At 43.9% G+C, this 144,179-nt stretch overlaps 2 protein-coding genes and 1 long non-coding RNA gene across 4 annotated transcripts; 1 reads left to right on the forward strand and 2 right to left on the reverse strand.

Moving 5' to 3' along the window:
• Positions 1 to 2,704: 2,704 nt before the first annotated feature.
• Positions 2,705 to 31,553, reverse strand: LOC129342055 (transmembrane protein 45B-like). 2 transcript variants are annotated; one of them, XM_054997536.1, is made up of 6 exons: positions 31,468 to 31,553; positions 17,719 to 17,923; positions 15,321 to 15,533; positions 7,624 to 7,808; positions 4,026 to 4,171; positions 2,705 to 3,374 (listed from the first exon to the last, which is right to left on the reverse strand). In XM_054997536.1, exons 2-6 carry the CDS (start codon positions 17,900 to 17,902, stop codon positions 3,245 to 3,247), a joined length of 858 nt encoding a protein of 285 aa, XP_054853511.1. In that variant the 5' UTR covers positions 17,903 to 17,923; positions 31,468 to 31,553; the 3' UTR covers positions 2,705 to 3,244. The 2 variants fall into 2 exon arrangements, with proteins under 2 accessions (XP_054853511.1, XP_054853510.1); XM_054997535.1 differs by lacking the exon at positions 31,468 to 31,553 and adding an exon at positions 30,829 to 31,198.
• Positions 31,554 to 41,100: 9,547 nt separating this feature from the next.
• LOC129342056 (transmembrane protein 45B-like) lies at positions 41,101 to 89,154 on the reverse strand. Its single transcript, XM_054997537.1, has 6 exons — positions 89,036 to 89,154; positions 62,744 to 62,946; positions 59,824 to 60,036; positions 49,752 to 49,936; positions 47,761 to 47,906; positions 41,101 to 42,064 (listed from the first exon to the last, which is right to left on the reverse strand). Exons 2-6 carry the CDS (start codon positions 62,925 to 62,927, stop codon positions 41,947 to 41,949), a joined length of 846 nt encoding a protein of 281 aa, XP_054853512.1. The 5' UTR covers positions 62,928 to 62,946; positions 89,036 to 89,154; the 3' UTR covers positions 41,101 to 41,946.
• On the forward strand, positions 49,875 to 63,822 carry LOC129342057 (uncharacterized). The gene is made up of 3 exons (XR_008598198.1): positions 49,875 to 49,946; positions 59,687 to 59,725; positions 63,172 to 63,822. It is a non-coding gene; the product is annotated as an uncharacterized LOC129342057 (long non-coding RNA).
• Positions 89,155 to 144,179: the final 55,025 nt, after the last annotated feature.

Here is a 144,179-nt window from a genome sequence, read left to right on the forward strand (position 1 = left end):
TAACTTGCTTTACTTTCAGTCGTGGCTCCTGAGTGAGAGAGAGAGAGATGTTAATTAGTTCGGACAACTCTATGAGTTGTTTTTTCTTAACTAAAACCTCAGTATTCAGGTTTAATTGCAGTGTTGGCACTTTGAAATAAATAAGTTGGTTTTGTGTTGCATTTTGGGCACTCGGGCTCAAAAAGGTTCGTCATCACTGACCTAGAGTGTCCCACAGTTTCAGCCTGAAGCCAGTGTTGGGGGGGGGGTAGTCCTTCTTTTAATAATTTAATATTAATGTAATAAATGTTAGTGTAACATTAATAGCTGCTGTTACCATAAATCTAATAAATTAAATTTATTTAAATTGAATATTTGTTGGTGTGATTCTGTGATGTGAAGGTTGGTCCTCATAGGGAACAATGGAAAATGGCATTGGCTGGCCAGCCTGCTCTGGGGGTTTCTGCTGTGGGGACCTTTTTGGGGGGCCATAACGTGGCCCCCTGAAGTCCAATCTCCCTGAAACTTGAGAGGCCATGATAGGGGGGTTGGGAGAGGGTTACCTGCAGGTTTGGTGTCTTTTGTTAGCATAATGCCACCCCCAGCCTCCTGGGAATCTTCCCCCTTCATTTGCTTCATATGGTTTTGTGTATTTTTAATCAAATTTTTCTTATTGAGATGCTCTGGTGTGAAGTTAGTCCTCTGAGGGAATAACGCTGCTGTGGGGACCTTTTTGGAGGGCCATGACATGGCCCTCTGAAGTCAAATCTCCCTGAAACTTGGGTGGTCATGAGAGGAGGGTTGGGAGAGGACCTTTACAAATTTGGTATTATTAGGGAAGAAAAGGGCCCCCCAAGCCCCCTGATAGCCAGGAGCAGTGTTTCCCATTGGAAACAACAGCCGAATCTTCCCTAATTATCCCTAATCGACATAAATACCCAAATCCGAAGCAGCAAGCTTCAGGTTCTGAGTTTACCCAAATTTTTTTCTTGCTCTGGGTAAACTAGAAGCGGGAAACCTGAATCTTTTGGGGGTCACACCCCTAGTAAAGATGTCAAATGATGCACTTGAGCATCGCTGGACCACTTAGCTACAGTTTCAGCAGGTGTCACACCTGCTGCCATGGACAGCCAGCTTTAGTTGATGGGCAGCTTGCTTGCTTTTGAGAGGTGTCTGCTGTAAGGGTTTCACTGACTATTTGATGTGATCAAGAAGAATGAGCCAACCTTCAAGGCTATTATGCTGCATACTGACTGGGCTTATCAAGTTGCAGTTGCTTTGATTTCAACCAGGTGCTCTATTAATTTGCCTGTGTTGCTGTGAGTGGTTTCCCAGTTTGCAGAGTGCATAGCAGTTCCCTAATCCACTGGGAAATGCAAAGTGTAGTCCTTGATAATAGGCCAAAGGTGACACATTCGCTTAAGACCCACCAGTGCTAGAATCAATATTGTTTGTGCTAAAGCAACCCATTTAAGTCCTTATGATATTTTGCTGTGTTATTCTCTCTAGTTAGCGGTGGGCTGATGTGCAGCAATTTCAATCAGCCAGATAAGCATCTTTAACCTCCGCACCAGGAGAGGTTGATTAATAGCATAGATGCCCTACAGGCAAGAAAGAATGTAAGAGGTTGGCTGTGCACTGAATGTGATGTTTATCCAGTTGTATTCAGAAAAGTCAGGGCAGGTTGTAACCTACCTCAAAGTAAAGCATTTAAAATTAAAGCTCAAACTCTATTTCTCCATAGTTTCTAGCAAGATATAAAAGCTTAACTCTTCTTATCACCTCCTTGATCATCTTCACAAGTAAGAATCAAATGTTTTCTGATCTTCCAAAAAACAAACAAACAAACCAATCTTGGGGAATTGCAATGAATAATTTGTTAAATGGTAATGTTAGCTGTTCTGATTTTTCCTGAAAAAAAATCACCTAGAGACACATGCAACTTCCAAGGGCATCTTTCTTCCACCTTGGATTCCCACTGAAATCCTTCTAACTATTTTAAAGTGTAAAATGCAATAGGCTCATCCGGTGAAAACATATGCAGATTGTGGCTCTGTTACAATTTTTAATTTAGTGTACCTAGTAAGGTTTCCTGAAAAGTCTATTGGAAATTATAGTTCAGGGAAAGAATTCTCTTTTAGAGGCCACTAGACCTGGCCTTCTTGGTGTGTCTAGGATTGTAGAGGGGTAAGCCAGTTTAAGTGGCTTGTGGTTTAGAAAGCCCATAGTTACCTTTTGTTGTATCCAGAACTTCCATTTCTTATACCTACGTTGGCAAATGTGCCACACAGTTAGCAAAGAAAATAAAGAAGAGCATTGCACGGTTCCAGGCTAGTTGGATGATATGTTTTCCTCTGCCACTTCCCCAGTCTGAGTGATCAGACGTGTGTTGTAAGTTCATGCTGGGAACTCAATTTCTAGGCATGTAACAACAACAACAACATTCAACTTATATACTGCCCTTCAGGACAATTTAATGCCCACTCAGAGGGGTTTGCAAAGTATGACATTATTATTCCCACAACAAAACACCCTGTGAGGTGGGTGGGGCTGAGAGAGCTCTAGAGAACCATGACTAGCCCAAGGTCACCCAGCCAATTCGTAGGGGCCAATTCGATTGGGACTGATATACTGCAATGGTTAGTCACCATCCAAAGGCCTTTTGAGGCAGGGTTGAAGACTGGGCTTTTAATTATTTTATACCAATGACATAATTTGTCTTCATTATAATATTTATTGTTAGATGTACATTGTTTCACAAATAATGACAAACTATATTCCATGTTCCCACACTCAGTTCTTTTTTCTTTTATTACTTGTAATAATTTCTTACTTCTAGTACTTAGATGTCTTTGCTTTCATTCATTTTGGGAACATAAATAAAATGTTTTTTTTTAAAAAAAATCCTCTATAAATCTGCAAAGCATAAATCAATCTATGAAAGTCCGAGAAAATAAAAGTGGCCTAGATTTGGTACCAAAGTAAGAGCCTCAAGAATGTATCTCACGAGGGCTCTCTAGAATCACGATGCTGTTATTGAAAAGGGCACTTCCTGGCACCTCCAATTTGGTCTCACATGGCAGACACCTTTCCAGCGCAGAGGTCAAAAACTAGACAGATTCGTATATCAGAAGTCATTGAAGTAATCGATGTTTTCCTTTCATGTTTGACCTTGATTTTCCATATCATACACTTTCTATAAAATGGCAATCGTGTGGATTTCAAAAATTTGAATGGAGAAAATGTGCTCTGAAATAGCAAGCCTTCATTTTTCCTCGGAGAGAGTCTCTGGCAAGAGGACAGTTTCCAAGGTTTGGTTGGCCTTTCTTAAGCAACAGCCCAAGTCAAGTTCCACATCAATAGTTTCAAAATTCACGGGACATCCGTTAGTGCAACTGCAGAAATTCAAAACATAGGTTAGCTTTACCAAGATACTTAGCAAAAAACAAAAACCCATATCCCAAAATGAGTCCCCTTTCCGCCCCTCTTTCTCCTTCTCATTTACCTGGATGACAAGGTCAAACTGTGAATTTACAAAGATTAAGTAGCTATCAACAAGGATAATATCTAATTATTAGGAATACTGTTTTTCTGCTGAGTAAGTTTGACATTTGCTCTTCTTGAATACTCATTTTAAAATTATTTTTATTGTTAAAAAGGGAAATCTCAAAGAAACACTGATAAAAAGCAGGTGGAATTTTGGTTTAACAAATGATTTTGATTGGACAACACAGAGTAACAAGGCATCACACTGTTGTTGGGCCAGGTGTTGGGCCAGGTTGTTGTTGGGCCTGGTGTGTATTATATATGCCTAAGAGGAACACTGAGTTCCCCCCACAAGGAATTGAAAGGAAAACACACACACACGCACTCCCTGCCCAGTTTACCATTTTTGTTACTGTGACTCCACATCTTTACAATTATGCAATAGGCTATCGCTAGCCATCACTAGCCAATCATGGTTTGGTACTTGCACAGTAAGTTATTCTGATTGGTCTAGCATCTTGCTAGAAGTGCCCCCTTCCCTTTTGCTGAAAATCACTCACCAGCGACTGGTAGAACTATTGATAGCCATCACAAGCAGACCAACCGCATAGTGCCAAAAGAAGCACATGGTCAGGAAGTTCTTGTTTCCAGCGTCTCCTTCACTCCAGCCTGGACCTCCCCATGGCGGGTACAGGACAAACCCAATCTGATAGAAAGAAATCCCAGAAGAGGGCAATAATTCTTTGGACATCTTATTTACTGAGGACTTCATTGGAACTACAGAGGGTCAGCCCTAGCTTCTACCCCTGTAAACTAAAATGAATGAAAAACAAAATTTGAACGAAGGTAGATTGGACAGCCTGGAGAGATCGTCTCCAAATTTATGCACTCCCCCCAAATTGAATGCTACCTAACTCTCAATCTCCTACAAGTTACATTCTCCAATTAATTTATTTAGATATTTTTTCCGTATTCCTCCTACCTTGTGGGACCCACAATGGTTCACAAAATACGTATTTAAATAAACAAACCAAAAAAATGAAGAATACAAAATGCTGTGTCCTGGATCCACTGGGGCAGCTTACTCTAGGCCATGGGCTGTGAGCTATGAGCTAAGGGTCCCTTTAGCTCTTGTCCTTTGACTTGCATCAAATGACTCCATGCCTTTGGCCACACCCAGGCTTAAATATCTGCAACAGGAGGGGAAATATAAGCCTATCTCCTTTCTCCTCTCTCTTGCCATGCACGTTGCACAATTCTGCTAGATTGCCATGTGTTGCAAATTGGTTTTCTGAGTTTTTGCCCAATATGGGATGCTACCAAACTTCTCAACCCCGCAAACCCCGTCTCAACTGTTTTCCTTTTCTGTGGTCTGAATCCTCGAGTCCTTATTTTTGCTGAATTTCGCCCATTACGATCATTCGTTGGGCATAAATGAGCTTAAATGAATGGTAGTGCCAGCATCATTCCAGATTGCCTTTGCCACACCTGTGATCCATGGAAGCTCCTACCCAGCTAAAGTTGTTGTAACCTGCTCTGAGACTACTCGCAGGGAAGACAGGCTATAAATTGAATAAATAATGATGATGATAATAATAATAAAGTCAGTAGTGACTAAGGCAGCAAAACTATGGTCACTTACTTAGGAGTAAACCCTATTTAACTTAGTGGGACTTGCTTCTGAGGAAACATGCATAGGACTGGGTTGCATGTCTCATTGTAAGCAATGCAAGAAGTTAGTTGTGACTAATTCAAGGTCCTTTTGGCTTTAAATGGGATAGACTCATGAGTAACTTTAGCTAGACTGGGAGACAAACGTGTCTGTGCAGAATACAGTCAGGAAATGTCCGACCCAAAGCCTGTTTAACCTGCCTTGTAGTTAAATGATTTAAAACTCAAGCAATTGCAGCTTGGACAGCCTTTGGCATCAGTCCTAATAAAGGTTATTCATAGAGATGGGCATGATCCAAAAAAAATTAACAATCCAGCTAATCGTGGATCAGCGCCGGCAACGATCCCGAATTAACGATCCACACCGATCATCTCCCGTTCCCGATGTGTGAATCGTGGAGGCCAAAGAGGGGCACACTGCTATTCCCAGCTACGTTGGAAGGTGGGTGGTGGCAGCGGCCGCCGAGCTCGGCGGGCACAGGGAGACAGTGACGAGCCACCTCCCCTCAGGGGGTGGGGGGTTTGGCTGCTCGCCGGCTGCACCCCCATGTGCCCGCCCACCAGGCCAAACTGGAGCATGCTGGTATTCCCAGCGATACATGAATGGTGGGTGCTGGCAGCCGCCGCCGAGCCTGATGGGCACGGGGAGGCGGCGATGAGCCGCCTCCCCTCAGGTCCCATTCAGCAACACAGGAGGTCTGTGTCTGGCCATCAGAGCTGCCTTTCAGGGTTTGCAGGGATGAGATTGGAGTGCCCATGGCTACAGAACACCCCCTTCCCTCTCCCTCCCCTGGGTGTCTTCTCCCAACTTGTGACTGTTTTGCTGCTCCGTGGTTGGAAGGAAGCCCTGATCAAGGAAAGCTGGGCTTCCATTTGGGTTTCCAGGGCGACAGAAGGAGGGCAAACAGAGCTCAGGCTTTCCCCTGGCTCCGTTGCCAGGGGAATAGATTGCTGGTGCCTGAGTGTCTGGATCCCCGATTTGAGCCTGAACGCAACGATCCAGGCCTCTCCTGATTGCTGGATCGTTGGCCGTGGACGATCACGATCCGCCAGGTCACGATCACGCAATTGCCATTATCGTGGGTTTTTTTCGATCGTAATGTGGATCGTGTATTCATGCTTTGCTTAATTGTCTTCATTTAAGTAATTAGAAAAACCATCTTGGAAAACAAACACCAAATCAGGTGTCTTCCATTAAATGAGAAATACTCAGCAAAATAGCAGAACAGCTCAAATGTCCCTTCTTTTGTGACATAAAATTGGAAGTACATTTCATACAGCTACAATGCTATCCTAAGGGCCAAAATAGACGAGATGGCATACTCATGGCTGCCACGATGTCATTGCCATTTTAAATTAGTTTTAAAATGCTGTGAGTGGGCCCATTGCAAAGTGGGCTGAGGGGCTTTTGTTTCCCCCTGTCATACCTTATCAAGTGCCAAAAATGGCTGTACCTGGCCTCCCCTTGTGACAGTTTCAGCACTTGAAAATGCCTGGTGGAGGGGACAAAAGCCCTGTTCTGTGGTTCTGAATTGGGCCATCCAGGCATTTTAAAATCACTTTAAAATGGTAATAGTATCATCATGGTGGCCATATCTAATTTGGCCCTCACTTTGGTCTGACTGACTTAGAAGGTCTTAACTAGAGGTGGGCACAAACCACAAAAATAGAACCATGAGGTTCGTGGTTCATGGATTTTCACGAACCAGGAACCATGAACTGGCACGGAACTGGGCCCAGTTATGAACTAGTTTGTGGTTCATGGTTCATGGGGTTTAAATACCCCTTTCCAGCTGCTTAGCAGTGGCAGGGAAAGGGGCGTTTGACAGTTTAAAGGGCCCTTTCCTGCCTTGCAAGTGGCAGGGCTCTTTAAACTATCAGCTGGCAGGTGGCAGGGGGGGATCCCCCCTGCCGCCTGCCAGCTAATACTTTAAAAGGCCCTGCTGCTTGCAAGGCAGGGCCCTTTAAACTGCCCAAATCCCAGCCCTCACCCCCACCCAACCCCCCCCCTCCACCAGTGGTTCATGGAAACCAGCTTCCACGAACCACTGGTTCGCAACCCATGAACCGGGCTGGTTCGTGGTTTTTTTGGGGTTGTATTCAGGTTCGTGCCCATCTCTAGTCATAACTCTGCTTTGAGTAGCAGTGTTAGACTTCAGAGGAGCCCGCTGCCTCTGTTTCTGCATGAGCTAACCTGGTCCCAGGTGCAGTGACTCAGGCAGAGATTTCACAGGTAACCTCCTACCCCTTTAAACGATCTCATCACATCCAAGAAAGAGGAGCAGAAGCTGAACTGGAAGGGGATAGATACGGTCATATCAGGAACTCATGCAGAGGGCAACTTGGTCTGTGGCTGGGTTCACTGGCGGTGTTACTTGTTTATTTACTATGGCATATTAGCACGCCTCATGCAGATGACTGATTGACGGTTTCTTGGCTCTGGGCTCTCATTTTCTTCCTTTTTTCTTAGATGTAAAGGCTACTAACCTGCCAAAACCAGGATCCTTGCAAAATGAAAAGGCTGGCTCTGAAGACTTCTAGGATGGTGTGATCTCGCAGGAATACTTCCAGCAAGCAGCTGAGGGCAGCTCCAAATATAGCAATGCTCAACAGAGAGTAGAGGTGTTCGGTCAACACTGCGCCCTGGTAGTCATGGAAATGAAACAGGAAGCCTGCCAAAACCCAAAGCAGAATTGCCAATTATTCAGGAGTATTATCAAAACTGAACTTTGGAGGATACGTCAATCAATAAGTACATGAGAACCCACCTGCATGTTAAACAGAGTCCCCCCCCCCTTTGTATTCATGCAGCCAAAGGAATGTTCAATTCATATATTTTGAGGGGGGAGAATAATTACACAATTGGGTGACCCATTTTGCATTGTGATACTCAGACTGTGAAGGTGGAAGATAATATTTTGCCCCTTTCCCCCTACCTTCTTATTCTAGAAATCCTATACCCGTCATGCTCTATCTGGGCAAAACTAATCACCGAGAAAGATTTGCACAGTAGCTTTTGGAGCTTTAAAAATCTTTAAAACACATAACATTGGGGAATATTCAGAGGTTGGCTCATTATTACCAACACTGAAATGTTGCAGGATAGACACTGTACAAGTTGAGGTGCGTAGCATCATCTGAAGGTTATGTGCCTGGTTATTGCTAAGTCAATAAAGGAGGGGAATGCAAAATCTTTTAATATATAGATAGAGCTTGGGATAGAAACAACATTGGAAAACCAAGAGTCAGGTCCAGTGGCATCTTAAGGACTAATTTGATTTCCAGGGTATGAGCTTTTGAGAGTCAAAGCTCCCTTTGTCTAGTTGCTCTTTAAGGTGCTACTTGACCCGAATGCTGAATCTTGCTCTTCTACTACAGACCAACATGGCCAGCCACCTTAAACATTGGAAAATAAATTCCTTTTTGCTAAACCATAATTGCCCTCTAGTGGGTCTAAAACATATTCAGTTTCTCTACTGCTGTGCTGCGTGTTAAAATTTGCTGATCGGTGTATATTCATGATCACAGACTTGTCATTTTAGGTGGGTAGCTGTGTTGGTCTGCACTAAAATAGCAGGATTTTAGTCCAGTGGCACCTTTTTCAGGGTGTAAGCTTTCGAGACTCAGAGCTCTGACGCTCAAAAACGTATACCCCAAAAATCTTGTTGGTCCCTCAAGTGCCACTGGACTCAAAGACTTCCCACCTGCCTCTTCCCAGTTCTTTACTCATAATAATTACTAATGAAACCTAGAATTGCCACTCGACAACATATGCACATTATTGGAATGAGAACAAGTTGAAATCAAAGCTTCCCCCCTGCTTACCTTAACTGTTTTTATAAAAAAAAATATTAGTAGTAATTCCACTGTTATGATCACAGTCTATTATTGTGATTAACAGCTCATAACAGTAACTTGATTGAAGACTGGAAGCAGACAGACAGAACCAGGCTCAATGGGAGCCAATTTATACATAAGAAAACCCCACTCCTTTTTAGCAACAACCAATACAAACCAAGTAGTTAGAAATCCTTCGTTTGCATAAACCATATACCTAGTAACTTATTTCCAGAATGGTGATTGGTCTTTATTATACAGATCTGATTGGCTGCTGCCAGCATGAAACAACCAATAGTAACGAAGGCTTCAGGAGCCTTAGTCCATCCTGAAGCTATGCCAATACATAACACAGTCCGTAGGACTCTGCAGTCGATCTTTTATGATGATGTAACAGTGGCTTTTGGCAGGCAGAGGTATCACACAGCCCCTCTGGTCATGGACATAAAGTTTGTGGGGGCAATGGGGCCTGAGCCCCTACTGGACTGCTAGCCATCAGCACAAGATGAACGCCATGACAGAGTCTGCCCTGGGTTTCTCCTGGCTTGGGCAACCTGTGAGCAAACCTGACAATCACAATGGAGGTCTGCCAACCATTTTTCTCTTCTGGTCTACATTTTTTTATTTTCTCCATTGCTTTCTGTAGGGTCATAGGGATGCCAGCCTCCAGGTGGTGGCTGGAGCTCTCCCGGAATTACACCTGATCTCCAGGCAACAGAGACCATTTCCCCTGGAGAAAATGGCTGCTCTGAAGGGTGAACTCTATGGAGGCCTCTCGCCTCCCCAAACCCTGGCCTCTCTTGGTTCCACCCCCAAAATCTCCAGGAATTTCCCAACCTGGACCTGACAACCCTAGGTCCAGGTCTCTGATTCTTTCCTTCATACTGACCTTCACTAAGGTGTGGCACTAGTTCCTTAACAATGCACCGGATGCTTTCCTTTTGTCTGCTCTGCTAAATGTTTTATACATCCCAGCACAGCTAATAGTGAATTGTGGATCTTCACTACTGATTGCCCCTTTTTGTTTGGGCTTTGGAGGAAGCAGAGTGGATGAGATTGTTAGCACAGGTCAGAATTCTTCTGTCCTATATTGATGGGAGTTGGAAATCTACTGGGGATGAGATGAGGTAGATTTAGGCATAATCTCATTTAGGCATGGGCCAAAACCCAGGGGAAACAGCAAGGATAATGTTGAATAAAAAGCCTACTCTTAGATAAGGAATACAGACATTCTTTTACTACTGAGATACCTTTGGCCACATCTGCTAGGTATGGTTGCCAGTCTCTAGGTAGGGCCTGCGAATTTCCTGGAATTACAACTGACTCCAGACTACAGAAATCAGTTGCCCAAGAGAAAATGACTGCTTTGGAAAGTGGACTCTAAAGATCCGATCTACAAGTGACGCCTGACACAGGTTGGACACTTGTCAGCTTCCCTCAAGTTTTGATGGGAAATGTAGGTGTCCTGGTCTTGCAGCTGTAATGGAGAGCCAAGCTGCAAGACCAGGACGCCTACATTTCCCATCAAAACTTGAGGTAAGCTGACAAGTGTCCAACCTGTGTAAGGCATCACTTGTAGCTTGGCTCTAAGTCACTATACCCTGCTGCTGAGGTCCCTCTCCTTTTTAAACCCTGCGTTCTCCTGGCTCCACCCAAAATCTGTATGAATTTCCCAACTCAGATTTGGCAATCTACAGAGATAAACTGGTTAAGGAACCACATTCGCTATGGAGCACTATCACAGATAACTAAGGGCCAAGCTAGAAGTGACGAATTACACTTGAATGGCAAGTGAACAGACTCACGTGTATTCCTCCCTCTTCACTTGCACTCCACTTGCACTCCACGTGATCGAGTAGAGTGCAATTGGAGTGCAAGTGAACAGGGAGGAATACATGTGAGTCTGTACACTTGCCATTCAAGTGTAATTCGTCACTTCTAGCTTGGCCCACAGTCTTCCCATCTCCTTTCCCAGATTAACAAGGATGGGATGGTAAGTTTTCTCAGAAATATATATAGCACATTTATTCTCTTTTAAATAAGTTTTAAATGTTCCTTGCTATCTTGAGGCAACCACATAGCACTTGGATTTTGATTTTCTACATATTCACGACATTACCCTTTAGCAAGTCCAAAAAATCAACCTCATGGTGGACTCTATTTTGAATCAATTGCTTCTCATACCCAAATAAGAAAAGGTTTTGTTTCAGTTCCTCACTTGTGTCTTTTGATGAAGTAATTTTTTAAATCATTTAGAATCTAAATCAGTCCTTGACTCCTTGACTTGCAGAACAAAAGAAGCTAAACTGTAAAACTAGAGTTGCTGTCGAGTTGTAAGCTATAGAGTCATTCTGTTTGAAATTAGATTTACTACTCATTTCTACTTAAAAGTATTGCCAAATCCAGTTTTCAGATGGCCTTTTCCAAGATCTTTTTTCAACTTTGTAGTAACTATATGAATATACCATTATATCAAAATGCCAATCGCTGATTTTTTTAAAAAAAATCCTCTAAAAAGCTCTCTAGTGGCATGTGAGGAGGGGACGAGGTTTGCCATAAGGACTGGAGCCGGAAATTCCAGACTTTCCCACCCAAATAGCAATCAGCCCAACTTTGTTGCAATCATTCCCAAAGCATAGCAGCATAGGGTTGCCGGCTCCAAGTTGGGAAATTCCTGGAGATCTGGGGGGTGAAACCTGGAGAAACCTGGAGAATGTGGGGTTTGGGGAGGGAAAGGACCTTGGCATGGCATAATTCCATAGAGTCCACCCCCCCAAAGTAGCCATTTTCTCCAGGTGAACTGATCTCTCTGGCCTGGAGACCAGTTGTAATTCCGGGAGATCTCCCGCCACTACCTGGAGGATGGCAACCCTATAGCAGCAACATCCAGTTTGGAAAAAATTGCAAAAATGATGAGAGAAAAAAAAAACATGGTGCTGGGAAGTACCACAATGCTATGGGGTATCTAGGGCAAATTCCCCAACAGTATTAAACCCAGAGATAGGAGATCTATAAATCTGGAACTGTTAGGGAATATTAAATATCCTTCTTTGATATTTCATATTGCCTTTGTGATGAGCCCAGTGGAAACCTACTGCCCCTCCTTTGACCCTTTTGTTATGTGCTTCTTTATGTGCTTCTGCTGACCTAGCTGCTTTTCTGTTTAGTGTGTGGTAACTAGTGGTGGTGGTGGAGAGGGCCCTCAAGTCGTAGCTGACTTACGGCAACCCCTGGTGAGGTTTTCATGGCAACAGACTAACAGAGGTGGTTTGCTATTGCTGGCCTCTGCAACCTTGGTCTTCATTGGAGGTCATTGAAGGCCAACTCTCCTTAGCTCCTGAGAGCTGATGAGATCACCTAGACTGTGTAAGTCAGGGTGTGGCAACTAGTTCAAGAGCAGATAGCTTCTTCTTTGAAGGGATGGTCCATCTCTGGATATACCCAGACTTACTGATATCCCTTCAGTCATTCTATATGTTAATACTCTTAAAAGTTCTCCATGGAGGCAACCTGTGCTCTCCACAGACACACATTGCCTTGGGAACTGGTTTCTATTTAAAAAACCTCAGCATGCAAATGGGCTCAGAGAGCTGCCGCTGTGGGATGGAAAGCTTGGGAAGGAGGGAAACAGTGAGGGGGAGGAGAGTTTCCCCCTTTCTGCTGCTGCTGCACATGCACAGAATTGTCTCCCATTCACATTATTTTTGCACGGGGGGGGGAGCTTGGAACAAAGGCAGGAGCTTCCCTCCTCCAGCGGCAGCTTTCTGAGCCTGTTTGCATGCAGGTTTTTTTAGAATAAAAGCCAGTCCCTGAGGTGATGTGTGTCTGTGCTGAGCAGGGGCTGCCTCCATGGGGAACTTGTAAAAGAAGTAACATGTAGAGTGATTGCTTACCTGAACTGCTTACCTATGTTTTGTTCTGATGCTTGACCAACGTTGATATGTATTATAGTAAAGAGTTCAGTAGCACCTTTAAGACTTACTAACTTTATTGTAGCATAAGCTTTCGAGAACCACAGCTCTCTTTGTCATATGAAGCTGACGAAGAGAGCTGTTGTTCTTGAAAGCTTATCCTATAACATAATTCTCTTAGCATGTTTCGGACAACACACATTTATCCTGGTGCGCCTGCGCGGGTGCACCAGAATAAAAAGTGCACCGTAAAACACCGCCTCTGGAGGGCACCACAGGTGGTAGATGGCCAGGCAAGCCTGCCCGGTCCTCTGCCACTGGGCTACGTATCCCAGCTGGAGGAGGAGGGTGGCGCAGGAAGAGTGATGTGCCGGCAAGCCCCGGTGGAGCCTGGGTGACGGGGCGGGGGCAAAGCTCCTGCCGCCCCTGAGCCCCACCAGAGCCAAGGCACACCACTCTTGGTGGAACCGGGGTGGAGGTGAAGTGCCTGCTGCTTCTGCGCCCCACCAGACCCGAGGCGCGCCTCTCTCAGCAGAGCCGGGGAGAGAGCAAAGCACCCGCTGCCCCTGAGCCCCACCACAGCTGAGGTGCGCTTCTCTCAGCAGAGCCATGGCAAGGGCGCAGTGCCCGATGCCCCATGATCCCCGCCTGAGCCGAGGTGCTCCTCTCTCAACGGAGCCGGAGTGCGCCATTTCCGTCACCCCGGCTCCACCGAGATTGGCACCCACTACTCCAATGGGGCTCACAGGGTGGCGGGTGCATCGCTCCCTGTGTTTCAGTCCTCTCCAGACCCCCTTGCCCCTCCACCTGCCAGCTCTTCCCAGACCCCTCCTGCCTCTCAGCCCTCCCCAGACCCCTTACATCCATACCTGCCAGCTCTCTCCAGATCCCTCCTGTCTCTCAGCCCTCCCTAACCTCCTTGTCCTCCCTACCTGCTAGCCCTCCCCAGACCCCTCCTGCCTCTCAGCCCTTCCCAGACCCCTCCTGCCTGTTAGCCCTTCCCAGCCCCCCCCCTGCCTGCCTGCTAGCCCTTCCCAGACCCCTTCCCCGCCAGCCCTCCCCAGCCCCAGGTTTCTAGAGCCCGTTGGTTTTATTTGCACGGCAGGCTTTTTTTCTAGTTCTACAATAAAGTTGGTTAGTCTTAAAGCTGTTACTGGACTTTTTACTATTTTGCAGCTACAGACTAACATGGCTCACTCCTCTGGATATGTATTATGTGATTTACAGCTGTTCTGACCTCATACCTACAACACTGTGACATGTAAACTGATGACGCGCATTATTATATTGCACAGCATAAAAGCTGAAATGGCCTCACTCGTGCATTGTTGCCCAGCTGGTCTGCATCTGGTGGCCATCCTAATTCTCATTTGCCAATTGTTTTGCTTTGAGAGTCTCTTTGCACCACAAGATCCAAACCTTAGAGGGAGGGTTCCCCTGTCGTTTGGCTCTGCAGAGGGAAATTCCCCAACAGGAACATAAAGGCCTATTCACAACTTTTGTGAATGAGAAATGGAAGTGTGGTGTCAGACTCTTTTGATGGGGGTGGGCCGGGTCCCAGACAAATAGATGACATTTCCCGACTGTGTTATAATAAAAGGTTATGGTTCAAGGTTTGCTCCTTAATTCTGGCTTTTAATGCTCAGACATGACCTTTGTCTTTGGAAAGCAAATACTAGCTGTCTGGTCTCAACACTCAGGGTCAAAAATTGAGCACATGTTCCAGTGGTGGGAGCCTTCCTGTTCCTGAAAGCTAAACTACACAAGATGGATGACACGCGGACGCTCAAGTGAAGGGAGATGCAATGTTAGCCAGGAAATGTAGTTTGAATTTCACCTCTCTAAAGAGCTAGCAAAGATCGCTCCTCAGAGGGTTTGTGAATTTCCTCTATGCGTCTCTGAAGGCTCTGTAGAAAAGTGAAATTAACAAACTCTCTGGGGAACAATCTTTGCCAGCTCTGTAGAGAGAGGTGAAATTCAAACTACGCTTCCTGGCTAACATTGCTTCTCCCTTCAATTGAGCATCCTTGTATAATTCATCTCGTGTAGTTTAGCTCTGAGATGATAGAAATTAGGAAAGCGTCCAAACTTGTAGCTGGTCACGTTTGTGCTAACAGAAGGAATAGATTGCTCATGTGCAACAGTCTTTAATTAATTGCAAATCTGAATGATAAAGTTAATTCACTTAGAAATATCTACACTTCTAAAACAACAAACAAATAAAACACTTCTAAGAAGCAAAAATAAAATGAATTAATATATACCCAAGCTAGTTAACAACTGACCAAATGCAGCTGTTGAGGGAGAAGACTGGAAGATCAACATTGAAGGTGATCTTGAATCGGGGAGATTCTCTCCCCCCCCCTCAATCACCATCTGTCCCCGACACCTTTGGCTTGTTTGTCTTAATACTTTTCTCCATGCTGTATCACTAACCTTCTGTACACAATGCCAGAGCCACTAGGAGGCGATCCAGTCCCACTGGCAATTTGAGTGGTGTATAGGAAAGAACATCCACCACACCGGAAAAACCGTAGAACAAGTACATGGTCATATGTTGCCAGCTCATTAGCTGCACCCAGTTTTGGGTCCCTTCATCGTAAAGAGACATGTGGGGTCCATTAGGAACAAACTGCTCTGCCAGTATCCCTGAAAGACACAAAACATTTAAGTTTTCGTGTGTTCCCCCCCACCTTGTTTGTTTCGGAAACAGAAAAATGATGGAAGAAAGAGGAAAGTGGAAGGTATATGCTAAAGGATGCAAGGACTGGTGCATAGCTTTGCAAGTGCAGTTCTTAGGGATCATTGTGGCATTCAAATACTCTGCCTTTCTCTCCCATGCAGATCCAAAGTGGCTTATATCATTCTCTGCCGTTTTATCATCACAACTCTGTGAGGTAGGTTAGGCCCCTGGTCACTCAGTAAGCTTCCATGGCAGAGAGGGGGGCCATTTCCACACACCTTATTGTGGAAAATAGCGAAATCTCGTGCAAAATCACACGAGAAGACGCTGTTATCGCGTCTTCTTGTGTGATAACAGCGTCTTCTCACGAGATTTCACACGAGATTTCGCTATTTTCCACAACAAGGTGAGCTGTGTGGAAACGGCCGGTATTCAAATCCTCCCAGATGCCAGTCCAACACTGTCCACTTTACTACATTGGCTTGATAAGACAGTGTTGCTGAAAATGTGGACAGCTTATGTTTTCAAGTGAGTACTGTCACAGGAAGCTGCCCTTTCTTGAGCCTGGAGTTTCCCGTTTCTCCTCAGTTTCAGGAATTTGGTATTCAAGAACAGACAGATCTGCTCCTCTGCCTGCTGGTCTCCAGTCAGAGTTGCCAACCACCAACTGGGCAGAAAATACAAAGAGCCCTTAAGAGGGTATGAAATCACAAATTTCTCGACACTAGATTGACTGGAAGGAATTGCAATGGTGCAATGAGATTGACTGTTACTTGGTCTATATCTTGCCTATGAAGAAGGCTTTGGGGCGAAACGGGACTGGACTTTTTGCATGCCGGCGAACCCCGTAGGCAGCGTACATTACTCAAGAGAAGACCTGGAAGCTACATTCTTGTGGAAAATTCTGGCTTTATATGGGACTATTAGGGCTTCCAAGCACCTTATGTACTGTTTACATGTACTGCTTGTAGAAATTTTGTGACTTGTATACCACCGTTGATGTCTAAAGGAAATTTGTGATTTCATACCATTGCTGATATTTGTTATATGACAAATTGTATGATGGAACAATTCATATGATGGACTTACTCGCACTGAGCGCTTTTAGCACCTTAAATATATGAATTTGGGATAATTGTTGATTGCATTTTCCTAAGGGCTCTTTGTATTTTCTGCTTGTTTGGTGCCCTTGGGACATCTCTTTTGTTACCTTTGGTTTGTGTTTTGAACCACCAACTGGGGCCTGGAAATCTTCCAACTTATCTCCAGACTACAAAGATCAGTTCCCCTGGAGAAAATGCCTACGTTGAAGGATGGACTCTATAACATTATACCCCGCTCAGCTTCCTCCCCTCCCCCAAACTTGCCTTCTTCAGGTTCTCTCCACCCAATTTCCAGGAATTTTCCAACCTAGAGCTGGCAACCCTACCTCCAGATCATTAACTCTGGCAGAAAGCTAGGCTCTTAAAATTTATGCTAAGGAGGATATATCAGGAAGCTGGTGTAGCACAGTAGTTAAGAGAAGAAGCTGTGATCTAATAGGCTACTGGGACAAATCTTATCAAAGCCACAAACTCATTAGGGCCATGTTCAGATGGCCCAAGAAGCTCTGATTAAGTTGACAAAGTGCAAGGCTGTCCTTTGTGTTGCAGAAAAAAAGAGCAAGAGTCCAGTTGCACCTGTAAGACTAAGAAAATTTGTGGTAGGTTATGAACTTTCGTGAGTCACAGCTCACTTCTTCAGCAGAGAAATGCTTTGCCAGTGGCAAATACAATACAGACTGATACTGAGTCGTGAAAAGTAGAGGGAGTTTAGAAGTAATATTACCACTGAATGGAGAAAATGTTCTGTCCCTTTAATACAGGCATAATGCGTAGAAATGGGCAGTAGAAGCTTTTCATGGCATGGTATCCCATTACACCTCTGGTGTATCCCCAGAATTATAACTGACAGAGATCAGCTCTGCTGATCCCCAGGTGACAGAGATCAGCTCCGCTGCAGACAATGATGGACTGTATGGCATCACATACTTGTTGAGCTCCCTCCCCGTTTCAAACTCTACCTTCCCCTGGTTCTTCTGCCAAACCTTCAGCAATTTCCCAGCCCTGGGTTGGCCACTCTACCAGAAAAAAGGGTGCAGCAAAAACTTACCTCCTAGAGCAATGCAGGCTTTTGCAGTTCCTTCTATGATATCAATACGCTGGATCCAAAGTTTGGCCTGGTTGTCTGCATTCAGTTTTTGAAGCACATACTTCATTGGGTATTTGACAGACCACCATAGCCCGAGCAGCAGGAAGAAGCTGCCCCGAAGGGCATTACCCAGGAAACTTGACATTGTTGCACTGGATACTTGAACCTTAAATATACACATTTAAAATATACATTTTAAAATGTACAAGTGTTTTCACCTGCTTATAAACTTAAGACACGTGAAACTGTATGGCTTTCTAAAGACAAGCCAACAGATCCAGTTAGGGTTGCTAGCTCCAATTTGGAAAATTCCTGGATTATTTGGTGGTGGAGCGTGGAGATAGTGGGGTCTGGGAAGGGAGAGACTTCCGTGGGGTATAATGCCATTGAGTCCGCCTTCCAAAACAGCCATTTTCTCCAGGGAAACGGATTTCTTTGGCCTGGGGATCAGTTTTGATTCCAGGAAGTCTCCAGCCACCACCTGGAGTTGGCAACCCTAGATCCGATCAGTGAGTAAATAAAAACAGAAAAATGAACACTGGAAATGCATTAAGAGAACTACAGTTGTTAAAAATCTGATTTCTCTATAATAAAAGAGTACATGCATTTTAGTACTAAGGAATAGAGGTGGGCATGGACCAGAAAAGGGACCAAAATTTGACACAGACCAGCCCAGTTCAGCGTTCACAAACTGGTGGATCGTGGGACGCCCATTTTCCATGGACTCTATGACTTTTCGGCTGGTCCATCAACCGTAAATCCAGACATGGGGGGGGGGGGGGCGGTGTCGCTTGCTAGCCAGGAGCATTTTAACATTTAAATACCCCTTTGCTCTAGCTGACTGGTGGGCCCACCAGACAGCTGGAGCAAGGGGGGGGGGTTAAAGCGCTCCCGGCGTTACTTGCAAGCAGCGCCAGGAGTGCTTTAAAGTTTAAATCCCCCCTTGCTCCAGCTGACTGGTGGCCCAGACCCACAAACCGGTCCATGAACCGGTGCAGGTCTGTCCCAGCGCATGGTCCATGGTGCATGAAATCTGATAGACCACAGCCTGAGGGCCCATGGGTTTTTCCCGGTCCATGCCCACCTCTACTAAGGAAGCACAACAAAAAGCACTGTTTTTTAAACCAGGGCAGCCCCTTTTCTGTTTTTGTGCTCCCATCTGTGATATTCCCTCCCCACAGTTCACAAGGCCTTCACTTTTAAGTTTCGGGCACCAGCCAAATATTTTTTTGATCTCGCAGATATTTTGCAAGGCATAATTTCTTTCCCTTTGCCCTGCTTTTTATTTTATAATTTTTAAAATTCAGAAATCAGTTTGATAGTTTGATTGAATTTATTCTGAACCATGTCATTATATTTTCTGATTTGGCGTGTCTGCATGAAAGCCCCGAGGAGCCTTGTGATGAGAGGTAGCGTAAAAGTATTTTTGATAAATAAATACAAGGCTGTAAAAAAATAAATGTATCATTCCACCTACATGGACCATAATTGAAATAGAAGCCATATCTCGATTTAGTTTTTATGCTTCTTTTTCTCCAATGAGCACAGTGTGAGGTTGGTTAGGCTAAAAGAGAGTGATGGGCTCAAGGCAATCCAGTGAACTTCATGGCTGAGTGGGGATTTGAACTTTCTCTTCCTGGCCCTAACCATTGTACCACACTGCCACAATGGCTGATCTTGAGGGCTCAGTTTCCATCTTTATTTCGGCCTGCACTTCTACTGTGTGAATTAGGTTCTGTTTCCCTCCCTCATTAATCAAAAGCTACCATTTTCCTCAGAAATTTGGCCTCTGCTGAAGTTACCTTGCATTTTGGAATTAATACTTTATTTTGCTTTTGAAGGGCCAAACTAGACAATACGACATTCCTCAGTCTTCCATGAGCGTGTGGTGCCAGGATTTTTAGCTTTCAAAATGCCACATGGGACTGATCTTGCCTGGGGACCACAATGTAGTGGGATAAGGGGATCCTGTCTCTCCTGGCTCTTGAAAATGGTTTGTATGGGGAGACAGGACTTCCTTCTCCCCCTGCTAGGGTTCTCTGGTGCCTGCCAGTGGGGGCCAATTTCCCAGAAGTTTGACCCATTGCCCACCAATTGCTGGAGATTGGTGGGAGGTTGCAAGCCACCCTGTGATTGCCCACCACCGGCAGGCAACCCAGGCAAGCACATGTCAGGTATGCTCCTGGCTAGGTGTGATGACATCACTTCCTGAAGTGACATCATCGAGCTTCACCAGGAGTGTTCCTGTACTTTGCAGGAATTGGCCCCAAGCAGACCAATTCTAAAAGAATCAGCCCCAGCTGAAGTGCGGGAGGATCCCCCGCGCAAAGTACGATGATGTCATTTCCGGAAGTGATGTCATTGCATATAAAGTGCCCATAGCGGTGAGTAGCAGGTCACCCTCCTCCTGCCGGGAGGGTATGGGGACCTGGCAACCCTACACCCTGTACTACAGTCCTCAGCAGGATTGAGGGCATGCTGCATTTTGAAAGGTAAAAATCTAGGCTTCCGAATGGCATTGTGTCTCTGTGACAGACATGGGGATACAGCTCTCATCTAGTTTGGCCCTTAGAGCTTTATTTTCACCAGTGCATCATTTTGTCCTCTGTCTAATTTCTATAAAGTTGGCCACATGGGAGAAGCCAACTTGTATCAGGGTTTCCCCAGTTTCCAGCAGAGGTGCTTGCTGACCCATTTCTCCCGTTACTGTTGCTGTATGAGAGCCAAAACACACGTTAAGAAAAACCTAGGTTCAGCACGTGTTCTCTTACCTCAAGGTTTGCTGGGATCTGTAGGCGTCCTGGAAGCTTAAAGTTTAGCATTTACAGAGCAGCAAAAAGGGAAAGGGAAATACAGGCGCCTGTATTTTAAGCTTTAAGCTTCCAGGACGCCTTTAAGCTTCCAGGACGCTTACAGATCCTTTAAGCTTCCAGGACTTTAAGCTTCCAGGACCCCTACAGATCTTTAAGCTTCCAGGACGCCTACTTTAAGCTTCCAGGACTCCTACAGATCCCGGCAAACCTTGAGGTAAGAGAACACGTGCTGAACCTAGGTTTTTCTTAACGTGTGTTTTGGCTCTGAGAAAGAGCCAGGCTGCTTCATACCCCACACCACCAGTATCATGCAAGCAGGGAATATCACAAATAAGGTCAATCTATGAGGTGAATTTTATACCCTTTAGTCCAATTGGCAAACTCTGTTTTATCTGCCAGTCATTCGCTCATTCTTGTCAACCCAACTGTTTCCTGTTTCTGGGAATGTGAAATTTCCTTTTGTCTCTCACTCAACTGAAGCTCACAGTTTCTTTGATATGCTGATTTGCAGGAGCGTTAAAATTCTTTGCAGGAATTTCCTCTTTCCTGCCAGTCTTTACCATTGGTGTGAAGTGACTGATCTAAGATTTAATGAATCAAGACTTCACCAGAGCAATGCTTAAATGTCAGTTTCCTATGCGTCAGATGTCAACATTTTCCTTACATCCTCCTCAACTGATTGCCTGCCTGGTGGACTATCTCACTTATTGCAGAAAGAGTCTTTTACCTCATCCAAAGGGGGCAACTTACATTTTTTAAAAGAAGTTTTCCAAGCCCTCTGGTACTTTTCAAGCATCTAGCTATCCTACTGGACTTGTTTCCTTGTTCTAAGAGGTATTTATGCTGCCTTAACTCCATTTTGAACAATGGCTTTGACCAGACAGAGAACCTGCAACACAGGTTGGACACTTGTCAGTTTCCCTCAAGTTTTGATGGGAAATGTAGGCATCCTGGTCTTGCAGCTGTAATGGAGAGCCAAGCTGTAAAACCAGGACGCCTACGTTTCCCATCAAAACTTGAGGGAAGCTGACAAGTGTCTAAACTATGTAAGGCGTCACTTGTAGCTTGGCTCTCAGTAACTTTGTGCCCTGTCTGGTTACTATATGACATCAGTCATTGGGCACAATTTAACTGGCTCTTCCATTGGATGAAGGTTTCTTAGGTCAGAAGAAGGCTTTCGACATTGTTTAGTGCAATGGTAGGAGACTGATCAATGAAGGGATGCTTGTATTTTTCTACTTTTTAAAATATATTTTTAGATGTTTTCTTTCCCTTCATAAAATCTAACTTCTGAGTCTTATAATAGATCACATTAACCATTACAAAATTAGAATTCTGTTTTTCATATTTCCTAATGAAGTTCTGTTATTTTTCTAGTCACATTTTTCTAGTCTAGTCTGCATATCTGCCATGAATGTATTCTGTCTGCATATCTGCCATGAATGCATGCTGTATTATGTACTGGTCCTCTGTGGGCATGAGAAGTTTCTTATTGATGTTAAGGCAGTAGGTTATCTCACAAGTATTTTCTTTCTTTTTCCCTGCTGCCTCCAGAAGTGTCCTTGAAGACTGGCTGCGGCCAGCTCGAAATGTATCTTTCTTGGGAACTGAGATGATTTCATTCTTTGTTCTGACTAGCCTAAATCTAGCTTCTCCCTGACAACCCCCCTGGCTCTTTCACACCCCAAAACTTTAACAAACCCTTATCCTGACAGCGGGAACATTCCCTATAACTAACACCTCCACTTCTGACAATGCACTTGTCTGAGCATTGCTGAACTTGCTGAATCTCTAATAAAGTTGCTTCAACCAATACACCTGCATGTTTGCTGTGGAGAACTTGGGGATTCTACTTGTCAAGGACTGACAATATGGTTGGTTCTTGCTTAATCAGGGAATTTACTTTGTTCTTGGACAGGAAGCTTTTCAATTTAGTTTCCTGAAGAACCAGATAAATATATTCTGTTGCTTTAAGTATGATCCTACTGGTTAGTTAGAGCCAGTTTGGTGTAGTGGTTAAGAGCGGTGGGACTCTAATCTGGACAACTGGGTTTGATTCCCCACTCCTCCACTTGAAGCTAGCTGGGTGACCTTGGGTCAGTCACAGCTCTTCCAGAGCTCTCTCAGACTCATCCACCTCACAGGGTGATTGTTGTAGGGATAATAATACACTTTGTAAACTGCTCTGAGTGGGCATTAAGTTGTCCTGAAGGGTGGTATATAAATCAAATGTTATTATTATTATATATTATTATAGTTCTATGTTGTTTAATGTCAGTCCTAGAATTGCTTGTGCCCTGTTTCAGCGTTTCTTAAACTCTGTATTGGATTTTTTGCTGATGTTATGTCTTTTTCAAATTTGCATTTATTAGGCATTCTGTATTGAAATGCCCTCGATATCGACTGTACTAATCTCACACTATGTAATTCGCTTTGAGTATCGTTGAGAAAAGTGGACTATAAATGACATAAATAAATAATTTCCGAATAGCCGCAGTAGCATATGGTGGCTGTTTTCTATAAGGTTTTATAGGTCAAACATTTGCCTGGATTCTGTCCATTGGTATAGGGCAAGATGCAGCCCAGTCACCTGGCAAAATACATGTGGTCATTTCCCAGGAATGCTTATTTTCTGCTAATTCACAGAACCACACTGTTATGACCTTTACTTTTGAGGGGTAGATTTTTCTTTTAATCTTCCCCTTATACCCTCTGGGTAGTTAGCTGCCACCAGGAATATTATATTCCAATATGTTTTAATTAAGTTTTCCCTTTGGTAATGTTCCTAAGCGTCAGGCTCCTTCGTGGTTCTATGTGGCCCTGAGGATAGGAATGGGATATAACACTGACAGCTACTCTGGGATATAACAAAACAAAATAAATGTTTATTTTTCAAGAAGCGTATTGGTTTCATAAAAGTCGTTCTTAGTTCTTCTAGTTGCTTCATCCAAACTCATCCACACAGATCCCTTGTAAGGCTTCACACACAGTTAGCCTCTTTCTCTAGGCTCTATATTTCTCTCACTGAAAACTCCTCAGGCAGCACACAGCTAGCCTCTCTTTCTCTTATTCACAGAAATATGAAACCTGCTCAGGCAGCACACAGCTGGCCTCTTTTTCCCTGACTGAGTGTCCTTTCACAAACATGCTCAGTTCAGGTTCCACACAGGTTATATTGCTCTCATAAACATTTCAACATATTCAGGCAGCACACAGCTAGCCTGCTTTCTTCTGACTCAAAACTTTTCTCTCCCTACTGTCAGTCTCAAACTGCATTCACTCTGCCCACACTCTCAGTCATCAACCAATCACATCACTCACTCTTCCCTCTCTCACCCCCACTCTTCACCTAGCGCAAACCAAGCGTTTAAAGAAACATGCACCCATTTCTTGAAATCATTACACACGCTATGGGGCACTCCCTGACAGGGTTGTAGCTCTGTGGTAGAGCATCTGACTTGCAGCCAGAAGGTTGCAGGTTCAGTCCTTGGTATAGCCAGCCCCCAAAAGAGCAAGTGATGTGAAAGATCCTGGCTGGAGACCCTGGTCGATCCCCTGCTAGTCGGAACAGACAATACCAGCCTTGACAGACCAATCATATGATTTGGCCTAAGGTAGCTTCATGTATTGAATGCAGTCTGTGCTCTAAATTGGTATATCAAAGGCACAAATCTCTGTGCTTTTAGAGAGAGTGATCACTGTTTTGACCCTGAGTTGTTGTTATAAGGCATAAACCTTGGTCATGTTCTTCAACACATGCTTTTGTGCCATTTAATCTTGATTATATCCATGATGAGGCCTTTTAACTTTGATGGAAAATTCATTCCCTCCCGGTATTGGTATCTTTGCCCTCATGTTACTGAAATCTGAAATGACACTTATCATTATCAGAATAGGTTCTCTCTTTAAAAAGTCTAAATGAATTGGCAATTGGAACCAGATATTTCAAGCTGGAAAGAAAAAAAGACAGTTGTAGTGAGAAGCACTGGGCACTCCCTTTCCAGCCTGGTTATTAACAGGGCGCGGAGGCAAACAGAAGTTAGCTGTGTGTACAAGACTGCAGTCATTTCAGAAATCTTGGCTTCATCAGCGTTTCACTTCAGTGAATCGTGAAGGCAAACATTCAGGTCAGGGTCTGTCCATGCAACGAAAGAGAAACTCAGCTGATGAGAATGAAGGGCATACGGAAGTGACTCTCTTTCCATACTGTTTCAGGGACCTGTTTTCACTTTGCATTACAAGGTGGCAGAGTTTTCATCAACCATTGCAGGAGTTCAGACCAGAATACATCATCACAATGACAGATTTGTGAATGCAATTACCAGTGTGGTAGAACCAACCATCCCCCAAAGAGCCTTCCTCCAGCTTCAAAGGCTGTCCTTCCAATGGAAGAGCCGGTTAATTTGGAGGAAGTTTCCTTAGACCTGAAGACTTCAAATTTGAACCCAAAGGGAAAGTGTTTTAATTGTTTAAATCAGGAGAAGTTTTTATTGTATGTAGTGTTTTAAATTTTATTGTAATGTTTTATCTGCTTTAATGTGTTTTTATGTAAATTAAAATGTTGTGCTCCACCCTGAGCCTGCTCGGTGGGGAGGCCAGACTAAAAATCTAATATAATAAAGAAAGAAAGAAAGAAAGAAAGAAAGAAAGAAAGAAAAACAAACAAACAAACAAACAAACAAACAAACAAACAAACAAACAAACAAACAAACAAACAAACAAAGTATTTTAATTATTTTAACAAACAAATGAACAAACATTGCTCGGTGGAGTGGTAGGACAGAGGTAGGTTCCAGCCTAATGTGTGGTGTTTTCACAGGTGACTGAGAATAGAAAGTGTGTATAAGGCTGAACTTCTCTGACTTATGTATGGCTGCATGGACTCAAAAAGGTTTTTTTACAGGATCAATGCAGGTAAGTCAGCCAGTCCACAGGCCATTATTTTACTGGCCTGGTAGGTAACCGTTACATGGGTACTGAAATAAGTTTCAGAACTGGTAAAGGGTTTTTTATTATTACTTGGTATTGGTAGTTCCTTTGGATCCACTAGGCTCTCCCCTCGATAACTGTTTAGATTCTTCTCGGTCCTCACATATTCTTCCAACTCAGACTGGAAAATGGCCCCTACCTTGACACTGCCAATCTCAGTGGTGAAAACCAATAGAGTTTCTGGCTATTCCTAGAGAGTTTTGACATAATTTCCAATGTCCATTTAAAAAACAGCAACTCCTGATGCTGCTTCAGTGGCAAGAAATTAATACTGGGGACAAGGGATTCCTTACCTTCACTGGGATGCTGGCAAGGCTAGACTAGAATCCTGGGAGACCTGGGTTTGAATCTCAACTCTTCCAAGGACACTTGTTGGGTGACTTTGGGCCAGTCACACTCTGACCTACACCACAGGGTTGTTGCTAGGGGTGCCATTCCCTCACCTGGGGTGGGGGATCCCTTGCTCCCACCCTTCCTTCCTGTGCCCACTTACTTGGCCAGCAGGGGGCTTGGTGTGCCCCGGATGGCCCAGAATGACCCCGTGCCCACAGTGCCCCGATTCAGGCCGAAATGTGCCCCACAGCAGGCCCATTTCAGGACGAATCATGCCTGGCAGTGGGCTGATCCAGCCCATGGGAGAGGCAAACTTTTATGGTAAAAGCAGAACCCTTCATTAGCACATATGGTCAGTAATCATCTGTTGATACAAATCTATTTGCAATCCCCGTTTCATTCATCATAGCTATGGCCTCCTTCATTGGTTAAGTTACTGCTACTCCTTATTTTTCACAGAATGGCTTGCACAAAACTTATGTGACACTAATTTACATGACAATAAGTCTGATTCTTCTGTTATGTAGACTAATCATTCAAGCATCTGTAAGAGGCACAGATATAATCTCAGGCCTCTTTGTACATTAGAATTTTAGACATTATTGTTGTTGTTATTGTTAACATTTCTATGCCTCCTGTCCACCCAGTTGAGGGTCCCCAACATGGCAAAAATGAATACAAATTGTTATAACATTTGAGACATTTGAAAGCATTTAAAGTGCAAATATATATAAAATATTTAAAACAATTAAATGAAACAGTAGAAATACAGGAAAATATAAACACACTAATAAGAGTTAGTAAGGGAACACCAAACCTAACAACAAAGTCTTGGCAGAAGACAACAATGGAGGGAGACAGACGACTTTCTCTGGGGAGAGATTTCCAAGGTTTTGGGGCCACAACTGAGAAGGCCCTTTCTTAAGCTACCAGCCTCATATAGTGGGAGCACTTGAAATAGGGCCTCTGAAAATGATTGGAGCAGTCTGGTAGATTCATATGGGAGGAGACATTCTTTAAGGTACACTGACCACAGTCATACAGGGCTTTAAAGTTCAATACCTGAACCTTGAATAGCACCCAGAAGCACACCAGCATAGATGGTGCAAGAGTGGAGTGATATGATCCCTATGACCCATTCCAGCCAGCATTCTGGCTGCAGCATTCTGTACCAACCGTAGCTTCCAGACAGACTTCAAGGGTAGCCCCACAAACGCACTTTGCAGTAATCTAATTTAGATGTTACCAGGGCAAGCACCACAGTGGCAAGTGTTTGAGAAGAAGATCCTTGTACAGGTATGCTCATTAGACACCAAGGATTGGTTGCAGAACCCATGTCAAGTATATGCACACCTAAGCATATTGCTGAGAGATTTGTGAAAGGGTCCTGATGAAGAAATATGGACCAGTGTGCTGTAGAGGCCAGAGGATCTGGGAGACTTAGATTTGAAATGCCACTCTGTTATGAAACCTACTGAGTGGCCCTGAGCCAGTCACTCGCTCTCTTAGCCTAACCTACTTGTTGTGAGGATAAAATGGATGAGTGGAAAATGATGTTAAGGGCTGCTTTGTGTCCCCTTTGCAGAGAAAAGTCGGCTATAAATATCTAAATAAACAAAACTTCTAGTTTCTTGTAGATCCCTTGCATAGCTGCTAGGCCCGCAGTAGCTTTTCAGTGAAATGTGTTCTTGTGAAAGCTGCATGGATAAGTTAACATTCATACGGGGTCAAATAATTATGACTAGCTTGATACCTGTGCTTCACTACAGTATTTAATTACTTTAAATCCAGTTATAATACTTATGGGTATGTAGGGCTGCCGTTCCCCCACCCAAGATGGGGGATTCCCTGCTCCCACCTCCTCCCCTCTGACCCCACTTATCTTGCAAGTGGGGGGGCATGCCCCCAGGGCACCCCCAGTGGCGCAGTGCACCCCTGCGCCTTGCAACAGGCCTGTTCGGGCCAAATCGAGCCCATGGGAGGGGGGGATTCAGCCCTTTGGCGAGCACAGAAGCACACACTGGGCCACCCTTTGACCCGTGTGATGACATCACTTCCCAGAAGTGACATCATCACATATGCCAGGAGCGCACGCGTGTGTATACGCACAAGGAAAGAAAATGATGATTACGGAGGGTGAGTGCGAGGTTCCCAGTCCCCTGCCAGGGGACTCAAGGGACCTGGCAGCCCTATAGGTATGTAACCTTTTTTGGTTTGTGTGTGTGTGTGTTTTTAGTTGGTTTTGTAGTATAATAGCATGAAAATTTAAAAACTCAGTTGCCATACTGACTTTTATATAAAATTCCTATTTAGGAGTCTTGCACTGTCTTTCTTCAACTATCTGCAGTTTCCTTTACCTGATTTTTACCTCAGAACACAGAGTTCCACAGCTGAGCTGACCAATCAGAGAGAGGGAGGTGCAAGCAGGCAGGAACCTGCCAGCCACACTGGAAAGCCAGGCCACACAGGGAGATTGGCAACCTGAGTGAACTTTGAGGGAAAGACTGGGAGGTGCATTTGACCTCAGGACACATTCAATGATTCCCAGTAACAACTGCATACTGTTTAGAATGTGGGGGGTGAGGACCAATCAGGCCGCATATGCAAATGACCTTAAAAGGCTGGCCCAATCAAGGAAGAGTGGCCAAGCTGGCAGTGGGCAGGGACACAACCAGGCAGCAGCCTAGTAGCCACACAGGGAAGGTGTATCCCTTTGGGAAAACACATTTTACCCCCTTTTATCCCCTTAGGGGGTGAATTTCTTAAAATCCCTTCTTAGTGGGTGTTTACATCACAAAAGAAATGTTCTCCCCAAATTTCATGTTTCTAGGTCCAGTGGTTTTGGCTGGGCATTGATGAGACAGTCAGGACGCTTGTCTTTATATATAGTAGGATATTCCCAGCCAAGGGATACAGTTGTTGCTTGCTGAATCTGAAGGCAGCCAATAAGGAAGAGGGGGAAGTGATGTTATATAATTCAGACATCCACTCACATCATGGGCAATGAGTCAGAGGGAAAGAAGACTGACTTTTAGACAAATTGATGCCTTAGGGACCAGTTTACTCCCTGGACTCTTTCCCCAATCCTTTTCCATCTTTGATTCTACTTTTTTGCTGCTTTTCAACTATAGGAATGCAGCATTCCTCTTTGCCTGTCACTCCTTGGAGCAGTGGCAGGGCAAAAACTTTTTAAAAAGTTTGGCTGCTTGCCACAATTCAACAGCAGACACTGCATGGAACACAGTGTTCATAGCAGTTAGAGTCTCAGACCTGGCTCTGAGAGATCTAGGTTCTAATTGCTGCTCTGCTGTGGAATCTCACCGGGTGACCTTGGGCCTGTTACACATTCTCAACCTAATTTACCTCATAGTTTTTTTGTAAGAATAAAATGGAGGAGAAAAGAACTACGTAAGACACTTTGTCGCCCCATTGTGGAGAAAGGCAGGCTATGAATGAAACCATAAATAGAGCTGAAGATGGGTAGCAGATAAAAGTTAGGTTGGTGGGTGGGAGAAGGAAGCAGGGAAAGGGCAGAGGCTATGGGGGCTACCAGAGAAGGAAAAGAGCTGGGAAGCAGAAAATAAGACCCCCTTGCAAGTCCTTGCAGGTTCCCTACTTGTATCTCCTATTAGTAATCTCTCTTTGTATACTAGAAAGCTGCAAGTGCTGAAGCAGAGCGAAGGTGCTCCAACTCCTCTGTCATTTTCATTGCCCATCAAATAAATTCCTCACATTTACACCATAAACTTTTCAAAAATTAGTTTTAACTTTTGGAAAATGGTGGAGAGCTTCCTAAATAGCATTTGCCGTGCTAAATTGGCGTAGCCAGAGATACCTCCTATTTTTTCTGTTAAGATTGTTGGCTCGTGTTTTCAGATAGCCTGAAGCACTGCAGTCTTTAGACCTTCCTACTTTGCATGAACGAATGTCTTGGTAAGCAAGACGGTCCCTTTCCTGAGTTTATATAACAGACAGACAAGAAAGTGTAGGAAAGATCAACAAGGAGAATTTACACAGGAGGAGAGGGTCCCTTTTGTAGGGTCACGATCCAAAACCTATCCCAAATCTAAAATGCACATCCAAGGAAGTCTTCAAAAGAACCATATTTGGGTGGGAAAGAGTTTGTGTTTGGAAAATCCATAGCCACCACCATCTTGGTCTAGAATAATGCTCAAAAACACTAACCCAAATGTTCCAATCAAGCATCTATTTAACCCCTTGCTGACTAGGAGTCTTTCTACAAGAGACATCTCGGGGCATGTTCGTCAACTGTAGGGAGACGCAATGTTAGCCAGGAAGTGTATTTTTAAAAGACAGAGCAGGCAGAGATCGCTCCCCCCCCCCGATGGTTTGTTAATTTTATCTTCACCTCCTTCTCTGTCAATTTCACCTCTCCAGTGTAAAACTGCAGGATTGCAACCAGAGGGCAGCGAGGAATGGAAATGAGCTGGAGCTGCCTTCCAGAGCCGGGCTTGGAACTGGAGAGTTTCTAATGGGCTGAAGTTTCCCTTCTGGCATTTCACAGCCCCTTCACACAGCTCTAGTGTATAGCAAAGCCATTGCCCTGTTATTGGCTCTGTCTTTTAAAACTACCTGGCTAACATTGCATCTGCTGATATGTGTCCTTCATGTGACAGATGTCTCATATAAAGAGACTCTCAGATTATAAGTCCATCTAGCTGAGCATTTTGTATCCAACTATCCTTCTGTCCTTTGGAAAACATACACTCAGGGAAGAATCAAGAGTCTAAATAGCAGTGGCAACGAAAGCAACAGTCTAAATAGCAGTAACAGAATTAACTGCTTACCACACTGAAAACTACACAGTTCCTTTTCCTTTTTTCCTTGACTGGATCCTGGCCAAAGCTGCCTCAGAACTCCCACCCCCTGGGGACATGGATCACGGAACACATCCACAGCAGGCACAGAGACTTACTTTTGTTGCTGTTTCTCCTTCTTGCCAAGGCCCAGAGGATCCCGCCTGGATCACACTCAAAGTGTGAACCGCAGAAGCCAGATTCCTGTACGGCTAATTCTTAGGTAAGGGAAAGAACAGAGAAGGGAGGATAACCAGGTGGCTACTCCACCCTAAACATCCTGCAAATTATTTGACATATTTCTATAATTAAAGGCAACTCTTGGTAGCTGCTTGGTTGTCTTGGGACTGTGGACACATTCCCAATTAAAGAGTCATCCAAGTATTCTCTCCTTTGACATTTTTCCATGCCACACAACCCATAATCAGTAGCGTCGGCATGCTAAAAGATAAACTTGCCCAAAGCCATTAAGGTGGCTTGTTGTTGTTGTTGCTGTTTTGATGAGCTCATCTGCTGAAATTCTGATCTTCTCCCAGAGCTGTGTTGCTACTTTCCTTCTCCTGTATGGAATATATCTGAGGAACTTTCTTAAAATCTCCAGAATTAGCAAAAAGCCTTGCTAAGATGAGACTGAATTCCCATCGCTAAAGATGTGGGCCTGATACAGCGACGGCCATCTAACATACAATTACCCATGACAGCTGCTGTTCTTGGCGATGGATGAGCATTCACATTAAAAGACACGTACAATCCCATACCTGCTATGTTAATTTCTTCTTCATAAGACAAAATATGATCTCTGCTGGAAAGGATCAGCAGCGAAAGGCATCTCTGTCCATATGAGTGGAATTTAATATTCTCAGAAAAACTGGTTTTTTGACATAGTGAATTTTATTATGGTCTGTGCTGTTGAAAATGAAGACAGCCTTCCTGTCTTGCATCATGATGTCAAGCATTCTATATCCAAAAGTATCTGGGCATGCATCTCTTTTTTTTATTGGTGGCTGCTAGATTTTCCATTTCCAGGTAACGGGATTCAAATCAAGATCTTTCTTTCCTCTTACTGCACTGGGATTTCTTGACTGCTGAAAAAAATTACAAACCAACTCAGAGTAAATAAACATAGGCAAATTTCTTCTTATCGAAAAGCTCCTCTGGAAATAGCTTTCATATGCTATTTTTTTAAAGAATTTTTATTGGATGGGTTTACAAACATAAACATAATAATCATTATCATTTTCCACCCCATTGCATTTTCCCCATCCTTTCCCCCCTCCCTTTTCTAATGACTCCCAACAGTTTCCCATACCCAACTTAATCTAAAGAGTATATACTATATATTCTTAAAATCTATAATAATATATATAATGAAGTTAATATATATAATGAAGTTAAAAGAGATTCAGGAAAAAATTATTCAAGTAGAACAACAATTGAAAAAGAGGCCAGATATACTTATTTTTTTTAATTAACATGATTACATCAGACTACTGGTTCACCTCACTCAGTATTGTCTACTCGGACTAACAGCAACTGTCCAAGGTAGGGTTGCCAGGAAGACCCCTTACTCTCCTGGCGGGAGGGGGAAGACACGGTGCTTACCTTCTTGTTCTTCCCGGCATGCCCCTTGTGCCAGCATGATGATGTCACTTTCAGGAAGTGACATCATCGTGCAAAGCAGGGGAGCATGTGCATTTCACAGCGAGCTGATTCGGGCTCCAAACAGGCCAGATTCAACCCATTTGGGGCCTAAATTGGCCCGCTGCAAAGCTTGGGAGAGCTCTTGGGGTGGTGCAGTGATGTCAGTGACTGTTCCTCCCCCCCCCCAGCCAGGTAAGTGGTAGCGGGGGGGGAGAGATGGGAACGGGGCATTCCCTGCTCCCACTGGAAGAATGGGATCCTTAATCTAAGGTCTCAGGTCTTTCCCAGAACACCTGACCTAAAATCTTTTAGGTGGAGATGACTAGGAAGAGTGACCCTGAGATCTTCTGAATTCAAGGAGGTGTTCTATTCCTATCCCCAGTATGCCACAGCTGGAAGCATAGTAAGATTCGTCTCACTCTCTGGAAGAAGAATAGGGACTTCCAGCTTACATGCGGTTATGTGCAAACTGTGGTTCGTTATCACTAGCTAGATGCATAGCTGACCATGTTGGTAACCAATCTAGGCCAACACCGGGGAGGGCCAGGTTCACTTCTGAGACTTGTGGGAAGCAACTGCAGGAAATTCCGGCAATGTCCAGGTTCAGTTGTAGCAGCTTTTGGCATTTATCCCATATTAAACACCATTCTTGCCTCTCAAGCAGAAGTGTTGGAGGAGGGGTTCATTTAGTCAGAGACTGGTTAAACAAGCTCTCGTAGTTTTTGAGGGGGACTGTTGTTGTTTCTAATTGCATGATGGTAATCGTGACTCAGCTCTGCATTTTATTGTCGGGCTTCCTGTTATTTGTTTTAAACCATCGCTGCTTTGTTGGATATTTTATCTTGATGTAGCGGCAGTCTTTCATTTGTTTGTTTAAGTGGCTGAATTTCCTGGTTTTAAAGAGCAGGTCTACTGAGAATCATACTCAGGTCCATTAAATGGGGCTTACTCCTCAGAAAGGGTTCATAGGATGGCACTGTTAAAAAAAAGGTTTAAAGGTTGCTATGATTTTTAAGCAGCTGCCTCTGCCGTGTGTAGCTTTCAACATTATATGTTAATGTTTTAAATGTGTATAACCATCCTGAATACTTTGCAGAAGGGGAAGGGATAGAGGTAAAGCAAATCACATGTATTTGTAAAATAAACATAGACAGTGAATTGTGTGGGGGCAGAAATGTTTCCATGTCATATTTAAAAGGCTTGCATAATAGCAGGGAAGTGGAGGATCCGGTTGATGAGTAAGAACTGAAGTCTAGATCAAACCAACAATCTGTCTAGTCCAGAACCTCTGTCTGCAGTGGTGGCTGACCAGATTAGTTCAAGGTATGTATGCCACACACATGAAGCTGCCTTCTGCTGCGTCAGGCCAGTGGCCTCTCAAGGGCAGTGTTGCCTGCTCTGTCTGGCAGTAGCTCAGATAGTCCCAGCGGTCTTTCACATCACCTACAATGGGATCCTTTTGATGGGAGATGCCAGGGACTGAACCTCAAGCCTTCTACGCGCAAATTGACTGGTGTACCACTCAGAAACAGCCAGCAATGGGTCCCCACTCTGCCATGGAAGCTTGCTGGGGGACCTTGGACCAGTCGCACACTGTCAGCCTTAACTACCTCATAGGGTTGTTGTGAGAATCAAAGGGAGGAGAGAACAACGTAAGTCACTTTAGGTCCTCATTGGGGAGAAAGGTGGGGTATAAATGAAGTAAATAAATAAATCTTTCCAGTGCAGGATCCACAAGGACTTGCAGGGGGCATCTCATTCCCCCCTCCCCACTATTTGCTCTTTCTGTTCCCTGAAAACTCCCATACCCTCTCCTTCCCACTGAACCACCAGAAAATGACCTTTATCTATCCCCCCGCCCCCTTATTCAGCTTTCCCTCCTTCCCTTCCCCTGGCAGCCTCTCCTTAGGAAAAGTCTGGCCTAGTTCTATGGTGTCCACCAGGCTTGCCCGAGTTGCATAATGCTGGCTTGGCTGGGCCCAGTTGCATAGTGGGGAACTACAAAGACTTGTGGGAAGCACCTTCTTTTTTCTTATATCATCTTCCCCATGCTATTTCTCGTCTCCTGGTAGCCCTACATCTTCAGCTTTCTCTGCTTCATACTCTCCTTCCCACACACCCAACAACCTACATTTTATCTGTCCCCATCTTCAGGTATATTCACTTACTTCATTTATATCCTGCTTTTCTCTACAATGGGAGCTTACCTGCTTCTCCATTTTACCTTCACAACCCTGTGAGGTTAGTTTAGCTGAAAATGTATAACTAGTCCAAAGTCACCCAGTGAACTGCCATAGCAGAGTGAGGATTTGAACCCGAGTCTCCCAGATCCTAGAGATTTTCCTGCATTTGTTTTTCAGGACTGAAATGAAATATTATCTATTCTGTTTGAGAGTTTCTCAACACATTGATGTTGATTTTGATATGTGGCCAATCACACCACCTCTAGCAAAATAAACAACATTTGTGGTTTTCTGTCTTTTAAGGGTCAAGTTACTCACTTCCGGAATGCAAAAGTATAACCACCCACCGAATTAGAACATCATTTTAAAGTGTTGCAGAACAAGTCAAAGAGAACTAAAAATTATAAAAACAAATTCAAGAGCAAAAATGCTGCCAGTGCTCCAGAAGAAAAACATGTCTATCTTCTGAAAGAGCTCTTATTTCCCAAGGTATGTAAAAATGTAAATTAAGGGGAAAAAAAGGTAAATTAGCCTTGGGTTGGTCCAACACCTCCGCAATTTAGATGTGCAGTTAGGAAGTAGGAGAGCATCGGCTTCATTCAGAGAAGATCCCTGCTTCAGTTACTGACATCTCCAGTTAAAGATATCAGGTGTTGAGAAAGACCTGGTGTTAAATGTGCATCAGTTGCTAATCCCAAGAGGCTAGTCCCATCAGCCAGGCATGTACAATTCCCCCATCTTGTCTCAGAGGAGTCTGACTTGTCAGGCTCTGCCAGTTAGATCCCCAGTTACTTCACTGTAGACAGTCCAAGAGTCCAGTTAAAGTTTCTTTATTAGACATCCATCAGTATCAGCACACTCAGCCGCATTGGCAGAAGTGACGTAAAAGGGGGGAAGCAATGTTAGTTATAGGGCAAGGTTCCAGCCCTGGGATAAGGACCGTTAGAAATTTAGGCATGCAGGGCCTAGAAGGTTGGATGGGGTAGGGGAGGGGAAGACAAGGATGAGCTCATTTCATGTCTCAGGGAGATACAGCTCCTACCGGCACTTCAAGGACACTTTCCCATGCCAGTCGAGCAGGGCCGGTGCCAGAGGTTTTGGCGCCCGCGGCGGCGTGCATGTGCGCGCCCGCCACGGCCTGCGTGATGACGTCATCGCAGACGTCATCACGTGCCGCAGCGGGGCTGGGCGGCGCACGGAGGACTGCCGAGTGCAGAAGCTGCGAGCTGCTGCTGGAGCAGCGCGCGGAGGCTGCTCTGTGCGCCGCCCCAGCAGCAGCTCACGGCTTCTGCGCTCGGCTGGGGCGGAGGAGCTGCTGCAGCCAGCCAGCCCCGTCCTTCCGCCGCCACCGCGCACCCCAGCCGGGTGCACAAGCTGCGAGCCGCTGCTGGGGCGGTGCGCAGAGGCTGCGCCCGGCTGGGGCGTGTGGCGGCCCTGTGCAGAAGCCCCGAGCTGCTGCTGGGGCGGGTGCCGCACAGAGGCTGCTTGGCGCGATGCCCCAGCAGCGGCTCGCGGCTTCTGCGACTGGCTGGGGTGTGTGGGGGCAGAGGAGCGCGCTGCAGAGCTGCCGTGGCTGGCTGCAGCTGCTGCTGCAGCCATCCAGCCAGCTCCATGCCACCACCGCCGCCGTGCGCCCCAGCTGGGCGCAGAAGCCGCGAGCCGCTGCTCGAGCGGCGCACGGAGGCTGCGCCCAGCTGAGGTGAGTGGCGGCGGCGGCAGCAACGGGCTGGCTGCAGCAGTAGCTGCAGCCCAGTCACGCCAGCTTTGCTGCGCGTGCCTCCGCCCCCAACACCCCCTCCAGCGCCCCTCCAGTGGCCGCGCGCCCGAGGCCACCGCCTACCTGGCCTCCATGGGCGCGCCGGCCCTGCAGTCGAGAAAGTGAAAGTAGCCACCTCCAAGATAAGTGATTCACAGCTACACAGATATTTCTTTACACATTCTCAGAGGCCCAGAATACAGTACAGAGTATAATAGGCACACATGGCAGATAAGCAGGGCGCATCTGACACTGACATACCCTATTCATTTTTTAAAAACCTTGCCATATACATTTTCTCCATTGAGTCTATGTCTGTTCTAGATGGCGACGAGGGGGTGGGGGAGTCTCTGACCACTCATCCACTATAGCTCCACTTAGAGCCAAGCTACAAGTGACGCCTTACACAGGTTGGACGCTTGTCAGCTTCCCTCAAGTTTTGATGGAAAATGGAGGCGTCCTGGTTTTACAGCTTGGCTCTCCATTACAGCTGCAAGACCAGGATGCCTACATTTCCCATCAAAACTTGAGGGAAGCTGACAAGTGTCCAACATGTGTCAGGCGTCACTTGTAGCTTGGCTCTAAGAAAATCTTGGCAAATTCTACCATCATTCCCAGAGGATGAGTTTTCTGAACTCTGCTGCCCTCTTTTGGCCTTTTGCACATTGCTGTCTGAGAATGAGCATACAAAATCCTTGGGCTCATCTTCTAAGCGCATGAAATTGCTTTAATTGGTAATGCTAATAAAAAGTAGGCAGAGAAAGCTCTCTCTGAGCTTTACTACAGGACATACACCAAAGCAGAGTCTGCATGGGTCAATTTTGCTGGTGTTTTTTCATGATCATCTGAACCAGATTTGCTGCCATGAGTAGTTACTCCGGCCATTATGTGGCTTTCCTCCGGCTTTCCTGGGGGCACTTATACTTTGACTTTTTTTTAAAAAAAAATCTGCTTTGCGGTAGGCTGTTTCCCTGTGCCTATTCTTTATTCTGTTTTTAGTGTTCCACCTTCGTCCCCTCTCTCCCACCCTCTGCCAGCCCACTGCATTGTGATTGGCTATGCTCATCTAGCCAGCCACTCCCCTCCCCTCTTTTCCATTCTTCCCTCCTCCCCTCTTTCCTCTTTTAATATATTTTTTTTTAAGTCCAGCACAAGATCAATGAATTGCTGGTTTGAAAGTAAGTTCCCTTTTTTTCTTTTTTCTTTGGCAGGGGTGGGAATATTGTATAGGGGGCTAAATATCTGGGAGTCAAAAATAAAGATTTTAATATTCTACACAAATATACACAAACACCAAAACTCTCTAAGGTGTTAGTGTGGCATACTGCAGCCAACATTTTGCTTCTATCTTCATGTTGGAGATTTCTGTGTACCTGCAAGTAGGAAAGTAGATTATTCATGCTATTGGACTGAATTGACAAATTGGAATGGATTTTTGTGGCTGTGCCTTACATGAGAATGGCTATTGACACTCTAGACAGGATTTTTGTATATCTTTTGTATGTGAATCTATTTATTGTATATATTTATTAATAGCACTTGTACTTTTGCACCTTTTGATAAAAAATACAAAAATATTTTCATAAGATTTCACATTACTGTATTTCATTGTACTTTACCTCTCAGTTGGTAGTTACCTCCTTTAGTTGATCACCAGTGATTGGCAGGCAGAGAGACAAACTCCTGGGAGCTTGCCCACCACTGGTAGGCACCTGGCAACCCTGGAGAAAATGGCTGCTTTAGAGAATGTAACCTGCTGAGGTCCCTCCCCTCCCCAAACTCCACCCTCCCCAGGCTCCACCCCCAAATCTCCAGGAATTTCCTGATCCAGAGCTGACATCCCTAATTGGTGGAAATCAGCACCCACCCTATGTTGTGTGGACTGCCTATTGCTTTGGCAAGAGTCATTTAAAATCCAAGCCCTGACTCAAGTATGAAAGAGACCCTTTCCATCATGTTTTCCTAAGTATTTTGAAATCTTTAATTAATTAATCTTTGTAGCACCCAAAGGATGAAGAGAACTTCATTATCTTCCGTCTAGCAGCTGTAATACTATGCCTGGATTTTCATACATTTCCCTCCACCACAGACAGTGGTGTGTACGAACTGCATATCTGCTGGCGAATTTACCTGCTGAAAGAAAATTATTAACGAATGCAGATCAGATCTGCAGACAAGTGGCTGGTTACAACAAGGCAAATACAGGAAAAACACAGGTCACGACGACAATCAACAAGGCATGGTTTGATCTGATATAGTTGTATAGGGTAACAGAAACAGGCTAGGTGCCCCTTACAATATCTTCTAGTTTACATCAGTGCAGGCAATTATTTTTAAAAAATGACTTAATTTACAAACCAGAAGTTTTTTTAATGGGTACATACACTTTAAGGGTGTATGTGCAGAAAGAACTTTTAGTGAAATTCTTCTTCCTCTTGCCTGAGTGTTTCTTTTGCCATCACAATGCTGCAGCTGGTGAGCAATAGCAATTTCATCTCAAGGTATGGAAGGTTATGCCTAAAGACGTCATTGAGTGCGTACAAAGCTCTCAAACGTACTGCAGCCTTCGGCAAATAGGTCGGACCCTCCCTGTTAAGCTGAGAGGGACAGTGAGGGTGAACGCTTTTGAGATGCTGCTTCCCACCCAAATCCTCTCCCCATTGGTAGCAATGACACTTAGTAGAACAGCCTTCTTCTTAAGGGCAAAAGAACTTGTTAAAAGAGCAAACTTGGCCATTTCCGCACATCCTTAAAGGGATAGCCCACTCATGGAATGTGGGCAGCTTTTTCACTTCATTCCAGACGTCTGTGTTTTCAAAACATTTCCAGCTGTTTGGCTCTCATTTTTTGGCACCTTTTCTGAACCACACTTTTGTGGGGTGCCAGAAAAAGTGTCCAAAAAATGGAAGCTGAACAGCCTGCAACCATTTAGTGTGCAGTGCTTAAACCCTCCCTTGGCCAACGCATCTCCTGTGGGTCTTTTTATCACGTCTTTCTTCAGCCTGATTCTGAAAATTAGCCTGGCTGGACTGAAAAAACATCCTACGGGGAGGACTGTTCGTGCAAGAGAATCAATGGATATGGCAAAGTTTAAACAACTTCTTGTTGATCCTACCGTAAAAGTCCCTACAGCCTGCATTCATGTTTCCTTGAAAAAAACAGATATGGATGGAATCCCATATTTGTCTCCCTTCCCTTTTTTCTCCTAAAGAAAAATAAGAGCTGTTTCCCGCCTCCCTTTGCTCCCTCTGTTTTGCTTTTCTGAGTGGTTGTGGGTCTTTTGTTTTAACCAGGGTTTTTTCCAGCGGGAATGCAGTGGAATGGAGTTCTGGCACCTCTTGAAAATGGTCACAGGGCCGATGGTTCCTCCCCCTGCTCTCCAGATAGAGGGGAGTTTAGATTGCCCTCCGCACTGCCCTATCTAAACTCCCCTCTGTCTGGAGAGCAGGGGGCAGGGCCACTGGCCATGTGACCATTTTTGCCGAGGATGATTTAAACTTTAACCCCCCCCTTGTTCCAGCTGACCCCAAGTGACATCATTGTGCAGTCCTGAGTTCCTCCACTGAGTTCCACCACCTCTTTATCATGAAAAAAACACACACCCTGGTTTTAACTGTTTCGTGCCTGCTGGCTCCCAATTTGTTTGTTTCTCTTCAGCCTCTTTATGCTGTTTTTACACCATGTACATATTATACACCATTTATATACATTAATAATGTTAATAATTGCATAGTCATCACAGGAAAAAATGGAGTGAGGAAACAGAAAATGTGCAAATAAAGACTTCTAGGTTCAATTTGTACAAAGGAAGAATGAAAATAAGGATTTTCTGTGAGGGAGGCGCAAGAATAGCTGGCTGCTGACAGATGTTATATTGAAATCCTCCATTGTTATGAGAGTTTGGAATGATGGATTCACATGTTAAGAACAACATATCAATGACTGACACATAGGGTTGCCAGATGCCCGCCAGTGGCGGGCAAACTCCCAGGGATTTGCCCCCTTATCCGCCACTCACTGAGCGATTGGTGGGAGAGGGCAAACTCCCGGAGCGTGCCCACCACTGGCTCGCACCTCAGGAGCATGCACCATGCGTGCACTCCCACCCCTCACGTTGGCTGCAGAAGTATCCTTGCGCTCTGATTTGGCTCCACAGCCGGCACAACGATGTCACTTACAGAAGTGATATTGCCACGCACTTGGCGTGGTGACATCACTTCCGGAAGTGATGTCATCACGCCGCTGCCAGAGTCCCCATGCAAGTGTAAGTTCCAGGCCCCTATCCTCCCGTGGAGAGGACCTGGCAACCCTACTGATTCACTTCTATGGTGTCAAACTCCCATGTTGTTTAAATCTAGCTGACTGGAGGCAGGTTGGTTTAGGGAAAACAACACACACCAAGAAAGAATTCTCGTCACAGCTGATGTATCTAATTAACTAAATGGTGGCAGCATATAAGAGAAATAAATAATGAGTTCCCTTACTTCAATAGCCCTGGGAGTAGCTGGGTTAGGGGCTGTGAATGTAGGAAACAAGCTATCCTGTCTGGTGGAGTCTCTGGGAAGAGAAGAGAGGGACCCTGTGTGTAGTAGGGTCAGAGTTCTTGGCCTTGTAAATAACTAGATGGGTGGCAAATTGTGGCTGTCTTACCTGCCTGTAAATCCAGAGGGGTTAGCTGTGTTAGTCTGAAGTAGCAAAATAATAGAGTCCAGTAGCACCTTTAAGACTAACCAACTTTATTGTAGCATAAGCTTTTGAGAGCCACAGCTGTCTTCGTCAGAGCTGTGGCTCTCGAAAGCTTATGTTACAATAAAGTTGGTTAGTCTTAAAGGTGTGACTGACCACTTAACTGCCCGTAGCTCTGAACATGGGAAGAGAAGTTTTCTGGTGGGAGGCAGTGGTAAGGGGTCACAAAAGGATTTCCAAACTGAAATGGGCTACAAAATTTAGTAGGATCCCAAGTAAACAGACAGTTTTGTATTTGCATCGGGATGAACTTGGGCCCTCATAGAGTTATTCTCTGCAGCTATTCATCTGGATTTAGGGCTAACATTTTTCTTTATCCAGGCCTTTCACTGACTATCACTCTACCCATTATACCATACTGTGGTTTTCTGGAACTCCCATATTATTATGCTTGACTATTCAAACAGTGGCAAATGACTGTTATCAATATATATACATGCAGAGTGGAACTACAATCAATCACAAGTGCATGGTGTATGCACTTTTATGACTTCGGTAAATCTGCATTAATTGCATGCTCAGGTTACATTTTTTAGTATATCTCCATCAATCGGGTGGTTGGGAAGTCCATAATATTATGCCATTCCCATTCTTGACCAGTTTCACCAATGATGCTGCAAACCCTCCCCCTCCCCAAAACTAACATCATTAGATCATCTAGACAGTATCTGCATTCCAGACTGGCCTTTCTGGAAAAAAAACCCCCAAGATAAACAACTGTAATATACAAACTTCAAGATAAGCAGATTTAAGGGAATTTGGGGAAGTGGTGCCTTCATCCCGCTGAAGCAGCACAAGACCCAATGGAATCTCTTTTTTGTGTCTTGTTAGTTTTTTTTTAAAAAAAACTTTTAAAAAAAGGTTTGATGCTTCTGGAAACCGAAGAAACGAAACAAGGAGACGCTCTTGACTCATTCCTCATCAGATCCGTTTAAGAGGGCATCATGAAAGCTCTTTTCACGCTGCTGCTTCCGTATCCCAAGCTTGATTTCTGTTTCTCCACTGTTTTTCCCATACTTCTGGAGGCACCTGAAATTTCGGAACAGTGACAAGCACAGTTATTATCGACTGCGTGCTGGAGCTGTTCAAATAACTAGTAATGTTACTGTGAGAGCTAGTTTGGTATAGCAGTTAAAAGCAACGTGACTCTAGTCTGGAGAACTGAGTTTATTTCCCCGCTCCTCTGCTTGAAACCGGTTGAGTGACCTTGAGTCAATCACAGCTTCTTGGAGCTCTCTCAGCCCCACCCACCTCACAGGGTGATTGTTGTGGGGATAATAATAACATACTTTGTAAACCACTCTGAGTGGATGTTATGTTGTCCTGAAGGGCGGTATATAAATCAAATGTTGTTATTGTTATTATTGTTGTTGTTATTTACTGGACTGAGGAACAGCAGGATTTGAGGCCAGTGGCACCTTTGAGACCAACAAGATTTTCAAGGTATGAGCTCATACTGGACTTGCATTCTGCTGTTCTACTGCAGACCAACTTGGCTAACCACCTAAAACTATCTTTATGGATGCAGGGAGAAGACTTAAATACTTCTTTGCATAGGTATATCTAGGCCCACCTGTTACCAGAACTGCTCTTTATAATGGGGAAATTAGCTCAGCAGTCTGGAACTAAAATTAGCGCGGATCTAACCAATGTTTACGGAGGTCCCGATTCCAGACACTCTGGTGACAAAGAGGCAGACTACAAATAGGTTCAATAAACACGTGTATTTACTAATAGTGTGGTGTAAGCCTGAACTTGCGCATACATACAAGAAAGCATACAAGAACTAGGAAATGCAGAGTAAGAAATACAGAGACGGTCACATGAGCAGGTACCCACGATGATAAGGGCAATACTTACAATCCTGAAGCAGAGCAGAGACACGACAGCGAGGCGGTCCAATGCCAGCACTGGATCCACAGAGAGACAGCAAGGGGGTCTGGATAGGAATGGCACGAGCACCATGTGGTCGGAAGGACCAGCTTAAATACCCCAAAATGTACCCTGGGGCTGGTGCTGTACTTGGTGGTTCTCACGGGTTAAAACAAATGCTTTAATGGGTTACTGAATGTCTTGGATGGGCCACTTTAGGAATCTGATTGCGATAAGTGACACCTCAGGAAGAGGGGACAAAGGAGGGAGGGGGAGATCCGGGTGGGCTGAATGGATGTTCCAGAGGACAGGGCTTGTCCTGATGTCATCAGCTCTGGAATGCGGAGGCTTCTTTGAGATGCATTCTCTACGTGCTTGGGATGGTCGACACTTAGCTTCTTCTCCGGGGCGGCTCCTAAGATATGCAGAGCGGGGCGAGGTTCTCTCACTGCGGACGTGGTGTGTCCGCTTCTCCGAAATGGCTTCCCAAAGCAGGCTTCTTCTCTTTGTCTTCTGGCTGCATAAGAACATGGTCGCTGGCTGGGCATGGCAGGGGCTGGTTAGTAGGCTGCCAGGTAGTGAGGGCAAGCTCGGGGGACCGGCACGTGGGAGGCTCCAGGCGGGAACTGACCAGGGAGTGCCGGGCCAGGCTCGCTGGAGGTTTCCCTGGCAGGCACCCGGCTGCTAACAACGGCTTGGGCCCAGATGAGGCAGGCTTCCATGGAGGCAGGGGGAACAGCACGTAAAACACAGTCCATAGCAGGGAACAGGCGCGGTCCGTGGCGGATGGCAATGCAGTCACGGGGCACGCTTGTAATAAAGTCCAAACACACACACTGGGAGGTCTGGATATAGGTCTGGGCAGGGTTGCCCTGGAAGAAAGTCCTTTGTGGAGTCATCCAGACATGGAGTCTGGAAGCTAACACAGTCTATTGCAGCCACAAGGTAATTAACAAGCAGGCAGGAAATTGACACGTGTACCAGAGCACATATGTGCAGGGCAATCTTGGTGTAGCAGTAAAACAGCAACGCAGGAAACTGGCACAGTCCATGGCAGGCCTTAAAGCAGTAGAGGGGGCCTACTTGGCAACACACCAGTCCCCTGGTGGTGGTGGAGGATCCCCTGCCACCTGCCCCCACCCCCAGGCAGGCAATTAACTGATGGGCTGTTTGGTTGTTTGAAGTGGGTGGGGGAAGAGAAACGAGCTTTTTCTCCTCTCCCTTTTGTGGCATGGAGAGCAAAAGTATGGCTTCTTTTAAATTTTAAAAATTGGTTTTCTATATAATTCACATAAATAATTGGCGGTGGAAAGTGCTCTTAAGCCCTGCTGGAATTTTCAAGCCAAGAAACTACTACCAGAGGTGGTTTGCCATTGCCTGCCTCTGCAAACCTGGTTTCCGTTGGAGGTCTCCCATCCAATTACTAACCATGGCCAATCCTGCTTAGCTTCTGAGATCTGATGAGATTGGGCTTGCCGCGGTACATAAATAATTAAACATTAACTAAATAGGAATATAAGCTATTAATTAATAAGCACTACACCAAAGGAAAAAAGGAAAGAAGAAAACCCAATTTAAAAACCCCTCAAACAAAAAAGTATTACTTCTTATGCTGCGCACCCTGGAGGGGAGGGAACAGAAACAAGCTCTTTCCCTCTTGTAACCTCACTATGTAGCAGGCAAAAAAGTCAATGGTGTAAGTAAGAAAAAATTAGTTTATCCAGATTAAAATTCCTTATGCATTTCGCCAAGAAGCCTTCTTCAGGGGAATGTACAGCACAATGTCTTCCCCACTTAGAGAAATGTTTGTTCTCCTCTCTTTAAATGATGCAAAGGGTGGAATAAGCACTTGATGTTTTAAATAGTTGAATTGTCGAAGGCTTTCACGGCCGGAGAACGATGGTTGCTGTGGGTTTTCCAGGCTGTATTGCCATGGTCTTGGCATTGTAGTTCCTGACGTTTCGCCAGCAGCTGTGGCTGGCATCTTCAGAGGTGTAGTTGCTCTTTCCTGGCTGTGCTCCTGCTGCAGTAGGGCACCTGCCTCTCCCCCGGCAGGGCTCCCTGCTGCTTCAGCTGCCTGATGTGGCCCCAATGGGGCCGCATCAGGCTGCTGCCAAGTGAAAAAGCATTCCAGACACCTGCCTCCACCCCCCCACAGCACTCCCTGCTGCTCCAGCTGCCCGATGCAGCCCCAATGGGGTTGAATCGGGCTGCTGCCAGGCTCAAGAGTGCGCCAGGCACCTACCTCCCCCCTGCAGAACTCCCTGCTGCTCCAGCTGCAGGAGCATGCCAGGGCACCTGCCTCCCCCCCTGCACAGTGCCTCTCCAGCCACCCAATTCCACTTCCCTTTGCCAGGCTGGTACACCTGGCCTCCATTCCCTCAGAGACCAGGTCTACCTCCCCTTCCTTGGCTGAGCTGGTAGACCTGGCCTCTGGACCTGTAGAACCAGGTCTACTCACCATGATTCTACTAGCCAGAGAGACCTGGCCTCTGTATCCTGAAGGCCGGGTCTACCTCTCATTCCTTTGCTGGCTGGGTAGACCTGACCGCCATACTTCCAAACACCAGCTCTACCTCCCATTCAGCTACAGACCCAGTAAACCTGGCCTCCGGAAATAGGGAGACCAGGTTTACCTTCCATTTTTTTGCTGGATCAGTAGATCTGGCCTCTGGCCCCATGGAGGCCAGGTCTGTTCCCTTACAGTGCCCCACACTTCTCCAGCTGCCAAATTCCACCCAATCAGGGCTGAATCAGTGGGCTGCAGGGCTCAGGAGCATAGCTGGGAGCTCCCCCCCCCGGCATCACTCTCCACCTCTGCAGCTGCTTGATTACACCCAATCGGGGCCAAATCAGGCATCTGTGGGGAGCAGGAGTGTGCCAGGGGGCTTACTGCCCCCAGCAGTGCTCCCAGCCTTGGGAGCTGCCCGATTCAGGCCTAGGGTTCCCAGGTGCCCACCAGTAGCAAGCAAACTCCCAGGGATTTGCCTCCTCATATGTCGATCGCCCAGCAACCAGTGGCAGTGATCAGTGGAAGGGGGCACACTCCCAGAGGTTGCCCACCACCAGCAGGCACCTTAGGAGTGCACGTCATGTGCATGCTCCCAACTGGCACAGCGACATCACTTCCGGAAGTGATGTCATCGTACTGCCCATGGGAGCATTACTGTGCTTCGTTTGGGGCAATGGGCCCCAAATAGGCTGAATCAGCCCTGTGCAGAGTGCGAGAGTGCTCTTGTGGCTGGCAAGGTGATGTCACTTCCGGAAGTGACATCATCATGCTGGCTCCAGGGCGTGCATGTGCTTTGCGCACACACAAATGAAAACGTCATGCTCCGTGCAAGGTAAGTGCCAGGTACTCCACCCTCCCATGGGCAGGTGAAGAGTAGCTGGTAACCCTATTTGGGCCATGGAGGTGGCAAAGAGGCCCAGCACAGGAGCACCACCCTCCCAAGGCCCCGCAGCACGGCCCTGCTAAATCAGTTTTCTAGAGCCCGTTGTACTTTCCTCCACAATGGGCTTTGTTGTTAGTAGACTAATATTTTTCCTTCTTGATTCAATCTGGGCTTATCCATGACTGGCTCACAATCCAATCTTGAATGCTGCTGAGTAGGGTAAGTTTGATGGCGGAACTGATTCTCTGAGAAATTTGTGGCATCTGTAATCAGGACATGCTGCAATCACAGGTTGCCACCTCCGTCAAACTATGAGAAATGACATCATAGAATGTCTGATTCTATAGGAGTTCTGAATTAAGTTATATTTTGGGGACTGGATTTTAGGTTTGTGGAAATCCTGGCTATTTCACAAATCGAGGCTCTCATTCCGGACTCTTAACTGCATTGATTTATCTAGTCCCAAAGTTATAGCAATCAGATAGGTTTGTGTGTTTTTAAGAATTCAGCCCTGGGCTCTGTTTGATTGGGTCAGAATGCCCCGACTCACCCCTCTTTCCTAATTTAGCTTGGATTATTTTAATTTTACTCTGTAGGTTGAAAACCCATTCACCAGCCAAAGCTTCTCTTGTACAGTATTATTATAAACAGTTATTTATTAAAGGGGATTGCATTGACAAACAGACATATTTTAATAGTTCTTTTCTTCAGAGACTTTGAAATCATGATATGAGTCTAGTCTGCCTAAGTCCACCCCTAGATACCATTTCTTGGCTGTCAGTCATAAATTGCCTGCAGAATTACACATTGTCCGCAGCATTACACGTTTCCTCAGATTAATTTAAACAATGCTAGAGCAGTGTGTGTTGTGGCCACTACTAACATATGCACCTAACCAAACACAATGCCTTCTTGCCATGATCATTGTATTGTGTAATCTGCCTTGGGCCTCAGAGTCCTGCTAGCTACATGAGACACCTTGGTGTGTGTTTGTCAGGTGTAGAGAGATGCAATGTTAGCTGGGAAGCGTATTTTTAAAAGACAGGCTGGTGGAGATCGCTCCTCAGAGAGTTTGTTAATTTCATCTTCGCCTCCCAGAAGGCTGTGTCAATTTCACATCTCCAGTCCAAAACTGTGTGGGATCACAACCAGAGGGCAGCTAGGAACGGAAATGGGCTGGAGTTGCCTTCCAGAGCTAGGCTTGGACCTGGAGAGGTTATAATGGGCCAAAGTTTCCCTTCTGGCATTTCACAGCCCTTTCGCAGAGCTCCAGTGCATAGCAAAGCCTTTGCCCTACCGCAGGCTCGGTCTTTTTAAGCTATTCTTCTCGTCTAGCATTGCCTCCCCTGACACATGTTCTTCACGTGTCATAGCAGTGAGAAAGGCGGAGTATAAATAAATAAGTAAATGATGATCGTTCAATCACAGCCAATCAAACGACTGGTCTGCAAAACTCACCAGTAAACCAGAGTGTAGTTCACAGCCAAAATGAGGATAGCCATGGCATAGTGCCAGCAGAAGCACATGGGGATGAACATCATGTTGTCATGATCAGCCTCATCCCAACCTGGGCCCCCCCATGGTGGGAAGAGCACAAAACCGATCTGGGTAGAAGAGAGGCAGCACATAGTTTAGGAAAGTGAAGCAGCACAAGAGAGATACTTATCTGAAGATTGGTCTTGCTTATTCTTTGTATAGCAAAACGATATCACAAGTATTGTACTACTGTTCCAAAGGGGTCAGAGTAAATGATAATATAAGGAGGTCAGTGTCAAAAGTTGGTACCATTGTTTGCCTTCGACCCTGACCCCCTGACCCCCTGGCATCACAGCTCAGCTTGTCTGGTCAACAGGACCACACCCCTGGAGAAAGGAGAATGCTAGTGAGGAGTACAGGGTCTGGGTCTGAGGACACAATTGTCACCTGCCTCACTAGGGTCTTGGGGGCAGGGGGCAGACTACCCCCCTCCTCCCCGTCGATCCGGCCCTGTATCAGGGGTACCTCAGGAGTGGCTCTGGAGTGATCTTAGCCAATGGGTAAGAGGGGCAGCTGCCCCAGCCTCTGTGCTAAACAGCCCCCAATCACCTACAGCCCCACCCACCTCCCAATAGAGGGGAGAAAAAAAGAAGAGCTGGCTTCTGCCACCACCACTCACAACCAGTCTGTTCGGGGCTCAGGCCACCCACTTGTGGTGACAGCCACCTGAGCCTGCTCTGTCTGGTGCTTGGGTAGGCACCTCAACAGTAACCACTTTTGTTCTCTGTCTGGGGTCTGGACAGTCAGCTTCTAGCAACTGCTCCCATCTGCCTTGCATGGGGTGAGGGCCACTCTTGGCTTGGTCAGAGGGACTGATTGCTGGGCACCATCCTGGACTTTTGCCCAGGTCTTTAGAATCAGCAAGATCACCTCTTCCCTATCTGAAGTGTCCAGTGGAGTCCAGTGACTAGGAAGTGCCCAGAGATGGCGAGGCAATGCTACCTCTCCCTCCCCCCAAACATTAAGTGGTTGTGAAAAACTAAATTCTGTATGCTGAGCGAAATTCCTAATAGTATAATTCCATTTACCCATTTTTAAAGAAAATAATTTGTTTCACTAAATAAATAACCGATAGTCTTTTTCCAGTCTTTCAGAAAGAAGCATTTATTACTAATTTGTTTTAACACTTACAACCCATCCTTCAGGTATTTGTTCCCAAGGCATAGACAGTCTCTTGTTCCATCCGCTATTCAATTCTTTCCCTTTGGTAAAGAAGATTTTCAACATGGCCCCATCTGCGGATACTTAAACCCAGAGACTGGAACCTTGAACTGACAACCCAGATCTTTCTACAAACCTTAGAAAAACCCCTGGTTTGCAAAAAAAATTTGAAATCTGAAAACAAAAAATGACCCCCAAATTATAGCAGCAGCACCTGTAACTTTAAGAAATGGACGCCACCTGAGATCTCAGTGGTTACTGTTGTGGTTGCTAGGCACTATAATATTGCCAGTCTTCAAGCCTTGGTTTCTGTCAGTAAAAGACAGGGGAAGGACCCTTTACAGAGCTATTTTGTCCTTCCAGTCCTCCCCTGCTCCCCTCTTTCCTCCCCAGGGGATAGACTCATCAAGCCAGGCCTGGCAGCAGCCACCAAGTAACTTGGTGCCATACAACTTCCCTGGGCCCAGCGGCAGCCTTCACACAACTTGCATGATCTGGCTGGGTCAAGCAGTGGGCACCACACAACTCACCTGAGTGACTTGCTACCACATGACTTCTACAACTTGGGCAGACTTTTCTTAGAGAGAGGCTGCAAGGGGGAAGGCAAGGAACGAAGGCTGAGAGTCTGCGTGGTGTAATGGTTAACGTGTCAGACTAGGATCTGGGACACCTGGGTTTGATCCCCACTCTGCCATGTATGCCTGCTGAACGACAAGCTTGCTCTATTTTAAGAAAACCCAAAGGCAGCCAACCTGAAAAAACCAGGTTCCTTGCAGAAGGGAAAGGCTGGAGCGGAAGAGTTCCAAGATGATGTTATCTCGCAAGAAGACTTCCAGTAGGGTGCTGGCAGCCCCACCAAAGACGGCCGTGAGCAGCAGAGAATGGATACGTTGATCCAGCATTGGCCGGTGGCTGACATGGAAGTAGAAGAGGAAGCCTGTTGAGAGGTACACCATATTCAGCATATATATATATCTACATATTTTTTTAAAAAGCGTCTAGCTCTCAGTTGGGATATTACATTTTTGCTTTTCTGTACAGGTAGAATTGTAAGGAGCATCTGATTTTCAGTTACAAATGGGTTGGGCCATTGTTTTAAAGTATCCTACTTGTATTTTGGGGTTAAATAAGATATATTGTGCCATCAATTCCAAGAGGAGAATACCTGAGCTAAATATTCCATAGTATTTATCATATACAATTTGAGATCATTCTGCAGTACCTTTTTCTGCCCCGCATCTCCACAAAACCATCAAAAAGTTTCTCATCCTGCCCCAGACTATGAAACAGTTACCAGCAAAACTGCCTTTCATCTGTGCTGGTCTGCTTGTCTGGCTGAAGATAAGTGGAGATATGAAATGTTGACTCCAAGCTTGCATATAAAATAGCAGAGGGAGGGACATTATTCATGGTGCATCAGTCAGGCAACACGATGTTAGGAACTGGGGGTGAAAGCAAATGAGACTGGTATTGCCTAGAGAGACATTCATTGCTCCCTGGGGGAAAGCATGACATGAGAACAAAACTCGATAGATGTAAGACACAAGTACATTATAGATTTTAAGAATTTATATGATATACTTTTTAGATTAAGTTGGGTATGGAAAACTGCTGGGAGTCACCAGAAAAGGGGGGGGGGCGGAAAGGATGGGGAAAATGCAATGGGGTGGATAATGATAACAATTTTTATGTTTATGTTTGTAAACCCATCCAATAAAAATTCTTTTTTAAAAAAAGATGTAAGACACAAGCAACCTCTGCTAACCATTTATTGTAACATGGAAAGAGGCTGCTAGACCATGTTATTGGAACGATCCATAGCAGTCAGCTTGCAGCAGGTATTTAAACCTCCTGTTATTAAATAGGAGATAATGGAAAGAGAGTTGGCTGCCTTGAGAAGTTATGGCTCTCACTAGTTAAAATCCAATCACTATGTTTGCGGATACAGATTTCGGTTTCATTTTCCCGGCCATGTCGGATGCTCCTCTCCGTAGGTCCGGGAGGAAACGTCCGAGCAGCCTGACCGGGCGATTGGCCTGTGAGGGTTAACCCCCAGGACTCCCAGTGAGGGGGCCAGGGTCCGGAGCTCTGTGGGAAGAACCCCCTGAAAGCAATGCAGGGGGTAAATTGCCCATTTGCTCCAACGGAGGCCGGCAGACTTGCGCAGCACATCGCATGCCGCCGGGCCATGGAGAACGGCAATAAGCAGATTTAAGGTGAAAACCTGTAAGTAAGTGAATCCCTTCTGATTTCTAAGCGTATGCGAAGGATTGGTGGGCGTTGAAGCTAAGAAGGCGCGGATTTCTTCCCCTTCACAGAGTTTCGGAATTTAGCTGGCGCCCCCCCCCCCAAGATGGCGACAAAAAAGCAGACCCCTGTGATGAGTAAATCGGTGATGGTGATGTTACAGGGGAAGGGGGAAACCCTGGAAGAGATGGTCAGACGAGCAGTCTTTGAAGCTATGCAGCCCTTTGTAGTGAAGTTAAATGAAATGGGGCAAAAGGTTGATTCAGTGGAAAGCGAAGTGAAAACCATTAAAGAAACAGCGTCTGGAGCACAGCAGTCTGCACGTGAAAACGTAGTACTCATGAAAGCAACAAGTAAAGAAGTGAAGCTCTTGGAGAATCAAATAATAGGATTACAATTGGACCGTGCCCAAACGGTACTGCATCTTCAGAATGTAAAAGAGGAGCAAAGTGAAAATTTAAAAGATTTAGTATTGGAACTTTTGGCGCCATTCGCAAAGGCAACTAAAGAAGAGTTAAAAAGTGATATTCTGGAAGTCCGTTGGACATCTTCAAAATATGCAATGAAGGACTTCCGGTTTGGGATTCATGGAGGTCTGACGCAGCTCCAACTGTGGAGCTGACCGGACTGCCGTTTTAAGCGGCAAAATAGCCCGCGGCTGACTGCTCTCAGGCGGAGAGCAGGCAAAGAACGCTCAAGACCTCAGGGCGCATTGATCTCGGGCGAGGGGGGGCTCTACGCGACGGGCCCCCTCACGACCCTTGAGGTCCCACCCTGTGACAGGTCGGCTATGATCTCTGCGGCAGTTTCGGGGCCAATGCGGTTGGCATAAGACCTACGTACCCAAGCTTCAACAGGGGAAAGAGGAGTAGAGGAGTAGATTGAAGTAGAGTAGAGTAGAGTAGAGTAGAGTAGAGTAGAGTAGAGTAGAGTAGAGTAGAGTAGAGTAGATTGAAACAGTGATTACAACCCACGGAAAGTGAATGGGAAGGTAAAGATCACTATCTTCTGATACAGGACAGATTGTTAAAAGTAAAGAAGATTAAAAGTAGATTTTAAAACTGCAACAGGCTAACTATAAGGAGGAAAAGACTCGGCAAGAGTCGAAATAGAAAAAAGACTAAGTCTAAAGAAGTTATTAAAGAATTTGGACTATTGTTTTGAATACTTGCGGTTATGGAGCTGTGAGAAAATTTTACCATCGCGAGAGCTACTGCGGGAAGTTGGGAGACAGGAAGTACGTAATAACAATAGAGTTGCTGGAGAGAAGCGGCCCCTGCCGGAGGGCAGGAAGAAGGGAATCGCCATCTTTGAAAGGGGAAAAGCCGCGGCTTCAGCGGAAGAGGAAGTAAGCCATTTTGGATTACAAAAACCATAGAAGAACCATAGAGAAAAGACGCCCGACATTTTGGATTTTCTAAAAGTTTTTTCTTTGCAAAAAGACCGGGACGTTTAAATTAAAAATTAAAAAGACACTAAATTTTACGCCACGGAGTTAAGGAAGAGGGCGGACTCGTGGGAGCGAGCTAAGGCAAGCCCCACGATGTCGAAAAAAGAGTGGCAATCGGCAATAGAGAACCTAGACAAAAAACTCTTAGAAGTGATTAAAGAACTTAAGGACATGAAACCGGAGCTGATCAAAGAGGTTAAACAGACAGTGAAAAGTGAGCTGTCAGAAGTAAAGAAAGGTATGGAAACAATGCAAAATGAACTGCAAGGAACACAGCAGAGAGTTAAAGTAGTAGAAGGCGTGGTGGAGAATCTAGCTGACACGCAACAAACAGAGATGAGACTGATGAGGGGGAGAATGGCGGTTGCGGAAAGTAAACACATGGAGAAGCAGCTAAGATTTCGCGGCTTGCCGGAAGTGGAAGGAAAGACAGCGCAAGAACAGATGACTGAGATGTTAGCTGAATACCTGGGGAAGGAGGAGGAGGAAGTTGTGGCTATCCTGGACGTGGTATACCGTGTAAATTCAAGAATTGCAACCCAGAGGAAATTACCAAGAGATGTGATTGTGCAATTCACGACCCGAAATATGAAAGAGAAGATTGTGACTAAACAGTTTCAAGATCCATTGGAGATTGACGGCAAGACGATTATCATTATGAAGGAGTTACCCAGATCGGTGTTATTGGACCGGAAAAAATATAAGGCGCTAATTCAGATTTTGAAGGACATGAAAATCAGGTACAGATGGGAATTACCAGAAGGAGTGTCCTTTGAATTTGGAGGGGCCAAAAAACGCATCAGATCTGAACGAGAGCTGGAGCGATTTATAAGAGACAATGAAAAGGACTTACCAGCAACAAGATTATGATTATGGAGTGTAAAGTTTTATCTTGGAATGTAAATGGACTTAATTTACCGAATAAGAGAAAAAGCATTTTTCACTGGCTATTAAAACAAAAATGTGATATTGTATGTTTGCAAGAGACCCATATTCAAAAACAAGATGTAAAGTATTTAAAATCAAAAAAATTGGGCAATGATTTTGCAGCGGCCTCTAATAAGAAAAAAAGAGGAGTAGTGCTTTATATTAAAGAAGAGCTGCAGCCAAAGTTTGTAATGAAAGATGTGGAAGCCAGATTTATAGTAGTGGAATGCGTATGGAATTCAAAGAGAGTGCTGGTAGTTGGAATTTATGCACCTAATGGAGCAAAAGAAAGCTTCTTTGAGGATTTAAGGAAGCAACTAGATGAACTTTCATATGACCAGATAATACTTGCTGGAGACTTCAATGGAGTGACAAATTTGGATTTAGACAAAAAATCATCAACTGCACAAAAGAAGAGAGGATTGCTACCAAAGTTGTTTTTTTAATTGATACAACAGGAAACCTTAGAAGATGTATGGAGAAGACAAAACCCGAAAAGCAGACAATTTACGTTCTACTCCGCAAGACACTTTACACTATCGAGAATTGATATGATCTGGGCCTCAAAAGACTTAGCGTTATGGACTAAGGAAGTGGAAATAATGCCGATGGTAGGCTCGGATCATAATCCAATTATGTGGAAATTGGGGAGAAGGAGCAAAAGGAGAGGATGGAGAATAAACGAGGACTTACTTCAAGAGGGAGAGAATATGGAGATGCTGAGAAGAGAGACAAAGTTCTTCATACAATACAACATGAATAAAGAAGTACCAACCAACAAGGTTTGGGACACTTACAAGGCGGTAATTAGGGGCATACTAATGGACTTAAATGGAAGAGCCAGAAAAAAGAAAGAGGAGAAGAGACAGGAGATTATGGAGAAAATAAAAGCCAAAGAAATACAGTTAAAGAAGAGACCAGGGAAAAAGAAAATTTATCAGGACATTAAAATATTACAAGAACAGCTGACAGCAATGAATAATAAAGAATTGGAGTGGAATCTCAAAAGACTGAATCAAAAAGGGTTTGAAGGTGCAAACAAACCTGGGAAATATTTGGCATGGCAATTGAAAAAGAGAAAGGAAAAGAAAATAATAAACAAAATATGTGAAGATAACAAAACGTATTTGGAACAGACATCCATTAGTAGAGCCTTCTATAAATTTTATGCTAAATTGTATAATAAGAAAGAGGTGAATAAAGAATCAATAGCGACATATTTGGAGAAAATGAAGCTCCCAGTAATCTCGGAAGCGTGGAGAGACAGACTGAACAACGAAGTAATGGATGAGGAAATAAAAATGGCAATACAATCAACAAATTTGGGAAAGGCGCCAGGGCCAGATGGACTTACAGCCAAATTTTATAAGACAATGGCCAACGAACTGGTACCATTCCTAAAAGAAGTGATCAATGGAGTATTAAAGGATCAACGGATTCCAGATACCTGGAAGGAAGCTAACATCTCATTGATCCCCAAAGAGGGCCAAGATCTGACTAATGTGAAAAATTACAGACCCATATCCTTACTTAATAATGACTATAAAATCTTTGCGAAGATACTGGCAGAGAGAGTGAAGGGATGGCTTTCGGAAGTTATTGAGGAGGAACAAGCAGGTTTTTTACCTGGTAGACAAATCGGAGACAATTTAAGGACAGTGATCAATGCTATTGAGTATTATGATAAGCGTTGTGACAAAGAGGTTGGTTTCTTCTTTGTTGATGCTGAAAAAGCGTTTGACAATTTGAACTGGGACTTTATGTTTGCCACTATGGAAAAGCTACAAATGGGAGAAAGATTCATAAGAGCAGTTAAAGAAATCTACAGAGACCAGAATGCAGCAATTGTGGTGAATGATGAGACTACTAAGAAATTGACTATAAGTAAAGGAACAAGACAATTGTGGTGAATGATGAGACTACTAAGAAATTGACTATAAGTAAAGGAACAAGACAAGGTTGCCCATTGTCTCCGCTGTTATTCATTTTGGTATTGGAGATACTGATGATACAAATACGACAAGATGAAGAAATCCGCGGAATAAAAATAAAAGACTTTTCTTATAAGGTCAGAGCATTTGCGGACGATATAATGTTAATTGTGGAAGACCCAATGGAGAATATGCCAAAAGTGATAGAGAAGATCAAGGAGTTCGGAGATTTGGCAGGGTTTTATATTAACAAAAAGAAGTCAAAGATAATATGCAAAAATATGACTAAGCAAAAACAACAACTGTTAATGGAAATAACGGACTGTGAAGTAACAACTAAGGTGAAATATTTGGGAGTTGAACTGACTGCAAAGAATATAGATCTATTCAAAAATAACTACGAAAAATTATGGACTCAGATTGAGCAAGATTTGATCAAATGGAATAGATTGAATTTGTCATGGTTGGGAAGGATTGCAGCAGTTAAGATGAACGTGTTACCAAGAGTAATGTTTTTGTTACAGACAATACCAATTATCCGAGACTCTAAGCAGTTTGAAAAATGGCAGAGGAAAATATCAGACTTTGTTTGGGCAGGCAAGAAGCCTCGAGTGAAAATGAAAGTTTTACAAGATGCAAAGGAAAGAGGCGGAATGCAACTGCCCAATCTAAGACTTTACTATGATGCAATCTGCCTAGTGTGGCTGAAAGATTGGATGACACTGAAGAATAAGAAATTATTGGCCCTAGAGGGATATAAAAAAATATTCAGATGGCATGCATACCTATGGTATGATAAAGTGAAAGTGAACTCTATGTTCTTACATCATTACATACGGAAAAGCCTATTTGCAACTTGGAAGAAGTACAGAGACTTTCTACAAGAAGGAACCCCCATGTGGGTGGTTCCATATGAAGTAATAGATCCGAGAGCTGTCGATACTGAGCAACAGTGTTTAACATATAAGGAGATAACCCAAATAGAATCTTCCAAACTTAAAATAAAGACACAGGACGAGTTATCACCCAACTATGACTGGTTTCAGTATAGGCAGATCAGAGATCTCTACAACTCGGACTGTGCAAAGGGAGGCATAAGAACAGAGAATTCGGAACTAGAGCAGACACTTTTAAAAGAGGATAAGAAGGAAATTTCCAAGGTATACCAAGTACTGTTGAAATGGTATACTGAAGATGAAATAGTTAAAGGACAAATGGTGAAGTGGGCCATAAATTTTAACAAAGAAATAACAATGGAGGCATGGGAACACCTGTGGAAAAACACAATGAAGACTACAACGTGTACTAATATTAAAGAGAACATTTACAAAATGATCTATCGTTGGTACATGACACCAAAGAAGATTGCGCTAGGGAATTTGAACACTTCTAATAAATGCTGGAAATGTAAAAAACATGAGGGCTCTCTGTACCATATGTGGTGGATGTGTGAGGTAGCTAGGCAGTACTGGGGAGAAATAATAAAAGTAATAAGTGAGATTCTACAATTTCAAATCAATAAGAACCCAGAACTCCTGCTACTGAACTTGGGAATGGAGAACATTCCAGCCCAATATAGAACATTGATATTTTACATGACAGCAGCGGCCAGACTTTTGTATGCGCAAAAATGGAAAGTACAAGACGTGCCAACTATTGAGGACTGGACTTACAAATTGCTGTATATGGCTGAAATGGACAAAATGACAAGAAAACTGAGAAATCTGGACCCAGGACAGTTCAACACAGACTGGGAGAAGCTGAAGCAATATGTGTTGAAGAAATGGGAGGTGGGAGGAGAACTGTGGCAGTTTGAGAACTATTGAAACATGACAAAATGTAGAGGGGGGTGACTTTACCGGAGGGTAGAGAGAGAAATGAAAATGTCTAAGCAGTTATCTTGTTAGATTGTTATATATAGAAAAATATATAAAATATGGATAGAAAATAACTAATTATAAGGACCGACTAATTAATACTGTTTCTGGTATAAACGTGTAACATGTTAAACTGAATAAGTCTACCGGAAGAAACATATGGATCAAATTGATTGATAACTTTTGACGATAGTTATATAGATGTATAATTAAAGAAAGAGGAAATTAATAATATAATTAAATATAACTAAAGTAGAATGAAGACAAGATATGTAGAAAAAGTAATATACAGAATATAAGTTAAATTGGTTGACTTATATGAACGCATGGATTATATGGTTTATATGGTATATGGTTTATAGAAATATTTGAAACCAGGAAATTATGAAATTATGGAAACAGGGACAAATTGTTTGTCTAATACGGAAGAAGGGACTTAAAGATAGGATACAGAGTGTTAAAAATAGTTAAAGAATTATTGCTTAGATTAAAGGGAAAGTATATGTTTGTTAGATAGATGAATTTAAAATGAGTAAGGGAAAAGGGACAAAGGGTTGGAAAACTGTTGGAAGTCTACAAAAAAGGGGGGAAAGGGAGGGGATTAGAAATTGGGAAACGGGAATTGACTGTAATGTGAAATCAAATGATTCTAATTCCAATAAAAATTTTATTAAAAAAAAATATATGCAATGAAGCGTCAGCTGCCTCACGAGATTATTATTGACTTTTCATCTAAGAAGACTCGGGACACCATCTTATATAATTCGTATAATGTGGACTTGGACTATCTGGGCAATAAGGTTAAGATATTGAAGGATGTTCCATTTTTGGCTCGTAAAAGAAGATTTAAATATAAAAGACTTGCGGCTTTCCTGAGGAAATGTGAAGTAAAATATAAATGGTTGTTTCCAGAAGGCATCTGGTTCAGATACAAGGATCAAACCTACAAGATAACATCGGAAGTACAGCTGAGGGACTTTTTGTTTAATCATCAGGAGTTTCAGCAAGAAGAAAGTCCAAAGTCTGAAGGGGAGAGTGGGGGGGGAGGAGGGAATGAGCGCAGCTATTGTAGCTGCGCAGAGAGAACTGAGACTGAGACGCGGGGGGGGGGGGGGGAGAAGACCTGATCCTGAATGTAGTCTGTATTTTATAAGATCTACCAATCTGATAGCATATTAGAAAGTTAACTTTAAAGAAAAATTGCAGTATGAAGGGAATACAAGACATGTAGATGTAGTGTGTGTTTTCTGTTTATATGTTGCTCTTCCCTTTTCCCCAGTCCCCTTTTTTCCTTTATATTTTTGTAGTTTTCTGTAGTTTTCTGTTAGAAATTAAAAATAAAAAAATTTATTAAAAAAAAACTATGTTTGCGGATACAGTTTGCCTGCTGAAGGCTGGCGACCAACAATAGTTTTTACTGGGGGAGAAGAGAATGATGTAAGCCACTTTGCACCCCCATTGGGGAGAAAGGCAGGGTAGAAATGAAGTAAATCAATAAATTTCAAGAGATGATAGCTGGAGGGAGGCTTTGTTTCCCGACACATACACATTTCTTCTGTCCTACTTTCATTTGTGGCCAAATAGATTTTGCAGGGTTACGTAGCAGAACTGAAATCTTTTGAAGCCTCTTAACCAGAGGCAAATGTGAAATAAGAAAGAACCCACACCATGAACACCAATTCCTCTTTCAAATCACCTCTGACAAAAACTATCCTCTGTCTCCAGCTTTACTGAAACACCATCTATAAAGCTGAGTTTCATGAGCAAATGGAGTGATTGGATCATAAATAGCTTCATATTGAGCCACTTTAGCTAGGTGCTATCTTTTCTAAGAGCCAAGCTACAAGTGACGCCTTACACAGGTTGGACACTTGTCAGCTTCCCTCAAGTTTTGATGGGAAATGTAGGCATCCTGGTTTTACAGCTTGGCTCTCCATTACAGCTGCAAGACCAAGATGCCTACATTTCCCATCAAAACTTGAGGGAAGCTGACAAGTGTCCAACCTGTGTAAGGCGTCACTTGTAGTTTGGCTCTCAGACTGGCAGTAGCTCTCCAAGGGCTCAGGCAAGGATCTTTTCCATATCTGCTACCGGAGGTTTTTTAAAACGGAGATGCTAAGTGTTCAACTTGCGACGTCATGCGTGTTCAGCATGTGTGCCTCAAGCAATCTTGGTGTCAGAAAAGAATTTCATCAGCATCTGATTGTTGCTCTATGAAGTAGGATTCATGCCAGAAGACAATTGTGTTTTCACAGATCAGCCACAATGATCTCTCTGGAAAATCTATAGACAAGGTAAGGTAATTAGTTCTAATCAAATATTCCATGGGTTGATAGAATGATCTGGGATACATTCACTAAGCAATATTTGGATAGCCTCTAGTAGCACGTACCTTCAACAAAGATTGCAATCGAAAGCATCAGGCGATCCAGTCCTTTGGGCACTTTGGTGGAAGAATAGGTGAATATGTCCATTACACCGGAGAGGCCAAAGAACATGTACATGGTTGAGTGTTGCCAATTCATCAGCTTCACCCAGCCTTCAGGGTCCCCACCATAGAGATGCAAGTGGGGACCGTCCGGAACAAACTGCTCAGCCAGAATCCCTGAATGACAGAAGCAAAGGATAAGAGGGGACTTTCCAGGATCTAGGCTATCTAGCCTCATCTGCTTCCTGGGCAGAGCTCCAGAGGCTCCATCTCTACCACACTTGGGATCAAGCTCTAGTCCCCAGATTTAAATTGTATTAAATTTGTATGAATTATTTAGACTGCAAGCCCTTTGAATACAGAAATGGTTTTGAAAAAATGAGGAGATGCAGCAGAAAGTTACTAATTAGATCTATACTCCATTTTTGAGAGAACCATTTTTTCAGGGCTTTTTTTCTGGGAAAAGAGGTGGTGGAACTCAGTGGGCTGCCCTCGGGGAAAATGGTCACATGGCCGGTGGCCCCCACCCCCTGATCTCCAGACAGAGGGGAGCGACGCGGAGAGCTATCTAAACTCCCCTCTGTCTGTAGATCAGGGGGCAGGGGCTACCGGCCTTGTGACCATTTTCAAGAGGTGCCGGAACTCCGTTCCACCGCATTCCAGCTGAAAAAAAGCCGTGGTCTAAATCCAGAAACTAAGGCTCATCCCCTCAGGCTTACAAATCAGAAAGACAAAACTCACAAGGCAAAGGGAATGAACAGGAAAAGTCAAAGTCTTTTAGTTGATGAATATTCTGTTTTTTAGAACGATGGACTGAAGAGTGCAGAAGGATCCACCATGAATATGGCAGGCTTTTTGCCTAACCTTTTATCTACTGATAGTGAACACTCATGCCTCCATGAGTCTAACTGTATGGGATACTGTTCCTGGATCCATCCCTGGGTCCTGTCAAGCAGACGTGTACTGGGAGTTCCTACTCTTATGTGTCTGAAGGATTTGGAACAAGACCACAGGGAGCGGTGGCATAAGCCCTGGGGAGCTGCTATTCACTCTGTTGGGGAAACATATATGTAATGATGAGGAAAAAATCCCATTATGGGAAAAATACAATGGGCTTTAGAAAACGGACTTGGCAAGCCCCCACTGCAGGGCCTTGGGAGGGCTGTGCCACCATGCTGTGCCTCTCCACCTCCGCAGCCACTGTGGGGCCTTGGGAGGATTGTGCCACCATGCTGGGCCTCCCTGCCACCTCCGTGGCCCCTCAGAGGCCTGGTGCAGGCCAGGTTGCCAGGTCTCTTTACCCTCTGGGTGGAAGGCCTGGCATTCACCTTTGAGTCGTCCTTGCACATGCGCAAATCACATGCGCTCCTGGGCTAAGTGATGTCACTTCAAGGATGTGATGTCAATGTGCAGGCCACATGATGTTCCAGGCCGAATTGGGCTGCTGCGGAGCGCAGGGGTGCAGCTGGGGTGGTGCGACAGGCCCTGGAATGCTCCTGCACTCCACAGTGGGCCAAATTGGATTGAATTGAGCCCGTTTGGGGCTGAATCGGGCTACTGTGGAGCCTGGGAATGCTGCTGGGACAGTGCAGTGGACCCTGGAGCACTCCTGCACTCTGCAGCGGGCTGAATGGGGCAGCTGCAAAGCCTGGGAGTGCTGCTGGGGTGGCACAATGGGCCCTGGAGTACTCCTGCAGGCCAAATCAGAGCATTCCTGCACTCTGCAACTGCCAGTTTTGGCCCTGATTCAGGACAGCTGTTGGGCCCAAGAGGACTGCTGGGAGGGAGGGGCTGGAGTGCTCCTGCACTGCACAGTGGCCTGAATTGGGACTGTTTCTGGTGGAAATTTGCCTGGTGGCCTAGCTCATTGCACTACCAGAGAGTGCACCCGGGAGGCATATTCCCCCGCCTTTTCCGTCAGCCAGGTAAGTGGGGTGGGGGAGTGGAGGATGGAAGCAGGAAACTGGCAACCCTATGTAGGTGGCACAGAGGCACTACGTGGCCCTCCCAAAGACCTGCAGCAGCTGCTCCATGGCGCTGGACCTTCCTTCCACCCATGGTGGCCTCTTCGGGGCCTCTTTGGCGAGCCGTGTTGCTGAGGACTCACCTTTTATCCCCACAGAGGGCCATGCAAGTGTGTCTGTGTGGGGATAAAAATGAGTCGTCGACAACACAGCTTGCCTTTTATATGGTAGGATGGGCTACACTTAAGGTTACCCAATTTGGGGGATGGGCATTTTAGGCTCTCTGGCGGGTGAAGCATCAACCAGGAACTCCCAAAACACATCTGCTTGACAGAAACCAAGAATGAATCTGGGAATGGTGTGTTGGGTTGTTAAGCCCAGTCCATGCCACCTGCTCCGTTTCTTTATATTCAGCTACAGTCATAAGAGCCATGGCTAGCAGAAAAGGTGGAGAGCTCTGATAAATCACTATAATCCATCTCAAGAAGAGTCTGGCTGCAAGTTGTAATCACAGGGGCATGAATTGTTGGTCTGTTGGTATATTTGGATTGTGGATTCTGAGAGCCGGCATTGTGTAGTGGTTAGAGTGTTGGGCTAGGATGTGAGAAGCCCAGGTTTGATTCTTCACTCTGCCATGGAAGCTTGCCGGGTGATCTTGGGCCAGTCACATGCTTTCAGCCTATCCTTCCTCATAGGGTTGTTGTAAGGATAAAAATGAGAGGAGAGGAAAACGATGTGAACTACTTTGGGTCCCCACTGAGGAGAAAGGATACTTATAAATGAAGTAAATCAATAAATGATTGGACTGTGGTATCAGATTGCTTATGATTTTAATGGTTGTGAAAGTAGCTTTGAGACTTGTAATCCAGGAGAAAAGTGGGATGCAAGTCTTCTAAATAAATAATTAACGCAAGCCTTACCTATTAAAGAACAGGTTACTTTGACAGCCCCTTCAATTATTTCCACATAATTCATGTAACGGTTTCCATGGCTATTTTTGTTCAGTCTCCTGTTGTGGTATTTCAGTACATATTTCACAGACCACCAGAGGCCAAAGAGGATGAAGAAAGTACCAGGAAGAGCATGTCCCCTAAAATTTGCCATCCTAGTCAACTCACAGAACCTATGGGGGGGGGGGGAGAAAGAAGTCATTATAAGCACCTTGACTCCCAAAAGAACGTAAATAACTGTGCTGTGGAATGTGGAGGATAAGGGAACTTTGTGGGAAAGTATAAGTAATAGTCTTTTCTTTCCTACTGATACAACTGTAACGAATAATTATTTTGTGATTGTTTCTGTCAGGATTGAGCTCTTGGCTAAACCTCTCATGTCTTTTTTTTTTGTCCAGTTTGTTGCACCTTGGTTTCCTGGGCTGACTATTCAAAGCAAAAGAAGAACCTGGCTGGGTCAGGCTGATGTTCCAAAGTTCAGCATCATGGTAGCCAAGCAGTTGCTTCCATAAGGTCTAAAAACATGTCGCAGAAACCATGGTGTCCCCCAGTACCTGGGCATTCAAACATAGATTGCCTCAGAGATATACTTAAGGTTGCCTAATCTGGCTTGGGAAATTCTCTTTTTCTCCTAAACTCTATTGTATACCATAAAGCCCTCTCTCTAAAGCTCACTCAACATAAAGGGCTATCTCCATCACAAACAATACAAAGCTAAAGGAGAAAACTCCCCAAGAAAAATAATGTTTTTTAGAAAGTTTTTAAATTTTCGTTTTAAAGCGATAGTGCTTAAATTGCTCAAAGTGAAAATACATCACTTAGATATATATCTTATTACAATACAATAAATATAACACGATAAATATCAAAATACAATAATTTTCACCAAAGAGTTCCAAAAAGAATAATCTCCTGGGATCTTGAATACCAACCAGTTCCAATATGTGACTAAGATAAATTTTCAATATGTCCAAGATAAGTTCAAGCAGGTTGATATTGGTTGTTGTGGGTTTTCCGGGCTGTATTGCCGTGGTCTTGGCATTGTAGTTCCTGACGTTTCGCCAGCAGCTGTGGCTGGCATCTTCAGAGGTGTAGCACCAAAAGACAGAGATCTCTCAGTGTCAGAGATCTCTGTCTTTTGGTGCTACATACTCACTCATGAACGTTACGGTTGCATAGCCATGTTGGTAGAAAAATGACGGTCAGAGTACCGTATGTGTTAGCTGCTTCCTACTCTATTTAAAGAGAAAGATACAAAAGTAGCTAATCCCTTAAAAGTTTATAACAAATTTTAAAAATCTATTTCATTGTTGAGACCTTGTGGAGCTGGACTGTTTAATCTGAAAATCCATTGTGTTTCTGATCGTAGCAGTTCCTTATGGAAATTGCTATTTGATCTTGAGTGGACTACTTGCAGTACCGAAAAGCAGAACTCCTTTTCATGTGTTTGGTATTGACTAAAATGCTGCACCAAGGAAGCTTCCATATATTTATTCCTTATTCTCGACATGAGCCTGAAATCTTACTTTCAATGGACATATTGTTCTATATGCTGCCCACATATGGAAGGGAGCAAGTATATTTGATAAGATAAACAACCCCTGCTGTACTACAGGTAAAAAAGGTGGATGTGGAGAATGGTAGATCTGTCCTGGGATTTAGAAAGGTACTGATTTTTACTGAAGTTACCACATGGATGATGACAAACTGAGCGATGTCCATCTGGTTGTGATGCTTTGACATCCAAATGCACCAACATGTCATGTAAACTCCATGTCCTTCTGTATCCTATAACTGGTATAATATCACACCCTGCTATAGTATGAATTACATGCCAATTCTTATGTACAATTTGGGCAATTCCTATTGCCAACGGGGTGTAATCCAATGCCCATCTAATGCCCCTATTCTCTAATCTCACTCTGGGTCTCAGAAAAGAATTGCGGGTCACCTCTCTTGCTTATGTACTAGCCTCTGTAATCACTTTCTCTGGATACTCTCGTTTAAGGAAATTATCTCCCAGGATTTTGCTCTCCCTTATAAAGTCTGGCTCGGCAGAGTAGTTCCTCTTGATTCTTAAATACTGTCCGAAAGGAATACTTCTTTTTAAACGTGTGGGGTGAAATGACAAATAATGAAGAAAACATCTATCAGTAGATTTCTTAAAGGGTTTCACTCCCAGCCTATTAGCACTCCTCTTGTATACAACATCTAAAAAACTAATGCATTAGCAATGCCCTTGCCAAGTAAAACTAATATTCTCATTCATTGAGTTCATCCACTCAGCAAACTGGTGCACGTTGGCTTGATCGCTCTAAAGCTGCCAGTTCCTCCAGAGGAACTGATTTCTGTAGCTGCAGATCAGTTGTAATGTCGGGAGAACGCCAAGCCACGCCTGAACTTGGTAAGCCTAGGTATGCTGCCTTCATTCAGTTTAGTCATTATGGTTGATAGGCAGTGATGGACTCATCCTCTAGGATTTCAATTAATAAAGTGTAAAGCTACTACTACATCCTACACTAGTGAATCTTACAAGTTAACCGTGCTCTGAGTGAAGAACCGTGCTCCTCCAAAGTGGAGAAAAATGCTCCCTTCCCAACCTTCTATAAACCTCTCTGATAGGGAGCTCACTGTTACCCTTTAGAGGCTTAGTCCAGGGTAAGCGTAAGCGATTCCACTAGACGTGGATAACTGAAAACCAGAAGTGATGTCAGCAAAAGAAAAAAGTTTGGCCTCATAACATCTGACTCTAGGGAGCACGAAAAGCCATTTCCCAAGCTCTGGGGAGGCGGTTTTCAAGACAGCTGAATGGAGATTCACAACTCTGGTGGAAAGAGTCTGGGAGAGCTCAAAGAGTAGCCAGACTCCCAGGACAGCAGAGGACTGTACATGCACAAGGGGTAATAGGGAACCCTTCAAGGACCCATCAGACCAGCAACAGACTTATTAATTCTGGGTTCCTGGGCAAAATTGCCACTTGCCTTCTCCCTTTCTGGGCAAAATTGTCTCTCCTTTTCCCACTGATGCAAGCTTCAATTTGAAGAGAAGAGAGAGAGAATTTTCCTCCCCTCTTGCTTTTGTAGCGTTCTGTCCTTTGGTGCATTTAGCTTGAGAGGCTCTCCCAATCCTTGAGGAGTTTGGGTACATATTGCAGGATGCTTGGGGAGGGAAGGCGGGGCAAGATTTGCTTTGCCAACTGCTTCTGGGAAGTGGAAACTCATCTTCTGGATTCAACCCAACTTCTACAAAATCAGTTCAAGTTAGCGAATCTTTTTTACATAAAGCTGTTCTCATCTAATTTCATCAAAATTGTTTGTGTTGGCCCTTTGTTTAAAGTGAAACAAATATTCAGAGACACTTCTTCTTCCCAAGCAGTCATTTTGTAAGACAACTTCCTGGGGCCAATCAAAGAACATCTTAATTGTTATCTAAGCAAGAACTGCCTGCAAAAATGACAGTAATTAACCGTCAGGCAATTAAATTGCAGAAAGGGCAGAAGTTACAGTTTACTGAGGTAGATAGCATTCACAGCACTTTCTTGTAGCGGTCAGAAGAAAGAATCCTAGAGCAGAACCACAAGTGACAAAAGGCACAGATTGGACACTTGTCTGCTTCCCTCAAGTTTTGATGGGAAATGTAGGCATCCTAGTCTCGCAGCTTCGCTCTCTGACTGCTGTCCAATGGACTTTTCAACTGTCACTTGTCCAACATTCCACCAAGCTGCTTACATTTCCCATCAAAACTTGAGGGAAGCTGACAAGTGTCCAATCTGTGCCTTTTGTCACTTGTGGTTCTGCTCCTAGTCTAAAGTGAACTGTCCCTATTTGGCATGGCCAACTTATTTGGCATCACACTTGCAGGTGAGTATGTGGATTAGGCCTCCGTGGCAGGAGCACTGGAAAGGTGCATCCTTCTACTTGGAAGAGCATGAAGCAAGAAAGAGAATCTCTCTCAATGGAGACAGGAAGAGAGAAGGAGTCAGGAGGCAGTCCTACTTTAGACAAAGAGCGGTATCTTGCTAACTGGGGAAATAACACATTCACACAAGAGGGACATGCAACACCCTCCAATTCCCAAGAAATGATGTTTCACCTATTACAACACAGTTTGCCTGGTAGTGCTGGCTACATCCCTCTTTAAAAAAAAAACAACTAGGAAGAGAAATGGATCAGTCAATCTATTACTACTCTTTTCATCAAAGAAATGCTGATAGGCTTCTGAGGAAGCCCAGTTTTCTCTGGAACATGGTTTGAAAACAACTGTGAGATATCACAAATGCTATCATGTAGTTCACATGGGTGGCCACTTCATTATATAATGGTCAAAATTCTGAGAGCGATGGGTATGTACATGGTTGGGCAAGGCATTTTCAATGTACTTTAGCAACTGTTTGCAAATGGATTTTCTCATGAGAAACAGGAAAATCCAGGTGCAAACAATCATTAAAGGCATTGAAAATGGCTTATCCAACATGTATGAAAGCAGCCCATGTCTCAACAACCACAAAAGAGGCACAGAGAGAACTTTCCATAGTGACTTCACACTCACCCCTACCATTGTGCTTCATTGTGCTCTTAATTTTGTAAGTTCCACTTATTTACTTTATTTATACCTTACCTTTTATCCCCAATGTGGAACCAAAGCAGATTATATCATGGTGCAGAGTGGTAAGCTGCAGTACTGCAGCCCAAGCTCTGCTCATGACCTGAGTTCGATCCTGGTGGAAGCCGAGTTCAGGTAGCCGGCTCAAGGTTGACTCAGCCTTCCATCTTTCTGAGGTCAGTAAAATGAGTACCCAGTTTCCTGGGGGGTAAAGTGTAGATGACTGGGGAAGGCAAAGGCAAACCACCCTGTAAAAAGTCTGCCAAGAAAATGTCATGATGCAACGTCCCCCCATGGGTCAGTAATGACTTGGTGCTTGCACCTTTACCTTTACCTTACCTCCTACATTTTATATTCACAGCAATCCTATGAGGTAGATTAGATTGACAGAGTATGACTGGCCCAAAGTCACCTAGCAGCAGGGATTTGAACCTGAGTTTCCCAGATCCTAGTCTAACAATGAAATCCTAAACAGAGTTACGCCAGTCTAAGCTCATAGATTTCAATGGGATTAGACTGGAGTAACTCTGTTTAGGATTTCACTGTAGCACTCTAACTAGTACATCATAGCAAGCAATACACAAAATGTGACCTTTTGGAGCTACCCTTTAAAATGAAAGGATGCATTACTCTAGCCTGCTTTGCCTGTAAATTGAAACAACAACAACAACAACAACAACAACAATAACAACAACAATACTTCAGCCTCTGAGAAAATTGTGAAAGTGGAGTGTTTCTAATGGATTTTGACACAAAATCTGTCCTGTTCTTTTGTGTGAGAAAAATGCATCAAATGGTCAAATGGGGCAGCAGGACTTCACGTGTAGCTACCCAGAGGCTGCACTGGAGCAGTGGTGTGTGTTGTAATCAAATACCATTCATAGTTATCTGTCATCAGGAACTGGAGCAGCAGGGAGCAGGGAAATCCTCCAGAATGCTCGAGAGAGCGGAATAACCATTGACTTTTATTGTTCTGTGGCGGCACACCTTCCTAGCCTCAATAAATTCAGACTGATCTAAGTCCAAGTGAGTTGTTTTAACTGGTGGAGCAGATTATCAGTGAAATTCTATGGAGACTTACATTTACTTCTACTTTCTTTCCCCTCTGGTGCCATTCCTCATTTTTTCCTGCCTGAGCAAAGAGCAGTTTGAGGGATGGAGGTCAAAGTAAACAGCCATAACCAAAGAAAGCGCAAACTGATCAAAACTGAAAGCCTGTCCTCATATGGGATGTGTTTTACCTGATATGCCCTAGATAGAAGCCTCTCTAATCTTTTCCTGAAAAATATCCAAGCAAAATGACATGGCAGCTTGCCTTAAGCATGTTATTTACAATCTGTACCAAACTAGTTTATCCACAAACGGGAACATTTTGTGGTGGTCTCTCAAGGTCCCTAGCCCCTTCAGGGAATTAATGTGTTGATATTTTGTGATATCAAACAATATAATCTTTCATGAAATATTAAAGGAAAACTTCTAAAATTAATCATTGCTAGTGTTTTTGTATCTAGGAGTACTTTTTCTATCCCCTTTACCATAATATGGGGTCAAAAATACCCCGAAGTTTACTGGGGCAGTTTTTTACCCTGAGTGCTTTTTTGTTCGTTTATAGAAAGCAAACTATAACTGGTACCTGGATGTACCATTTATAGTTTGGGCACATTGTTTACTACTGTACAGATGCACCTTAAAGACCAACTAAATTTCCAGGATATGAGTTTTTGAGAGTTAGAGCTCCCTTCATCAGGTATCTGATGAAGGAAGCTCTGGCTCTCGAAAGCTCATATCCTAGAAATCTAGTTGGTCTTTAAGATGCTACTGGCCCTGAATCCTTCTCTTCTACTACAGATTAGTACGGTTGCCCACCTGAAACTGATGACATCATCCTAAAAGGACAAAGTTATACAGACTTTGTCTCTATGCATTCTGTCCCAAAGTGCAACTAGGGGAGCTAATGCATCCCAATTACGGTTACAGTGTTGACTTCGGTGGATGCAGAAGAGTGTAACTCTGCTTAGGATGGGGCTGCTAACGAAGAAAATACGGTTCGGAAGCAGACTAAGTCACCTTCATTCCTGCATCCTCGTTAGGCAGACAGAAACGTTTTAGTTAAATTAGTTAAATTCGTTTTTTAATTAGTTCAAGGAGTTTAAGAGGAACAGTGCAGATACCAATTGACTGGGAAATCTCCCCACCCTGTGATGGCGCACCTTTCTGAGCTTTGATAAATATGGCCTGGCCTAAGTCCAAGTGAGCTGTTTTAGCTGATGTAACAGGCAGACTGTGTAATTCAAAGCAGAGTCACACCGTTCTATATTTTAATCACTTAGATTTTGGTGCAGTCCAACGTCCTTATTTCCATCTGTCCTCCCGTTGAACTGACAATTGTTCTCCACCCGCTAATAAAGGCAAAGAGACCTCATCCTGCCACCATGTGTGTCTCTCTTTTTAATTTGCATGTGTGTGTAAAGTGCCATCAAGTTGCAGCTGACTTAAGGCAACTCCGTAAGGTTTTCAAGACAAGAGACAAATAGAGGTGGTTTGCCATTGCCTGCCTCCTTAGAGTGACCCTGGTCTTCTTTGGAGGTCTCCCCTCCAAGTGCTGACCGTAGCGTTGCCGGGTACCTATACCCTCCCAGCAGGAGGGAAGGTGGGCCCAGTACTCAACAGTGGGATGGTCTTTGCACATGCATGCTCCCGGCCCCGACAGAATGACATCACTTCAGGACAGCCAGTGCTGGGCAATCGCTGGGCTGCTAGCAAACTCCCATGGATTGCCAGCAATTGACAGGTAATGGGGCAAAGTACTAGGAAGAGTTTGCCCACCATTATTAAGTATCTGGGAACCATCGCTAACTGTGCTTAGTTTCTGAGATCTGATGTGATCAGACTTGCCAGGGGCATCCAGGTCAGGGCCATTTAAATTTTTCATTCATTAAAGCTTTTGAAAAGTTTCCTCGATGTTCTGATGGGCAGGGGTCATTTCGTAGAAAAAGAGCTGGAGGAACTCATTAGTGTAACTCATAACATAACTCATTAGCATATGCCATGCCTCTTGCCATCAGTGGAAGTGTGTCATTAGTATAACTGATCTGCATATGCCACACTCCCTGATATCACCTGTTCTGGCTGTTTTGGACCCAATTCTGGCCATTCAGGGCCGAAATTGGGCCTAAAATGGCAAAAAGGGGCTGAAAAGGGCTGAAAAGTGGCCCAAAATGGTCAGGATCGGGCCACTGATGAGCGGGAGAGTGATCCATCACCCTTCAGAGGCCCAATCCAGGCCGTTTTGGCCCCAATCCAGGCCAAAATGGGCCCCAAATGGCCAAGAGTCAGGTGGGCGGGGCCACCTGACATGTGACCCCTTTGGGGAACTGCCAGAACTCAGTTTCTGTGCTTTCCCCCTCAAAAGGAGCCCTGCTGATGGGTAAACAGGAGAACTCTGGACTGGACTGTAGGATGGTTAAATGGATAGGGAGCTGGCTGAATAACCACACCCAAGGAGTAATTGTCAATGACATCATGTTTGATTGAAGGGAGGTGTCCAGTAGAGGGCTACAGGACTCAGTTGTGGGCTCAGTACTTCCTTAATATTTTTATAAATGATCTGGACGAGAGTGTGAAAGGATTCCTCATTAAATTTGCATATGACACCAAACTGGGAGGAGTAGCAAACATCCATGAAGACAGACATAGAATTCAACGGGATCTGAACACAATGGAAAAATGGGCAGATTTGAATAAGATGTGATAGATTATGAATAAGTGCCGGGTTCTCCACCTGTATAGCAAAAATGCCAAACAAGCATATTGGATGAAGGACACACTTCTGGGTAGCAGTGTGTGTGAACAAAATCTTGGGATATGGGTTGGTGCGAAGCTAAATATGAGCAGTCAGTGTGATGCAGCAGCAAAGAAGGCGAATGCAGTCTTGGGGTGTATCAACAAAGGCATAACATCCCAATCACAGGATGTCATTGTCCCACTATATATTGTGTTGGTCAGGCGCCACCTGGACTATTGTGTGCAGTTATGGAGGCTTCATTTCATAAAGATCAACACATTGGAACAAGTGCAGAGGAAAGCAACCAGGATGATCAGGGGCCTGGAGACCAAGCCCTTAGAGGAAAGACTGAGAGTCTCTTTATACGATACTTCTTTCACGAGAATGCTCTAGTGAAAGGAGACGCAATGTTCGCAGGGACGTGTCGTTTTGAAAAGACAGAACGGAAGGCGCTGTCAATTCCCCCTCTCCACAGGAGGGTAGCTTAAAAAGACAGCAGGCAGAGACGCTCCTCAGAGGGTTTGTTAATTAGATGCAATTAACATATCCTTTGAGGAGCGCTGGGGCTCTGTCTTTTCAAAGTACCTTCCTGTGGAGAGGGGAAATGGACAGAGCCTTTGGCTTTTAAACTATGACTCCCGCCTGTCATTGTGTCCAGGGCTTTTTTCAGCAGGAACGCAGTGGAATGGAGTGCTGGCACCTCTTGAAAATGGTCACATGGCCGGTGGCCCCACCCCCTGATCTCCAGACAGAGGGGAGTTTAGATTGGGATCCCCAATCTAAACTCCCCTCTGTCTGGCGATCAGGGGGCGGGGCCACTGGCCATATGACCATTTTCACCAAGGGCGATTTAAACTTTAAAAATCTCCCCCCTTGTTCCAGCTAACCCAAAGTGATGTCATTGTGCAGTCCTGAGTTCCACCACCTCTTTTCCCAGAAAAAAAGCCCTGATTGTGTCTCCTTCCCTTCAACTGAGCATCCTTGTGAAAGAAGTATTGTATAGAGAGACTCTGAGGGACCTGGGAATAGTTCCGTTTGGAGAAGTGGAGGTTGAGGGGAGACATGATTGCTCTCTTTAAGTATTTAAAAGGCTGTCACTTAGGGGAGGGGAGCGAGCTGTTCCTGTTGGCAACAGAGGATAGGACTCGAAACAATGGATTTAAACTACAGGAGGGAAGGTACCGGCTGGGCATTAGGAAAAAACTTCTTCACATTAAGTTCAGCAGTAGAACTGGCTGCCTAGGGATGGAGTGGGTTCCCCCTCACCAGCAGTCTTCAAGGAGTGGCTTGATGGATACTTGTACGGGATGCTGTAGGCTGTTTCTGCATTGGGCAGGGGGTTGGACTAGATGGTCTGTAAGGCCCCTTGCAACTCTAGGATTCTATTATTTAGTTTACAAACGTATATTTTGCTGCTAATGCGATAAGCAATTCCTCTTTCAAGGCTGCTGCTACAGAGAGCAAGCACAGGAAGAAGAATTGGGGGAAGGGGGAAATTCCCTCCCAGCAACCACGCACCCTAAACTCCCTCTAAGGGGGCTGAGCAGGCTAATTCCCCACCTCCAGGCCCTCCCTCCCCCTTTAACCCCATGTGGCATAGTGGTTAGAAAGCGCGACAGAGCCTCTGATTTGGATCACCATTCTGCTACTTGGCTGTTTGTTGGGTGCTAGGACTGTCAGTCCCCCGGTGGGGGTGGGCAATCCCCCGATCCTAACCTCCACTACCTGCCACCACTCACTTGGCAAGTGAGGGCAAAAGGCACAGGGAATGAGGCTGGGAGGCAACATACCTCCTAGGAAGCCTGCAATGGGTGCACTCTCAGAGCAGCACACCGACATCACTCCCGGGAGTGACATCACCACAATGGCTGTGGAAATGCTCCTGTGCTTTGCTTGGGGCCGATTCTTAAAGAACTGACCCAGCTTTAAACTTATTTGCATATGGTTTTATATGTACTAGTCGCAGATTGTAACAATAAATTTGAACTTGAACTTGAACTGACCCAGCACGAGGCATTGGGACTATGCCTCGTGGCCAGCACAGTGACGCCACTCTTGGAAGTGACATAATTACATCCGCCCCGGGAATGCATGCCGCTCTGCGCGTGTGTGAAGATATTCACGAAGGTAAGTGCTGAGTCCCTCCCGCCCACTAGGAGAGTAAGGAAACCTGGCAACCCTATTGGGTGTCCTTGGGCCAGTATTCTTTCTCTCTCTGCCTCGCGTACCTCTCAAAGTAGTTGAAGGGGATAAAATGGGGAAGGGAGAAACATACACATCAGCCTGAGCTTATTGGAGGAAGGGTAGGATTATTTTTTTTAAAATCACTAAAATTATTCAGCTTTCCATATTTAGCCTTCATTATATTTTTCAAAGATGGGTAGCTGTGTTAGTCTCTCTGTAGCAGTAGAAAAGAGCAAGAGTCCAGTGGCACCTATAAGACTAACAGAATTTGTGGGAGGGTATGAGCTTTTGTGAGTCACAGCTCACTTCTTCAGATATCTGAAGAAATTTTGTTAGTGGTGCTACTGGACTCTTGTTCTTTTCCACTATATTTTTAGGTGGTCTTTTTGTTTGGTTAATTTAAGAAACAATTTTTTTTTGCATACATGAAGAGACCTCTGGGTATACTTCTGTGCGGTTGGCTTAGGGTTATCAACTCCAGCTTGGGGAATTTCTGGGGATTTGGGGGCGAAGGGCAGAGTTTGCACAGGGAGGGGGGGCTCAGTAGGGCCTACTGGCCGTGTTCATGATCGGCACAGAGACCAGCCAGTTTACTATTAGATAAAGTGATGAGGAATAATGATGAACTTTGTTTGAGACACATAATTCTGTTGCCGAGAAGTCTTCTGCCTGTCCTTCTCTGCCGGCTTCTGCTATAACTCCCCATCCCCTAGTAGGGTTGCAGACCTCCAGATTGGGCCAGGAGGCTTCCTGGAATTATAACGGATCTCCAGTCTACAGAGATCAGTTCCCCTGGAGAAAATGGCTGCTTTGAAGGGTGGCTTTTTGCAAGAGAGAGAGGGGAAGAGAGAATCTCCCCCACCGCTTTTCTCCTTGGCAGAGAATTGCATCATGGATTCTCTTTCTCTCCTGCAAAAAGATGCCCAGGATTTCCTTCCTCCTGTTATGTCCATAGTGTACACACACACACACCCATGAGCTCCCAGAGGAAAACCCAAGTGGAGGCTTTTTGCAAGAGACAGAGAGAATCCTCTCCCATCTACTGCTCTTTCCCCGGTGGAGAATCACATCAAGCAGCTGTTCTTTGTAAGACTACACTACCCAGGGAACCTTGCAGGACCTGACACACTCCCGGGCGTCTCATATAGTTTCCTCTGTATGGCATTATACCACTTGGAGTTCCCCTCTCCCCAAAATCTACCCTCCCTAGGCTCCAACCCCAAATATCCCAGAATTTCCCAATCCGGGGTTGGCAACCCTATACCCCAAGCAGGAGTTCATGATGACCCATGTTTCCATGTCAAAGAATCTATGATTTGGGGTTAGGGGAAAGTAATAGCTGCCGAGAAGCTGAGGGATAAATCTAACAAACAGAGAAAATGTTAGATGCTGTTTTCCTGCGCGAAATGTTTCCAGTGCCAATTGTTCTCTCCCTATGATGGCAGCGGCTATAAAGAGCAATGTCTGAGGCTGAAGGTGTACCTCTGCCTTTAGGTTTCACAACCAGTTTTATAATGTTGGAAAGGTCATTTTGTTTGTTGGTAATAGCAACAGCTGATTGCACAGGCAAATCGTCCGCAAGTCACGGTCGGCACGCACACAAACCGGGCGTCAGCAGTGTCACAAGTTTGGTTACCAAGGTGAAAGGCAGACGCTCAGCCCAGACTTCCCTCACAAACTAGTTGCTGATTTATATCTAGCAAGATGAGGGATCTGTTCTTTACTGTTGCTTGTGTACTGGCATCTCATGTCCTGGCATTCAGGCAATTTGGAAACGTTTTAGCTTCTGTTACCAGGTCATCATTTTAGACTTTGTTTAACTGTTGAAACAGGATGGTAGTTTTGCATAATTGGTTGGGCTGCCCCATTTATTATATTGTATTACTTTTTTTGTATTGCAAGCTGCTTGGCTCCTGAACAGCCAACTGGGATCTCACTGTCTGTCTCTCTGCCTCTGTCAGTCTGTCTGCTCCAGGTTGGATGTTAAAGAAATCAATTATTTTCTTTTAAGTAATGGAAACTTCTATAACTCTCTGACTATGGCTACTTCCATGTAGAAATTTTGTTCTGCTTTTCTCCCCCTCCCACAACAGCAGCATTTAAATTTTTTTGAATTCTAATGACAATGTCATACATTTGGCCTTGAAGGTATTTCCCAGACTTACGGCATGTTTTCCCAAACTTGCTTTGGTACAGTCTTTCCGAGAAGATGGTATTCAAAGCAAATTTTGCAATCATGTCCAACCACCCCACATTGTAACTCTGTCAGTAAGCTCAAGGTTTCCCTTTTAGTAGATGATGGTTCGCTGTTAATTACTTTGGTCATGAAAACAGTAATTAAGAAGAAGAAGAATTTGAGAGAGGAAAGAGAGGTGGCCAAAACTACTGATTCATGCAGATCCAATTGGAGGTCTGTGTCCAACACTGGAGATCAAGTGTCTGTCTGGCAAAGAATCCGTATGGTGCTGGATGAAGATCTGGGTGAAGTGGGTTCAAATCCCTACCAGGACACAAAACTCACAAGATGACCATCACAATCTCACAGAGTTGTTGTGAGGATCACCTAGAGAAGGGGGAAATGTACCCTGCCCTGATCTCCTTGTAGAATCCGTGGACTTAGAAAGAATGTACTGCATAAATAAATCTTGCGTGCCAATGGATGGTCCACAACACATAAGACGGGAACAGTCCTAGGCAGGCAATAACTCACTTTGAAGGCAGATTCTAGCCCAGATTCTTCTGTCAAAGGGAAAGCCACTTAAATTGGAGAAATACTTCTCATGCTGTAGGAAGACTTCCGACTTGGGAATGCTGGATCTAGGCCATTATTTTGCAGTGGCTACACTTCAGAAACAACCACTACTTATCACAATTTATTTTGATTGCAATTGTCAGTTCATAAATTCTTTATAGGGCATACCATGAGTCCCCCTGCAAGCCATTTGATAATTTAGCTTGCTTCAGGAGTTGACAACCTAAGAGCAGCATGAGCTATCTTGAAATGGTTACCTTGTCCTTTTGCCATTTCATTTTTTGGCACATTCTTTCAGGGTATTCTGTCAAAATCCTAGATGGTTAGCTCTTTGGGGAAGGTTCTTTATGTATTGTTTGCTCACAAAGCATGGAGCACAATGGGTCCTCATTAATCTCTATCACAAGCTCTTACGTGGTGCTGCAGCAATGGAAACAAAACAACCAGAAGGACATGGGCTTCTTGTCCCTTATTTGCCCCTTCGCTTGAGCATGAAGCGCCCCAGAAAGCTTAGACTAATTTTCGGGAGGTGGAAGTATTTCAGTAACAATCCATAGCCTGATCTGTTTTGTGGGGCACAATTTTTCTGCTTGCGGTTCGTTAAGAGACTTTGAACTGTTATCCGTTTGTCACTGTGCCAGGCTGTGCATTTGCTTAATCATTGATCTTCTGTTGTTAGTGCTGTACTCTAAATTCCCTTCTGTAGCTTAGGAGCAAGCCCTCATTCTCAGCAGGAGCTGTGTCTACACAGCCTTGCCCTTTAATCTCATGTGTGCAAGAGGCCATTACAGTCCTCACAGTGGACAGAAATTGACTCTGCAACACGCTGAAATATATGTTCTTTTGCTAAAGCAGATCAGTGGCATTGAAATTATATACTGGGCCATGAAGCAATGATAAAAGAGAAGAAGCAGGCGAGAGGCTAAACGTTCCTTTTGAAATGACATAAAAAGAGAAAAACAGACTTCTGCTGTCCTCTTGAACTTGGTTTGGGAGTGAAAGATGGTTGATTGTTGAGGAGCTGTGCTGCTGCTGATCCTGAGAACTTCTTTTACATCCCTATTTCGAATGACAAAGTCATTCCTAAAAACAAGCAACACATTTTTGCACATATGCTTAGTGTCGTAATGGAGTTTGGAAAGATAATCCAATGTCCCCAAAGAAGTGATCCCAGCCTCTTATGAAGGAAACCACTGTGTTTATTTGAAACATTGGACAACCGGGGTCTCAAGGCTCCAACTACAACTGCCCCAGCAGTCATATTACAAAAGGTATTCCTAGTTGTTTTTCCCAGACTCCACCAGAAGGCAGGTGGACTTTCTTCCAACTATTAATGCTTTAATAACTATATAGTCCTTTTGTGGAACAAAATTGGAATCCGGTAGCAACTAAAAGATCAATTGAATTTTCAAGGGTTGACTCATGAAACTCGTGAAAATTCTACTGAATTTTTAAATAATATTTGATTTATATACCACCCTTCAGGACAACAATGCCCATTCAGAGTGGTTTACAAAGTGTGCTATTATTATCCTCATGACAATCACTCTGTGAGAGCTCTGAAAAAACTGGGACTGACCCAAGGTCACCCAACTGGCTTCAAGTGGAGGAGTGGGGAATCAAACCTGGCTCTCCAGATTAGAGTCCTGCCACTCTTAACCACTACACTAAACTGAATTGTGGGGCAGAGGTAAATGCTTCCTTCATTGAAATGCAGCAACATTTGCACAGAAAGACAGACAGAGCTATGTATGTACCTCGGAAAGCTCTCAGATCTCCAGGTAAACACCTACTGGTGGTCCCTGGCTCCAGGGAGGCTCAACTGGCCTTGATCAGGGCCAGGGTATTTTCTGTCCTGGCCCTGACCTGGTGGAACTCTCTGTCAGAAGACTCTCGAGCCTGCCAAGATCTCATATCTTTTTGGCGGGCCTGTAAGACAGAGTTGTTCCACCAGGCATATGGTTGAGGCCAGCATGGGATCCATCTAATTAGCCTCCCTGCCAATCTCCTACCAGTGGGGGGGGCATATGGTCCATCTGCCCCCCCTATGCTTAGAGAGTTAGACTTTCACCAACCCACACCTCCACCCTTTTCTTCCCTTTTTTCCTTTGTGTATGGTGGGCAGGGAAAGGGGGAAGGGTGCCCCATCTGGAATACTGAAATTCATGTTGTACTTAGATCTCATTCTATTGTTTTTATTTGTTGTAACTTATTTATGATTTAAACCTGCCCTGAGCCTGTGGGGAGGGTGGACTAAAAATCTAATCAATCACATCAAAAGAGGAAAGACTTGAATTCTCTCAGCACTAGAGAGCAGCATCATTTTAAGACCTCTTCTCAACTTAGTTTTATGTAAAAATTGTTCTGGGAAATCAAGGCTGGGACAAAGTGGTGATGGGACAACAAACAACTTGGTTTTGGTTGGGAGCCCAAAGGGGTGCTTCTCATATTATTTATGCACAGGTCCTCCACTTCACGTATTTAAAAATCATGTGTGTACATTTATTTATTTTTTAAAAAAATACAAAGGTGAGGGAAACTAAAACTTGCCTCCTCTTATAGCTTACTTTGCTACAATTGGTTGATTGATTTCAGGATTTTTCCTCTGGCTTATCTCCAGTATCAGAAGTCAGAAATGCTGAACTCAACCAGGTGCTTTCCTTTTCCTCATAGAAATGAATGTCAACCATTCTCTAATATGGGTAACATTAGCCATCAGCAGGGCTTTTTTTCAGCAGGGACGCGGTGGAACGGAGTTCCGGAACCTCTTGAAAATGGTCACATGGCTGGTGGCCCCGCCCCCTGATCTCCAGACAGGGGAGTTTAGATTGCCCTCTGCACCACTGGCGTGGAGGGCAATCTAAACTCCCCTGTCTGGAGATCAGGGGGCGGGGCCACCAGCCAGGTCACCATTTTCTCCAAGGGCAACCCACTGAGTTCCACCACCTCTTTTCCCAGAAAAAAAGCCCTGGCCATCAGAGTGGCTGCTAAAAATTTGCTCCTTGATAGCCTCAATGTGTAGAGTAAGCAAAATAACTAGCCTTTTCTCAGTTATGGCCCAGATTGCAACTTGTTTGCTTTTTCCCATATAGAACTCTTCCTGCCTGGATCTTTCAAGCTGCCTGGATCGTTCTCTGACCCTTTTTGTATAGTGCTTTGCTTGGCTTTGGTTACCAAATTCTCCTGGAATGTATCTTTGGATCAGACTTTGGTAACTTCTACATATTTCCTTAATTCATCTTCTAATGATATGATCACCCCCTTCCTTGTTTGTTGGGAAGGCCTGACTCTCCCACTACTTCCTGTTCTTCCTCTCAGGGCAAACCATGTGCCAGTTTGGTGTACTAGTTAAGACTGGCAGGACTGTAATCTGGAGAGCTGGGTTTGATTCCTCACTCCTCTGTTTGAAGCCAGCTGGATGACCCTGGGTCAGTCTCAGCTCTCTCAGAGCTCTCTCAGCCCAACCCACCACACAGGGCAATTGTTGTGAGGATAATAATAACACATTTTTTTTTCTTTGAAACAATTTTTATTGGATGGGTTGACATACAGTTCATTCATATCTTACAGATACATTCCCCCCTATATCCATAGATGCAGCCCACCCCCTCCCCTCCCCCCTTTTCTGTGCAGACTCCCGACAGCACTATGACCCCATAATTTATCATTTGTTCTATATTGCTTTTCATTTGTCCCAATAGCTAGAGGTAAAATCCTAACTTATCATTTCTTAATACAATTCTATAACTATTAATAAACTATCAAAAAGCCATCAAAACATATTTCTTTTACACATATAAATTTCTTCAAATCATTCCATTTGTAGTTCCCATTTTTTTATACATAAATTTATCTTAATATTTTCCCAGTCCTTTAATTTAATTTATTCTCTAGTATAACACTTTAATTTAAAATTAACAATTTGACCTTTCACTTAGTTCCTTCTACAATTTTGCGTATAAATTTATTTAATGTCAATTCACATAATTAACTATACATTACATTTCCCAATTATTCCATTTGTCTTAATTTGCTAATTTCTTCATTTAACTTTTAACATTGCAATTACATCATACATCCCAATTCTAAAAATAGAAAAAAAACCCTCTTCAAGCTTTAAACTATGGCCGTAGTCTTTTAAGTAACTCCCACTTGTAACTTGATTCTTGTATTCATATTGCTTTTCCAGGCTTTCTTCTTCACTTGAATTCTTCTGTCACTTAGTAGCTTCTTCTGTTTGAAATAACTGGAGATGGTTCTGTCTTTCATGCTTGTTGCTAATTCTTGCACTTGATTCTTTAAAGATCCTAGTAGATCTTCATTCATTTCTTCTTGCAAATACTGCTCCACTTCTCCTTGCCCCTCGCATTTTTGTTGCTTGAATCCTACTGTTCTGTATTCGATTTCTGCCACACAATCTTGAAACACTTGTTCTCCATCATTTACACTTGGTGGCACCTCAGTATTTTTTTGCTCCTCTCCTTGAATTGTCTGCCTAGTTGCTTGCTCCTCATCTCTCAATTCCATTTGTTTTAAATATATCCTTAATGCTTTTAATTAGACTTTCGTTCATTTCCCGAATAGATTGTATCAATGCTTTGTGACCCTCTGCAACTTTTTCTCCCAGCGATTTTATAGCCGATCCCATGGCAGCCTGCCGTTCCTTCTCCACTCTCTTCAAGCTTACACTAGATTTCTCCCCCCCCCCCGACATCTTCTTTATCTTTTGCTTTAAATATTCGTATTGTTTTAGTCTCACCAGATATCGGGCGGAGAGTCTCTATGGTAGCTCTATGATAGTTCAGAATGATGAATATCCACTTCCTCTTGTCTTCTCGCTGCTATATCTCGCGTTATTTCTTCAGGGTCTTCTTTGCTGCTTTACTTCCTTCTTCCTGCTTTTCCAAATCATGCCTCTCTAGGCAGTTCCACTCACTATTCTTCTTGCATTCCGTTCTCTCGCGATGTTTACTCAGCCGTTCCTCCATCTCCTCCCCTTTTCTCACAGCCGGCTATCTTTCTCCAAACCGCAAGTATGTATAAACAAAAGTTATTTTCACTTCTTTTGCGCTTTATCATCTATCAATTTTCAATTCTTCCTTCAAGATGCCTTGCTCCTGTCTTATTCTATCATTTCAGTCCACAATTTTCATTTTTAATAAAAAATTTCCTTCTCTTTATAAATCCGAAAGCCAGATAAAGATCTTTTACCTCAATTTGTTCCGTTTGGGTCTTTCGTGCTGCCTCTTTCGTTACCAATTAGCCAAATCTGGTTCTGAAGCTTGGGTCCTGGCGACCTTATGCCAAACAACGACTCAAAGAGTGCTGCAGAGATGTTAGGTCATCCTTCTTCGAGAGTATCTCAAAGCGATGTGGGAGATCCTTCATCCAGGACCTTCCCCACCATTGAGATCTCGCTCTCTCTGGAACTTGTAGCATTCTGGCTCCACTCCTACCTGGAGAGGAGTGGCAGCTGGTGATCTGAGCACCTGGCCTGCCCAAAACAGTCACTCTTGACGGTCCAGCTCCCTGGACCGTGTCAGCCCGCCATTAGCCAAACCGGAAGTCCTAATAACACACTTTGTAAACCACTCTAAGTGGGTTTTAACTTGTCCTGAAGGGCCGTATATACATTGAATGTTGTTGTTATTATTATTAAGACTTTGGGTTTTTGTATCCATGGTAGCTACCTTCAACCACTATATAGATTGACAATTTACTTTCAGGGTTCCACCCCCCCGCCCCATGGCAATACTGTTGGCTGGATCCAATGATACAGGAGCAGAAATGAAAACATACGTAATGAAGATTTTGCATAATCAATTGGGCAAGGATGCAGCAGCACACAACAGTTTAATATAATTCTTAATGAAATAATGATCTGTATATACAGCTATGGGCTATAAAACAGATCGTTCACGTGGTTCTGTTGCATCAAAAGAATTGCATCAAAATTGCATCAAAAGAAATGTCTTATGCCCTGTCTTATGCACACATATAAGATAATAATAACATTCGATTAATATACCGCCATTCAGGACAACTTAATGCCCACTCAGAGCAGTTTACAAAGTATGCCATTATTATCCCCACAACAAAACACCCTGTGAGGTGGGTGGGGCTGAGAGAGCGCTACAGAGCCATGACTAGCCCAAGGTCACTTAGCTGGCTTAAAGTGGAGGACTGAGGAATCAAACCCGGCTCTCCAGATTAGAGTCCCGTGCTCTTAACCACTACACCAAACTAAGATAGCATTGGGTCCAATCAGGGCTTTTTGTCAGCTGGAACACGGTGGAATGGAGTTCTGAAACCTCTTGAGAAATGATCACATGGCTGGTGGCCCCACCCCCTGATCTCCAGACAGAGGGGAGTTTAGATTGCCCTCTGCGCTGCCGAGCAGTGAGGAGGGCAATCTAAACTCCCCTTTGTCTGGAGATCAGGGGGCGGGGCCACCAGCCTTGTGACCATTTTCTCTAAGGACAACCCACTGAGTTCTACCACCTCTTTTCCCAGAAAAAAAGCCCTGGGTCCAACCCAATGATTTGGTTAATTTGTCAAGGATGGGGTGTTGGGTATCAGAGCTCATAGGTTTCACTGAGTAATTCTTTCTTTAATATCTTTTCCAGCTCTGTATTATGGCTCTCTGAAAAGCTGCCTGGTGATAACTCATGTTCTAATCCTCTGCTAAAATAAAAGTGTGTCTCAGGTAGAAATCAAGTTGCTTCACTGAAGAGGAACAATGAAGAAATCTTCTCCAGTAAAATTGCCAGGTTTTTTTTTATTAGCTGGTTTCTCCTCCCTTTAACTGCAGCCTAATTTTCAGATAATAGCAGGTGACCAAATGCATACCTTTGTGATGAGACAAGTAGCACTAGCAGAGATGAGACAATAATAATAATAAAAAATGACTGAGAAGCATGCCAGACCATTTGGCAACTTTGCTCCCCTAGCCTTTAGAAAGTTTGCACATTTTTTGGCAGCCATTTTCATTTGTACTGAAAGAAGAGCCCTGTGGTGCAGAGTGGTAAGCTGCAGCCCAAGCTCTGCTCATGACCTGAGTTCGATCCTGGCAGAAGCTGGGTTCAGGTAGCCGGCTCAAGGTTGACTCAGCCTTCCATCCTTCCGAGGTCAGTAAAATGAGTACCCAGTTTCCTGGGCGAAAGTGTAGATGACTGGGAAAGGCAATGGCAAACCATCCTATAACAAAAAAACGTTGCCAAGAAAATGTCGTGATGTGACATCCCCCCATGGGTCAGTAATGACTCGGTACTTGCACCTTTACCTTTACCTTTACCTTTACCATTACCTACTGAAAAAAGCACATGGTTCACTTGCCTTGCAGCTATCAGCCAACTCAGGGCCAAGCTACACATGACGAATGACACTTGAACAGCAAGTGTATTTCTCCCTGTTCACTTGCCCTCCACTCAATCCACTTGCCGTTCAAGTGTCATTTGTCATGTGTAGCTTGGCCCTTAGTTGCATGCAGATAAAACATTGTTTGTGTAGGCAGATGTGGAAGAGATATTTTTATTGCTTTCCTATGCAGAAATTCACTGCCAGTAGAAAACTGCCACACGATGGACCAAACAACATGGTATATTGGGGGGAGGCGGGGTTGGTGAATTGAGTTGCAGTTCACTGTATCCAACTCGCTTTCCTTGCAGCCACACAACAGCCATGGGGAATGTCATTTTAAAAATCAGAAGGAGCCCAATTTGGCTAGGAATTGTGGCATGGGGGGAGGGGTCCTGCTGTCCCCCTTGCTTGGTTTTCCCAAGTTGAAACTGCCCCATCAGGGAGTTATTTGCATCATTTTGGAGTGGCACATGGACATTTTTTGTACATCCAGCTCTAAAGTTATGTTAAAAAACCCCTGCTAGGGGCTATTTCAACTCAGAAAACCAAATGGGGGGCAGGAACCCATCCTCTCCAATGCTGCAATCCCTAGACATTCCCTGTAGTTGCTATGTGGCTGCAGAGACAGCGAGTTGGGTCCAGAGAACCTCAACTTGACCTGACAAAAAGGGTATCATGTAGTTTGGCCCTAGATGTGAAGCAATACATGACATAGTAGGAGCGGTGGAGCTAGGGAACAAGGGCACCAGAGGTGTCTATGCTGGAAAGAGATGGAGCAGGACTCTAGAATTTCCTCCAAAAGACCTTTGGTGAGGTGGCAGTATGGGACAGAGAACCACCAGCTGCTGGTTTGAGAAGGTAAGACTGGCATACCATGTGGTGGCAGGATACAGTTGCCTATGCTCCAACCTTCTCAGGTCATTTGCTGGATATGATTTTGAAGACCTTCTCAAGGGATGCTCGAATACTTGCTGGATTAACTCACTTTCTGCTCTCCAGTTATGAGCAAGGACCTGATTATGTTGCGGACAGTTCCACATATGCACATTCTCAAATTTCTGATGGGAGTCCTAGTTTCCCCCCTCCCCCACACCTGATGTCACTGTTCACTGTTAGGCAGCCAGTCACATAAAGAGTGAGGAAATTAATTGGTCAGCCAGTAATTATAAATAAACACCATTCCCTTCTCCATTTTAACTTGCTGCTCCTTTGAGCATTGGTGGAGGGCAGAGAGCATGGACTGGTGTTTGCTCATTGGCTCCAGGAATCTGGCAACACTAGCTGTATAGACATCATCAAGGCTAAAGGGTATGGAAATGGAGAGAATGTTTCTAGCCCCCTCTCTACTGGTTTTCTAGTTGCAGGGAGATTATTTTTTAAATGCCAGAGAGGGAGCATTCAAAACAAAGCAGTTTGAATAGTCCAGACTAGCCCATGCTCATAAGAGCTTGGAGACCAAGAGGGTCAGCCCTGGTTAGCACATAGATGGGAGGCCATCAAAGAAAAAAAGATTGCTATTCAGAGGAAGATAATGGCAACCATCTTGAAAACACCTTTAGGGGGCTCCATTAGTCAGCTGCAAGCTGGTGGAACTTATTTCTTCTTCTTCTTCTCCAAAACAAGGTTCTCTCACCAGCAAGCTGAAGTGGTACAGTCCTTTCCACCATCTTAGAACTCTACCATTTCATTGTACTGCATGGGTACAATCAGCCCCATATGCGTTTTGTGGATTTTAAAAAAAGTTAATTAACAACTTCCAGTGCTGCTTTCAAGACTGTGTTAGGGCCAGTGGGTAAGACTGAGATTAATTATTTCATCCCACGGTTCTTCCAGGATTTAAAATTAACAACAAACAACAACAACAACAACAACATTCGATTTATATACTGCCCTTCAGGACAACTTAATGCCCACTCAGAGCGGTTTACAAAGTATGTCATTATTATCTCCACAACAAAGCACCCTGTGAGGTGGGTGGGGCTGAGAGCGCTCTGAGAGAGCTATGACTAACCCAAGTTCACCCAGCTGACTTCAAGCGGAGGAGTGGGGAAGCAAACCTGGTTCTCCAGATTAGCATCCTGCCGCTCATAAGTGACTGACCCAAGGTCACCCAGCTGGCTTCAAGTGGAGGAGTGGGGAATCAAACCTGGCTCTCCAGATTAGAGTCCCACATTCTCTCCGAATTACAATTGATCTCCAGACTACAGAGATCAGGTCTCCTTGAGAAAATGGCACTTTCAGGGAGTGCACTCCATGACATCTCATCCCTGCTGTTTTCCCTCCCTTCCTAAATCTCCACCTTCCCCAGGCACTGCTCCAAATCTACAGGAATTTCCTAACCCGGAGTTAGAAACTCTAGTTTTACCACTTCGGATTGCAAGTCTGCAAAGATGGCATGTTTAAGGAAGAAAGATTCATGCTCAAGAGAGAACTAGCATGTCAGCTTTCCTGGGAGGCTGTCTCCTATCACTAGAATTCAAGTACCCTCTGAACATGAAGATTGCCTTTAGTCAGCTTGGCGAGGAGACATTGATGGACGTATCCTCAAGGTTTTAGCCCAGTGGTCTAACCACTATACCAGACTGACTTTCTGAAGCAGCCTTGGGGGACAAGCACAATGAGGAAAATAGCACCCCATGGGCCATTTCACATCAGGAAGAAGGCACAAGGGATAATGCACTTCCAATCCTCTTTATAGATCATTTGAAACGGATTTGTTCATATGCGGAACAAAAAATCCACCTCAAACGATTGATAAAGTGCATTGAAAGTGCATTATCCAACGTGTGCGGAATCAGCCAACATTCCAGTCTGATTCAGGCACCAAACATGTGGAAACTGAGATGAACCCACAGGTTATATGACAGAACGACAGGGTGGAGAACCCAGACATAGCCTGGGTGAACTCTGCCTTGATTGGACCAGCCCTACAGCTGAGCCAGATGTGTTGCTTACCCTTTTTAGGGCTCTGTTTTATCTTCTTCAGAGAGCATTGAGGAAAACTAGGGGATGGGGCCGTGGCTCAGAGCCAAGCTACAAGTGACGCCTGACACAAGTTGGACACTTGTCAGCTTCCCTCAAGTTTTGATGGGAAATGTAGGCATCCTGGTCTTGCAGCTGTAATGAAGAGCCAAGCTGTAAAACCAGGATGCCTACATTTCCCATCAAAACTTGAGGGAAGCTGACAAGTGTCCAACCTGTGTCAGGCGTCACTTGTAGCTTGGCTCTCAGTGACAGAGCATCTGCCTTGTATGTAGATAGTTCCAGGTTCAGCCCCTGGCATCTCTAATTCAAAGGATCAGGTAGCAGACCTGCTGAAGGTCTTTCACCATTGGAGAGCGGACAATCAGTCAGAGGAGACAATAGTGGCTGTGACAGACCAATGGTCTGATTCAGTATAAGGCAGTTCCATGTGCTGGAAAAGTGCAAAATCAGTATGTGCAGAGACTGAACAATGAACAAGGGAACGCTGGGAAGTTAACATGGCTCAGGAGCAGGGCTTTTTTTCAGCTGGAACACGGGGGAACGGAGTTCCGGCTCCTCTTGAAAATGGTCACATGACTGGTGGCCCCGCCCCCTGATCTCCAGACAGAGGGGAGTTGAGATTGCCCTGGGTCATTACGATGATGCCATGTCCAGCAGCGACGTAACCTCTGGTGCACGATTGTTCCAAAAAGAAAAGGTTAATTCCGCCCCCCACCCCAGGATTCAGTATTATTCTGGATTTCATCTGGCAAGCCTACTCCTGCTACTGGGATTCAGAGGTTTAATGCCTTTGGATGACATCGTGGCTGGTAGCCACTGATGATCATGTCCTCCACGAATTTGCTAAGAATATGAGATCAGCCATGCAGGAGCAGACCCTGTATCCATCTGTTTGCTAACCACTGCCAGTCAGATACCTCTGGGGTGCTCACAGACAGGGCACAAGTGTAATAGCCCTCCTATGCAGTTCCTTCCCCTCACCACCAGGTATTTACAGGTAGACCAACTCTGAACACGGGCGATGTATTTAGTTCTCTTGACAAATAACCTGTGATAAGCTCGTCCTTCCTGATTTTTTTTTCTCTTGTCAATAAGTGAAAAGAGCAAGAAGTGGCTACATTTCCATGTGGCTTTGGCTTTCGCACTATCTATATGCATGCTGGATTGTTTTTAAAGGTGGGATAAGAAAGCAACTTACAAAACTGGAAAAAAAAATTTACTGTTGCTTTGCAACTGTTGGTAAGAAAACGCTATTTCACTAACACATGTAAAATCTGATGGTTCAGAAGGCTTTCACTACCAGGACAGGTCTGAAATATAATAATCTGGGAATCTCTGGGATCTTTTTTCCATGCATTTTTTTAAAAAGTACGGAATGCACCTCACAAGGTCACTTGAGTTAGAGTAGAGCTCGCCAACCTTTCCTCCCCAAGTGCTGGAAAAAAAATCATTATCTACCTGTGAATTTATGGCCTGGCTGTCAAACAAAAACCTGTGGCATCGACAAAGTTTGTACTTAGCTGGGCATACTGTGGGCCAGGTGCTTCTCCAGGGTTTACCACAGTGACTTGGGTGAAGAATCAGTCCTGGAGCCTGATACCCAGTACTTTAATTTGTTGCCAGAAGTTGCCTACCATTAAGGAATAGAAAGTCTTGTTGCCGAGTACACTTGAGGAGTAACAGTATAATGTCATTGCAGGGCATTGGTATCGCAAAAATCATTGTGTGTCACTGCAGTCTGGATTTGCTTTAATTTTTTTTTTTAATTTGTGAAGTGGTTTTTAAATTGTGCTTTCTAACCTCTCAGAGCTTAAGGAAACTGGGATATAAATGCCTTTTTAAAGTAAAAAATTATAACAGAGCCACAGCATTTAGATAGCATCGCAGAGTATTCAAATTCATCCCTTACATCTCGTAATCAGTACAACAACTGCATAAGGTAGACCAGTCTTTTCCTTGTATGGTATGGTGGGGGCATTGAGGATGCAAGTGACAGGCAAAGTCGAAGATCTCCCACTGTGTTTATAGCGCAGGTGAGAAACAAAGTGTGCGATTTCTGCGGCACAGGCCAGTCCCCGCTCCCCAGTCAACTATACTACACTAGATGAAATAGCTTTCTTATTTCCTTATCTGGGAAACTTTTTCCAAAAGTGTACCATACCTTCCTTCCCTGGAAGAAAAGCTCCACTATTTCCTTTCCCACTATTTCCTCCTAATCTCTCCCCTTCCTAGACCCCCCAGTGCATCATTTCCACCAACAAATACAATTACAAAGCTGAGATCATCCTGCAATTTTTGGATGGGTGCAGGCAGAATACTTTTCAATGGGGTTGGAGTATGTGTCCATCCTGTTGCATTTTCATTGTATTTCAGCCTGGTTTTCTTTCCCTTCCTGGTTTAACCATGGGGTTTTTTCTTTTTCTTTTTTTGGAATGTAAATCTTTGTTTTTGCTTTAAATTGAGGCAGGTGGTATACGTTTTTTGCAAGCTACCCCCAAAGCTAATCAGACAATACAGACAGTTACATACGCAATCTATTAATAACTACATCCTGTCCCACTTAATCAAATACCCCTACAAGGCAAAGAGCGTTTACCTGCACCAGAAGGCTGCTTCCTGTTGTCAGCCACTGCAGAATGCGAAGTTCTACCTGTTCACTTGCAAGCAGCAGGTAGTTTGCTGACGAGATGAAAAAGAAGCAGGGCACACACAAATAGTTCATGCCACACCCTCATACTGAAAAGAGAAGAAACACAGCTAGCCTTTCTTCCTAGTGCTCTTACTGGAGCATGATTGTATCAAAAAAAATGGACACACCTTTTGCAGACACCTCGGCTTTGTCTTCTCCTCCCCCCTTTATGAATTTGCAAATTATTTTGCATTTACTTTTGGCATCCAAACAGTCCCGGTTGAGTGTTTTCTCTCAAGCTTGTGTGCGTTACTGATAACCCTTTTGGTTATTTAGCTAGCACCTGGGCAAACATAAGGCAGCCTCGTTCCCACATACAATGTCACTGATCAGTAGTCACTGCTTTACACTAGTTGGCTTTCAAACCAAACATAGAAGGAGAACAACCACAGGAAGAAAAGGGTTGTGGGTGGGGTGGGTGTGAGTTTTAAAAGATGAGTTCTATTAATGTATAGAGAAATCAATTCTGCTTCAGATAGACTTGCTGGTGTTTGCTGTGGTCAACATGTAGGAGCAAAACTGTCTCTCCAAAGACACAATGACGTGTGTCACTGAGGTTCAGCCTATTGCATGATTTGAGATCCCCAGATGCAGGGATTTCTAACCTTTTTTTTTTTTTTTGAAAATTTTTTTATTGGGTTAGAATCCGTTATTTTTACATTACATTCAATTTTCCCCAAATTTTTCATTCCTAACCCCCTCCCTTTCCCCCCCTTTTGTTGACTTCCAACAGCTTTCCCACCCTTTGTCCCTTTTCCCTTGCTTCTATTAAATTCCTCTATCTAAAACAGATATACATTCTCCATTATATTAAGCAGTACATCCTTAACTACTTTTCTTGTTATATACCCAAACTGTAAGTCTTTGTTTCCATCTTGGATAAACAATTTATCCCATTTTCCAGTTTTAAATATTTCTATATATCATAAACCTATATTTCATAAACCATAAAAATCTTACATTTAAATCAAACAATTTGACTTATTGGGATTTCTAACCTTTTTGAGGGCCAAGCTACACATGACGAATGACACTTGAACAGCAAGTGTATTTCTCCCTGTTCACTTGCCCTCCAATCAATCCACTTGCCGTTCAAGTGTCATTCGTCATGTGTAGCTTGGCCCTGAGTCTGTGGATACCTTTGGAATTCTAACACGGTGGTGAGGGCAACACAAAATGACTGCCACAGAGGGAGTAGCCTACCACAAAATGGCTACCACAAAACGGCTGACACCGAGGGAGCAGCCTTCCGCAAAATGGCTGCCACAAGTGATTGACAAACACATAGGAAGCTCAAGTGCAGGGGACAAGAGGAATTTCTTTAAAGTATACACTGGAAAAGAGGAGTAAGAGAGAGAATAAAACCAACATTGTGGTGGCACCTGCTACCAAAACAACATGATTTTAATCTGCACAGCCAATCAGATCTCCAGTGGGCATTCAGAAGCCCTGCTGGGCAGGAGCCCTACCTAGGGATGCCGGTCCCCCACCCTCCACCCCCGCTTACCTGGCCAGTGGGGGGGATGTGTCTCCTGGGGTGCGCCCCCAGGTGGCACAGTGCACTCCTGTGCACCACAGCAGTCGGATTCAGGCCCAATTAGGCCTGATTCAGCCCCCTGGGGAGCACAGGAGCATCCCAGGGTGGCCCGTGACTCATGTGGTGGCATCACTTCCCGGAAGCTGGGGTTTACATCTCCTGCCGGGAGGCTAGGGGAACCTGGCAACTCTAGCCCTATCCAGCCTGACCCACTTTCTAAAAACACCAGGCCGGCACCAGGAAAGGTGTCAGTGGGCTCCATGGAGCATATAAGCATCAAGTTGGGGCCCCCTGCTCAAGTGTTTGGTGATACTCTTTGCACTTTCTGTAAGAAAACAAGAAAGCAAAAAAGTTTTGGGGAAAATTCTTGTGATATGGCTTTTAAAATCCTGTTGTTAACCATTCAGAGTCTTGCAGAGACACAATGATTTTCCAAAGGGAGGGAGGGAAACATGGATTAGAAATCTACTCCCATCTCACAATCAGCTGGTAGTAGGTTCTGATTCTCGGAGACCCAGGTTCAAACCCCCACTTTGCCACAGAAGCTCAGTGAGTGATCTTAGGGCAGTCGCAGAGTCAAAGCCTAACCTACCTCACAGGGTTGTTGTGGAGAGGAGATGTGGAGTTGCTTTGGATCCTCATTGGTGAGAAAGGTGGGATGTAAATGAAGTAAATAAACATATGCGTTTCTTGAAGTGGAATATCAGTAGCTAACTCTCTAATGATTCAGGTGATCAGATGGAAGCCAGCTTCTTCTTTTTTTAAAACTTTATTTTTATAACTTTTCTGATAAAACACAAACAATAAACAGGTATAGCATCTTAATGTACAGAATTCAAGGATGTCATGGAAAGTACAGCCCTTTAAATATAGGAGTAAATCATAACAATCTATATACATATTTTCTAAGACAACATTGCATAATTGTAAATAAGTGGGCCATAAAAGGTTGCTTGCTCTAAATTGTTAAAATAATCTAAAAGTGGAAACCATTGCTCAAAAAGAGTAGATTGGTATGAGGGGTTATCTAGAGAGTAGACACAATATGAGATTTTATCCATGATAAAAAAATCCCATAATCTTTTTTAAAAAAAATTTATTGGATGGGTTCACATACATTTCAAAAACATTTTACAACAATATACCCCTTTTCTTGATATATGTTATCCCACCCCCTCCCCTTTTCCCTTATTGACTCCCAACAGCACTCTGACCCCTTATCCCCTAATAACTAACTCTAGTCTAAGTTGCTTTTCCCCTATTGTTTAAGGCAAAGTTTTATCTTATACTTCGAAATCTCTCAGTAGTTATCAAGAGACCACAACTGATCTTTCATGTCCCATTTCTTTTCTAAATATTTTTTAAGTTTAACCCAATCTTCCACAAATTCCCTTGGATTTCATTCTTTCGTCCCAATCATCCACTGTATTAAAATTTTAGTGGGTCTCTCCTCTATTTTCAAAGTAAGATAACAATCTTTACCTCTTTTGTTCCTTGTGGAATCTTCGTGCTGTTTCTTTTTGTTTCCAATTGTTCAAATCTGGTCTCGAGGCTTGGTTTCTGGCAACCTTATGCCAATCGAATGGCTCAAAGAGCATTGTAGAGATTTTAGCTCGCCCTTCTCCGAGGGGACCTCAAGGTGATGGGGGAAATCCTTTATTCAGAACCTGCCCCCCGTCACTGAGATCACACACTCTCAGGGTCTTGTAGCGTTCGAGACCCTCCTCTGCCTGAGGAGGGGCGGCTGCCGGCGATCCAAGCACCTGGCAAGCCCAAAACAGATACTCTTGATAGCCCAGCTTCTGGACCATGTCAGGTCTCCATTAATCCCAAATCGGAAGTCCATTAAAAAAAATCCCATAATCTTTTGTGCCACGTTGACATAGATAGTAAGTTTATGTTTTTCCAAGAGGCAGCAATAAGGGCTTTTGCGCCAGCTTCTGAGTCTTTGCTTGGTTCCAGCCACACTGGGACCGAGTGAAGCATCTGCAGGAAGGAGATCTGATGCTGCTGACTCCCAGCTGATGGGGGACCATCGAGGAGTTACTTCTTCTGAACCCCTGCCGCATGTAGCCTGTTGGCACTGGACAGCAAAATCAGCAAGAAAATAGCCTAATAGCGGATCACTAACCTGCTGCCTGGTTGAAACTGGTGAACAGTTTGTGAGCTGAACTGCTTGAGCACCCTTAATTAAGACATGGTCACTGTAAAATCCCAATTGAAGAGGCCAAGGCTTGGTTGTAGGTTTATTCCTGCAGTTTTTTTTATATGTCACTTTTCTATAAGGAATACCAAGAAAATGTGACAATGTGTAGAGGGCAGGATAAAGTGACTCTCAGACAGCAGAACATCCCTCAGTTTCTCCGGATGACAAAGAAAGAAGAAATTTGGAAATCAGATGTCTCAAGCCAGGTAACTTACTCCTTCCCACCAGCAACTAGAGTTTCTCAGTGAAGTGTGCCTAAAGTAGGTTATATATCAAAAACTTCCCTCTGCTCCTAATTAATTATGAGTAAAACCAGGGCAAGAAGTCTGAGAACCATGTTGTTCTCTATATAATTTCATTTGATTAACCCATATACTTTTGATATGTAACATAAAGTACACCCAGCAATGGGTGAGGCCCTTTGTAGTCCTATAAACCTGGGTGTAAATTAATAGGCATCATCTTTTGTTTGGAGCATGGAAGTTGAGATGGCTCACTTTTGCTGTGTCCCTAGTGAAGAGCAGCCCTGACCTGTATAGCCCAGTCTAGCCCAATATTGACAGGTCTCGGAACCTAAGCAGGGTCAGCCGTAGTTAGCACTTGGATGGGAGACCATCAAGGAAGACCAGGGTCACTGTGCAGAGAAGGGCAATAGCAAACCACCGCTGTAAGTCTCTTGCCTTGAAAACCCTATGGGCTCACCATAAACTGGCTGTGGCTTAGATAAAAATTGAAGAAGTGGGGCTGGAATTAAGTGACTGTGGCTTTTGTGGAGACAGCTAGTGAGTTCAGAGCTGAGGCAGGATTTGCATCAGGGACTTTGCAGAGCATACACTTTCTAGACACTACACCAAACTTGCTTCCTCCCTTAGCCCTTCTTGGCCAAGGTCCAGTCCATTTTGACTGCTTTCCATTCAAACGGTAGTGATAGAATTTAATAGAATTTATAATTTATAGATATTATCTTATGTTGAACAGTGTTAAGGAACTGGTAATTTGTAGAGTTGCCTTATGATTACATGACCACATAGATCACCTCGAACAAGACATACAGACAGCTGTACAAGATATTTTAGTGGATGTTTGTATTAAAGTTGTTTAGTTGATGTTCATATTGAAGTTGTTTTAAGCTGTTCCTCGTTTATCTGTAGCATCAGAAATATTGCCCAGACTTGCTGGAATATTATTTCTGTACACCACTTTATTTAACAAAATGACTTATGCAGTTTCAAAGTGTTCTGTCAATTTATTCCCCCCTTCTTAGAGGAACATTAGTTTGGACGATCACTAGTACTTCTTTCTACTTCTTAGGAATCCTAATTCTTTCCACCGGCATAAGGTCAGCTAAAGAACAGACATTTCATGCTGTGGCACAGGCTGGAGCTGTGAAGCTGGGATTCCCAAGTGTGTGTACAATAGAAATTTTTAGCGGCTAGGAGCTGAGATACAGTCCTCAAGGAATTGCAAGGAGAGCCATCTTAGCTAGAAACAGCTGAGCAGCAATTGGTTGGGGGTTTGTTTCGAGCATGCTCTGCTTTCCATCACTGTTTTTCCATAAAAGTGTTTATAATCTATCCAGATGGCCCATTAATGTCAAATTAAAAATTAGGGAAATAATAGATTGGATGCAATCTTTCCAGCAGGGAGGTGGGAATTAACTGAGGGAGTGATTTTGTTTTGCACCCAAATATTGTGGGGAGGGTCACCCATAGGGGTGTGCTCTGAAAAAAAATCTAAGTTTCAAATCCAGGGGCTTCAAAGTTTCAAATCAGTCCCCCCCCCCCATTATCATGAGTTTCGGACTCACTCTTTGCAGTGAGGGCTTTCAGGCTCATTGGAGCAGTGCTTTTGCACTTAACAGGACCAAAATCGCACAGAACACAGTGCTCACTCTAAACCATTGTTTTTCCTCAGTTACACTATGCACACATACACACAGCAACAACAACAGACCCTGAAGAAGGTGAGTGTCAGTGGTGCACAATATGGCAGGAAACTGGCTTCCAAAGGAGTGGTGGGATGGCAGGGGCATTAAAAACAATCTTCCTTTGTGAATGAACAGACCATTTGCACGCATACACATGGCCCTTATTATCTCAGCCGCCAACCTTCCAAGTGCCTGGGTAGTGCCATTTTAGTATCCCCCTCTTGCTGTGGGTTCCCAGATTAGAGTACTCACTCAGAGTTAAACCACACGAGACAAATTACACGAGGATGCTCAAGTGAAGGGAAATGCAATGTTAGCCAGTAATTTGAATTTCACCTCTCTCTCCAGAGTTGGCTAGATCACTCCTCAGAAGGTTTGTTAATTTTACCTCTCTACAGCAAAAATTGCTCTTTAGAGGGTTTGTTAGTTTCCTCTTTGCCTCCCCTAAGGTTTTGTAAATTATTAACAAACTCTCTGAGGAGATGTTACTGGCTCAGTAGAGAGATGAAATTAGCAAACCCTCTGAGGAATCATCTTTGCTGGCTCTGTAGAGAGGTGAAATTACCAAACCCTCTGAGGAGCAATCTTTGCTGGCTCCTCAGAACTTCCCAGCTAATATTGCGTCTCCCTTCTCTTGAGTGTCCTCATATAATTCATCTTATGTGGTTTAGTTCTCAGGTACATGTCCCTAGGTCCATTCAGCAGAGACAAACTGTTTCAAAACATCAACCATTTATTTGCAAGAAAATAACTCCAACAACTAATAACTTCAGCTAACCTACAGAACTGGAAAACTCTGCCCTATAGGACTAAATTAAATCACACAGATATCAGGAGAGGAACAGACTGTTCCATTACATACATACATACATACATACAGGGCTTTTTTTCAGGGGGAACACAGTGGAATGGAGTTCCGGAACCTCTTGAAAATGGTCACATGGCTGGTGGCCCCGCCCCCTGATCTCCAGACAGAAGGGAGTTTAGATTGCCCTCCACGCCACCAAGTGGCGCAGAGGGCAATCTAAACTCCCCTCTGTCTGGAGATCAGGGGGTGGGGCCACCAGCCATGTGACCTTTTTCTCCGAGGGCAACCCACTGAGGGCGAAGCTACAAGTGACAAATGACACTTGAACGGCAAGTGTATTTCTCCCTGTTCACTTGCACTCCACTCAATCCACTTGCCGTTCAAGTGTCATTCGTCACTTGTAGCTTGGCCCTCAGTTCCACCACCTCTTTTCCCAGAAAAAAATCCCTGCATACATACATACAATATACCACAGCCATAAAACAAACCGTGAGGCACCCACCCCAATAACATGTAAGTTCCATGTTATTTAATAGTGTTTACTCCCTTTCTCCCAGAAAAGTGTCTATAATTGCAGTCGACATTCCATCTTCCAAATGTTTCCAAAGCTGAGAGGCGAGGAGTGGTCTCCCTGTGCAAGGACCCAATTGACAGGGAGACAATGCCATTTCCTGAGTAGCAACGGGGGGGGGGGAGAACTATCTGGAAGATTCTGGGCAAAATGTGGACTGTTGAAATTACCAAAAACGTTTATTTATTATGCCAAGTTTTATCTATGTACTGTATCTGAAAAACAATGAACTGGCTAATTCTGAAAGCATCTGTTCCCTAACGTCACTTCTGGAAGATTAACAGTGACTTTGAAGCACTGACCGCGGGAGCGCTTCTGTGCTTCGTTTGGGAGTGGCGTGCGGGAACACTCCTGCTGCCAGTGTGAAGTTGTCACTTCTGGAAGTGATGTTATCACACAAGTGCTGGAAGCATGTCTGCACTTTGTGAACATGTGAAAATACACACAAAGAAGGCACAAGGTAAATGCTAGGTCTCCCTCTCCTGCCAGGAGGGTATAGCAACCTGGCAACCCTAATTTGAACCTGTCTGACATTCTTCTACTCAGAATATAGACAGGAGGCCAGATAATCAGGGCTAGAAAATCTCCACCCCCTCTTCGTTATTTAAAAAAAATCTACCCTAATAAAGAGTTCTGGCGAGCTCAAAAGCTTACACATGTGACATTTGGTTTGTTCTTAATTAAAGCTATTATACGGCTTTTGTTTTCGCCCTTTGCTTTTGATCGACACATCTACCCGCAACCTGGATGGCAGTAAGTGTGGTATAGGCTCCACCTTGTGTTAAGAAGGAAGAACAGCCTTTCTGCAAATAATGGAAAATCCCTCGATTGCTCTGCTATGCACACATTTTATACTGGGGGGAGGGCACCTCAGTAGCAGCTGTTGTTGATTTTAATCTTAAATGTATATTACTTTGTATCAGGAGTTATTTACACGCCTCACTAGGAGGTTTCAATATTCAATTCTATTTATTTTAATTATTTCTTTTGTCTACACACTATAATGAAACACACAATGAAAGGCCTGGTATGAGCACTGGGCATTTGACTTTGTAGTCCCATCTCAATGCTGGGATTTTCTCTGCTCTCCTTATGTTGGACCCAAAGATTTGAAAGGGTAGGGAAGATTGCTAGTGTGGCTGTTCCACAAATGCTTTTTCCAGAGGATTTGCACAAGTGCATGTGTGACAAGTGGAAACATCTGGCTACTGAATAGAAACCTGACTGCTTATTTTCTGGGAGGGAGATTTTTTAATACTGTGCACATCGTGGTCCAAAATAAGCTCTGAAGACTGGGGAAAGACATGGATGCGCCATCTGGCCATCAGCTTTGGGTGCATGTGCTTCTTTAAAAAGGAATCTCATTGTCTCCCATAACCATAGTTTTCTAAGCTGCCTTGATAGCCACATATAATACAAAGGTGCAATCATGCTTTAAAAAAAAATCAGTAATAAAAAGTCAATTCTGCAGCTGTTCTTGTGCTTCTGCTTGTGCAGGAGTTTGTGTAAGTTCTTCTTCAAACAGAAGAACATATTTGGCTGTCTCCGCACATTGTTGGATATTACACTATTACAATTATTTGCATGTGAATTGGGTTGTTCACCCAGAAAAATCCAGCTGAGAATAGTCTTACTATTTGCCCAAACGTGGCCAGCAAACCCATGACATTTTGCTTGAATCCCCCGCCCTTGTGAAAATGAGAAGCAGGAGAAAAAAATGACCCCAAATGGTCAGTTCTGGGTGACATTCTGCAAACTTCTGCTGTCTCTATGGAAATCCCTAGACCATCACTGATAGGTTTTGAGGAACAGTGCCTAAGGATGGTGGAGTTTGGGGTGGTCTGCACCACAGATCTTGAGGAAATTCCTAGAGCATCATCCAGAAGTAACCTTACATCCTCCCCAAACTCCACCCCAGGCCCCTCCCCCAATATCCTGGCATTTGCTAAAGCAGTGTTACCAGGGCCGTTTCCAGATGGCTTACCTGTACCCGGGACGTCATGCCACGTTTCAGATCGTGCCAGGGAAAACGCGAAATATCGCGTTTTGTCGCGCGAGTTTTCGCTTTTCCCCCGGCACGATCCTAAACGTGGCGTGACATCTCGGGTACAGGTAAGCCGTCTGGAAACAGCCCAGCCCTAGTTATGAACAATTACTGCAGCACAATATCCAATGAAATGTGGATGGAGCTTGAGTTCCACTTCTGTTCCACAATGCTCTAACACCTTCCACATGCAGGTTGTAGAAGAGCAACCTTTGGATCTAATCCTGTTTTCTAAGGAAATCGTAACATCCAGAAGGGGTTCAGCCCAAGTAGGTCTTAGCTGTTTCCTCTGCATAAGACGCTGCAACTGGATAGATGGAGGGTTGTCAACCATGAGGTGGGGCCTGAAGTTCTCCAGGAATTACAGTTGGTATCCAGACTCAGACATTAGTTTCCCTAGATGAAATGGTAGCTTTGGTGGATAGGGGCTATGGCATCATATCCCCACTGGGCTCCCGTCCTAGTAATTTTCGAATCCAGAGCTAGCAACCCTGGCAAAGTCCAGAAAGGCCCGCTAATCTAAGCATGCCACCATTCTCACATAATGCCGAGTATTTGTTACTTTTATTGCACTTGTGTTCTGTTTGTCCTTCACCATGGAAGTCAAGGAGCTGAACATGCAGTTTCTAGAAATTCTCACATCCTGGCACTAACCTTATCTAGATCTGCTTCAGTTTAGCTAGGCTGCTGTATAGGTGTGTCAATCCCCAGTCTGGGGAGAGAAAGCATCATAAAATGCTGTGCCATCACTTCGGGATGAGTGTCTGGAAGTGATGTTGCTGTATCTGTGACACTCTGGGAATTTCCTAAATCTCTATGGTAATACCATAGGCATCTGGGAAATTCCTAGAGCATCACAGATGCTGGAACATCACTTCCAGCTGGTCTTTCACTGACATTACTCCTCCATTTCCTACAGCCACTGCTCTGTAGAATGAGAGTGGGCAATGTGGCAGCCCTATTGTTGTATGACGTGACCTCAAACCTTGGGAATGCTTTTTGGGGAGGGAGGAGGCAATGTGAGGAATAAGTCCTTACCAAAGAGTAAGCCTCATTTGAATGAATCTGAGCACATGTTCATAGGATTGCAAGCTAAAGTAAGAAGTATAAAAACGAACTCAAAATTCTTAGTTTGCAAATCTGGTTTCATTGCTAAACTCAAGTTGTCAAACTTCACTCAGGTAAATTTTGTACACTTTATTGATCTATTGATTAGGAGCCCTGTGATGCAGAGTGGTAGGCTGCAGTACTGCAGTCCAAGCTCTGCTCATGACCTGAGTTCGATCCTGGTGGAAGCCGGGTTCAGGTAGCCGGCTCAAGGTTGACTCAGCCTTCCATCCTTCCGAAGTCAGTAAAATGAGTACCCAGTTTCCTGGCGGTAAAGTGTAGATGACTGGGGAAGGCAATGGCAAACCACCCCATAACAAAAAGTCTGCCAAGAAAACTTTGTGATGCGATGTCCCCCCATGGGTCAGCAATGACTCGATGCTTGCACAGGGAACTACCTTTACCTACCTTTTTTACCTTATTGATCTGAAGCACCCGAATAAAAGCCACTCATTCCTGAACCCTTTTTAACCTTTGACGTATGGTCTTAAAGCTTTGGAATTGCTGAATTATTTTTTAAAGTATATATCTTAAGCTACTGTGTATGTGTGTGAGTGCATGTGTATTTGAGCACCTTGTTGCTAGTGCTGTGATTAACACTAGATGGTGCTTTGAATTCACAAATGTTCTCAGGAATCCCATAAGTAGAGGAACAAGTTCTCTTTCCCTGCTTCCTCAAAAGGTTTCCACCATGTTCAAGAGATTTACTCCTAGATAAAGGTGCCTATAGTTGCAATCAATGAGCCTTTCCATTCCAGGTGGTTTCCAAGATGGCTGAAATTTTTCAACACCTTCCTCTCCCCACCAGCCACATACCCATGCAGCCTAAAATGATTACCTCTTGTTCATAAAATGGACAGACCTAAAAAAAGTACCCGTCTACTACCTTCTCCCTGATACTTGTGCCCTGATCTGTCAAGTGATGTAAAGGAGAAACGCTGCTTGGATCATTTGAATGGAACGTCCATTTAAGGCCATGCCCTTAAATTGGATATACTGCAGCGCTCCTTCATTGTGTTTGGGGTTTTGATTTAGCTTGATGGATTCTACCAGAGTTCACCCTGGAAGGTCCTGCTCCGGACAGTATAAATCTGGCAGAAATGTCCTTCTCCCTCTACTCCTCAGACCTCACCATGCTCCTTGGTACCTGTCCTTCTTCATCTCCCATTTCATTATGCTTGCTTGCATGGGGAGGCACTTCAGTTTCCCCACTGAATCTGTAAGTAGTGTTGCAAATAATGGTGCAGTTGTCACCCATTGTTGTGCAAGGGGCTATTTTAAAACGTTGGTTTAGCCCTGAGGTCCAGGAGGGAGGGGAAGCATTCTGGCAAGGCCCAGCTGTCTGAGCCCTGCACAAATGGACTCTTCAAAGAACCACAACGGGTGCGTCAGCGCCAGTCTGTCCTGGCTGTGAGGACAGAAGGGAGGGGGGAGGGTGTCTGGGCCGGCCGGGGAACAAGCCGTTGGACTTGCTAATGGTGTTTTGACGTATTGCTTCAAGCACAATTTGTGTGGCTCGGAAGGGCTCGGAAACAGCTGTTCAGAACCTGATGCTGGATAATGGAAGAGAGAGAGGGTGAAATGGAGGTGGGGGTGGGGGGTCCAGATTAATGGGAAGTTTAATGCCTTCTCACATGATATTCCCTGCAACTGTTAAATAGTTTAATAGGAAATCAGCCTTGGAGGCTTTTGTTCATGTCTCAGAAAGGAACTTGGAAGTGAGGAATCCAAAATGGGTACGTTGTGAAGTTTAGCATTGTTAAAGAGAAATTATTTTTATTCCCCTTTACCTAATTTCTCCCTGAAACCCAACAAACCATTTCTTTCCCTCTTCTTAGGAATTTGGAGTCAGTTTCTAATCAGTTCCTTTTTGATCAAAGAGAAGTCTGAAGAGCGACGGGGCAGGAAGGGAAGTTCCGCAAAAGTTCAGAATTTCACTCTGCGGATGCTCAAAGGCAGATAATGTCTTCTTAAGTGTTCTGTTAGAGCACCCTGTGACATGTAACAAAAAACAACAGCAAGAGTTGAAGTTAGAAAAGGGTGCGTGGATTTCTCTTCAATGAGAAATGAAAGACATCTGAAAGAGAAACCCTCCTTTTAAAAATGAAAAAGAATAAGATGAATCCATGACTATATCTAATAAAAAGACAATTTTGAAAAAAATAACCCTCCCCTCCCTATAACAACATTCATGCAGATCCAAACTAGAACATGATCTTGTTTTCAAGAAGCATCAGCTTTAGAGACCGCATTTGTGTTTGGAAGAAGAGCTTGGAGAAGGACGGCTGAACTCTTCTTGGTTCCTGATCACTTTCTGCTCAAATTTGCCTCCCCAGGACACTTTCCCACCCACGTCTTTCTTCTTGTGAGGAAAAAAAAGCAGTTTGTGAAAAGCAATATTGAGTGGACAAACAGGAAGAGGGGAAAGGGGTGCTGTTTTTCCATTCAAACTTGTAGCCTCCCAGAGCTGCTTTTCAGTTAACAAGAAGTCAGGAGAAATTTCATGCATCTGCAACAGAATGTTTCATCAAGTGAGAGAGACATTCACATGAGTTTGTTGCAAACCTAGACAAATTTTGTGATTATGCAAAAGATTAAACACTAGAGATGGGCACGAACCGAAATACGAACCAAAGTTCGTCACAAACCGGGCCAGTTCATGGTTCGCGAACCGGTGTTAGATCCCATTTCTGACGAACTGCCATGAACTGTAGGCCGGTTTATTTGCTTCATTTTTCGGTTCGTCACTGCAGACAGCCTGGTACCGATCAATCAGGTTTCTAGGCAACAGGGGAGGGGTTTTCTGCAGACCTTCTGCTGCCCCAGAAGTGATATTTTCACGAACCAAACAAACCAGTTTGTGAACCAGGGCAAGTTTGTGGAAGTTGGTGGTTTGTGAAACACGATGAACCATGAACTATACAGTTATTTTCCTGGTTCATGCCCATTTCTATTAGACACACATTGGTGACTTTGTACCAAAAACGTGATTGTCAGTATTCACTCCCATGTCCAAAAAGGGGGGGAAATATTTGTCATGGACATTCACAAAATTCACATGCTAGTGTTTGCTTTTGCAGGTGAAAGCTGATATTCACCAAGTTTTAGATGTTCGTTTTAACAGGTATGTTCTAGCCACTTTGATAAGCTAATATAGTGTAATGCAGAGTTATAAAGACAGTGCCGGGCCTGGACAGAGAGTCTTAGAGACAAATTTATGCATAGTTATGAAGGTTTTTGTGTGATCTTAGACAAGCCACTACTGCTCACCCTTGCATAGCTCCAATTTTATGAATGTAATGATATAATTTACAATTTAGAGACATTCTCTTATACTTCACAATGTTAAAGAATAGGAAATTTGTTGACTTAGCCTAAGATTACTTGGCCTTAGTTTGTTCTAAGCAAGGCTTAAGGACTGCTGTACCGTGTGTTATAGTAGCTGTTCATTATTAAAGTTGTTTTAAGCCATTCTTCCTTCTGGTAACCTTTATCTGTGTGCAAAGAAATTTTACACTGTAGAAATGATAGGACAGAAAATTCAGTAAAAAGGGAAGATGCTCCCATCCTACTCCCCAGTACTTATCTCATGATAACAAAGAAAACATGATATCAAAAGAAAATGTAGATATTTTAGTATTTATCTATAACATTATTTAGAAAAATGTCACCTGGGCAAAACCTGTCAGAACAAATGCCCAGTTGTTTTATTAGATTTCTGAGCAAGATGAAGGGAAGTGCTGTGGCTCAGTGGGAGAACATCTGCTTTGCATGCAGAAGGTTCCAGGTTCAATCCCTGGCAACTCCAGTGATGTGAAAGTCTTCTACTGACAACTCTGGAGAGCTATTGTCAGTCTGAGTAGACAATACTGACTTTGGTGGACCAATGATCTGGTTCAGTTGAGGGCAGCTTCATTTATTTGTCCAAGGACAGAAGTTAATCTTGTATTTTAAGTTTCCATATACAAAGCAAAGTGGCTGATGGATCTACAGAGAACAGAAATCTAGCAAGCCCTTTGTGATGGCTGTCTTAGTGACAGTTTTTAGAAAAGGTAGACCAAATTGGTGGGCTCAGTAGGCATGATTTGGAGACTTCATTAACCATTTCCTTATGTTTCTGCCATAATCTGAGCATTGGAGAATTTGGGAGTCAATTCATGGCTGTTGGAACCCAGTTTGTAGGATGTCACAGTTACGGTTTCCTCATGTTGGCATTTTAGAAATCAGAAGCCCTTGGAAAATTGATTTATACCTGCGGGGAAGCAGGCGTCATCTGGTGGAGGGGAAACTAGGAGAGGGGCAGAAGCAGACACGTTTATTGGAGGCTGACATTGCATTACTGATGGTGGAAAGGTGCTATGTTGCATCGCTGAGAAGGTACAGTTGCTTGGTAGAAAGTCAAGAGGATGAGTATTTATGAACAAAAAAAAAGGAAAAAGGACGGCTACGTGGCAAGTATGGAATAACTAAACAAAAAATGGTGCATCAGGCCAGCCAGGGATACAGGCTGAAGAAGGAGATGCTAAGGAGAACGCTTCTATAGTCTGTCTTGGACTGAAGAGAGCAACATGAACGAGGGGAAGCGGATAGGCTGCAGACTGCCACCCTTTCCATCTGAGATCCCAGGGAACCCTCAATCTCCACCAATATCCACCTTTAATTCTATACCCTGAGGATCAAACTAGACATTTGGGTTTCCCTGCAGCTGCAGACCAGCTGTGGGGAATAGGTGTTAAAAATAAAGGAGTGCCCAAATGGGCTCCCTTTTCCTGCATTTTTGCTGCTATTTTGGTGTGGGAAAACAGCTGGGGGGAGGCAGGAACCCCCCCCCCATGGTGGAATTCTGATCCCATATGAGTTGTCCTTTATTTTTTAACAGCCATTCCGTGCAGCTGCTGTGTGGCTGCAGAGAATCTGAGTTGGGTCCCGGGAACATGGACCCAATTCATTAAAACTCACAGGTCTAGTTTGGCCCTGAGTCATATAATCCCTTCAAGCATCTCTCAACAGGCTCCCCCGAAATTCACATATTTCTGGATGTGCAATACAGGAAAATGTCAGTTTTATAAGCTACAGGTGAAAAGTTGACACAACCTCGGGCTGTATCTGATGAGACACTGTTGAAAGGCAAATCCTGCTGATTGACCATCTTAGAAGAGGCTTTCAGAAAGCAGAAGATAAACTAGTTTAATGTCAGATACAAACAGCTGTGGTTACAGATGCTGGTACAAGGGAAGTCTATAACACTGGCTGCCTGGTAAGCCCAGAGTTTCATGATATTTATTTGGGCAGAACTCCTTGTATCTCTGTGGCATCTGCAGCAGAAGTGAAATGTTCACAAGTACACTATCTCCCCATTTTAAAAAGCTTCCTCTTGCATATTTTTGCATATCCTCTTAAATGTACAGGAACACTGCTAGAAAAATGAGGCAAATCTAAACAAGGCATTTCACCACCGTTTTATTATCCATTTACTACTTGTCTGTACCTCTAGGCTTTTGGAGAGGGGGAGGCGGCAGGAAAATCCTAGCACTCCGTGATGAAAGCAGAAAGCATTGGATTGTTTTCTTTATAGTGTAGAGATGTGTGTGTCCAACCACCAAAAGACTTTGCAGGCGGGGATGGTCCTGCTTTCCCTCTTCTGCTGCAGTGCATTATGTCGTTGCAAAATTTTGTTGCAGGGGATTGAATAGTATAGGATGGCAAAGTGGTTAGATGCAGGCCGGTGAAGGAAATTTAAAAAACCATCATAAAAATCCTGATAGCAAAAGGTAATAATGTAATCCTTATATCAGAACATTAATCAGATTCTAATGAAGAAACTCTTACGTGCTTTAATTCTGCAACAGAACATTTTGTATTTAAAAGTCTTTTAAATGCACCTTTGTCTTGGTTTTATATATTATATCAGCTTTGATAATATAGAGACGTTTCTTAACCATTTATGTGTACATGCCCATTTTTTCTTGTTTTTCTGCTTTTTTAAAAATAACCAATCATAATCAGTGTGTCTAATTTCTGTTCAAATACATTCCGTTATTAGCGAAATGGAGTTACCTCCCCCTCTCCAATCAGTTTTGGGAATTTTTACACATCTACCTGGCATTTGCGATTAGCCAGCCCTATGGAGTTTGTCCATCAACGATGGACAGCTTCCATCTTAACTTTTCAGCCCAGCATGCCATTGTGTGCATGTGTGCAATGCGTGTGTCCTCTCAATAGACAGCTGTTTTCTTGCCCTGATGCCAATAAATGGCCAGGTTTCAGACAACCAATTGCGTGTTGTTGAACTCTGGAAACTGGTGATGACAAGATGAGGAGGAGTTACAGCTTGTTTGGGTCAGGACTTCATTCGTGCAAGAGGCACTAAGAGAAAGGAAGCCTTGTTCCAGCTAGATTTCTGAGCAAAGACCACACGGGAAAATTCACAGAAAGAGGGCTGGATGATGGATCACTACATTAACAGGAATGGAAGGAAAATTGGCTCGGGCGGTGCTTTTGTGCTTTTTGTTTGGGAGAAATCTTTCAAAGATGTAATCAATAAAATTAATCTGAACGGCTGTCTTGCATTCGGGCCCACCTGTTTCCAAAGATCAGGGGAAAGGACCATGCATAGGGTCTCTTCATGATACACAGTTCTTGGAGCTAGGGACTTCATTTCTGCGTGCCTCACCCTCTGGCATCTGTTTTACCAGTTTTTAGATAATATCTTGGAAGTTGATATTCTTTTCCTTGAACCAGCTGCTATAATTGGTTTAAACTTTATTCAAACAAGTACTTCAAAATACACTTAAAAAATCCAATGTTTTTAACAATGTTGAATATATGCTTACAATATTATCGAGCATTTTCAGTTTTAGTTAACGCTTCTTTAAGAGTGAACAATGCATTGAACAGTTGATCTAATTGGCATTTCTCCCTCGAAACAGAAGAGACAAGCTATAGTTTCAAAAAAAATTTTTAAAAAGAGGTTAAAACAGAAATAAAGCTAAGTAACAGCAGCTGTTTAGAAAAACCTTAAAAATAAGAGTGGAAATACATGTTGAGAATTACCTGAGGATGCTCAAGTGCAGGATTATATGTGTGGTCCTCAATTCATAGGCAGGCTGTTCTTGCTTGGCGCACGTGAATGCCACTTTCACAGGAGCTCCCTTTGTGTGACTGCATCTGCAAATGATTCCAGAGGGAAAAGCGCCAATTCAGCTGTTTTTGCTGCAAGAACAAATACTGTCGGCTCATTTGACTTGCCAATTTGCATTTCTATAAGATGTGAGGAAGTGTCAAAATCTGCATTTCAGTGAATGAATGGGGGGGGGGGGGAAACTGGGATGTTTAGCAGTTGAGGAGGAACTGATATTGAACACGTGAATGTACTCATATGGAGCAAACTGAAGTGTGTCTGTGCGAACAAGAGCATGGAAAGTTGGAGGGGAGGCACGTGAAATGAAGTTCACGTGAGCATCCCTAGGTACTTGGTAACGTATTTCCATCCTAAATTTAAAAAAAATGGTTGTACTAAGCAAGGATGCTCAGTCATTAGCCAGTTTGGATCACATCCTGATTGCCAGCCTCAATCAGGGAGTCCATTTTGCATTGGCTGGTTCAACTGCTCACAATTCCTTCACAGCTGTCTGATGGGTTGCTATACTCCTTTCTGATACAGAACAACACAGCAGGATCAGCTTTCATGCATGCACATTGTCACAAAGCCCAACGGGGCTCTCTTTCCTCTGAGTCGTTGTTGTGTACTACTCCACTGCATCCAAAACAGAATTAGACCAATCGGTAAAAACTGGCAAATCAATGCTATTTATCAGGGGTTTTTTTCTGGGAAAAGAGGTGGTGGAACTCAGTGGGTTGCCTTCAGAGAAAATGGTCACCTGGCTGGTGGCCCCACCCCCTGATCTCCAGACAGAGGGGAGTTTAGATTGCCCGAGCGGCGTGGAGGGCAATCTCAACTCCCCTCTGTCTGGAGACCAGGGGGCGGGGCCACCAGCCAGGTGACCATTTTCAAGAGGTTCCGGAACTCCGTTCCCCCGCCTTCCTGCTGAAAAAAAGCCCTGCTATTTATTTAAAAAAAGAAACTGTTCCTTTTTGTATTCCTTAGTGATGGTAATTTCTGATGATCTGTTTGAATCAGGAAGGTTTTGCATGTGTGGGACTTTGCAAAGCACCTTGGAAGTTGTCGTTTCAGGCACCTTAAAAAGTGAAAATAAAGGTTAAAAAATAAAAAACCTTAAAAGAAAAAAAACATTTTGAAAGAAAAGGCAAGACAAAGTGGTCTGACACTTGCCTCGTGAGTGATTGCAGCTGATGAAAAAGGCATGTTTGCCTGACCAAACATGTTTGCTGCCGAGTTTTCATTTCTCTAAAGATACATTAATGAGATGCTAAAGAGATGCTGGATTTGAGTCCAGTGGCATCTTGGAGACCAATAAGATTTTCAGGGTGTAAGTGTGGAGAATCAGAGTGCCCTTCTTCAGACACCTGTGCAGTGACATTCTTGAGCCTGTAACAGTATAGTTTTGAAGGAATGTTTGACAATGTTTGAGACCAAATAGTAGGTTTTCAACTGGCTATATATGCATCGTTTGATTGCTGGGATGGTCTGTAAATATCTCACTGGCTGTACATAAAACTGTTGAGCGAGCAAAGTTAAGATGTCCAGATAGATGCAAACAAGTTTCTAAACTTTTCTGAATTGAGTAGAAGGGAATTTTTTTTTTAATGCAGCTTTCCTTACTGCTGCATACTGTTTTGTATCTGCCTGAGTTTCCTCTTCTACACAGCTATTAAAGATGCAGGAACCTCCTTTTGTATCCTGTCATCCAAATGATACATTTTTCTTCCAAGTTGACAAATTTTAGTTGACACATGAGAATAGTTGCTAATTGTTTGCCTGTGAGAATTACACAAAATTTGTATTTTTCATAGGGGGGGGGGGTGGTATAGAGTGCCATCAAGTCATAGCTGATTTGTGGTGACCCCTGGTGGGGTGGTTTGCCATTGCCTGCCTCTGCAAGCCTGGTTTTTGTTGGAGGTCTCCCATCCAATTACTAACCAAAGCTAACCCTGTTTAGCTTCTGAGATTTGACAAGATCAGGCTTGCCTGAGCTATCCAGGTCAGGGTATTTTGGGAGATGACTTCATAATAGCACTAACCTGGAGAGCCCAGGAGAGCCCATAGGAACCATCTCACCCTGCCTCGCTGGAGAGCCAGCCCTACTCTCAGTTCTATCCCTAGTAAGATACAACCCACATGACTGAGACCATTTCCACATGCCCTTAAAGGGATGGCCCACTCACAGAACGTTGGCGACATCTCTGTTTGCAAAATGTTTACAGGCTTCTGTTTTTTCAGTGCCTTTTTTGTGACCACAGGAAGTGCGTTCCCAGAAAAGGCACTGAAAAAAACGGAAGCCAAACAGCCCGCAAATGTTTGCAAACGGAGATGTCACCAGTGTTCCGTGAGTGGGCGTGGGGGCGTTCCTTTTTAAGGGCGTGTGGAAATGGCCTGAATGGACACTACTAGTCAGACAAATCAAAAAGAGTCCAGTAGCACCTTTAAGACTAACCAATTTTATTGTAGCATAAGCTTTCGAGAATCAAGTTCTCTTCGTCAGATGCCTGATACAGAGACTAGTCAGATAGCCTCATTCTAAAACCACAGCTCTTCAAAGCACATTGTTGCTGTGGAGGAAGACGTTTTTTAATGTTCTCTGTAAAGACCAGTTTAAAATAAGAAAAAAACTTTTAGAACATTGAGGGGAAAATCCAGCTTATTAATTTTAATAGGATCTTGGTCTGTGTGTTCCTTGAACATCTTGGTGGGGGGAAATGACCTCAGTCTTTATTGTTTTTCAAAAGTCTTTTGCCTCCAGAAAGAAATCCACTCATATTTCCCTCCCTGCCTTCTTTCCCTCTCACCATCTCCTTCTAAAGCTTTCTTTCCCCTCCAAGCAATGTTGATCCAGACTGCATAAATGCAAACTGCATATTTGACTATGAGGTGGTCTTTGAGAGCTATGTCATTTATCTGAATATGGACAGAAAGATGGTGCACCTGCCATAGACAAAGGGATTTTGTTTTTTTGTTTTAATATGTTCATACTTCCAAGAGTTCACTGAAAGTTGAGGCCTCACTCAGTAACTTAGTACACCAGAGGGAGGAACAATGTTGGAGAAATCTTCAGCATGCACCAAGTGGCGTCGGAATGGCGTATCTATCTAATCTCAGCCTATTTCCCCGTCGGCAAATGCCACAAACTTTGTGGCTTGATTTTTACAAATGCACGTACAGACGCAGAACCTGTTGGAAAAATGGGACTGTGGAATCAAAGGAGGCTCTTTGAATGAGGTGTTTGTGGATCAGGGCGGCCAATGGGGGAGTGAAATTGGATCAGCAGATTTTCTTCCCCAAGGAGCATCAGTTGAAAATGGAATATGTTGACTTGTGTGTGTGTGGCAATGATGAATGGATGGAGAGTTCAAAGTCCAGCAAGTTTAGGGATGAATTATTCAAAACCTCAAATTGAAGTAACAACAACAACAACATTCGATTTATATACCGTCCTTCAGGACAACTTAACACCCACTCAGAGCGGTTTAGAAAGTATGTTATTATTATCCCCACAACAATCACCCTGTGAGGTGGGTGGGGCTGAGAGAGCTCCAGAGAACTGTGACCAGCCCAAGGTCACCCAGCTGGCTTCAAGTGGAAGAGTGGGGAATCAAACCGGGGTCTTCAGATTACAGTCCTGCTGCTCTTAACCACTACACTACATGGCCTCCCAGTATATAAATCAAATGTTGTTGTTGTTGTTGTTGTTGTTGTTGTTGTTGTTGTTGTTGTTGTTGTTGTTGTTGTTGTTGTTAAAACCTCAAATTGAAATGCACTGTGATGAGATTTTGAAGTTAGGTTTTTAAAAAATCTTCTGTATTCATCATTGGATTGAACTGATTTGAGGCTCAGTATTTCAAATACTCAAAAGTTGACATATGATTGTAGAAACTAGGATGTCACTTTTAGATGAGATTTCAGACTTTTGCTTTAAAATGATTTGATCTGCAGCTGATCTAAACTGTTGTAAGTTGTGCTAGACCCCAACAGATATTCATTGAATTCAAAAGAAGGATGAAGTAGTTGTTCAAGGCAGAGAAATATGCTGAAAACATACTATGGGCAGAAGGCAGAATCTTCGCTAGAGGCACTTTGATCCAGAGGAAACATGGGATATAAACATTTTGATAAAGTGTTGGGCCCATCTGTAAAATGGGAATAATGTCCTCCCAGGTTCAGGAATGAATGGCTGTGTAGACTCTAAGAAACTCACTGTTTTCCCCCCGAATGGACATTGCTACAAAACCTCCTAGGCCAGGCTTGGGTTTTGCCTGAGCAACGGTTAGAGTTGATCTCGTCTGCCTGGCTGCTTAATCTGACTTTTTGTTCCTTTGCCAATTGAATTCCCTCTAAGCTCGAGTTCTAGGGGACTTGTGACTTCTGCCAATGCCACCTGCCAGTGTTCTGTACTACCCAAAGCTCAACACTATGACAGACATAAAGCTGTTCCCTGGGTACTAGCTACACGTGTCACATGACCATAGTTACAGTCCTGCGAGACTGTACTTCTTGCGGCCCCTTCTTACATGCCCAGGGTAAGGACAATCGCCACCTTGGGGCCAGGTAGCAATTTTCCTCAGGCCAGTTTAGCTAGGGATCCTGATGGAGTCTTGAAATCTTCTGGGCATGCAGGAAGGGTCACTGGGTGTGAATTTCCTGCATTGTGCAGCGGGTTGGACTAGGTGACCCTATAGGTCCCTTCCAACCCTATAATTCTAAGAGGATCATTCACAGCCAATTTGCTTGATTAATTGCAGGAAATCAAAATAATTGACACCATAACCATCAACGTGAACATGGCAGGTGCCAGAGTGGACGTATTGCCTTTCTTCTGCATTGTGCTTTTGTCAATAATGAAGCCCTGAAATGCTGAAGATATGAGTAAAACCTTCCAGGTGAACTTACATTTGGAGCAAAATAGTAAAGAGTCCAGTAGCACCTTTAAGACTAACCAACTTTATTTTTACATAAGCTTTTGAGAGCCACAGCTCTATTCATCAGATGTATGGAGGGTATGAAGAAACTGGCCAGAGATATGTAGGTGGTGAGGAGAGAGGGGAGAGGGTGCAGGGAGTAAGGGTCATGTAATTGTAATTGATGGCACTCGAGACCACCACTCCCTATGAAAAATACAAAAGTAAAGTATCTAAAAATGAACCAAGATTGTAGGCAGCTGGGGTGGTCCACAGGAAAAACAAACAAAACAAGTGCTGTGTAATCTTTTTAAATTAGGTACAACCAAAACATCATCACATAGAATGAAAGTTTTAGACTCCCTCCAAGCTTTTTATCAGGATGAATGTTCACGGAGAAAAAAAAATCTATGGGAAAGAAGGAAAAAGACGTTTCAGGGCAAGGTGGAGGAATCTGCAGTTTTGAAGGGTCTTAAAATGGAATACGGGATGGTTACAGACTTAATTGAAGTAGGTAATATTGGTTTGTTAAAATAGATAAATAAAATGGCACAGGTGTAACGTGCATGAAATGCATGTGTGTAAAGGGTTAAGTTGCAGATGACTAATGGCAGCCCCTTAGGCTTTTCAAGGCAAGAGATAAAAAAGAATTGGTTTGCTATTGACTGCCTCTGCTTAGCAACCTTGACATTCCTTGAGGATGTCCTTTCCAGGTAACAACCAGATAGGGTTGCCACCTCTGGGTTGAGAAATTCCTGGAGATTTGGGGGGGTGGAGCTTTAAGTGGGTGGGATTTGGGAGGGGAGGGGCTTCAGCAGGGTATAATGCCATAGAATTCACCTTCCAATGCAGCTATTTTCTCCAGGAGAACAGATCTCTGTTGGATGGAGATTAGAGATGGGCACGAACCGCATTGCAAACTTCAAAAACCCATGAAATTGGCAATCATGTGTTCGCGATCTGGCAGTTCATGATTGTCCTCGTCCAACGAACCTGCATTCGGAAGAAGCCTGGTTCGGTGTGTTCGGCCATGGTTCGGGAGCCAGACAGTCAGGCACCAGCAATCAATTCCCCTGGCAATGGAGCCGGAGGAATGCCTGAACTCTGTCTGCGCTCCTTCTGTTGCCCTGGAAACCCGAATGGAAGCCCAGCTTATCTTGATCGGCAGGTCTTTCTTCCAACCATGGAGCTGCAAAGCGGTTACAAGTTGGGAGAAGACACCCAGGGGAGGGAGGGGGAAGGGGGTGTTCTGTAGTCATGGGCACTCCAATCTCATCCCTGCAAACCCTGATAGGCAGCTCTGATGGCCAAACACAGACCTCCTGCATTGCTCAATGGGACCTGTGCTTATAAATAGCGGTGGGCTCCCAGGCTAGGTTTTACTTTCAGTGAGCAGTGGAGTGGGACAGAGTTCTTGCTTGCCACTTGCTAGCCTTTGGGGAGAGAGACAGAGTATAATTCAGCTTGGATTTTTGTGGGAGTTTCCTGGGGGCCTTGGATTGGAGAGGGTATAACTCCAAGATCCCTTTTGCAATCTTGTCCAAATTTGAGTGATGGCTGTAGGAGAGCTTGCAAAACATTCCCTGGGAATATAGGCTCTCTAAGTGCCATGGGGGCCATTCCGTGCCCCATGAACCGTGAACCGGTTCAGCAATGGAAAATGTTCGTTGCGGTTTGTGACTTCGGGATCGTCATCGGCACCGAACCATGAACCACAGAGTCGTTAAATTTTTTTGGTTCGTGCCCATGTCTAATGGAGATCAGCTGTAATTCCAGGAGATCTCCAGCCACCACCTGGAGGCTGGCAACTCTACAACCAGAACAGATTTAGCTTAGTTTCAGAGGTTTGAAAAGATCCAACTAGCCTGAGCCATCCATAAAATGCTCAGGTGAGCTATCCCTGCAAGCCTAGCCATAGTTTTCTTGCACTGTTATTCAGCCAAGGGACTATATTCTGTGTGATCCAGGATGCTGTGTGCCTGCTTGGAATGTGGACAATTCACAGACTTCTGTGCAATGCAGCAATTCTTGTCTCCGTCTGAGAAGAAACTCAGGCCAGACCCCTTGGAAGATCAATGGTGGACTGGGGTAGCAGGTGATCCCCAGAGTCGCAGCCAGACAGGGCTCATCTTTCAGCAGCTGTAAGCCATTTATTAGTTGGGTTTTTAATGTTTCCGCAAAAGCCCAGTTGGGTGGGCAGAGACTGGAGAGAGACAAATGTGGAAAAAAATTGTGTTAATTACCAGTCCATTTATATGACACAGATCTGACCCGGTCTGTCATCTCTCCTCTCCGACTAGGTGCTGGCCAGATCTTACATTTTCATAACGGGATCCCAGCGGGGTCTTTGTTGCTTGCCATCACCATGGAGACGGCAGCTGCAGCTGACTGTTTCGGTTAGAACAAACCGCCAGCACTTCAGAAACCATTTTGGAGGCATTTGTCCCAACAACCCCTGCTAATCTCGCTTTCATTTGTAATTATCTTATCACACAGGCACTCCGATGTCATCATGCTGTTTCCTTTCTTCCCCCAACTCTGTCGTGATGGCCCTCCAGGCACTTATGTATTAGCTGTGTAGAAATTGTAAAGAGAAGGATAGTGGTGGGGACAGGGCAGAGAAGATACAGCAGGCTTCCCAAAAGACTCAGCCCCATTAGGCCATCCTGTCAGGGCCTGGTGCTATTGAAGTCGGCCGAGCTATGGGAATGGGAGCCTTTGAGGAAGGCCGCGACATCTCTGCCAAGAATAATTGAACAAATAGTTTTATCGGGAGAATCAACAGCTGTAGAGAACAGGCGATTTCCAGGGGATTAGGAAAGAGCTGTGAAAGGCTACTCCCATGGGAAGTTTTAAAACCCTCCTCTTGAATCCTGCCTGCCAAGAACACATGTTGAAGCATTTGGGTTTTTTTTTTTTGAGCAGCTCCCCACCGTCACCACCACCACTTTTGAAATTACTCATTCAAACAATAATAGTATGTGGAATTTATTTATTTACCTCATTTATTTATTTTATTTACTTCATTTAGACCTCACCTTTCTCTCCAATTCGGAATGCAAAGCGGCTTACATCATTCCCCCCCCCTCCATTTCATCCTCACAACAACCTTGTGAGGTAGGTTAGGCTGAGCGTGTGTGACTGGCCCAAGGTCACTCAGCCAGCTTCCATGGCAGAGGGGGGATTCGAACCTGGGTCTCCCAGAGCCTAGTACAACACTCTAACCACTACACCACACTGGCTCTCCCACCAGACAAAGGGTTTCCTTTAGGTTTGCTTCTTATTCGCCTTGTTCTTCTTCCTTCAAAAATAGCCTGACCTCTGGAGTTCTAAAGTGAAGCTAAGCATTGGGCAATGTGTGCAGAGCTTTTCAGATGTTATGTTGCAGATCTAAATGTGAATACCAGGAGCATGTGCTACTCACAATTTTTCTATGTCCATGGTAATGTGCTATTTTTCACCTTGGGTTTGGGTACACACGGCTCTGTGCCCTGAAAAACGTATTCCTTCCTTGAAAAGATGTTTCCCTCCTCAGATAAAATGGCAACTGCACATAGCAGGAGAATCACGGATAGCATGGGCTCCTGATACTCATGGGTGGATTCCCCCAAGGATAACATCTGAAAAGAATGCACACTGCTTCCTTTCAGGGGCTCTTGTGATATCCAGGTCTTGGTACATTTTCCATCTGCTGTAATGATGGTCTTTTTGCTACTCTTCAAAGAGAATCTATACCAAAGCCCCAAGATTGTCCCCTGAATGAAATACTTGGCTGAATATGAAAGATGGTGGCGGCTGGCAGGGTTAGAGGAGAGAAGAAAGACGGATTGGCTTTTATTCATGCAAGAGGGTGAATCTAGATAAGGTCCAGGCCTGGAGGCTCTACAGATTGGGGTGTGACACATATGCTTTTAGCAAACTATTTCTCCAGAAATAGTATTCTCCTGGCATGTATGAATGGATGAAGCATGCATAACCTGAGGGACCAGATAGAGAAAATGGTATTTATACCGGTGCCTTTAATTTAATTTGACAGATAGGTATCATGGCAGCTGACACCTTGTGAACATGCTTATAGGTAGATCTTGAGAGACAGAGTTAATTATTTAGTTATTAAATGGTTTCTTAGCAAAGGTATGTATCCAAGCACCATGACAACTTCATCATTACAGATAAACATGTTAGGAGAATTTTCTGTTTTATTCAGAAACATCTCATGTGTTTAATACATTCCTAGATTCTGGCCCTGCTGTGATGCTCAGAAGTCAGCTCCCAGAGACCTCCATTGGTGCCTTCGAGTTCCATCTTGGTTATAGTTTCTGTCAGGAGGAAAATCTGTCGTTATAAGAAAAAGGGCCCTGACCTGGATAGCCCAGGAGAGCCTGATCTCATTAGATCTCAGAAGCTAAGCAGGGTTGGCCTTGATTAGTAATTGGATGGGAGACCTCCAGCGAAGAGCAGGGCTGCAGAGGCAGGCAATGGCAAGCCACCTCTGTTAGTCTCTTGCCATGAAAACCCCACCAGGGGTCGCCATAAGTTAGCTGTGATTTGAGGGCACTCTCCACTGCCATATGAGAATAAGGAAGCTGGGTTTGGTTTCTAAGCAACCGCCAGGTAGACAGCCAATTACAACCTGGATCCTTCAGGTCTGACCTAGAAGCCTTGGGGAACCTGAAGATCAGTAGACTTCCTATTATTGCTGAATACAGATGACTTTTGATTCATTCTCCCTTCAGATGTGCAGAAATTGGCTCTCATGAATAGCCAATATGTTGACAACCACCATAGGATTGCTTCCCCAAACATCTTGGGAACAAGGGGAGAGCATGAGTCTGCTTGGGAGAATCAGTCTTTTGGAGCAAGAGTTCAGGAAAAAGGAGTCATGACTGTTCTGATGTCCAATGCTTTGCTTAGTTTTCTCCATATAATGATTTCTAGGCACACTCCCTCATGTTTCATAAGCATGTTCCATGGTGCTGACTGTGGTCATACATAGCAATGACATGCCTTTGCACATAACTAATGATTTGATGGGTTGTTGGTATATGCTGGAGAGCAGGGGCGAGACCAAAAGCAGGCTGTATCAGATTGCCTACTTGGTGTACCTACCCTACTTTCGACACCCTACTTCTGACATCACATTTGATTAGAGATAGCCCATGTGCAATCCACGTGGTTGATGTTTCAGATAAAATCTGAGAATCTGCTGTGCCATCTGGCTGCATGCATTAGACTGAATGTCCGTGGCACCCATTTGATCTTGATGCCCCCAACAGGTACTTCCTAGGGGTGTGGGAGTGGAGCAAATGTGTTAGCTGGGTGGGGAAGTGTCACGGGAAGTGTCAAGGCTGTGGGTGGGAAGTCCCTTCCAAGGAGCTGTCGGGCCCCGCATACCCCCTTTCCCCCTTCAGCCTAAACAGGCAAGAGCTTAGTTGACTGCCACCACTCTCTTTCATGAGCCTAACACAGAAGGGCCTAAGACACCCTCCTGGTTCCCTTGGCAGCTCCCTCTGAGAGCAAAGCTACAAGAGATGAATTACATGAGGAAGAGCATGTGAAGGGAGACGCAATGTTAGCCAAGAAGCTGAGTTTTAAAAGAGACTGGCTCTGTCAATTTCCCCAGGGAAATTGCTGCTCAGGGGGGTTGTTAATTTCCTCTCTGTCAGTTTCATTTCCCCTTTTAAGAGGCAAAGAGGAAATTAACAAACCCTCTGAGCAGCAATTTCCCTGGCTCTGTAGAGAGGGGAAATTGACAGAGCCTTCTGATCTCTTTTAAAACTCAGCTTCCCGGCTAACATTGCGACTCCCTTCACGTGTTCCTCCTCGTGTAATTTGTCATTTGTAGCTTAGCTCTGAGGTTGGGCTGTGCCTTCCAGAGTATGAGGCATGAAGGATCCAGGCAGAGTGTTCTAATTTATTAACGAAATACTGAGCTAATAACTAAAGGAACAATTGACTAAATATGAGAACCATTATAAAAACAGAGAGCTAGCATAGTATGCTCTAAGCACACAGGGTGAAATTCCCATGGAAAGAAGCTAGCTGGAAGACAGTAAATTTCCCCAGCACAACTATCCTACTGGATTCCTGCTTCAATACCAGATCTTCTTTAGGTCAATCTCACCCCTACTTTGGGGTGAGAGATCAGCTCCCATTGATAGCACCCTCACCATAGCCCAGCTTCAGGGAGCAAAAACCCTCTTTTTCCTAACTGTTTAGGATCTTATATGTTCTCTGTCAAAACCAGTGCTTGCAGGCCTTCTGTTTATGGCAGCAGACCTTCTCAAACTGGAGCTGGCAATGCTAGTCATCAGGTCTGACCCCTGATAAGGAAATTAGCTGTGACCCATCATTTTTTCTATGACGTCCATAGTATAAACTTTGAGTTCTGACCCACTGCTGATATAACTACAGAGTGTAGTTATATCTATAACCTCTTTTCCACCCTGTCTTCTATTACTTTCCCTTCCCTCTGTCAAAGATTTGTACGGAAGCTCCTTCAGGGGGTTTTGTACTATGTACATTGATGGTTCAGTGTCGGGGTGATAGTGTAATATGGATTCTCACAACTCTTGGGCCCAAGATGACAGCCACTGGCTGATTAACCAAAGAAGAAAAGAATCCTGTGAGTGATGGAGATGCGATCCCTGCGCATTAAGAGCTTTTGTTGCTTGCTTTAAAAACACCATCAGTTACTCTGCTTATCAAAGAGGTCTTCAATCAAATCTCATCGCATTAATTACTGCTAAATTGATGTCACTGCCAAAGAATTTCCTCTTGGCTTAGACTGTCTGCCACAACACGCTCATGGCAAGTTGAAGGCATTTTCATATTTGTCGAGGCTCCTTGGATACGTCCTGTGTTTGTTTGTTTCAGCTTAAATTGTGATGGATTCATTTTTAATGACAAAAAATGGAATGATCAGATAGCTCTGGCATTCGTGTGCATATGCGCAGTCGGCCCAAAACACCCATTACAGCACAAGCAGCAAATGGGAGAATTAGTGGGGTGTAGAGGAAATAGAATCTGCCTCTCATCTGGCAGGATAAAATTCTACAGCTGCTCAGGGCTCGATCAACCATTATGATTTACAAACAACGTAGCAGGTCTCCCAACGCAATCAGACCCCCCCTGCTTAAGCCCGTTTCTCAAAGCTGAACACTGTACACCCAACGTGTTTCTGGCAGTAGGATCCTTTAATGGTTCCTGTGGCTTTGAACATCATGCGCCTTCATCTTCAGAGAGAAAATGCTTTGATCTTGGCTGCAATGAAAGTGTGGATTAGGGTACACTAGTTTAAGATGAAGTCCACTTCAATTGTGCGACACTTCAAGAGCAATGTGGAATGGGCTGAATGGAAACAGAGGATGTTTCGTGGACGGCCATTTGACTCCACTTGCGTAAGACTGGTTTGGGTTTATGTGCAGTTATCAGCAAAAAGTAGTTTCTGTCTTGAAGAAACTGGGTTGTACCGGGATAGTAGTTAACCACAGAATGTTTATATCTTTTCCTCTAGTTGGCTTGGGATGTTAAAGACCAAGTGAGTGGATTGTCCAGTTAACTACAAATAAATATTGAAATCTAAGTTAGGCAGAAGAACTTATAATTGTTCTTACCTCAAAGTATATTAACAGAAGCAATCTTCCTTGCCGCCCAAAACGAGATGGACCTTTCTGCAATTTCAGGTAGCTTTAGACTAATGACACTGGTACATGCTGCTTATTCTTATGACCACCAGGGCTTTTTTTCTGGGAAAAGAGGTGGTGGAACTCAGGACCGCACAATGACGTCACTTTGGGTAAGCTGGAATAAGGGAGGAGTTAGTTAAAGTTTAAATCACCCTTGGTGAAAATGGTCACATGGCCGGTGGCCCCGCCCCCGGATCTCCAGACAGAGGGAAGTTTAGATTGCCCTCTGCGCCAGCAGTGCGGAGGGCAATCTAAACTCCCCTCTGTCTGGAGATCAGGGGGCAGGGCCACCAGCCATGTGACCATTTTCAAGAGGTCCCGGGACTCCGTTCCACTGCGTTCCCGCTGAAAAAAAATCCTGCTTATGACTCTTGTTCAAGTAAGCAAGAAATGACTAGGCCACGGAGGGAAAGAGAACATTTTTCGCTTTACTGCATATAACAAGCTCATCATTACACTGGATGTAGGATGCAAACAAGGTGTTTACCTGCAGTTACATCATTTGGCCAGCAGATGTACTTGTATGCCTACAGAATGGAACACAAAGCAGGATGGCTGGGAAGGGAGGAAAAGTGTTCACATGTGACACTTTTCCTGTACATGGGGAACTTCTGTGTAGGAACAGATCACACATGTTTCCTGTGAAAAGTGTCAGAAGGGTTAAGACAATTGTACAGGTCATGAAACCACTGAAGCTTTTCAGTCATGTACTCGTGGTAGGGTAAAGACACTCTTACCATACTTTTGAAGTCACTGTGCACGTTTCCTCTCCTTTTGTGTGATTATCTCACACAACAACATTGTGTGAATATTGTGAACATGTTCTTAGCCACTTCACACAATGTTGTTGTGAAGTGGCTAAGAACATAAGTAGAGTCCTGTCAAAGCAGGCCAATGGTGTATCTAGTGCAATATCCTATTTCCCATTGTGGCCAATTAGATGCCCCTGGAAGGCCTAAAGCTGGGCGTGGAGACTTCTTGTTACTACCTTCAGCAACTGGTATATTGCCACTGAACATGGAGGTTCCATTTAAACATTGTAGCTAAAAGTGACTGCTGGACCTGCCAAATTCTGAATTTGCCAAATCCTCTTTCTTACATTCTTTGTGAATCCCATCCAATTGGGTGGGGTGTGTGTGTGTGTTTGGCATCTTACAGCTCAAAATGTTTTCCAGTGAAACCAGGAAACAATCCTACCCCACTGAATAGGAAAAGCGTATAGGTTTAATAACAAGTTTTTAAACCTAAAGATTTTTTTAAAAAAGGAAAAGCAAAAAAAAGTTTTGTTACATCCTAAATAGTCCTGCGCATTTATGACAAAAATAACATTGTAGAGAAATATGTACATTATAAAAGTTGTCCTCTGTTTAGTTTATCTATTTAGTATTTCTTCCAGTGAGTTCAGGTTAGTATACATGGTTCCTCGTTTTATTCTCACAATGCTTTGGATGGGTGAGGTTGAAATAATATGACTCTGATGTAGGGTTACCAGTTGCCAACAAGTGGACAGTTGGGGAATGAAGGTTGTGTGGGGGGGGGGATATCAGTAATGTCAGCAATGTTGCTATGCCACTTCCAAGTACAACCCAGAAGTGACAATGGGTAGCTCTAGGAATCCCTGCACCATGATAAAACTCTATGGTTTTTACTATAGAGTTTCCAACTATTTCTAGAGCTACCATTGTCACTTCTTGGTTGTACCTGAAAGTTATGTGCCAGAAACTATATTGGACCTTTCCCCCTTTATTTTCTTAATTTTCCTCCTGATGCTATAAATCCCTTGGAGATTGTAGGTAGGCTCATGATAAGCCTACTCTTACCCAAAGTCACTGAGCAAGCTTCAGGGAAGAGGGGGAATTTGAACCTGGGTCTCCAGATCCTGATCTGATATAGTAATCTTGCATTTGGAGCACTTCTGGAATTTTGAGAAAGAGAAATTGAAGCCATCACAAAATGGCTGCCATGACGGCTGGGGCTGATCACAAAATGGCTGCCTTGGGGTATTATTGTGAATTACAGAATATTGGGTGGTTGCAACCCAGGCACAATGATGGAGGCAGCAGTTTCCAAATGGCTGCTCCCAGCAGATGCAAAATTAACACCTCCTAGGTTCTTCTGAAGCACTTCCTACTCTAATAATTTGGAGGTAAGCCAGGACAGGCTATTTGTTTTGGGCAAGAAATATTTTGGGAAAGAAGGACATGGGCACTAGGAAACCCACACTGGGGAGCAGTGCTCTAATCGATATATTATACTGATTAGCAATATAGCCTTCTTAACAGCAGGTTTTGTGTATGTGTGTGTGTTTGTGAGTGAGAGAGAGAGAGAGAGAGTATGGAGGGCTTTTATATTGCAAGGGCTCTTGGAGAGCCTTGTATCTGAGTACAGTTCTGTGTGCACTTCCTTGCAGGACCCCGCTAATGTTAGAGTGGAGGGCAAGGTTACCACCACAACAGCATCCCTACTTGCAGGCCCATAGAGGAGAGTGGCAGTCATTCACTTGCATGGGAGAAACTGAAATGCACTTGGGAGACATTCTAGGGAGGGTGAGTAAACTTGTCCCTTCTTCTTGGTGACGTTGGCCATTATCGATGATCTGCCTACATATTGCAGCCCCATCCAGGGTTCTGGCCCTTGGTCATGTGACAGAATGTTGCGAACTTGCCTTCATCCGTATAAATCAGAACGAGAAATATCACGGTGATGCAGATGCCAAGTTTGCAACGTGGTAATAAAATCCTTGACAGACTAATTAAAAAGGAATAAGATGGTGCTTTCGCCAACACCACCGTCTCTAAGAACAATAAATACACAGAACCAAGCAGGAATTATGCAAGAGCTCTTAGAGGCATGCTGTCTGCATAATGACCCCCGGATGGAAACTGTAGCCCAGGCAATGTGGATGTGAATCTCACAAACGATTCCGCTGTGCCTCTCTCTCCCGACTGGAGGTCTTTTGTCTTGATCTCAGATCGAAACAGCTGGGTTACATGAACCAAAGCAATGCTTCCTCTAAGCGAGGATAGCTTTGAAATATTTCCACGGTAATGTGGGTTGCCAGGCTGAAAGCGTGTCTTGGGCAATTTGCTCAGACAGAGTTTCATCTGTTACTTAATGAGCCCTGAAAGGGTCAAAGCATTTGAGATCTGCGGCTGGAAAAGGGCCCCCAGGAACTGATGATAGCCGAGTTTCTTAAAATGGAATATTAGAAGGAGAGGAGGAGAGAGTTGAGTGGGCAGTAAATCCTGGGTAGCTGCTGACATCTTGGGAAAGGTGAAGATGTTACATTGGGAGAACTGACCTGATGTAACTAATAACAGAACCCTCATTTGCAAAAGAAGGTTACAAGAGTCCTGCTAGATCAGACCAAAGGTAAATCTAGCCTGGGAAAAGATTTCCCACAGTTGCCAAACAGATGCCTAGGGGTAGGCCATGGATGTCAAAGCCTTCCTCTGTTGTTGCCTTGGAGCAACTGGTAATCAGGGGCACACTGCCATTGAACATGGAGGTTCCATTTAACCACTATAGCTAATAGCCATTACTAAATCTCTCCACTGTGAATTTGCCTAACAATGTCTAAGCTGGTGGTCATACCTACATCTTAAGGCAGTGAATTTCGTAAATTAATGATGCATTATGGGAAAAAGTTCAATTCTAGAGAGTGTGAAGAAGTGCCGGGAAGAGCTGAAGCATAGCAGCTTATTTTCTGCAAAAAAAACAATGTGCAAGTCTGCGAAGCAATTCAGTGTCTTCACTTGTGAAAAATTTGGCAGCAAACAGATGGGCTTCAAGGGGCTTGAAATGTTTCATTAAAATCTCTTCACTGAACTTTGTTCATCTTTCATGTTCACTGCTCTGCCAACATTCGCTGTCTCTGGTGCCATATTTCCCCCCCCCCCTTTCCCAAATGCTGGGTGTGACGACATCACAAACTCAGGTAGCTAATCAGATTAGGCTCATAAAGCCAATTCAGAGTGAGGAGGGGAAGCATTGTCCTTACTCAGAGTGGATGTCAGGATGGGAAATGTGCTGTGAAATTCTCAACCTTGGTTCTGTCCTCTTCAATATAATCATCAGATTGGGAGGGGGAGGGTGCATTTTGCAGGGTTAAAAGAATTTTCACTCGGTATGCCCCTCTGTAATGACTGAACCTAAGATGTATTGAATAGCAAAAAATCAGGGAAGTAAGCATCTCCCTGGCCATGTTATCTATGGTCAAGCAGCTTAAAGAGGGGCAAGAAACTTGGACAGAGGGACAAGTGGTTAACAGACAGAAACGATAATCTGCCAGCTCATCCCGGATAAAAGTTGCCCAGAAGTACAACAGATCAAGAGTCTTTATTTAAGAAAATGGCAGTGCTTTTCCTTTCAGGCCTTCAGGCATCACCTTTGAGAATCTGAGGCTAGACAGGAAGCAATCTGAGAAAGGGGCCATTTCCACACACGTTGAATAATGCACTTTCAATGCACTTTAGTTATCCTTTAGAAGTGGATTTTGTGTTTCACACACGAAAACCCAGTTCCAAATGATCATTAAAGAGCATCGAAAGTGCATTATCCAACGTGTGTGGAAGCAGCCAGGGTCTTCTTGGTCATGGGGCCCAAACTTTGGAATTTCCTCACTGCCAGCCTCACTGGAATTTCCTCACTGCCAGCCGGTGACAACTTTTTTGTTTTGTTTAATGTTCCCTGGTTAATGCTTTTTGGCCCTCCTCCTTGTTTGTGTTTCTGTCTCTTTCTGATTTTATCTCTTTTATTTATTTTAGATACTTTATATATATTTAGCTGATATTTGAACAATGTCATGGTTGTTCACTGCTTTGGGGACCCTAAATTGGGTGGAAAGAAAGCATACAAATGTTTTAAATAAATAAATGGAATCATAGCAGATTAGCAAGCACTGATTAAAAAAAAAGTCTGTAGATCCATGGAACTCTTTTGCTTCCTATTATTATAGACCTTTCTTTATATTTAAACATTAACTATTTCCCTGAATACCCAAATTAAATGTAATAAAAAACAGCCTAGCTATATATATTAAACAAGAGAGATACTTGGCAAGAGTTCAACCATAAAGGCGGAATCCATGCCGCATTAAAGAGTGCTGTTAATTATTGGAATGTATGGGTGCTTTTAATAACTTATATCTTTATTAATTTCCATTCATAAAACAATTTACAATTAAAATTTAATAACCAAAATTAACAGGACAAAAATTAAACTAACCCACTGCAATATTTTAAATGAATCTGAAAAGTGCTTACTGTTCAGTTTACCAGTACTGGATCTCTGCGCTGCTAATTTAGAATCATCTCTCCTGCGATCAGTCTATGTTTCATGCAAATAGGAACTTAGATTACCGATATGACTGGCGGATGGTGAATAATATATGTATTTTACAATCCTTGTGGCAGAGAAGTTTCTGACACTGATGGGCGGCAAAAGTGCATCAGCATGGAACCCAAGCCAATGTAGTGTATTGATTAGTGTTGGATTAGGAGCTAGGAGGCTTGGATTCAGCTCTCCCACTCTGCATGAAGCATATTGGATCTCTCTCATCCTAGATTACCTCACAAGATTATTGTCAGAATAGGGTTGCCAGCCTGCCATTGGCAACCCTGGGAGATTTCCGACGGCAGAGACCTGAAAAATGGCATTGCCACCACTGTAATGTCATTTCCAAGCAAAATCCCAGAATTGATGATACTCCCCTCCCCCAAGCCCTAGGAATTCCACAAATCTCTATGGTAAAGATTAGAGATAGGCACAAATCAAAATACGAACCAAAATTTATGATGAACCAGGCCGGTTCGTGGTTTGCAAACCAATGGTTTGTCAGATCCCATTTCTGATGAACCGCCACGAACTTCAGGCTGGTTCGTTTGGTTCGTTTTTTGGTTTGTCACTGCAGACAGCCTGGTGCTGATCAATCAGTTTCCTAGGCAACAGGGGATGGACTTCCTGCAGACCTTCTGCTGACCTGGAAGTGACCTTCTGCTGCCCTGGAAGTGGCAATTTTCTGACCCGGGTGTGACATTTTCACAAACCAAACAAACCGGTTCGCGAACTGGGGGCAGGTTCATGAAAGTTCGTGGTTCGTGAAATTTGACGAACCACATGGTTCGTGCCCATCTCTAGTAAAGATCACTGGGATTTCTGGAATTCCTAGAGCATTAAGGGAGGAGGAGCTGTACTGTCACTTCTAGGTTTGCAGTCAGAAATGATACCACGGCATTGGTGATGCTATTCTCCTCTTCCCCTTTCTTTCCTGCTGCCAAATTGATTGCTGGCAGGCACTTGGGTGTAACAGCGGGAGATTGCCCGCCACTGTCTGGCACCTGGCAACTCTTTGTAAGGATGAAATAAGAAAGAAACATGCACACTTCCCTGAGCTTCTTAGAGGAAGGACAGGATAGAATATACTAGGTAGGGACACTGTGTATGTATAGGGGGGGCATTTCCTAGGACCTGATCAGTCTGGGGGCCTGTGGAGTTGGGAAAGTCTACAATTTATTTTTGTATGTGCTTTGGCTGGCTCTATGTGGTGTAATGGGAGGGCCTACAGTAAAACTTTTTGCATCTCATATTTTCCACAAAATGATACTGAACAACTACAGCAGAGTTGAACCAAGGAGACAAACAATTTTTCAAAATGCTATCGCATTAAAGTCCAACACCGGAGGAGTATTTTGATATGTTTGCCAAGATCCCAAGAGAATAGGAGACCAAGTTTTTTTTTTTTTTTTGAAAAATTTTTTATTGGGTTAGAACATTTTTATTTTTACATTACAATCAATTTTCCCCTAATTTTTCGTTTCTAACCCCCTCCCTTTCCCCCCCTTTTGTTGACTTCCAACAGCTTTCCCACCCTCTGTCCCTTTTCCCTTACTTCTATTAAATTCCTCTGTCTAAAACAGATATACATTCTCCATTATATTAAGCAGTGCATCATTAACTCCTTTAATTATTATACACCCAAACTATACGTCTTTAGATAAACAATTTATCCCATTTTCCAGTTTTGAATAATTCTATATAAACCTATAAAAATATATAAACCATAAAAATTTCCCACATTTAAATCAAACAATTTGATTTATTCTCTATATATTACTCATTTCAACTTTTTATGGTAATTCTATATAACTCCTCAGATACTCAATCAATTTAACTCTTCTATACATTCAGTTTGGTGCATATAAATCTTGTCAAAGAAAGAAAATATTGTTAGTTAGTCAATCCTCATGTTTAAACCTTATCATTAATTATTCTCTATCAGTTGACCTATACATATCTATATATATCTCAATCAATTAATCTAACTGCTTATAAATTCACATTTCTCTTCCTCCCCCGGTAAAGTCACCCCTCTCTTTTATACTTTTATTATATTTCAGTAGTTCTCAAACTGCCACAGTTTTCCTCCCACCTCCCATTTCTTCTCCAGGTATTGTTTCAGCTTCTCCCAGTCTGTGTTGAACTGCCCTGAGTCCAGATCTCTCAGTTTTCTTGTCATCTTGTCCATTTCAGCCATATACAGCAATTTGTAGATCCAATCTTCAATAGTTGGTACTTCTTGTACTTTCCATTTCTGCGCATACAAAAGTCTAGCTGCTGCAGTCATATAAAAAATCAACGTCCTATGATGGGCTGGAATTCCCTCCATTCCCAAGTTTAGCAGCAGGAGTTCTGGGTTCTTATTTATTTGAAACTGTAAAATTTCACTCATTTCTCTTATTATTTCCCCCCAGAACTGCCTAGCTACCTCACACGACCACCACATATGATAGAGGGAGCCCTCATGTTTCTTACATTTCCAGCATTTATTAGAAGTATTCAAATTCCCTAGCGCAATCTTCTTTGGTGTCATGTACCAACGATAGATCATTTTGAAAATGTTCTCTTTAATATTGATACATGTCGTTGTCTTCATTGTAGTTTTCCACAAGTATTCCCATGCCTCCATTGTTATTTCTTTATTGAAATTTATAGCCCATTTCACCATCTGTGTTTTAACTATCTCATCCTCAGTATACCATTTCAGCAATACTTGGTATACCTTGGATATTCTTTTCTTGTCTTCTTTAAGAAGGGTCTGCTCTAGTTCCGAGTTCTCTGTTCGTATGCCCCCTTTTGCAAAGTCTGAGTTGTATAAGTCTCTAATCTGTCTATACTGAAACCAATCATAGTTAGGTGATAGTTCCTCTTGCGTCTTTATTCTAAGTTTAGATACTTCAATCTTAGTTATTTCTTTGTACGTTAAACATTGTTGTTCATTATCCACAGCTCTCGGATCTATCACCTCATATGGAACCACCCACAAGGGGGTTCCTTCTTGTAGGTAAGTTCTATACTTCTTCCAGATTGTAAATAGACTTCTCCTTACAAAATGATGCAGGAACATCGAGTTGACCTTTACTTTGTCATGCCATAGGTATACGTGCCATCCAAAAAATTTTTTATATCCCTCTAGGGCTAATAGTTTCTTATTCTTTAATGTCATCCACTCTTTTAGCCAAACTAGGCAGATTGCATCATGGTAAAGTCTCAGATTGGGCAGTTGCATTCCGCCTCTCTCCTTTGCATCTTGTAAAACTTTTACTTTCACTCGAGGCTTCTTGCCTGCCCAAACAAAATCTGATATTTTCCTCTGCCATTTTTCAAATTGTTTAGAGTCTCTGATGATTGGTATTGTCTGTAACAAAAACATTACTCTTGGTAACACATTCATCTTAACTGCTGCAATCCTGCCCAACCATGACAGGTTCAATCTATTCCATTTGATCAAGTCTCTCTCTATCTGAGTCCATAATTTTTCATAATTATTCTTGAACAAATCTATATTTTTTGCAGTCAGCTCAACTCCCAAGTATTTCACCTTACTAGTTACTTCACAATCCGTTGTTTCCATTAACAATTGTTGTTTCTGCTTAGTCATGTTTTTGCATAATATCTTTGACTTCTTTTTGTTAATGAAGAAACCTGCCAAATCTCCAAACTCCTTGATCTTGTCTATCACTTTTGGCATGTTCTCCAGTGGGTCTTCTACAATTAACATTATGTCGTCTGCAAATGCTCTGACCTTATATGAATAGTCCTTTATTTTTATTCCTCGTATTTCCTCATCTTGTCGAATTTGTATCATCAGAATCTCCAATACTAAAATGAACAACAATGGAGATAACGGGCAACCTTGTCTTGTTCCTTTACTAATCGTCAATTTTTTGGTCAATTCATCATTCACTACAATTGCTGCAGTCTGGTCTCTATAGATTTCCTTGATTGCTCTGACGAATCTTTCTCCCAGTTGTAGCTTTTCCATAGTGGCAAACATAAAGTCCCAGTTTAAATTGTCAAACGCTTTTTCAGCGTCTACAAAGAAGAAACCAACCTCTTTGTCACAACGCTTGTCGTAGTATTCAATAGCATTGATCACTGTCCTTAAGTTGTCTCTTATTTGTCTGTCTGGCAAAAAGCCTGCTTGTTCCTCCTCTATGACTTCCGAGAGCCACCCCTTCAATCTCTCCGCCAATATCTTCGCAAAAATTTTATAGTCATTATTGAGTAGTGATATAGGCCTATAATTTTTCACGCTAGTCAGATCTTGGCCCTCTTTTGGGATCAATGATATATTCGCTTCGCTCCAAGTGTCTGGAATTCTTTGATCCCTAAAAACTCCGTTCATCACCTCTTTTAGGAATGGTGCCAGTTCATTGGCCATTGTCTTATAAAATTTAGCCGTAAGTCCATCTGGCCCTGGCGCCTTTCCTAGATTTGCGAATTGTATTGCCATATTTATTTCCTCATCAGTTACTTCACTGTTCAGCTTATTTCTCCAAGCTTCCGAGATCTCTGGAAGTTTGGTTTTCTCCAAATATGATGCTATTGATTCTTTGTTTACTTCTTTTTTATTATACAGCTTAGCGTAAAATTTATAAAAGGCTCTGCTAATGGTAGTCTGCTCCAAATACGTTTTGTTTTCTTCACAAATTTTATTTATTATTTTCTTTTCCCTTTTCTTCTTTAATTGCCATGCCAAATATTTCCCAGGTTTATTAGCACCCTCAAAAGCTTTTTGATTCAGTCTTTTAAGGTTCCACTCCAATTCTTTGTTACTCATTGCTGTTAACTGTTCTTGAAGAATTTTGATTTCCTGATGTATTTTCTTTTTCCCTGGTCTCTTTTTTAACTGTACTTCTTTGGCCTTTATTTTCTCCTCAATCTCTTGTCTTTTCTCCTCTTTCTTTTTCCTTGCTCTACCATTTAAGTCCATTAGTATGCCCCTTACAACCGCCTTGTACGCGTCCCAAACTTTACTGGTTGGTACTTCTTTATTCACGTTGTATTGTATAAAAAACTTAGTCTCTCTTCTCAGTGTTTCCATATTCTCACTTTCCTGTAACAGGTCCTCATTTATTCTCCAGGCTTTCCTTTTTCTCCTTTTTCCAAATTTCCACATAATTGGGTTGTGATCTGAGCCTACCATCGGCATTATTTCTACCTCCTTAGTCCATAGCGCTAAGTCCTTTGAGGCCCAGATCATATCAATTCTTGATAATGTAAGATGCCTTGCAGAATAAAAAGTAAACTGTTTGGTTTTAGGATATTCTCTCCTCCATACGTCTTCGAGAGTCTCTTGTTGAATCAACTCAAAAAAAAGCTTTGGCAATAGTCCTCTTTTCTTTTGTGCTTTTGTAGTCTTTTTGTCTAATTCCAAATCTGTCACTCCATTGAAATCTCCAGCAAGAATTATCTGGTCATATACAAGATCGTCTAGGTGCTTCCTTAAGTCCTCAAAGAAGCTTTCCTTTGCACCGTTAGGTGCATAAAGTCCGACTACCAACACTCTCTTTAAGTTCCAATTACATTCCACTGCTACAAATCTAGCTTCCACATCTCTCATAACAAATTTTGGCTGCAGCTCCTCTTTTATATACAACACCACTCCTCTTTTTTTCTTGTTGGAAGCCGCTACAAATTCTTTGCCCAATTTTCCAGATTTTAAATATTTTACATCCTGTTTTCTAATGTGGGTCTCCTGCAAACAAACAATATCACATTTTTGTTTTAGTAGCCAATGAAAAATATTTTTTCTCTTATTCGGTGAGTTTAGTCCATTTACATTCCAAGATAATACTTTACACTCCATATTCATGGTTTTGTTGGTAAGTCTTTTTCATTGTCCTTGATAAATCTCTCCATCTCCCGCTCAGATCTGATGCGTTTTTTTGCCCCTCCAAACTCAAAGGACACTCCTTCCGGTAACTCCCATCTGTATCTGATATTCATGTCCTTCAAAGTCTGAATTAGCACTCTATATTTTTTCCTGTCCAATAACACTGATCTGGGCAGTTCCTTCATTATAATAATCGTCTTGCCATCAATCTCCAATGGATCTTGAAATTGTTTGGTCACAATCCTCTCTTTCATATTTCTAGTTGTAAACTGCACAATCACATCCCTTGGTAGTTTCCTCTGGGTTGCAATTCTCGAGTTCACACGATACGCCACATCTAGGATAGCCACAATTTCCTCCTCCTCCTTCCCCAGGTAATCAGCCAACACCTCAGTCATCTGTTCTTGCGCTGACTTCCCTTCCACTTCTGGCAGACCGCGAAAACGAAGCTGCTTCTCCATGTGTTTAGTTTCTGCAACTGACATCCTCCCCTTCACCAGCCTCATCTCTGTTTGTTGCGTGTCTATTAAATTCTCCATCGCGTCTTCTACTGTTTTAACTCTCTGCTGCGTTCCTTGTAATTCACTGCTAATCGTTTCCACACCTTTTTTCACTTCTGACAGCTCCGACTTTACTGTCTGTGTAACTTCCTTGACCTCTTTAATAAGCTCCAATTTCGTGTCCTTAAGTTCTTTCATCATGTCTATAAGTTTTTTGTCCAAGTTTTCTATTGCCGATTGCCACTCTTTTTTCGACATCGTGGGGCTTGCTTTAGCTCGCTCCCACGAATCTGCTCTCTTCCTCAGCTCCGTGGCGTATAATTAAACGTTTTCCTTTTTTTTAAATGTCCCAATCTTTGCCAAAATTAATTTTTTATATCCAAAATGTCGGGCGTCTTTTCTCTATGGTTTCTCTATGTTATTATAATCCAAGATGGCCTACTTCCTCTTCCGCTGAAGCCACGACCCTTCCACTTTCAAAGATGGCGATTCCCCACTTCCTGTCCTTTGGCAAGGGCCGCTTCCCTCCAGCCACTCTATTGTTGTTACGCACTTCCTGTCTCCCGTCTTCCCACAGCAGGTCTCGCGATGGTGTCTTTTTCCCACAGCTCCAAAACCACAGGTATTCAAAACAATAGTCCGATTTTTGTAATAACTTCTTTAAACTTAGTCTCTTTTAAAATACAACTCCTGCCGAGTCTTCACCTCCTTTTCGCTAGTCTGTTGCAGTTTAAAAGTCTACTTTCTTTCCTCTCTGTTTTTGTCAATCTGTCCCGTTTCAAGAGATAGCGATCTTTACCTTCTCTCCAGCTTTCTCGGGTTGTAATCGCTGTTTCGATCTTAAATTCTCCTCTCGACTTCCCTCCCCGATCGAAGCTTGGGTATGTAGGTCTTATGCCAGCCGAATTGGCCCCAAAATTGCCGCAGAGATTATAGCCGACCCGTCGCAAGGTGGGACCTCAAGGATCGGGGGGGAGACTCCTTGTGTAGAGCCCCCCCTCGTCCGAGATCTAACTCACCCTAGGGTCTTGAGCGTTCTTTGCCTGCTCCCCGCCTGAGAGCAGTCAGCCGCGGGTTATTTTCACCCCTCCGGCCGGTTAAAACGGCAATCCGGTCAGCTCCACAAATGGAGCTGCGTTAGACCTCCATGAATCCCAAACCGGAAGTCCCAGGAGACCAAGTTTTTGTTTGTGGTTCAGTTTGACATTTATGCCTCGCTTCGGCCCTTAACAGGATTTTGCAGATCTTTCTTCACCCAGGTCATTTTGCAAATATTCTGAAAGTTGAGGCAGGATCACTCATGGTCATTAGGCAGACTTGACCCCAGGTCAGTCTTATGAATGCTGGATCTGGGGACGGTTGGATGAGTTCAAAGTTCATCTTGAACTTCGATGCCATGTAGTGCAATCCTATACACATTTCCTTGGGAGGAAGTTCCATTGAGTTCAGTACAGTTTACTCTCAATTAAGCATGAATGGGTATTGTAGTTAGAATCGAAGCAAGCTACTCCCTGGCCCTTTCCCAACTCATCTGCCTGAGTCCCAAATCAGCATAAACAACCAGGGTGTAAAAAAAGTTCCTGCCCCAAATGAGATTGTAAACGGTGGCTGCAATGCTTAATAAAACAAAAAACGACATCTTACAATAGTGGTTCTCATTTATTTCATATACAGCATCAGTGGATGAATAAGGTATAAGGTCACCTAAATTTAAATCGGATATACTGAAAAAAAAACAAAATGATAGTTTTATTATATGTTTGTTAAAAAATTATTGTAACGTGTATGATAAAACAATGTACCGTTGACAAGAACTCAGTTGTAAAATCTCACTTTCCATCTTGATAACAAGGCAAAAGATCTGTATCTTTGTAGAATAGGTCCTGTTAATTTATTTCAGGACTCTCTGTTGTTGTGAATGTGTTCCAATTTCAAATTCAAATATTAAAAAAATTACATATGAAAACTAGCATGTGAAGAAGAAGGCTAGAGCAGAGGAAAGAATTACTCATGGCATAAAGGACTGCAGAAAACAGCAACCCCCAGTTGTGTTGTCCCCTTCCATATTGTGCAGTATAGTGGGTCTATTGTTGCCATATCTGGGCTGGGAAATTCCTGGTAGTTTGGGGGGTGGAACCTGGGGACAGCTGAGTATAATGCCATAGAGTCCACCCTCCAAGCAGCCATTTTCTTCAGGGGAACTGCTCTCTTCCGAGTTTCTCTAAACAAGACATCCCTGGGGATGCTCAAGTGTAGGGAGACGCAATGTTAGCCGTGAAGTGTAGTTTAAAAAGACAGAGCCAGCAAAGATCGCTCCTCAGAGGATTTGTTAATTGCATCTTCTCCTCTCTGAAGGGAAAGTGAAATTAACAAACCCTCTGAGGAGCGATCTTTGCCAGCTCTGTATTTTTAAACTATGCTTTTTGGCTAACATTTCATCTCCCTACACTTGAGCGTCCCAGTGTAAGATGTCTTGTGTAGTCTGGAGAGCAGCTGTAATTCTTAGAGACTTCCAGACCCAACATGAAGGATGGCAACCCAACATTTATTCCACGCCCTAAAAACATTTGGTTGGGTCTTTCCTATCTCTGACAGTGGCAACCAATGATGCTGACTGGTCTAATTGGTGTATCAGTAGAGAACTCATAGGCTTGCCAACTCCAGTTTGAGAAATTCCTGGAGAATTTGGAGGTGGAGCCTAGGGAGGGTGGAGTTTTGAGAGAAGAGGGAGCTCAGCAGGGATGTGACACCATAGAGACCACCCTCCCAAACGCCTTCATTTCCTCCTGGATAACTGTTCTCTGTAGAATGGAGATCAGTTTTTATTCCAGGAGATGTCCAGCCCTATCTTGAGGTAGGTAACCTTAACTCCTAGTATGAAGAATTTAGGACACAAAGTGTTGTGTTGTGTTATGGAAAAACAATCTGGGACACCTCTGTGCTTTACTTACATAAACTGTTTGGAGGATCCAAGGCAAAGCAGGCTGATGTAATGTGAGTGCATTTGGTACAAGGAAAAACGAAAATTGTGCAAAAAAAAATCAGGTTCAAGTTGCACAACAGAGAAATGAAATCGAAATGGAGATTTTCAGCTTGCAAGAGCAGAGATAAGAAATTTGAAAATCCAGCCCCCTTTTGGAAATGATTAGCTCTTCACAGCTCCCCCTCCCCACCATACACTTCACACTGAGTTCCCTCCTCTCCTTTCTCAATGCACGCACAGTGTTCCTCTCTTCCGCCCAGATGCACACCTGCGGGAAAAGTTGGCACGCTCTCCTCCAAAACTGTCATAGAGTCAAATAGTTTATGAGTCTGTTGATGACAGATGAATTAATTGCAGAGAATGAGAATGACTTAATATATTCTGTGTTAAAATTGCTTTTATATATATTATGTGTCACAATTTAATTTATAACTCAATCTATATAGTTTACAGTTGGATCAGCAAGCTTCTTCAGGTCTCTGCTACTTAAGGTGGCACCCACTTCTTAGAAAAAACCCCGCAGTGTTAAATACACATGAAAACAGCCAACAACCATTCTACAAGAAGAAAGACTATGGAATCTAAGAGGAATCAAACATAAAGGTGTCTGTTGAAGTTTCAGGAAAACTTTAAAGTCAGACTAGATGAGACACTGGAAGATTTGTGAACTGGATCTCCAGTGCATTTTTTAAAAAATTGCTAAATAGCAGCTTCAGGGAGCCCTGGCTTGGGTCATGGATGATTATTAGGGGTGTGGTAGATAAACCTTTCCCCCTTTTGTCTTTTTCTTGTCCTTAAATGACTTCCCAGAGTTGGTATTTCCCCTGTTGGGGGAAACATACAGGCAACATATCAGCAACCTGTATATTTCCCGCAACAGGAATATATAGCAGCTGGGGGAATGGAAATGGCTTGAGGGAAAGAGTTAACCACCTTCCCCAAATCACAGCCCTCCTTCCAATTTGGGATGTCCAGAGTTGCTATTTAACCAGTCAAAGTGCTGCACATCCATCCACAGGTCTTGTAACATCTAGTTTAAGCTTTGGTGAACAAGCTTAAAGATTGATGCGCATTAGGATTTGGTACAAAGGATACGGTAATGACCACTTGGATTTAATTGACTTATGATGGGGATTAGACAAATTCTCAGAGAAAAGGTCCATCAATGGGTTTTAGCTACAATGACTCAATGGAACCTCCATGTTCAGAGGCAGTAGTTGTTTGAATGCCACTTTGGGAGACAAATACAGGGAGAGGCTTGGGCCTCCATGCCCTACTCTGTGAGCCTTCTGGGAGCATCTGGTTGGCCATTGTGTGAAATAAGAAGCTGGACTAGATAGAACACGGGTCTGATCCAGAACGGCAGATGTCATGATTTCTGTGAACTGATATAGATATACATCTGGTACTTATTTTTCATATGAGCTTAAACTTGGAGGTTATCCTGGGTGTACAAGTGAGATAAAGTCAGACTATCTCACAAAAACAGAATCCTGGAGTTGGAAAGTGTATGATAGGCTATCTTGTCTAACTCACTGCTCTGTGTGGGAAATCCAAAGCTAGAGTTTTCCCATTGGAAGGTGCCCCCCTTTTAGTCAAAGACTTCCTCCAGGTGATATTCGCACCTCCGGGGAGCTGGTTCTATTGCTGAACCTCTATTACCTTTAGGAAATTTCTCCTAATGTTGAACTAAAATCTGTCCTCCTGTAACTGAAGACTCTGGAGCAGCAGGGAAGAAGTCTTTGCCCTCTTCCATGGGATAACTCCTAAGGTGTTTGGAGAGTATGATAATGTCTCTTTTATCTCCTCTTCTGAAGACAAAACTTATCTGATTCCTTCAACTTTTCCTCACAGGACTCGTCTTCCAGACCCTCAATCATCTTCATTACCTCCCTCTGAACCCATTCTGGTTTCTCTACATATTAATTAAAGGGAGGCACTCAGAATTGGACTAAGTTTAACTGATCATGAGCCAAAGAACTATGGGCTGAAACCAGAGAGATTATCAAGGAAGAACGTACAAAGACTATTCCTGTAGCCAAAAGAAAGGGGAGGCCTAAATAGATGACTGAGGAAACTCTTAAAATTGCTAAAGATAGATGAGAAGCAAAAGCAAAAGGTGACAGAAATAGGGTCAAAATTTTAAATGCAGCTTTTCAGCTACTTGCACACAGAGACAAAGACATCTATTACAATAGCCAGTGCAGAAATAGAAGACAACAACAAAAAAGGAAGAACTAGAGATCTGTTCCAAAAATCCAAGAAATCAAAGGGAAATTTAAGCCATGGCTTGGGATGCTGAAAGATCAACACAGAAATACAGAATCTGATCACGATAAAATAAAGGAAAGATGGAAACAATACACCGAAGAACTATACAGAAGTGATGGAAGGATGATAGATACCTTTGAAGAAGAATCTTTTGATGAAGAGCCAGAAACCTTAGCAAGTGAAGTAAAAAGCTGTGCTCAAAGCAATCGGGAGAAACAAAGCACCTGAAGTAGATGGAATACCAATTTTGAACTACAGAAATGAAGTCCATCAAAATCTTAACAAGAATCTGTCAACAAATATGGAAAATCAAACAATGGCCAACAGACTGGAAATGCTCAGTCTACATTCCAGTTCCAAAAAAGGGGATGCTAGAGTGCAGCAACTATCGGACAATTGTGTTAATTTCCCTTGCAAGCAAAGTGATGCTCAAAATTCTACAGCAAAGAATCTTACTGTATGTGGAAGGAGAAATACGTGATGTTCAAGCTGGATTCGGAAAAGGAAGAGGCACTAGAGATCACATTGCAAATTTACAATGTCTAATGGAACATACCAGGGAATTTCAGAAGAAAATCAGCCTGTGTTTTATAGATTACAACAAAGCTTTTGACTGTGTGGATCATGAAAAGCTATGGAGAGAGTTAAAAGAAATGAGGGTGCTACAACATCTGATTGTTTTAATGTGCAACCTGTACTCTGGACAAGAGGCTATTGTCAGGACAGAATAAGGGGAAACAGAATGATTTCCAGTTGGCAAAGGTGTCAGACAAGGATGCATATTATCTCCCTATCTGTTCAACTTATATGTAGACTATATCATAAGGAAAGCTGGATTATATCTAGAAGAAGGTGGAGTGGAAATTAATGGAAAGAACAGTAACAGTTTGAGATATGCAGATGACACCATGTTACTGGCAGAAAACAGCGAAGACTTGAAATGACTACTGATAAAGGTTAAAGGAGAAAGTGCCAAAGCAGGATTACAGCTGAACATCAAGAAGACAAAAGTAACTACTGAGGCATTACACGATTTTAAAGTTGTCAATGAGGAAATTCAAATTCTTCAAGCTTTTCTATTCCTTGGCTCAATCATCAAACCAAAAGGAGACTGCAATGAAGAGATCAGAAGATTGAGACTTGGAAGAGCAGCTGTCAGGTAACTAGTAAAGATCCTTAAAGATAAAGATGTCTCTTGGAACCAAAATCAAGATAATCCAAACTATGGTATTCCCCATTACTATGTAGGGATGTGGACTTTGGATGGTGAAGAAAGCTGACAGGAAGAAAATTGATTCATTTGAAATGTGCTGGAGGAGAGTTTTGCGAATACCATGGATGACCAAAAAGACAAATTCTCCCTAGAAACTAAAATGACAAAACTGAGGCTATCATACCCTGGTCACATCACGAGAAGACAAAATTCTCTGGAAAAGTCAATAATCTTACTACGTAATTCGGTAAGCATGTTCGAGACGACTCACCCTGTTATCCTGGTGCAGGCGCAGTCCAGGCAAGCCTCTGGGGCTTCAGAAGGGCCCGCAGGTCGGCTCCTCCCTCCTCAGCCCTGATTTGGCCAGTCAGCATGGGGCATGCCCAGCTGGCCTGGGCTCTGCCCCAAACCTTCCACCCCAGCCTCTATTTGCTGGGGTGGGGCAATGCAGATTTGCTGCCCTTCCCCCCCAAGCCTTCCCTCCTAAGCCTGGAACCATAGGGGGGGCAGTGAGGCTTGCCTGCACTCCCCCTCTAAGCCTTCTTCCCACAAACGTCAAACAGCTGTGGGTGTGGGTGGGTGTGGGGGACCTTTGGAGGCCAGGTCTACTTACCATAGCTTTGAAAGATAGACCTGACCAATGGACCTGCAGAGGCCAGATCTACTTACCAAAGGTTTGCATGGTAGGTATAACTGGCCTCTGGACCTGTAGAAGCCAGGTCTACTCATCAATAGCTTTGCAAGGCAAGTAGACCTGGCCTCCATCCTCTCAGGCCAGATTGATGGGGAGGAGGTGGGGGAATGCACCTCCCAGGGCATGTTCCCTGGTAGCACAGCATACTCCTATGCACGGCAGTAGGATGATTTTGGCCCAAAGCAGGCCCAATTCGACCCACTGCAGAGTGCAGGAGCACTCCAGGTCCCTTCCCCCCCAGCAGCGCTCTCAGTTTCCGCAGCCATCCAAATTGGGCTGGGTTCAGGCCGGTGCAGAGCACAGGAGAGCTTCAGGGTGCTTTCTACTCCCCAGGCAGCATTCCCAGGCTCCGCAGCCTCCCGATTCACCCAAATGGGGGCCAAACCAGGCAGCTGCAGAGTGCAGGAGTACTCCAGGGCCTTTTCTGCCTCCTCAGCACTGCTTCTGGGCTCCACAGACACCCGATTCGGACCGAGGAGGTGGCAGGACAGATGGGCCCACCTTCCAGCCTTTCCCTGCTGTGATCGGCTGGTGCAACTGCCCTTCCCTGGCCCAGATCAGGGCGCTGGGGAGGGGGCAATGCCAGGCCCAGCCACCCTGTCCTCTTCACTTCCTGATCAACAAGCTGGCAAGGGGTCAAGGCCAGGCTCGGTCACCCTGCCCTCCCCTGCCCCGATCGGGACACTTGGGAGGGGGCAATTCCAGGCCCGGTCGCCCCACCCTCCCCCACCCAGATCAGGGTGCTGGGGAAGGGGACAATGCCAGGGCCAGCCACCCTGCCCTCCCATTGAAGGGATCAGGGTGTGGCAGAGGCGGCAATGCCTGCCCCACCTGCCCTGTCCTTTCTAGACCCCGTTGTATTTTTTTCTCCACAATGGGCTTTGTTACTAGTGCTAGCAATAATGCTAGGAAAAGTTAAAGGAAGTAGGAAAAGAGGAAGACCAGAAACGAGATGGCTTGACTCAATAAAAGAAGCCACATCCTCCAGTTTGCAGGATCTGAGCAAGTCTGCTAATGATAGGAGGTTTTGGAGGTCTTTCATTCATAGGGTCACCGTAGGTTGAAAGCAGCATGATGGCACATTACACACAACACACCCAGAACTGGACACAGTACCCCAGACGAGGTCTGATAAGTGCAGAGCAGAGTTGTAATGATCCCTTTTTGGGTGCTATGCTTCAATGAATGCTGTCTAAAATCACATCCACCTATTTTGCAGCTGCATCAGATGGTTGATTCACGTTCAGCTACAATTCTGACATATTTTTGACATGTATTGCAGTCAGGCCAGGTATTCTGCACATTGGCCTAACGTTTGAGAAGGAAAATCTTATTATTTTACACTCAGTAAAATACCTGTGCTACACGTTACCTGAGCTTCACAATGCAGAGAAGTAGAGTAAGGGATTTAATGCTAAGGAAGAAATAGAGTGAGACCCCATCGGATGGGCTGTAATTGACTCAGTGAGTCATGAGTTCAACCATCAGAGGGTCAAGTTAGATGTGCAGGTTTTTAAAGAGTTGGGTCCGGGTTCCCCATACCCAGCTCAGGTTCCCCGCAGCCACGCAGCAGCTGTCAGGAATGGCTTCCTCTACAAGCTGTCTCCCTGTATCAGATTGGCATGGGTGGATGGTATTTCCTGTTTCCACTGCTCCACTTGCGCAGAATACTCCCATGTGGAGCAGCAAAACAGAGACCCCTCCTCCCCCACTCGCTATTTTGGAAAACAGCTTGAGGAAAGCGGCAGGAGCCCTTCCTCCCCCCCCCCCTCCCGGTGGCATTCTAAGACCATTTGGGCTCTCCTTTATTTTTAACAGCCATTCCCCACAGCTGCTGTGCGGATGCGTGGAATCCGAGTTGGTTCTGGAGAATCCGGATCCAACCCCTTAAAAACCTGCCCAGCCAAAACACACACTCTGTCCCACGGATCCCCAGGATTATGCAAATTTAGTGTTCCCAATCCAAGTTCTCTTTGTAAATCAAATTATTTGCATTGTTGGAGCTTTTAACAATGATGAAGTTGCAAATGATGATTTGCTGACCAATCTAAGAAAAGGCTCTTTCAGAATGGTTGTTGGGGGTTTTCCGGGCTGTATTGCCGTGGTCTTGGCATTGTAGTTCCTGACGTTTCGCCAGCAGCTGTGGCTGGCATCTTCAGAGGTGTAGCACCAAAAGACAGATCTCTCAGTGTCACCTCTCAGGTGACACTGAGAGATCTCTGTCTTTTGGTGCTACACCTCTGAAGATGCCAGCCACAGCTGCTGGCGAAACGTCAGGAACTACAATGCCAAGACCACGGCAATACAGCCCGGAAAACCCCCAATAACCATCGTTCTCCGGCCGTGAAAGCCTTCGACAATACGCTCTTTCAGAATCTTTTCAAAACATGCAGTTTCCTTAACATTTGCCATGGAGCTTCCCAATTTTTCTGGTCCTTTAATCTAGTTGAAATGGGGAGGACTGAATGTCAACAAAACGTCAGTGAGTGTCAGCTATGAAAAGCTTAATACACCTGCAAGTACACCTTGCTTGAACAGAAGAAGGTACAAGAAAATAAACCGTACTGAATAAAACAAATCCTCAGGAAATCAAACATCTGACAACGAATTAGCGTGCAGAAATCCTCCTTTGGTTCAGTTGAAGTTCAGACATTCTCAGTTCATCTTTGTACTGATTTAGAGTTCTTTTTTAAAATAGGAACTGTTTTTCTTTTTAAATATATATATATATTGGTTTCAGATAAGAAGGCATCTAAACAAAGGGAATATCTTTAACCAGCTAATGTAGCAGCTAATTTTGAGAACATCTGACCGCCCCCTCCTCATCTTTAAATAAAAGTTTGATGTGGGATGTGATCTGTCATGTCCCCAGTTCAAAAGTCATTTGCAAACCCTCTCATTTGCAGCATCAATGAAGCCTCCATCTAGAGATGTGAATGCTATGTATTATTATTATTAACTAATAAATACAACGGGCTCTAGAAAGCTGGGGCTGGGGAGGGCTGGTGGGTGGTGGTGGTTAGGAAGCGCTGGCAGGAGGGGGTCAAGGGGGGTCTGGGGAGAGGTGAGAAGCAGGAGGGGTATGGGAAGGGATGGCAGGTAGGAAGGCAATGGGGGTTTGGGGAGGGTGGACAGGCAGGTGGGGTGTGGGGAGGAATGGCAGGTAGGGAGGCAATGGGGGTTTGGAGCAGAGAGCGGCGTGCCATGGCTCCAGGGGTCTCGCAGGGCAGCGGCGCTCCACTTGCGCCCCCTTGCCCCGGGTCCGAGGAGAGCGGAGCGCAGTGACTTCCAGGGGCCTTGCAGGGTGGCAGTGCTCTACTCGTGCCCCCTCGCCCCGGGTCCAAGGAGAGCAGTGTGCCACGGCTCCCGTGGGCCTTGCAGGGCAGTGGCGCTCCGCTTGCGCCCCCTCGCCCCAGGTCTGTGCAGAGTGGAGCTCCCGGCTCTGGCGGGGCTGACGCAGCAGTGAGCACTTTGCCCTCTCCCCGTCGCTGCTTGGCTCTGGCAGGGGTCAGAGGGCGGCAGGCCGCAGGAACTTCTTCCCTGCCGTGGCTCCCCCAGGGCTTGCCGGCACGCCATCCTTCACACACTGCTGCCTGCCTCCAACTGGGCTACAAAGCCCACAGCAGCAGGCCAGGCCTACTCACCCAACCCTCCACTGCTAGCAGCGCCCTCCGGACGTGGCCTTCCACGGCACCCTTTTATGCTGGTGCGCCCCACGCAGGCGCACCAACATAAATGTGCATTGTCGGGAAGACGCTAAGGGAATTATATAATAGGATAATAACAATAATAATCTTTGATTTATATTCTGCCCTTCAGGACAACTTAATGCCATACTCAGAGCAGTTTACAAAGTGTGTTATTATTATCCCCACAACAATCACCCTGTGAGGTGGGTGGGTCTGAGAGAGCTCTGAAAGAGCTGTGACTGACCCAAGATCACCCAGCTGGCTTCAAGCAGAGGAGTGGGGAATCAACCCGGCTCTCCAGATTAGAGTCCTATCAATGTTAACCACTACACCACTCTTAATCACTATTATTATTGTTATTACTGTTGTTGTTATTTATTAGACACAGCATGCTACAATTGGTCTGAACCCAATTCAACATGCTTGAGTTGGTTTTTTATCAGTCTGTAAAGGAAGTAATTGGTTTAGGTGATCAGCCTAAACCAGATTAAAAATTTGGTTGGGTTTATTCTGTATTGAATCAGCAGTTTCCAAACTGATGGAACAGATGGGATGAAGTGTCTGAATAATTTCAAACATATCTAAACCAAACTGTTCTGTTTAAAAACAAAATTCTGACGCAGAACAAAAATCCGCCCGTATCAGGCTTGTTTTGAATTAATCTGGAATGAAATCTAGCTCGAACTAGTAACCAAAGCTGCAGACCGGGGCACTGAGGTTTCTTAAATCCCACTCATTTTAATGGGATTTAAATGGCTTAACTAAGCGCAAAACCGAAAGCCAAACCTTTGTGCCGAAAAAAAGAGGCTCCATACTACAACTACAACAAAATCAGATCTCTGGATGTATCCGTTAATAACAAGGCACATTTTAGCTTATTTTAGTCCTTACATCAACAATGGCATTTGATACAGAGGCAGCATGTACATCTTGCAATTTTCCAGAAACCTTAATGTAGATGAATGTTTCAGAAACCCAAATGTTAGAGGTGTTATTTGGAGCTGAGAGGGGCATTTCCCCCTTCATCCCCAAATTCCTTACAAAAAAAATGTATCTCCAATCAGCTGCAACCACATGCAAACCATAATGGCCGAACTAGTCAAGAGAAGGAAGATGTGCAGTTAGTCTCCCACAGATGTGTCTTTTTTAACTGAAATTCAGCCATGGTATATATATGTGAATGTCATAGTGGGAGGAACTGATTAACCTTTCCCCCTCAGGCCTAGAAAGGTGAGAAAATACATTGCTTTTGCATAATTTTTTCCTTGAATATATCCAAAGGGACTTTTCCATCTTTAACTTTCCTGAGCATTTTGCCCCTCCCCCTTTTGAAATTGCTTTGACTTCCCCTGCTAGAAAGTGGAATGGCATCCTTCTCTATAATTCCCCTAAGGAATCCAGTGCAACAAAAGACTCGTAGAGTCATCCCACTTTACACATTTATTTCCCTCCTTCCATGATGAAATCTCTTGTCCATGATTGAGGAGAAAATCAACTAGCATTCATAAGTATTTATAATTCACTCCTGGGAAGGTACATTCCTCAACTAAATTCATCTACTTAGCTCCGGTGGACTGCATTAACTAACTACCCTTTTGTGCAGAGCTAGGACAAGATTTGCATTCTCTTTCACATGTCCCGGCAGCTACCAATCAAGGTAATCAAACCTTTCGTTACTCCCAGGAACTGACTGTTGGGGTCTTTGTTCTAACAGCTAGGTGGGTTCGCACACCTCAGGGCATGTTTTACCCTATAAGAGTAGTGCCCTGGCCCCATTCAAATTGTATACACTTCCTAGCTGCTCAATTAGGGTCGCTTCCCTAAGCCTCTCTCCCTCTGTACACACTTACTGGATCCAAAGCGCTGTTCCCTTGAGGTTTGCCCTAAGCCTTTTGCTCTCCTGGCTGAGAACTCTAGCATTTGAAGCTGCCTTCTTTCCCTGTGGACTGGACTACTCTTCAGGATAGGTAGATATATTTTGCCCTCCCTCGCTCTATTCCTGCCTAGCTTCCTAGGACTCAGTGTGTGTGTAACCGTTTTTGCTATTTACCCTGTGTGTATGTGCATGCACTTTCCCTTTTTAATAAAAGTTTGTTCTTTGAATTCAAAGCACCGGTCTCGTTTAATATAATTGGAAGGACCCCATAAAAATTGATGAAAAAGATCCCGTAGTTACCAATCTCTCACTTAACTGTCTTCCTTGCTTGCTAATTCCCCCACTCTTACTCACAAGGAGACCAATTCAGGTATCACACAGCCTGGTCTCTTTGGATTACATTAATTGATGGACAGGTTCTCTTGGGACCTTGCAGTCTTTTGAGTATCATATCAGGATTTTAAAAGTAATAACCAGCCCTTTGAATTGTGCCAATTGAAAGTTCCAGTTTGGAACCTAGTGCATTCCTTTTAACACCTGGAAGATTAATTGCTGATCATCTATGGCAGTCAGCCATCTTGTGTTGTAGTCTACATGAACTGAGGCTTCCAAACATAGAGTACAATGCAGCAATAAAACCTGAATAGCACTTTTAGATGTTACAATTGTGCATACTGGAAGCCTGACAACCATGCATATCAGGTGTAGGACCTGCCTGTGATCCTCCT

This window comes from Eublepharis macularius, chromosome 14 (genome assembly GCF_028583425.1).
Source record: "Eublepharis macularius isolate TG4126 chromosome 14, MPM_Emac_v1.0, whole genome shotgun sequence".
Taxonomy (NCBI): domain Eukaryota; kingdom Metazoa; phylum Chordata; class Lepidosauria; order Squamata; family Eublepharidae; genus Eublepharis; species Eublepharis macularius.

What these genes read in the sequence shown, in the direction of transcription:
- LOC129342055 (XM_054997536.1), bottom strand. Translation starts at nt 17,902, where the DNA reads ATGTCAAGTTTCCTGGGTAATGCCCTTCGGGGCAGCTTCTTCCTGCTG. An exon ending in AGCCTGCATTGCTCTAGGAG is followed by an intron (nt 15,534 to 17,718) that starts GTAAGTTTTTGC and finishes TGTGTCTTTCAG; the next exon opens with GGATACTGGCAGAGCAGTTT. An exon ending in AATAGTTCTACCAGTCGCTG is followed by an intron (nt 3,375 to 4,025) that starts GTGAGTGATTTT and finishes GAATTTCTGCAG; the next exon opens with TTGCACTAACGGATGTCCCG.
- LOC129342056 (XM_054997537.1), bottom strand. Translation starts at nt 62,927, where the DNA reads ATGGCAAATTTTAGGGGACATGCTCTTCCTGGTACTTTCTTCATCCTC. An exon ending in GATTGCAATCTTTGTTGAAG is followed by an intron (nt 49,937 to 59,823) that starts GTACGTGCTACT and finishes ACCTCTCAACAG; the next exon opens with GCTTCCTCTTCTACTTCCAT. An exon ending in AACTACACTCTGGTTTACTG is followed by an intron (nt 42,065 to 47,760) that starts GTGAGTTTTGCA and finishes CCGAAATTTCAG; the next exon opens with GTGCCTCCAGAAGTATGGGA.